Source organism: Phoca vitulina, unplaced genomic scaffold (assembly GCF_004348235.1).
Source record: "Phoca vitulina isolate PV1807 unplaced genomic scaffold, GSC_HSeal_1.0 scaffold2, whole genome shotgun sequence".
Lineage (NCBI taxonomy): Eukaryota > Metazoa > Chordata > Mammalia > Carnivora > Phocidae > Phoca > Phoca vitulina.
Window position 1 is genome coordinate 36,716,281 of NW_022589705.1, and position 144,179 is coordinate 36,860,459.

Sequence of the window (144,179 nt, forward strand, 5' to 3'; positions counted from 1 at the left end):
AAAGTCTATATTTCCTTAAGAATACGTCTTTAAAAGATGCTTTTCTCTCACAATTAAAATATTTGTTTGGATTGAAAATCATAAATGTTTCTTTTTCAGTAATGTAAAGACAATGGGTCCAAAATTACTCAATTGTCTTCCTTAAGAAAATAGACTATTTCCAATAAATTTTTAAGTAATTTTGATTTTTACAAAGAACAATCTTAAACTGTATCATTAAACATTTCATGCTCCCCCTTATGCTCTCCTATATTTTTTATAGAAATATATGAATAAAATTTTGCTTTTTATAAAAATATACAAGCAAAAGGGAAGTTTGGAAAATATTTTTTAAATTGAATTTTAACTCACTTTTGTTAATTTTAAAACAATATATAGAGAAGAATGATAAATACATACGTATATATATATATATTTTTTTAATTGTCTGTTCCTATTATCCTAAGCATAAAGAGAAAGCATGTGTGACTGATACATGATGTAAACTATTTTAAGGTAATGATTTTAAAAGTAGATACTGTGTTTCAATTTATAATTTGTCTCAGAAAATAATGTATTTTTACTATTTTTGCAGTGATGCCTTTTGAATGCGGAGTATGTTCAATGACTCCATATGATGAATATATGCCATGACTATGGGAAAACTAGTTTCATAAATGGAATCAGGTCATTGGAACACCTCAAGTTTTATAAGACTGAGCTCATTACTTTTTTCTCTTCAAAGCCACCCCTCATCCTATGTTTCCTATTTTTGTGAATGGTTCCAACCTTCCTCTTCTCATACAAGTTGAAAACCTTCACACTCTGTCTCAAACATGTCTCTCAACCTGAGCAAGTCAATCAGACATCAATTTGTCTTTAATCCTTTTTTGGACTCTGTCCCCCTTTTTTTTTTCATCCAAATACCCCTACCTTTGTTCAAACATTTGTAGTCTATTTCCTGAACTATTCAGGCTTCCCTGTCTTTGATGTCTCCTTAATATCCTTCATTCCGACTGCTGCCAGTTTTTTCACTGAATCACTGTCTAGTTCAAAAAAAAAAAAAAAGGTAATCTTTCAAAGAAAACCAATTAACAACAGAATAAAATCCCAAACTTACTTTTCATGGCACTTAGGGCATTTAAATCACCTTTACAGACTCCCTCCCTGAACAGCAATAGCTGGGTAACTGATGAGTCCTCATTTTTGCAACACCCTTCTGAGCAGGGAGCCCCAAAGAGCAATGACTGAGGAGCAAAATAGACTGAGATTGAATCAGTCCAGTCACTAGACTAGCTGTGTGACTCTGGGCAAGTCACACACTACCTCTGTTCATTTCCCTCATGGATTGAGGTACCACTCTCACGAGCTTAGAAAGCCTGTAGGAAAATGCAGTGGAGAGCCAGGGAACTATGTCTATACCAAAGTCTGATATCATTGTGACTTGTATCATTGTGACCAGATTTAGTTACTGCCCCAATGAGGGCTGTGGCCTGTTCATCTTTGTGAGCACACTCTCTATACAAAGTAGATTCTCAGTAGATGTTTGTCCAACTAAACAGAACGTAAATGAAGCATAAAAAAGGTGTGCCCCATTGTTTAAAGGGAAGATAACTTGTCTTGATGGCATAAGCATCAGTCATTCCTTTTCTTTAAATCAACTTAATTGAGGCTGAATCAACTTTATTTCTACACCATAAAATGCACCCATCTGATGAGTTCTGACAAATGCATGTACTTTTGAAACTTGGCTTTTTTGTTTGCTCGTTTTTCACTCAGTCATTTGAAGCGCAATCTGACCCTGTAGACAAGATAGATAGAGTGTACCCTTATTCTGCACTTCGAAACCCTAAGCCCCCCACAAGGTGAGGACTCCATACTGGCAAGGAATGTCCCATTTTTGGGAGCCGGGGCTCAGCCTACCTGTGGGCCCTGGGTTTTTTATGGAAACGTATTAGTAAATAAAAGAACGCTGTGTCCTGGAATTTAGGCTCCAGGAAGTACCCCTAAGACTTCTGCAATTGTGGATGCTCTCTCCGGCGGGACAGTCAGTCCATGGGCCTCTGCCTTGTTGTGGCTACGCAGCCCAAGGCTGGAGGGCAGCACCCCCGGACGCTGCTGCGTGGGGGCAAAGTGATCCTTCAAAGGGTCAGCCAGAGTGCTGGGGTGGCCCAGAGGCAGGGGACGAGGTCAGAGGGGCGTGGAGGAACCGGGCGGCGGACGTGACCGGCACACTCAGGACTTGACCCTCACGCTGACAACAAAAGAGGCCGGAAAGTGTCCGGAGGAAGCGGCGCGTCACGGGGGCCGGAGCCGGGACCCTGGCGCGGCGGCCCAGCTGCGTCCCGGCTACACGGCCCGCACCGCCAGCCGCACTCCCTCCACCGCCAGCTCCGCGGCCGCCGCCAATGAGACTCCTCCCGCTCCTAGGTGAGTGCGCGGCGGGCGCGGGCGCGGACGGGCCGCTCGCCTGCAGGGCATGGGATTGCTCCGAGGTGGAACTCGCCTGCCCAGGGCAGGAGGCCAGGTTTCTGAGAACTGACGCAGGACTTCTCAGGATGTTTTTCTCTTTGGCCTTTCAACTCTGGAATTCGGTATTCAGGGCCCAGGGACTAAGTCACCTTTTTATTCCTGAACACAAAGCCTCCGAAGTCCCCAAAGGCTCAGACTGTGCCCTTTTTTTTTTTTTTTTTTGCCTGATCTCCCCTCAAGGAATTTGGGAAAGCCAAACCAGTAACACCTGTGGGAGGTTTCCTGGCATTTTAAGGGGACTGCCAGCCCAGACTTTGGGTTCGTTTAAAATACCATTTTGAGGATGTTGTGCAGAAAGATAAATCACATCTTTGAAGTGGAATTAATTCTGGTTTAGACAGTTTATACAGCCCTATGCGAGGCTGGGATTTAGAATCGAACGTTTAACACTCTCTGGTTACCAGATAAGGACAGTGTATCTCAGATGAGTGTTTTTACAAACAATTAACTTGCATGATTCCTGACAGTCCATCCCCAAGCAGGCTTGTCTTGAGAAGACCCGGGGCAACACTATAAAAAAGGATCGGCCCAGGCTTTTCCTGATCTTTTCCTAACAGCCCACAGAATACCATTTCCAACTTTGTTTTCAGTAACCCTGGAACAAAGTCTAGTTCTCTTTTATGCTTCATTTTGTTGGTTGTGTTAGTATGGTGTTGGTTTCCGAAAGATCAATCTTTGACCAATATACTGAGTTTATCTTAAATTCCCCTGATGGGAGAAGATGTAGCATAAATTTTATGATGCGAAAGGCAGAATTTAAAAGGAACATTGGAATACAGAAAAAAAACAATAATTACATTTGTCCTCCTGGATGTTATGATATGTTGCTCTTCATCTTAGAATTATACCGATTTGAATTTGAAAAGACCCAAGCAATCAATTCATCTTGACTTCTTCACAGAATCTTTCCCAGAGGAGGCAAATTGCTTTACAATCACGCAGTTCCCTTTAAAAAGATCTCACCTCAGAGTGAAGAGGCCAGTGATCTAGGAATGGTGTTTTCTTTATAGAGCTGGGTTGTTTACTACATTATAGCTTTGTTGAGATTTACTTGATAAACACAGATTGAAGAAAGTGCTAATCTTTTTGCCTACTTGTTCTTGTGCTGTTATTTAGCTAAATACTCCCTTGGGAAATTCTCATAGACCATTTATCTAGATGGAAAGAAAGAAGGGTTTTTGTGTTTATTGCAGTCTAACTCAACAATGTGAAGGGGGAACTTTTTCTTTTTTTTTTTTTTTTGAAAAAGTATATTTCTCTGTTTTCCTTAGTGGGTTTTTCCACTTTGCTGAATTCTTCCTACACTCAAAATTGCACCAAGACACCTTGCCTTCCAAATGCAAAATGTGAAATACGGAATGGAGTTGAAGCCTGTTATTGTAACATGGGATTTTCAGGAAATGGTGTCACAATTTGTGAAGGTAAACAATCTTTATTGTTTTCCTCTTTTGGATTTTTTGAAAGAGTAAATTCTGATGTGATTGCTTCTCCCTTGTCCAGAAATTAACTGTTTTACATTCAACTATTTGATTTCATGCTATTGATTTAAAAAAAAAAAAAGCTTAAATAACTCAACAGTAAGTTTGAACTTCCCACTTAAAAATTTATACTTGATTATTGATTTTTGAGGAGTCCATGTATATCTTATTTTTGTGTAACTATTAAAGATGGTCCTTGAACTTAAGCTGGAAAATTAAGTTGCAGAGAGCAGAGTCAATACTTTTGGGAACAGAAGAACAGAGAGTTCATGAAGTCCAGGCTAACTGCTATGTGTTGCCTTCAGGTACCTGCTTTAGTATTTGACTTCCTAAATTTGAGGACAATATTAACAGATTCAAGGGTTTTGCTTGTATACCCTGCATGACACCCTGGAGAGAGAGAGAGAAAGGGAATTTTGAAAATATATTCTTTTCCGAAAAAGTAGATCTCATTTATAGAACTTAAGGCTACAATCCAGAGCAGTAACATTGGAAAACGTCCTGGCAGGGTTCAGTTCGGCCCACTGATTTGATAAACAGAACCCTATCTGATAATCGTATTTCAGTGATTTCTTATCTGCGGTTTCCACCACCACTCTTCCTCTTCCCTCAAGCTTCACTCTGTCCTTATTCTTTCATTTTTAGTAGACTCTAGTTTTAACTGGGTCAATGGAAAAACATTCTGTGTAGCAGAGAGAGAGGAGGAAAAAAAAAAGAAAGAAAACAGCTCCAAGTCATATAAATTAGTTTTAAAATATAATTAAATGACAAGTTCAAATTAGAACTGTGTGGTTTTATACTCCTAAATGTATTTAAGATAACATGGACTTTTTCTAATTAAGCCAGGATATTGTACATTGTTAATATTGCATGTGTTTGCTTATAGCGTAAACAAGTTGTATCTCGTGATTCAATTTGATAGGCTCTTAAAAAAGATTAAATATGCAGTACATAGTAAGACCAAACCTCATCATAATTAGTTTAATGTTTAAAAAATGTAGAGCACAGCTACAGTTGCTAATGGTGCATTAGATCAGGCGTTTCTGCTTGTACATACAGCCGGGATTTGTAATATACTATTCTACAAGCATTACAAAATTCTTTCTATAAATAATCTTAGATTTTTATTGTGTATTTAATTGAATGGCATTATGGCAAGTTGATAGTCGAGTGACCTTCAAAGTATTGCATCAAACATATTAGTGTGCTTTTCCGCTGATCATTACAAATTGTACCATAATACTTCTAAAATGGTGTTGCCTTTTTGTTATTTAGATACTTTTCAACTGTCATGATTACCGTCATTAACATCAATAATTTTTCACAATTTGGACCTTCAGCAGCTAACCAGATCATAATCATCTTTTTAATGATTTTTTTTTTTTTTAAACACATCTTCCATTATCCAGTGCACTTGTTTTTTTCCCCTGCTGCCTAAGTCAATAGTCAGCTGAAGGGCAGAAAATACTTTCTGTTGAAAAAAAAAATACTCCAGGGCACCTGGGTGGCTCAGATGGTTAAGCGTCTGCCTTCGGCTCAGGTCATGATCCCAGGGTCCTGGGATCGAGCCCCGCATCGAGCTCCCTGCTTGGCGGGGAGCCTGCTTCTCCCTCTCCCTTTACTGTTCCCCCTGCTTGTGCTCTCTCACTCTATCAAATAATAAATAAAATCTTTAAAAAAAAAAAAAAAGAAAAAAAAATACTTCAAGATCTTTTGGCCTGTGATTTCTTCTCACACAGAACACAATTTGTAATGGCACTTTTTTTTTTTTTCAAGTTCTTTTTAACTTAAACCCCTTATTTAAAGAATGTTATAAATTCACTTGTTTTAATATTCACTATATGAGGTTTATAATGTCCTCTTAAAACTGTTCAGTCGTTTCCACCTTTTTCATCTTTTATTAATTCACTGATAGACTTTTGACATTTTTCTCCATAAGTATATTTAATATGCTTTTTAGAGTTAAAACATTGTGTTCTCAGCTGCTGACTAGTCTAGGTTATATATTGGGTTTGAAGAGTCTGGGCTCTCTTCATCTCTAATGAGATTTCCCACTTTTCCTACCTTTTTCTAAAATTGGTATTAGGTCAGTAATAACCGGACAGCAGTTTTGTTACAGAGGATGCCCACTTCTTAAGGAATAAAAGTTGGTTTATTTTTTATCTCATTCCCATCATCTTCCTCATCTCCGTCAAATTTGGCTCCCTCAGAAACCTGCCAAATAAATGCTATGGTAATAACCAGACCTCACTAAATGTACTCTGTTCCAAGAGCTAGTTTTGAACAAGTCATCTAGAATTTGGATAGCCTGGTCCCATAGAAACAAGTTTTAATAGTAGTGACTTTATTTCATTATTGTCATCATCATCATCATCACCCTCACATCAGGATAGCTAATACCTACCGTGCACTGAGTCTAAGATATTAATTAGCACAGCTCCTTCATCTATTATTATTCTAAGACATAGAGTCTTAGAAAGCCCAAGTAAATATCACAAGTGATGCAACAAATAAGTGATAGAGATAAGATTTGAGCCAAAGTCTGTTTCCAGAGTCTGTACTCGACTCAATATGTTTGACCATAAGACCTCTGCCTAGCGGATTCTGCTATGCCCCTGGATTAAAGTAATAAATAAGAAATTGGCCTTGCTTTCCAGGATATCTAGGGACAGCTACAGAACAATATTAACAACTTGATGCAGTGTTATAAAATGTATAAATACAGGTAAATTTGAGATGTGTAACCAACTGCAGGGAAACTTTCCAAGCGGAGGTGATATTTAGGCTGAGAATTGAAGAATATATAGGATTGATTAAGATTGACAAAGTGACAAAGTCAGGCAAAATGAACCAGCAATAACAAAGGCCCAGAAGTTGAACGTGTGTGGTGTGTTTGAAGGAGCCCCAAGTATTTCATGCTGGATATGTATCACAGGGCATATTAGCTGGGGGGTCATTGGGAATTGAGTTAGGATGTCAAGATATGGACTGTATTCTCTTAATAAAGAAGAGCCATTGGCAAGTATTACGTAGCTGAGTTACATGACAAATTGTGTGTCTTAGAAAGATGACCCCATTAGGTAGAATAAGAATAAATGAACAAGGGTCAACGTAACCTATAAAAACAATTGTACTTTGTATAATTCATTATAGTTTATGTCACTTCTATCCAAGATATCTTAATTTTCTTAATAATTTTTTGAAATAAAAAGTATGGATGCTGTCTTTTATTTACAAACACCATTTTGACTGGTTATAACTAGCTCTGTTGAGCTCCCCCTTATAGCTTTTTGCATGTGAGAGAAGCAGGACTATGAAAGTTTAAGTGAGTTTCCCAGTCTCCCAAGGCTAAGGTGACAAAGCTAGGACTCAAACCCTCAGGATCTCAACCTTCTCTCGAATACCAAAAATGTCACTATATTACTAACCACCTGACATAATTAGTGTACTACAGGTTTTTAAACCAAATTGGTAAAACAGGATCATTTTAACAGGAATGTATTTATTATTTTCAACAACTTTATTGAGGTGTTAACAGGAATTTATTTACACACTTATCTTTATGCTGACCATGAGGGTATTTTAAGACAGAAGACAGAGAAGTGTTTGTGTAGAAATTTGGGGGTACATTTAAAGGCTTCTGAAATTGTTGATGAGATCTTCCTAAAATTTAGGTTATTTTAGTCTTTTAAACATATATTATTGCGGCTATACCTTATGCTTCTCAGCACAGTGTTGGTTACTCTCTGGGGCACAGTTATAAATCTAGAGAGTGAGACGTCCCAAGTGCCCTGGGTAATTAGGAAAGTTTTAAAAAAGGGAAGGGAGGTTGAAAGAATTGAAAGAATCTTTATGTACATATGAAACATAATATTGCTTGAGTTGAAATAAACTGAGCTGGGAGAGGTGAGAAGCGAGAACAAGGGGAAGGGTGCGGTACAGTGTGGCTGTGAGAGTGGGGGGAAGACACAGACTATCTCTCTCTACTCTCATACAAGCTCATTAAGTGGTGCTGTGTTTTGGGAAGTTTCATGGAGTCAGAATGGGCAGGAGAAAAACAGTTGCCCCAGGCGAGGCTAGGAAAGACCAGAAAAGCTGTAATTGACAGCTTGTATGCATGTATAAAAATCTTTCATGGTTTGGGACATGCCTAATATGAACAACATCATAAGCACTTTATAAGAAATAATGAAGTTTCAGTGCCTGCACTCAGGGAGACATACTCTGCACTTAAAAAACAGTTTTTCATCATTATCTAATAACCATATATATGCCTGTAAAATTCGACTGGAAGGATATCATAATAAACTAGAGAGCATTGTGACACTGGTAAATGCAGAGAGAACAATGTCACAATGGCTATCTAAGAGTTACAAAGAAGAAATAGTCTATGGGTTCAGAATATGGGAGAAACACTGATTAAAATAATCCACTAGCATGATTCTGCCCAGCCTACAAGATAAGCACTGAGGACATGCGATTTTTTTCCATAACAGTTTGTTTTTTAGTAAGAAAGAGGATGCTCATCAAAATGGGCACACCAAAAGTCATCAGAACAAATGCAAAGCATACAAAATGTGTGTGTGTGTGTGTGTGTGTGTGTGTGTGTGTACGTCGTGTATCATCAGTTAACACAGTTAGATATACTATCTAAACTATGTCCTACAAAAAATAACTGCAGTTTTAAATATTTAACAAAATGACAATGTGGTAATTTCCATAATAGAAATGGGATCAGCAAAACTTAAATGATACACATCATTTTTTCCTTCTCCTTTTAAAAATAGAATAATAGCTTAAGGGAAGTTTTTATAATGGTTTCTTCTTTTATTTTTCTCTTCCTATATGTTGAAGGAATTTGTCATCTTATGGAATGAATATTTTTGAGGAAATCCCACCTAATTATTATGGTAGAGTTTGTTCTCTCTACTGTGTAGCCCCTCTTGTCAACAGACGAAAGAGGTCATACCTCTAGTACAAGGAAAAGGATTTCTGGAATTGGCAAAGGTATTTTATTTATTTGGAGGAAGTTCATGGAAATCATGCATCCTGGAATGTAAGCCTTGGGTTAATTTAGATTGTCATTTCTTAGACTGGTTACATTTTCCATTCAGTATAAGAAATCCCAAGGAAATATGTACCCCACTTTAAACAAATCTGATACATGATTATCTAGAAGCACATCAGAGTTCATACTTTTTCAAGTTTCTATCAATATTCATTTACCTAAGAAGATATTTGGAGTATGCAAAAATGCATTTGTTTTACAAAAAAAATTTGCTTCCTCAAGAATTTTTATTAGCATATCACATATGAAGGAAGATGAAACTGTAATGTTATTTACCTTTCTTCCATCTAGCACCTGCAGATGTTCAAATATTCTTTATTTTTTTTGTTTTTTTTAAGATTTTACTTATTTATTTGACAGAGAGAGACACAGAGAGAGAGGGAACAAAGCAGGGGGAGTGGGAGAGGGAGAAGCAGGCTTCCCACTGAGCAGGGGGACCCAGGGCTCGGACTCGATCCCAGGATGCTGGGATCATGACCTGAGCCGAAGGCAGATGCTTAACGACTGAGTCACCCAGGCGCCCCTCAGATATTCTTTAAATATTACTTAAAAATCAGGAGCCACCTCCTTCTGAGGATTGCAATAAGAAGGAGAGAAAGAGGGAGTGGGAGGGAAATGAAAGAAGGCACAAATAAAAGAAAATGCTGGTCCCACTTGCTCCTTGTGTCATTTGAGTTTTGCTGATCAGCTGCATGGGTTTTTGTTGTTGTTGTTGTTGTTGTTGTTGTTGTTTTAAGATTTTATTTATTCACAGAGAAAGAGAGAAAGAAAACATGCCTGCAAGCAGGGGTTGGTGGGGTGGACAGAGGGAGAGAGAGAATCTCAAGACGACTCCCCCCGCTCAGTGCAGAGCCAGATGCACAGGGCTTGATCTCACAATCCTGAGATCAGGACAGCAGCGAAACCAAGAGTCCGATGCTCAATCTACTGAGCCACCCAGGCACTTCAATCAGCTGCACAGTTTTATAACTAAACACTTACCTGATCTGACTTGACAATGTCATTTTTGCAGACTGTTTCAGAAATCATTTTTTTAAATCCTCCTGTTTCATGTTTATTGTACATGATAATTATGAGAATTAATGAGATAACAAAGTAAGAAATAATTTGAGATCTTAAAGGAAGGCTTAATATGAACATATGATTTGGGGTTTCCCCAAGTAATCTGTAACGAATATCATGAAAAGTTTTCTTCATGTAAAAGTCTCACTTATTTTTAATCATTTTTAAATCAGCATTATCTAGGTGGATTCATTGCATATTTAGAATCAGAGAAGTAGTATCAGCATAGAGAATTAAAAATAAACACATCGCTTTTTAGTTCTAATTTCAACAATCAAAAAGAGTTGTTCAAAATTCTGTGTTAAATCAATTCTAAATAAGACTTACCATCGGATTTCACATTACTAGAGTGCTGATTTTTTTCTAAATGAAGACTACCATTTTTGGTTTTGACTTCAGGCTAAAACATCAGTTCATAAAGTGTATGTGTATATATATATGTATATATGTATGGTTTTGTATATATATATATATGTATATATACACATATATATATGCCATATAATGTGTGCTGATGATAAGCCATCAATAAAAATGGGTATTGTTTTTCTAGAATTAGTTTTCATCTTGTATGCAAAGTGAACATGGCAGCTGTACCATCTTATACTTTCTGTTCAGCCATATCTTTAGGAGTTGCTAGGAAATTAAAATTAAATGGAAATTGTGCTCTAAATGTGGAATTTTCATACATTTTAATCCTCTGTTGCTTTTCAAGAAAAATACTGGTAGAAATAAAAGCAAAGGGATAATAAAGCTCCTTCAATACCACACAATCAGTCACTGAGTCCCAATTTTTCTGCTGTGTTTATTCTACCTCTGATCTTTCGTCAATATTTTAAGATTGCAAACTTTATGTTGCAAAATCGAGGATATTTCCTTTGTTCTGGGATAGCCCCATTTTCACAGGACTTCATACTCCTGCTTATTTCAGAAGCAAATTATCTAGTCTCCTGCTTACCACTTTTCCATTATTTCTCTTCTTCCTTATTTAGTCTTCTTTCATGCTTAAATAAATAATTTTCATGTTTACAGTTTATTCACAAAGACGAGTAATAATATTGATGTTGATTTTAGTGCTTTTTGTGAGCTACACACTCTAAGCACTTTACATGAATTTATAAATTTAATCCTCATAACAACTCTCTGAAATAAGGGTTAGCTAGTGTTATCCTCAATTTATAGATTAAATAATTTTCCAGCAAAAACACATTCAAACTATTGCTTTATATAATTCTCAAACTACTCTGTGAAGTAAGTCTGCAGATAAGGAAACTGAATCTCACAGAGACAAAAATGAATTATTTCGGTTGTAGCCCCCACCTTGAATCTGCTTTTTTCCCACTACCTTATCAAAGCAATTGATTAAAAAGAAAAAAGTATGAGGTGTGTATGCTTAAAATACCTTAGGAGTAAGTGCAGGGAAGTTAAAACAATTTATAAGTTTCAATATCTTGATGAAACTCATAGATCATCTACAATTGTTGAACTCCTGTTCACCCACCTCCTTAAAGCCCAGCGTACTGACGATAAAACCAGTGACACAGGGGCAAGGGAGTTGGGCATGAGAACTCCATAAATTAAGAGTGAACTTCTCAAAGCCGAAGCCAGTGCTACAAAAGCACGTAGTCCAGTGTACACAGAGAAGGCTTTCCGTGAAATGGCTGCTTTTCCGTGTGGTGATATCCTATTCCCTTCCCAGAAAAGGAGTGGCAATCTAGGTGACTGGTTTAGACATTATTTCCCAAAGGTTGTGCTGACTGGGCTCTTTATTCCCCATTGGTGTTTAATCCCAAATAAAGCCAAGAAAAATATTCTCAAAGGAAACTGGCATCTGCCTGGAAGGAATGCGTGAGAGTAAAAATTGATGTTAGCTTTCTGCCTACTCCCCATCTGTGCCACCTGGAGGAACGCTTGGACATTGTTCTCTCCCCTCCTCCCCCCCATACAGGGAATTCCGAGCTCTCTTGCACTAAAGAGATAGTAATGGCTGGCAGGCGGAACCTCGGCCAAGCTACCTGTGATAATCAACATTGTTCTTTAATTAAAAACATGAGGGTCATGCAAGGATAAGCAGTCATTGGAGAAAAGCCAATAATACAAACACAAAGATGAATAAATAGAACAATTGGCCTGGAAAATGATACTTTTAGGAAGAAAAAAAAAAAAAGAAGTTGAAGGGAAAAGTCTAGCTTGTATCCTCAAAGTGATTCTGGAAAAGTTTGCATTCAAACAAACAAAACAACCAAAATAGGCTTCTGTGTACAAAAGAACTATCATACCACAAAATACTTTCTTCTTCGATATATCTTAAAACCTCTTTGCTGCTCAATTCCTCGAACCTTTTTTCTCCTCTTGTTCTTCTCATTTTGTAGCAAGAGGCATCAAGACAATAAGCTGGTAAGGTTGTCAGTAATGCAAACCAATGCTTACAAATCACCCGAAGATTGAGACTAAAGTCTCCATGCCTGGGTTTCCTCTCCCACCAGGATGATCACACGTGGAACAGGGAAGTTAAAAATATGAAATTTATTAACACATCAGGACTCCTTCACCAAGATATTCTGAGCTGATCAGCTGAGCACTGTCAACCCTTTTTATAATGCAACTTCACCCTTTTGTCATCTTTTCCTTTATCTGTGCCAAGACCTCTCCCAAATTCTTTCCATGCTTTATCTCAAAAGTGAAACAAGGTAGCTAATGTGTTTTCCAATCCTAATTGCGTGATTTATCTATGGTTTTCACATTATAATGTCATTAATATGGAGCCCATAACAGTCTCCCCATGTTGTCTGTTTTCCCAAGTGATTTTCTGAAATCTCTGGCTAATACTTTTGATGGTTCCTGCCAGGCACACCTAATGTATTTTTCCAATAAAATATAGTTATCATTTGATCAATATTATTCCCAAATTGAGTTGATAATATACAGTAGAAGGGCTGAAAAATAACATCCAACGACTTGCAGAACTAAAAAGCTCAGATGAAAAATATGAGAACAAAACTAAGAAACAGGACTAGACACAGAGAACCTGATATCCATTTAATAGAAGTCTTACTGAAGAAAGGATCAGACAAGATTTAGCAGAGGAAATAATAAAAGATCTGACAGTTTCCCAGAGCTTAAGAAAGACATGAATCTTCAATTAAAAGAGCTCTCTAATTCCCTCCTATCTTCTACTAAAGATGTTTGTGCCTTCACTTCTCAGCTTATGCTCGAGGAATACCTATTGATTGATTCCCTGCTATAAAAGGGGAATATAGTTTACTTCATAACCTGTCACTTTTATTTATATATTCAGTTGTTTATTACCTTTACGCCCTTAAATAATAATGGGATATACTGACTGCCTTACTATCAGGCTGCTCTGTTCCTGGAGCCTAGGGTGAAAACCTATTCAAATCATAGGGACAGAGTGAGAGAAAGGACATTGGGTGGCTGTTGTTATCAGGAGAGTGAATGATGCCTAAAAACATAGATGCCCACCGCTGGAAACATTTTTGTCAATCCTTTGAGCCTCATTTCTACATTCATCTACTTTCATTTAACTTCTGCTTCATTTAATTCCTTTTCTGAGACTAAGGAAGGGAGGGGGAGTGTATTTTAGAAATCCTGTGATATTAATTATCATCTTAAAAATAATTTCCAAACCAAAGTCTTATTTTTCAAGTTCTCATTATTAGATCCATCCCTTATATCCTTATATTCCAGTAGCTAAGACCCAGCCCTATAAATTGGGGCCTTCCTAGTACGCCATGCCCTGGTAACTAGATTCTCTGATCTAAATTCTTATATTGCTGTGCCAGGGTCTCCAAACTTGTTATAAATATTCTAGTCCTGTTCAACTGGGATTCTCATGATAAGTCCCAAAGTGCATCTGAGCCTGTTTCTCTGTGAAATGAGCAGATTTCACTAGGAGCACTATTAATATCTCTTCTGGTTTTAAACCGGAAGACATGTGAGACATGTATTTGAATTGTAGTTAATTTTCAGTTCAGTCAATTTGGGGGTAAATAGCCTGGATTTGGGGCTTTATTTGAAACCTGAAAGTGAAACAGGGATAGATTTTGGTCTCTTGCCTCTAAACTCAACACACTTTTCATTGTTCCACTCTGCTTCTTTTTTAACTCTGATCTCTGGGACTGGCATGACCAATGCAAACAATGCTTTCGTCTACTCCTTCTGCTCCCTTCCCTCCTACTTATGGCCATGACACATCCTGAAACTCTTTCCTGCTGAGCCAGGATGGGACCTCAAAGTTCTTCTCTAGGCAGATGCTACAAATGAACAGAGGTTGGCGCACAGATGAAACTTATTTTCCATGTTTTCTCTGGTGGCTTCCACCCTTGGAAGGAATTCTGGACCAATCTTCCATGAGCCCCCCTTTATTGCAGTGCTGAAAAGTAAGCTATTAAATATAATGTAATCAGCAAGATCAGTACTGTATCAGAGTCATTTGAACCATTAAAAACGAACAAGAAGGCTATAAAATCTTGATTTGTATATTTGCTTTCCTATTGGAGAGGTTTAGTTACTGTTATATGCTATTGAGAGTAATCCCTTTGAATAAGATGGTGTACACATCCATTTTGTGGGGAAGAGGGTTGTGATTCATGTGCTTTTATGATCACCATTTAACTAACATCTGGAACAAAATGCTACAAATGGAACTTATCCTTGTGTTGCAGTTCCAAAAGAACATTGATGATTGTGTGTTTATGAATATGTGATGAGCCAGGGATGGTGAGAATGGAAGTGACCAGAGGGCCAGTCCTCTCAGCTGGAAACCTGGAGCCAAATGTCTCCCTTCTGAGGGTTACCTGTATTTACAGGCATCAATATGGCTTTGTGTCAGGCTCAGTTAATGGGACAGGATAATCAATGATGGGTGCGCTCAGGGGAGAAATTGGGCACTTTCCATGTTGGAAATATGAGCTGAGACTCATTGTGTAAGAGACACAGTACATGTTGCTCTCTTTGCGAGGTTTCTTCATTTCTATCTATTAAGAATAATTGCTTATTTTTTCATGTTCTGTTTATAATTTCATTTTATTTTTGCATTAATACATAACGTTGGAGTAAGTTTGGATGGGGCCTACCTGCTTTTCAGTAGTCCCTGGGGGAATCCCAATAATATTGGCTGTTTGGGGATAGTGACTAATTCTTATTCTTGATTGTATCCTTGGAAACTACCCAAATTCCTTGGATTCAATCTATAAAATATTATGGATTGTTTTTCAGTGGCTATTCTGACAGGTTGGTTCACTATTTTTGTTGTTCCTTGCCTGTGCTGAATATATTAAGATATCACAGATGATATTCCTATCGGCACAAATCAGCACTCAGATTTGGCTGAATTTTATACATTGTAAAAGGCCAATATAGCAAGATTACCCTGGGTATGATCCCATCACCAATTTTGCTATAAATATTTTCCTATAAATAATGAGACTCCATTATAGCCAGATGGAAAATTTGCACGGATGATCAGTGAGCATCATAAACTTCATACACTTTTTTCCATACTATCTTTGTTGAGTGATCATCTATCACTCAAAGACTGAATACTCATTAACTTATTTATTGCTCTTTTAAGCATTTTCATGAATTAAGAAGTAGCATGTGTTAAGGCAGAGTCAGTTGCAATATTGGCACTAATCCTTTGTGATGGTCCCCTAGTTTTAGGCCCCCTGGTCTTCATCTTTAGAGTCCCAGGAGTTATGTTGACTATGGTATTTCCTTTTGCGTCTTATGTATCAAAAATGCCTTTTTCAAAAAAAATCTTAGGAAGTGTAAAATTACTGGCACTTTAAAAATGTTATTTTTACTTTTAAGCATATTAGTACTTTGATAATTCTTTCTTTAATTGCAAAGAGACATTTTAGTCTATGTGTTATTAAAAACACCTGTCTCAAATTTATTGCTCCTTCTAATGAAGTGACCTTTTTAAATACAACTTTACATGATATTGTATTATTTTTAGCTAAATATTTAAGATGAGGTTTTACCTTTTCTGCATTAAGGTGTACAAAGTGAAGGACTATTGTTTCATTTTGTTTTTTATCAAGCTCTAAATTTGATTAAAATAGAATAAATGATCACATAAAATGGGAAGAAATAAAATGCTCTTACTTTCTATAACTTTAAATCATTTCATTAGAATTTTGATACTTCTAAAATATAAATATTACAAAAAAAATATTGTCTCCATCTACAAAAATGTTTTAATAAAAAAAAATTTACTTTAACCCTTCCCAATAGTTACTCACTTTCTTGCTCTAGGAAAGATTCTTTTTTTTTTTCTAGGAAAGATTCTTTTCATTCTATTTAGCAGTGCTGAAATCAACTAAAAAGATTACATGTTTAGGAGGCTGTGGGGAAAATGATTTGAACAACTCTAAATGTATTATCTCAGATAATTTTCTATTTCCGGTCTGCTTGAGATACAATTTCATATCCTGTGTTTTTCAACCATCAAACATCATCTTGGTCCCAAGGATCTGAATTTACAATAGATTTGTATAATTTGTTAGTCAGCTGTAGGAGAGAACACCACTGTGGAATGTATACAGCATTTATATAAATGTCTCAGACATTTGCAATGTTAAAAAACATAGAACACAGCATATTTATCTGGCATGAAAATTGTAATTTTCTGAATATTAAGATATTAAGGCAAGGCTATTGAACTATTTCAGTTCCTTTAACTAGTTTGGTCCGTTGCCATTGAATATAGATAAAAGGTACTAACACTTAAATTACTATAGTTTCATGTGTAGTTGTGAGGAAGGTGAGAATGAGAATATTAGGAGAAAAAAAAGATTCAGTTTAAGAAATTGGAATATAGAGAAAGAATTTCAACACCCAAATGTAACAGATGATGGTATTTTATATTCAAGTCAAAGAGTTTTCATTAAAAATGTGATTATCTTGAGTGTCATTGGTCAGACAAGCTCAATTCCTAGCTCAGGTCCCTTTATGTGGATTAACTGCGGAGTGCTGCTGTTTTCTATATTAACATGATTTTCCCCACAATTTTATGTTTAGATCATTTGTTTCTATTACCAAGAAATCTGGTTAGTATACGGTTTTGGAGATTCTCTTTATAATTGTTTAAAAGTTCCCAAATAAATTGCTGGAAGATAGAATGTCAGAACTGTTCAAACCTAGTACTTACTTTAAGAAGGAAATTAACACTTTGGTCCTTTATTTGCCATGGAAAGAGATAATGACTTCTCTAGGAAGATTAGAATCTAAGCAAACATTGTAGGCTATATATAGCATACAAAGCCTTGTGCCATTTGTGAAAATGCTATCAGGGAGAAAACCCAATGACTGAGTTTCTGTACTGTATTTTTTAGGTACACAGATTTAATTTAGAGATTATGGTTTGAAAATAAAATTTACTGTATGAGTGTTTTTGGCTGATAAGAAATTGATTTTGTGACCTTGCTACACATTAATTGAAATATCTGGCCATGTGTCTTGACTGGATTTAAGAAACCACACATACGTGGAACCAAATTATTCCTTCACATTGAACTGGCAAATTAATCACTTTGTTACCCATATAAGGAAGAAACTACTCTTTTTCTAGTGTGGTGTCTGAATAATCTCCCCGTATTGCATAACAAGTGGGTTTTATGTAACTGACATTATATTTAGTTGGTTTACTATATTGAAGGTGGAGCGCTTTAAGTTATTTAAGAGTGATATTTATAAATTAAATACAGTAATTTATATTTCCTAGTATTTTAAAGGCTATATTTACAAAATCAAAAATAAGAAAGCATGTGCACAGGAGCCCATTAAAACATAAATATAGGTTGTTATTGATATTATTCACAAATTTTAGAATGTAGTTTTTAAGAAGTTAAAATAGAATGGAGGTAGTTACATTGTCAGTGTCTTTTATGTGTCTTAAATAACAGCTTACTTAACAAGTATTGACTCAGGGTGTGCTCACACAGGAAAAAATGGATTGCAGACAAGAGTTAAAACAGATTGTGCAATATGGTAAATCTTCCCAAAAGAATACCCAAATACATTATCTCCATGAGATTCTTTAAACTGAACTAAGCAGATCACTTATCTACACAGAATTATCCAGCCAAGGGGACATCTCTACTTTATTTCTCTTTGGTGGATTTAACATAAGAACCAAAATTTGGGTCATGTTTATTCAGAACCTCCATGCTGTTGGCCCTCTGCTAAACAAGAATACATCCTAAGTCTTAAATAATTTACTATTCAAAATATAATTAAGTTGTGTTTAACATTCAGAACTTGAGGGAAGAAATGTGCTGATCTTTGTGCATTTTTGAGAATCAAAGTTAACGTATACAGACAATGAAATCAGTTTTGATGAGATTAAACAGAGGAGGAGGTGGTTGTAATGCTTGTTTGATAGTTTTGTATTTATGGCAATTTTTTGATATTTTGAAATAAAAGAATTGTATATCCTTTGTGTCAGAAAGGTTCTTATGCCTCATTTCCTGGTGCCATATGGAGGATAAGTTCTGAAGATAATACCTGGACCTGTATAAACACAAACCTATTGAGAATAAAAAAAGAAAAAACTACAACAAATCTCTGCTGTATATGCAATGCAGGAAGGCAAGCAGATGCTTGATTATAGTGTTATGTTTGTTCAACTAATGTTATGTTCATTGCTGCAGTTTCATAATGGAATACCATGTGGAGAAGAATGGTTTTTTAAATGTGCTTTGGACTTTGAATTTCAGTTTATTAGTAGACAAATATGTCAGAAAATTTTCAGTAGGGGCATTAATTGTTGTTTTAGAGTCAATGATCTCTTTATACTTATCCTTTGAAAAAAATCAGATGTTGCTTTAAGAATAAGTATAGAGTTAATCTGACTTTAAGCAAGGCTTTAGATTATAACCCATGGTACAATTTCATTATTATGATAAGAAAACTTAAGTCTTGCTAATTATTGGTGATACAGTTTTAACAAAAGATTACAGTGATTCATAAATTGTGATCCAAGGACTTATTACTACTAATGCCTTAATATTTGTAGATCGATTCCTCTATTAATGGAAAAGAAATTATCCTTATAACAACACTTGAAATTGAATGGAAGTATGACACATTTAGAGAGTAGAATTTAAAATAAAATTTTGACATATGGTAAGTATTCAAAACTAGGATATCAAGTACAGATAATAAATATAGAAAAGGAATGGCTATAATTTATTTTGAAGTTGGTTTCAGAAGATGAAACATTATAATGGAGACCTACTTACAAAACATGGGCCTCAATTTTTTAGATTCAGACACTACTGACGATTTCAACCAAGACTGCTCAAAAGTAGAATTATGGCTTATTATGGGCAGCAGGGCTGTGAAAGAAGGGGAGCCCTCTGAGGAAGCCATCATTGGCTTAAATCCTGGTTCTGTCATTTGCACGCTATCAGATTTGGACCAGTTTCTACATTTTCGCCATATAAGTAGTTTTATCAGCGTCAAAATACTTTTGAGGATTATAGAAGGTGATACAAATACAGCACTTAGTTATGACTTAGTTATAGAAAGACCTCCAAAAGTGATACCTGTGATTAATACAAAGCTGTCAGTCACTTTCTGCCAAATTGTTTTTGGTAGGTTCATTCTCTTTCTACTTCCCCAAACTATTCAGGAAACCAGATTAAGATCACCTAGGCGGCTAGGTTCTGTGCTGACATTACACATATAATAACAAAACGCTCTTCTGCTTTTCTCAGACTCCGTGAACAGCGACACAGACGTGCACTTCAGCACATACCTACAATAAGGGCATATTAGTCCCTACTTGTTAACAGTTTATTAATCCTTAACTTATATCTTAGGCTTGCTTTGTCTTTGTCTGAAGAAAAACATTAAAAAAAAAAAACAACACACACACACACACCCCAATAAAGGAAATTATTTTTAAATGTTTAGCTTTGGAGGCATGGTAACTAATAACTGATATAAATATAGAAAGAAACATTTAAAAAGTATGAATTCTCAAAAAATAAAAAAATAAAAAAATAAAAAATAAATAAAAAAATAAAATAAATAAAATAAAAAAATAAAAAGTATGAATTCTCAGTAAAGTTTATTTTGTTTACCATGACTATTTATCATTATTGATTAATAAATATATTAATATCCATCACATTTTTTACTGCTTGAAAACAGTAGGGTTTACATAAAAATGTGAATGAAGCTATTATCAAATTCTATATCTCAAAATTTCTAACTAAAATTAGGTATTTCAAAGTATATGAAGATAGACACAGAAAAATAGATGAAAGATATTTCTATATATGTAGTTGCTTTTAAATATTATTATGCAATATTTAAAAAGACTTGCAGGATACTTTGTTATAACCTTATTAGACTAGAAGTATATATATATATATATATATATATATATATATTATATATTATATATTATATATATGTGTGTACATATATAATAACATATATAATAAGATCACCAAATATGTAATAAGATCATTAAATATAATAATAAGATTTATTTTTCATTGAATAAGATCATTCTGAGAAAAATACCAGGGAAAGTAATATTGCAGAGCAGAAGGATTGAATATTTGGCACAACTTTGTTTCAAAGGTAGGAATTTGCTGTCTTACCTTTCAATATAATCTCCAAGTAGATTCTTAAATTCTGAGGGAAATCACAGATCCACAGAGGAACCTCACAGGACAGTACTTACCAGGATTTTCAGTGCCTGGGAGAAGTGATGTGTGTTCACTGACAGGAACTTGTTGAAAGGAATGATTGGAATTACTCTATCATGATTCTTCTCTTCCATGGTTGTCCAAGCATTCATCAGTGTAATATATCTCATCCTGAATAAGGATAGATTTGAATGGAAATATGTCAAGACATCTTTATTCAGTTCTATATTTCTGAATTACAGCTTAACTTATGTCAACCCAAGATGACCAAATATTTATTCATTGCATTTGAACCCTCTGTAAGGAGAAATACAAATTCAATTGATTAAGAATGAAAAGGCATCCTTTTGAAACTTAATCTCAACTAAATTTTTTTTTTAAAATGTCAAAACAGACTTCTTAGCACTTGACCAGTGGTGAAAATTCCCAATAGCTCTCCTAAGTCTAAATTTACTCCTCTCACTTTTTTTAAACCTGTCATTTCAAAATTATTATCAAGGAGCTGATGATCAATACAACTTTTAAAAAATGTCCTGAAATCGAATATTTAAATCCTTGATATAATAACATTTGTTTGTTTTCCATTTTATAATTTGTCAAGAAAGTACTAGGTTATATCTTAAATTTCTTCACTTTTAAATTTGTTATTTTTAATTCTAATCATTTTGCAACTTTCATTCTAATTTGTCAACATTCCTGAATTACAGACATCAAAAAAAAAATACAGTTGCCATTTATAAAGCTATTTTAAATATGATAAATAGTACCTAACAATAAATCTAAATCTAAAATTCCATTTGATAAGTATACTTTTAATAGAGCAGTAAGACTGAATCAATTGGATGTTCTTTTGTATAATTTACTATTCATTAATTCATGCATTCATTCACTCAAAATATACAGTTGAGCACCTCTGATTTATTAGACACCTTTTAGGGTTAACTATAAAGCAGTGAGCAAGCATATGTGACCCTCATGAATTCTAGAAGGATAAAGAAACATTAAAAACAAAATTATACAAATGATTACTTAATCCTTTGACCTGAGTGATCATGGAAACTCCATGAGGAGACAATGTCTAACTAAGCTGAGGGTTGAGCTGGGAATTAGCTTGATGCAGTGTGTGCTTGAGGCTGGGAATGAGAGCAGGAATGATCATTACATGCACTTATGAAAGCTGTAATAAATGATAAAAAGATGCAAATGCCAAGAGTAAAAATAAATTACAGGTTAGTAAAGTGCTGGAATTATAGAAGATGTATCTAAAAAGTTGGTCAGTGTCCATATGGAGTAGGGTCCTGATGTTATCCATAGAAAAAGTTGGATTCTATTTTTAGATACTTGCATTTCTGAAGATCACATTAATTTTGACAAAGGAAATGGATTGGAAGCCAGCAAAGTGTGGAATGCAGGCTCATAAGGTAGGACTATTGTATTGGTTGGGAGACAGAATATTGGCTTTGTCAAGATTAATAACAAAAAGATTGAAAGAAAGCAGGAGTCATATATACAATGTAGAGATATACAGGTCTTGATGAATTGGATGCTCTCAGTGAAAGAGAGGTGTGAAGGAAATCTCTTAGATTTGTAGTATGAACATTTGGGTAGATGTTGATGAATTTGATGATAAAAGGAAATATATATGGAGAAAAGTGATTAGTTCTGCTTTGGACACGGTGTGACTGACATGCTGTTCATCTACCTAAGTGCAGACAATAGTACATATTGGTCTGAAACTTAGAAAAGTCTTAAAGAGAAAATTTTTGGAGTCCTTAGCAGAATGTTGGTTTTAATGGAGGCCATGGAAACAAATATGATTACCTATAGAGACCACATAAGAGAGATCATAGAATGAAATTAAAGAGGAAATAAGCATAAGTCCTAAGAGATTCAAATCTTTAATCAGTCAGGAAATAAAAATTGGCATAGAGTATTTAGAAATATGGCCTTAAAGGTAGAGAGAGCTTGTGTGTTACCCTTAATGCTAAGGGAATGGGTATTTCAGGAGAGAGGGAGTTCACAATTTCAAATGCTACTGAGAGGCCCAGTGAAAGTTGAAAAACACCCAGTAACTCTTTTAATATAGAGATCAGTGATGACATTAGCAAGAACCACTTTGGTGAAATTTTGGTGATTGAATCCAATCTAGAATGGGCTGAGCAGTGCCTGAGAAGTAAAGACATTCTTTTAGGTAGTTTGGCTATGAGGGTAAACAGAGAGGCCAATATGGAAATTGACCAAATGTAAAGGTTATTGGAAAGAATTGAGTAGAGAAAAAGTAGAAGATGAAAGAAAAGACTAGAAGAAAGAGTAGCTTCAATTAAGACAAAAATGGATGGAATCTCAAGCTCAGGAAAGGGAGCCCCCCCCCAGGCTAAGTGCAGGGAATTGAGCAGGAGAAGATTCTGCCTTACTTGTAGGCACAGGCAAAGGTTTGGCCATGTAGAGCATCCTAACGTTATTTTGAATTCTTCAGTGGTAAGGAGAAAAGAGTGAAAAAATTGGTGGTTTGTCTAGGAAAATAACAGGAGTCTTGCAATATTGAAAAGGATAGCAGCAGAGAAATTATCCATATAAAATAACCAAGCGTTATTTGCCATGCCTAGGGCAGCGTGCCAGATGATAGTTCCAGGGATGCCATGTTTCCTATGTTCTCCCGTAGATAATTATCATCGTTTCTGTCTTAATCAGTCTAAGGTACTGTAACAAATACCGTAGAGTGGATGGATTACAAACAACAAACATTTCTGTCACACAGTTCTAAAGGATGGGAGGTCCAAGGTCAAGGCGCCTGCAAACTAAGTGTCTAATGGGAACACTTCTCTTTGTACCCTCCCAGGGCAGAGAGGGAATACTCTAGCCCCTTCATCCTCTTAAAAGGGCACTAATCCCATTCATTAGGGTTCCACCCTCACAACCTAATTATCTCTCAAAAGCCCCACCTTCACACTGGGGACTAGAGCTTTAACATATGCATTTTGTGGGGACACAAATATTCAATCCAGAGTAGTATCCCTAATCAACACTGCTTGAACATTGCCTTAGAATTGTCTCAGAACAGTGTATTATGCAGTAATTACCAAATAACTGGAACTGGCAGGGAATGAATCCCATTTAGATCGATGAGAGTGAATTTTATTTTATTTTATTTTGGATCCTGCATTTATGCTGTAAATTAGAATTTTGCAGACTGAACATCCAATATATGTACATTCTTTAATTATATTTACACTACTATACATCATGAAAGACCCCAAAATGGAGTTGTAAAAAGGAAAAGATATAAATAAATGAAGAAATGTTAATATTTTTCCTGTGTATCAATGGATCATTTTGTATACATTTTGGGGTGCATTTCCCCCATGGTAATTTGGAAACAGCTGGTACTGATGAGGTCCTCTTTGACAAGTATACCATGGCAGCCTGTCATATGTATACTGTGTGGCTGTCTCAAATCATGCATGCAAAATATAATTATTGTGCTTTCTATTTAGATATTGAGATGTGCAGCTACTTTTAACTAATGTTCTTGGTGGTGAAAAAAAAATTCATCTGAAATTGAAAATTTACTATTAAAAATAGCACTGACAACTCCTTCCAAATATAATTTTAAATGATACCATCATGCCATAATTTATCTAATTTTGTTTCATGACACATGTATTGAGATTAAAGTTCCTTCAAAGCATCTTATTGCTACAGAACACCTCCCTTATGGTCAAATTCATTTTTAGACTCTTTATCCAATCTCTTTGCCAAGATACATTTTTTCCACTCTCGATAATCTTTTGAGGTGTTAACTTAGATTGTTTGCAGTCATGTTGAATAGGACACCAGCTGCTTTTAGTTATGATGAGTCAACAACTTGGAAAATATTTGAATTTGAGTAGAAACATAGTTTGCATTTGGATCTCAATTTTATTTTATTAGTTACAAAATATTATTTTATCTCTCTTTTGAAAGTTTGAATGAGAGGAAAAAATAACGCGTACTGCTTTTTAAAAAATTAACATTTTTGTTGTAGATTTCATTGCCAAAAAACAAAGTCAATTAGTCATTATTCTGCTGTATAAAAACTTAAATGTCAATCATATTTTTCATATATTGCTTAAGTTTTGCCATTCATATATTCCACAATCTAAGAGGATGTTCTTATGTGTAATTTTTATCTTTTGTCTTCATTTAGATACGAAATGAGAGATTATGTAATAGCTATCAACAAATCTGAAATTACCATTGGAGGAAGTATATTGTGTTAGTTGTGCAAAACAACTAAAAAGTCAAAATTAAGATACTACTGTTAAATTTATCAAATAAGGAATAAACTGTACTATTTTATTAATATTTGTTTATAAATATTATTTTAGAGTAATATTTTTATTTTTATGTGTGATATATATTCATAATAAAAATTCCAAGCCATTTGAAAAGCACAAAGGACAGAGCAAAGCATCACTCAAATCTCCATACCCCAGCTTTTGTGTCTTTAATGAACATTATTCTGTGGATATTTTATAGGCACCTGTAAAAGGATATTATAGATAAGGGAAATAGTTGATAAATTAGATAGATGGATACATAGATATGTAGAGATGATAGATTATTATAACAGTAAGATTATTATTTTACTGAAAGCTGCCCACTCTCATTTTACTGGAAGTTAACAGAAGAAAAAGAAATTGAAATGAAACTGAAAGAATTGCTGATTGCAGATTTCTATTTTTAGGCACAAGAGAAAAACTTTAAAGGAACTGTAAAGAAAAAAAATGTATAAATAGAATCAGAGTGCTGAGATAATTTTTTAACCATTCATTTTAATTTCAGACAGTACTGATTTGCTCGTTGCTATAAAAGATGAACCGCCATCATAGTAACACTTCTCCCTTCCCTTCCCTTTTTACCTATTTTTTTTTTTTTTTTTTTTGCTTATTCTATTTTTACTTTGCCAAAGCTCATACTATGGATATTCTGTTCTACCACAATTCCAATGGAAGTTTAGTCTTGATTTTATGTTTAAAAGTTTTTAGTGCTTCCCTTGAGTAATTTTCACTATTGATTCTCTATTTCTGGGGATTTAAAAATATCTTTAATTAGCTGAGTTTTATCATTGAAGATGCTTTTTCAAGAAGGATTTCTGGCCACAGCGTTTCCAGTGTTCCTCTACATTTGAAAGTGTCTAACAGCTCCTTTTAGACTTGAAAATTCTGCATGAACATACTATTTTTAAGTTAAACTGTCTCTTCATTAGAACTCTGTACACCACTTTCTGTGTCTTCTGATCCTGACTGCTGGCATGCCAAAGATTCAGGCTCGCCTGTTACCTCGCATGGATGACATTCCTTTCCTGCCTCAATGGCTACATTCAAAATTTATTCAGATGGTCCTAGCAGACATTTTCCTTTTCTGTTTCTTTTCTTTTAGTAGTATCCTTAATTTTTAGCTTGCATAATTAACAAGCCAAAACATAAGAACTTATATATTTCAATACCAGTCACCCATCTCTTGTCTGAATTGTTTTTATAGTCCAGTATTTTAGTTGGGTATTATTTTTGTTCCTCATAGTAGTCATTCTTATTTTGTAGTGAAAGTAGTAATACTAGAAACAATAGGAGCTATAACATGTGTACTTTGTGCCAGGAACTGTTTTAGGGTCTTGGCTTATACTAACTCATATAATCCTCATAACACCCGTCTTTCAGATGTGGAAACTGATATATTGCCAGGCATCGGCCAGCTAATGACTGGGATTTAAAACAGGGACAGCCCAGCTCCAAAAAACATGGTCTAAGCCACTAGTGTACTGTCTCTTTGAGTGCACTGTTTATGTAGTAATGTTGTCTTAGATTTATCTGGTTATTTATCCATCTCTTTTTCACCATTCTTTCCTGTCTACCATTCCTGACTTCTGGGGTCAATATTCTTTGCCCCGAGGTTCACTGTTGGTGGTAAATTTTACAGCGTATATTTATCTGCAGATTTTTTTTTTCTTGTTCTTTAATTTATGTAACATTCTGAGTTAGCAGATAATTTTCCCTAAGATCTTTGAAGGTATATGATATATTACTTTGTAGTTGTCATTGTTTAAAAAGTCTGTTGTCATCCATCTTTGTAGGTCACCTATCTTTTCTGTATAGCTGTATGTACTAGTTAGCTTGGGCTTCCAGAACAAAATACCATAGACTGGGTGGCTAAACACAGGAATTTATTTTCTCATAGTTTTCGAGGCTAGAAGTCTGAGGTCAGGGTGTCAGCATGGTTGAGTTCTGATGACAACTGTCTCCCTGACTTGAAGACAGTCACCTTCTTGCTTTGTCCTTACATGGCAGAAAGAGAGAGAGAGGGACAACAAGCTCTATGATGTCTCTTCTTAGAGGGAACTGATCCCATCAGACCAGAAGCCCACCCTCATGACCTCATCTAACCCTAATAACTCCCAAGAGCCCCATCTTCAGATATCATCCCATTAGAGTTAGGACTTCAACATATGAATTTTGTGGGATGCAAACATTTAGTCCATGTGGGATGCAAACATTTAGTCCATAATACTGTATATAATCTGTTTATAAGATCGTCTCTATAATTTCACTGTGATGTGTCCAGGCTTAAATATTCTTTGCTTCATTTTTCTTCCTTAGAATTGTTATTTCCCAAATTGAAATATTCTTGTCTTCAATTCTGTAAAATTTTTATCTATTAGCTCTTAAAATGATGACTCTCCCTCATTAATGCTCTTTGGAATTCCAGTGAAATGTTCTCTTTTTGGCCTTCATGACTCAAACTTTGCTTTCATTTTCCATCTCTTTGTTTATGTATGATACATGTTAGGTAATTTCTTCAGACATATCTCATATATCAACACTTTCTTTACAAATGTTATCTACCCTGTTGTGTAACAGTCCACTAAGTTATTAACTTCAACTATTTTTTTTAATTCTAGAACTTCTATTTGGTTCTTTAAACTCCCTTGAGTACTTCTTAATAGAACCCTGTTCGTTGCTGTCACATATGTTAAATTCCATCTCATCTCTTTAATGTTTTAAACATAGCTATTTTAGGGGCGCCTGGGTGACTCAGTCGTTAAGCATCTGCCTTCAGCTCAGGTCATGATCCCCAGGGTCCTGGGATCAAGCCCCACATCAGGCTCCCTGCTCAGCAGGAAGCCTGCTTCTCCCTCTCCACCTCTCTCGCTGTCTCTCTGTCAAGTAAATAAAAATAAAATCTTAGAAAAAAAAACATAGCTATTTTATATATTGCATCCAATAATTCCATTTGTAAAAGATCCTAAATTTGCTATTTACTGTTTCTGCGGGTCCTCACTAATGGTGGGGTTTTGTTTGTGTTTGTGTGTGTTTACTATTATTAGTTGTATAATTTATTTTAGACAGTCTTTATGGGGGGGAATCCTGCACTGCCTGTGTCGAGGATCTTTCTGTGAAGGAGGAGTATTCATTTACTTCTCCCAGCTGCCACACCCTCTTCAATACCGCCTCAGAATCACTTTCTACTAATTTTTCAGCCGGGGGTTTCTGTAGCCACGGACAGGTAGTCATGAATTCTGAAATGACTTCTTCCCCCCACATATCGCATAAGCCAGAGCATACAGTTTTTTGTGTTAACCTCCTTTTCCTGGTGAAGACCTTTTTAAAGTCCATCCTATCATAGCTGAGTTTGTGACCCTGATGGTAAGCAATTATTTCAGTCCTGGCCCCATCTTGCACAGGCTTACTCCTGTCTCCTCTCCCAGAGAAGCCATTAAAGATCATCAGTCCCAAAAAGTTGTTTGAGACTTGGCTTTACACCCCAGTTTTTGTCTTTCTCTTTATTTTTGCCCCCAGGGGATTTCTCTTACCCTGTGGTATGCTCAGTGGTAGCTTTAACAGTATGTTTGTTTTCATTGTCATATTGTATCTGACATTTCTAGGTATCTTCTTGGAGAACGATGTTGAAATTACCTAGTCTTACATAATTAGAATTAAAAATCAAAATTTATTGTCAGTCATCTTATGACTGTGAAGAAAGCTAGCACAAGGGAAAAGCATCAATCCTGTGGATGACAGAGCAGAAGGATGAAAGAACCTTGATGACATGGTTGTGCTACTAGATTAATCAACCCTGTAGTCAACTCAACTGCAGCACTTTTTCTTTTTTGAGATAATTAATTACCTTATGGTTTAAGTCACTTTGAAATAGGTTTTCTGTTACTCAGAGCTAAAGCACCTTCCATGATCTATAATCAGTTTGTTTGCTTTGATTTCTCAAATGTTCCCGCCTGTGCCTTGATTGTAAGACCAGGTTGGTGTGAGTCGTTGGCCAGCCTTTCACAGGAGAATGTTAAAGCAAGGGGTTGTCTGACGTTAACATATTTTGGACTGGTGTTGGCAAGTATGGGAAATATACGTGAGATTTCCAAATTAGAAAATCTCTTAAGATTATGCAATTATTCAGGAAAAAATTTCAAAAAAATAATATTTAATTAAAATATATGAACACAAAAATTATGTAAAACTCAAAGAAGAAAATTATAGCGTGATATTTCTTAGACGATCCTTAAGTTTGAACTCAAGGGAAAGTGAAATAGAGAGGTAAGACAGATTGCAAAGAAGACTGAAAAAAAGGAGGTAAAAAGTGAAAGTTGGGGGCACCTGGGTGGCTCAGTTGGTTAAGCATCTGCCTTCGGCTCGGGTCGTGATCTCAGGGTCCTGGGATCGAGCCCCACATCAGGCTCCCTGCTCGGCGGGAAGCCTGCTTCTCCCTCTCCCACTCCCCCTGCTTGTGTTCCTGCTCTCGCTGTCTCTCTCTCTGTGTCAAATAAATTAAAAAAAAAAAAAGTGAAAGTTGAAAATTAATTAGAATATCTATGGAACATAAAGAAAAAATAGTAAAATGTTCTATAATCATATTAAGACATTTAGGAACATAAGAGAATGATTATTTACAAATTTAAATAATTTCAGTTTGTATTTAAGTTTGTTCTATGTTAGTTATTATTTAAACTTAATTCATACCACAAGAAATAGATATTTCCATGATTCTTAGAAGCCACTTTTATAAAACCAAGGAAAACCAGGATATCATATAGACTTATTTGTTTCTTTAAAACCATATTCCTAGTCATTTCAGAGCTTTTTGAGAATTACAATTATATAATATGATTCATGTGTTTAAAAAGAGTGAAAGATCATCAGTGCTACTAGAAATACTACTACTTACAACAGCTATCATTAACTGAGCACCTACTCAATGCAATAACTTTTAATTCACTCATATTTTCCTATCAATCGTATGAAGTAGGTGTTTTAATGTAACCATTTTTTGGTTAAAAAAGTAGTTACAATTTAACTTTCATATCTGAATCAGCAGTGGGATAAATTGACACAAAACAATTGGAAACCTCATGAAGGGAATGGGAATAATATAATCATGGCTCCATTACAACCAATTTGTAGTCACTTCATATTAATTAATCTATTTTACTTTCGACAGATGTTTTTTTATTCCATCCTCTTTGAAGTTTGCACGATAAGGCGACCGCTTTCGGAGGAAGGGCTTGTTGAGGGACAGGAGTGAAAATTAGAAGGCTGTTGTAGAGAGAGTCTGGTGCCTTCGGCAAGAATTGCGAGAGTTGTCGCAAAGATTAACACGGTTTTGGAAAATGACTATTCAACCTGAGACAAAAGAAGTACTCAGGGCTCCAGTAATAGACAGTACTGTTCAAGCTGCTGCTCACATGATGGAGATTAACCTGCTATTCTTAGGCTTGAACAGTGATGGTACAAGAAGAAATGGGTTTAAACTCTAGCAATAGAAATTCAGGTTACATTTAGGGAGAGATTTTTAGGGTGAAAGGTGTTAAGTACTGGAATGAGTACACAGAGAAGTTGTCATATCTACTTTTACAAATAGTATAGCTTTTTATTTCTCCGGGATGATTTAAACATGAGAGATGAACTCAGTGACCTTTCTGGTTCATTCCTAGCCTTGTAATTGTGTGAAGAAATAAAATATTTCTTCAGAACTGCTCATAAATTTCATTAGGCTGCAGTTAGTATTCTCAATGGTAAACTAGTTACCAAAGATTCCTTCTAAGTTTTCTGGCCTTACTATATAAATAAAGCTTTAACTCCTCAGTGGCTGTAAAATTTTCTGTTTTAAGAATATTAAGTAAAATTCTTTTAATTGTAGAAGTCAGCACTGTTTTTCAATGAAACACTCAAATGGACCTGATTTATGGGTCTCTACTGAAAACAATGTTATATTGTAAGAAGCAGTGTTTGGTTTTGTTTTTTTTTTTAGCTAAATATTTATTGTGTCTGTTCTTAGCAGGAAAAGTATTAAGTACTGGAAAGAAACAAAGATGTCCTTACTCTTCAGAAGAAATGCCAAATGAAAAAGTCCGTACAGTAAATAAAAAAGGTTGGAACTCAGGGTGAATAAGCGCAAAGAGAAGAAGTAGCCCATCAGGGCAGGGAATGCCTTCCAGTTGGTGCACTTGTGCTCCCCGGTGCATGCGCAGATGAGATAGTAGGAAGACTGCCGGAAAAGGATGAAATCTGAGCTGTGTCCTAATATTAGTCTTCTTTATTAAAGTGAGGTTAAGAAAGAATAATATGTCAGCAATATGTTTAATGGCTCTGAAAATGAGAGCATGAGTTGTTTGAAAATCTTCATGCACTTCGTGGATCTGAAATATTGGCCACAAGGGTGGGGTAAGAAGGGAGATAACAGCTTGTGAAGGAACTTCAGTACCAAGCGTTGGGAGGTGGACTTAAATAGCAAACTATAGGATTTGAAGTGAATTTGGAAAACAAGGCTTTTTAAGTTCAAAGGAAATGACATGTTTTGGGGTCTGTATCTGTCATGACTGCGAACAATGTTTATTATTTTTGAGGGTCAGGTTAACCATTTACAAATTATCAGGAAAATTTGTTTTTACTTTCTTAGAAAGGCTAGCCCCATTGGAGAGATAATTATGCAAGGTCTAGAGAAGGCTGTGATGTTTTCTTGAATTGAGTGAGGCATATTTGGAGATGTGTTTTCATTAAATTTAACTCATAACTAATTCTAAATACCTCTGAGGCTTGTGGTAGATGGTAAGTATTAACAGTCCAAAAATATTCAAACGTAGAACATCACATTAGTTATCAATCTAATCTATATGCTATGCTATACTAAACTATACTATACTAATACTGTACTATTATATAGATGTTAGAAGGAAAAAAAGGGTAAAATCTTTGGCATTAGATGAACTTGTATTTTAGTCCTGACTACGAGTTTTACAGCTTGGTAAACATAGAAAAATCAACCTCTTTGACTCTAATTTTCTAACTGGTGAAATAGAACTAATAAAATCCAACCCACAGGAATTTTTGTAAGGATCAATTGAAACAACACATGTAAAGCACTTACAAATTTCAGCACTTGGAAAGTACTTAATAAATGTTAGTCTGGTCTTGTGCGTATTTGTAAAATACAGTAAGGTTTCTCAGGGAATCCTTCTCAAAGGCAAATATATATCATACATGCTGAAGAGTAAGGTTATGAGAAAAAAATGATAATAAAAATAGAAATATCAGGCAACAATGGCCTAAGGAATTACATGAGAGGGGAATTGAAACATTGATTATTCAGGCAATTTTCTACTTAGAAATTGTAGCTTTTCATCTTCCATGTTCTTATGGGCAAAGATACTGCCTCTCACTTTTAGAATATTAGTGTAGGCAGTACATTTTTAATGCAAAAAGAGGTGTATGGATAAAAGGCTCAGTTATGCCAACAGATGGTCTATCTAGAACCTTTGTCGGGAGCAAGAAAATCCACCAAGAGTCCCCAAGTTCCAGAAATCTGGGAGCTGACAGTAGACACAGAGATTAGAGTCAGGAATGTAGATCATAATGGGTACTCTTAAACTGGAAGAAAATTGGAATGCTGATGATTTGACACATGAGTGAGGGTCCAAGAGCCAAGTAGAAGTCCTGTTATTTTGGATGCCAAAGAAGCTGAACCCCAGACCTTTTTCTACATAGCCAAGGTAAATGAAGAGATAGAGCAGAAAGTGGAAGGGTTATGGAAATATACATGATTGCAAAATTTGATGGGGAGAATACTATTAATTTGAGTATTAATTTTAAATTTTTAAATTATTTGTTGAATTCTTGTTTATTTAATGGATTTCTTTTCTGGCCTAGTGCCCTATATTTCTTTGCTAGCATTTTCTACCACAAAGAAATAATGGGTTAGTCTTTGTTAATTAATTCCAGGTAAAGTTCACACCTGTGTATACACTGTATTCATAGTCTATAGCTAGGTTCTAGGAGTGTCAGATGAAAAATAGCACTTATTCTCCAAACTACTCACCAATATACACACATACTAGTCCTACTATTATAACTACTGCTTCTACACACACATATTTGCACATGGATCTGAGTTCTGTGTTCTATTTCATTGATCCCTATATCCTTGCATCAGCACAACATTGGTCTTAATCTTTTTTTTCTTTTTTTTTAAGATTTTATTTATTTGACAGAGAGATACACAGCGAGAGGGGAACACAAGCAAGGGAAGTGGGAGAGGGAGAAGCAGGCTTCCCGTGGAACAGGGAGCCCGATGTGGGGCTCAATCCCAGGATCCTGGGATCAGGACCTGAGCCGAAGGCAGACACTTAACGACTGCAGCACAGTCGCCCCAGCACAACATTGGTCTTAAATACTGTAACTTTATATTGTCTTTACTGGTAGACTCATCCCACCTTATTTTCTTCTCTTGAAGAGTATCTTAGCAGTATTTAGCTATTTGCGTTTTTAATCAACTTTATTGTGGTGTAATTTACATACAACAATATTCATCCATTTTAAATGTATCTGATGAGTTTTGATAAATTTATAAAGCCATGTAACCAATGCCACAATCAATATATTGAACATTTCCATCACTCCAAGTAATCCATATAGTCAATCTTGTCCCTAGCCCCAAGCCAGATCTGAGGCAACCCCAGATCAAATTTCTGTCTTCATAGACTAGATTTGTCTTAAATACATGCAAACATTAAATAGATACTTTTTTGAATATGGCTTCTTTTTCTCAGCATAATAATTTTGAGATTCATCCATGTTGTGAAATGTATCAGTAGTTTATTCCTTTTATTCTGAGCAATATTCACAATTTACTAATTTTTTACTGTTGATGGATATTTGGGTTGTTTATTGTTTGGGGCTATTATGAACAAAACTGCTATGAACATTCATATATAAGTCTTAGTGTGGATAATTTCTCTTGAATAAATGCCTAGAAATGGAACTGCTAGTTCATTTGGTAAGTGTATGTTTAACTATATAAGAAACTGACAAAATGTTTTGCAAAATGGTTGAACCACTTTACTTTCCCAGAGATAGTGTAGAGAGATCTAGTTCCTCTACATCCTCATCATCATTTGGAATGGGCCATCATTTTATTTTTTTTTTTTTTTAAAGATTTTTTTATTTATTTGACAGAGAGAGACACAGCGAGAGAGGGAACACAGGCAGGGAGAGTGGGAGCGGGAGAAGCAGGCTTCCCACAGAGCAGGGAGCCCGATGCAGGGCTCGATCCCAGGACCCTGGGATCATGACCTGAGCCGAAGGCAGATGCTTAACAACTGAGCTACCCAGGCGCCCCTGGGCCATCATTTTAATTTTAGTTTTTCTATTAGATGTTTAATGGTATCTCATTGTGGCTTTAATTTGCATTTCCCAAGTTACTGATGATGTTGAACATCTTTTCATGTGCTTCTTTGCATTCCCTATTTTGGTGTAGTGTCTGTTCAAATCTTTTTCCCAATATTATTGAGTTGTTTTCTTATTAGTGAATTTTTAGTGTTTTTTTAAATATATTATGGGTATGTCTTTCATGAGATATATGCTTTGCAAAAATTTTCTCCTAATCTATGACTTTATATTTTTAAATTTCGATAAAGTTTAGTTTATCAATTTGATCTCTTATGGATTCTGCTTTTTGTGCTATATCTAAAAACTGTTTTTATAACACAAGTCAACAGATTCATCCTATGTTTGTTTTTACATTGTGGTCTATGATCCATTTGGTTAATATTTATACATGGTGTAAGGTATGGATTAAAGTGTTTTTGGTTTTTTAATATATGAATATCCAAGTGTTTTATAACTATTGGCTAAAAAGACTATTCTTTCCAAATAGATGATTGTATCACTTGCCAATAAAGATAGTTTCTTCCTTTCCAACCTAAATGCCTTTTATTTATTTGTCCTGCCTTATTTCACTAGCTAAAATCTCTAGCACAATGACAGCAGATAACTTCATTTTGTTATTCATTCTAAAGAAAAGCTCTCAGTCTTTGCCATCAATATGATTTTAGACAATTTTTTTTTTTTTGGTAGACATTCTTAATGAGGTCAAGAAAGTTTCCTTCTATTTCCAGTTCACAGAAAGTTGTTTTATCAGAAATAGATGTTGCATTTCTGTCAAATTCTTTTTCTGCATTGTTAGAGATAATCAGATATGTTTTCTTTTTTAGTTGACAGTTATTATATTGATTGATTTATATTGGTTGATTTTCAGAAGTTAAAACATTCTCCCACTCCTGGGATAAACCCAAGTTGGCCATGATATACTATATTTTGTATGTATAGTTGCAATTAAATTTGCCACAGTTGTGTTTAGAATTTTTGCATCTATTCACAAGGGATATTGGTCTTAGTTTTCTTGTAATGTTTTTTTCTGATTTTGGTATCAGGGTAATGGTGGCCTAATAGAATGAAATGGAAAGGATTTTCTTCTCTTAGATTTTCTGGGAAAGTTTATGTAGAATTGGTTTGGAAGAATTCACCCTTGAAGCCATGTGGGCCTGGAGGTTTTGTTTGTTTGTTTTTTCATTTGTTTTTCTGGAAAGGGTTTTAATTAAAAATTTGACTTCTTCAGTAGATATAGGGCTCTTCAGATGATCTATTTCTTCTTCAGGGAATGTTGATAGTTTGTGTTTTACAAGGAATTTTTCCATTTCATCTAAGTCAAGGATTGGCAAACTTTTCCATAAAGACCCAGAAGGTAAATATTTTAAGCTGTGCAGGGCAAAATCATGTTCTTATATACATATTTATATAATCATTTAGCATGTAACCATTTTAGATTATACAAACCATCTTTAGCTCTTGGGCCATGAAAACAAAACTAAATTAAATTAAAACAAAAACAGACATGCAGGATATTTTTCACATCAGACATTAAAGATTTTATCTCTGGATTTTTTTTAATATTCCATGTCTATGTAATTTTTGAACATGTGGGAGAAACTGCTGAAACTTAACCCTATTAAAAAATTTTACCTAATGTCTTGCTTTCCATCTAGCACGTGGGAACAGAAACTGCTGCTGTGTGAGCAAGGGGTATTGTGCTCTTAGTCCTTTCAGATGGTTCTTTCTTCACATGCAGCACTAGTCAGTACTTAGCTGAATCCTCAAGGTGAACCTTTGCAGTCATCTAGGACTTGGTCTCTCTGCAGCTTTTCTTCCTTCCTTCGTTCCTTCTTTCCTTCCATCCTTTCCTTCCTTCCTTCCTTCCTTCCTTCCTTCCTTCCTTCCTTCCTTCCTTCCCTCTCTCATTCTCTTGCTCTTTCTTTCTTTTTTCCTGTCCTGTGAACCCTAGATACCGTGGTCTTCTGGGGCTATTAGCTCCATCTGCTCAACTCAGAGAATTCATTAGGCTCCATCTGGGTCATAGGCAAGAAATTCTCTCAAAGCAGTAAGCTTCCCTCATTTTTTTTTATTCATCTCACAGGGAATACTGTCTTTTGCTATCTGTTGTCCAATGTCTTGAAAAGCATTGCTTCAAGACATTTTGTTAAGCCTGCTTTACAATAATTCAACATTTCTCAATAGTGGTTAATCATCTTTGTAGAAACTTTGCACAGTTTTTTAGGTTATTTGTAGGCATCTGTGACTTTTTGGTATTTTAACTGATATTTTAATTTTATTGCTTATTTCTTATTATTAAAAAGCTTACTGATTTTATTGCTGTTTAAAGGTATGCAATTGATTTTTTTATTTTGACTTTGTATCTCATGAGCTTACTACATTTATTTGTATTTCTGATAATTTATCAAATCATCTACAACTTCATTTTTCTTTTCCTTTTAATACTTATCCCCTTTATTTCTTTTTATTGCCTCACTGTACCTCTGATACAATGACAAATAGAGATAGTAAAAGCAGACATTCTTATCTCATTTCTAACCTCAAAGAAAAAATTTTATTTTATCATTAAATATTGTGTTTATTGTATTATCTCTTCTATTTCTAACTTACAAAAATTTTCATCAAGGATAGATGTTAAGTTTTATAAAGTCTTTGTTCTTTAGCTATTAAGATGATGCCATTTTTTTCTTTATACTACAGTTGTGGTAAATTTAATTGATTTTCAGTTGTTAATCTTTATATTGCTCATATAAATAAAAGTTAGCAATCATGTATTACCCATTTTTGTATTTTATTAGATTAGACTTGCTGCAATTTGTTTAGATATTTTGCATCATTGTTTATGAATGAAGTTGAACTGTAATTCTTCTTTTTCATAATGTCCTTGTAAGGCTTTTAGATTTTTAGATTTTTCTGGCTTCTTATAATTAGACAGAATTCCATCTTTTCTGTTTTTTGAACAAATTTTTGAAATGGCGTTATTTCTCTGTATCATCCAGATGGTACACCATACAAGGCCTGGTGTTTTGTTTACGTGGAAATATTTAATTATAGATTCAATTTCTTTAATAGTTAATTTTATATTTCTTTTCCACGCTTATTTTTATTTACAATAAGAGAGGTACTGCAGACACTGGAGAAAGAATGGTCTTTTCAGCAAATGGTGATAAAATAATCATATATCCATGTAGAAAAATGAAAAGCATGCCCTCTATTTACAGCATATATAACAGTTTCAGTTGAATTGTACATCTTTATAGGAAATTAAAATCAGAACAGCTTGTAGAAGATTAGGAGGAGGTTAAGAAATGATTTCTTATACAGGAAAGAATAGTAGTAACTATAAAAGTAAATATAAATGAAACTAGATTAAGATTTTTTTATCAAATGATGTCATTAATAAAAAGGCAAGCCATACATAAAGGCAATACATGTAATCTATCAATGACTTTTATATAGAATAGATCAAAAAAATTTCCGCAAAATAATAATAAGGCAAAAAGTCCAATAGAAAATGGGCAACAGACTTGAGTAAGCAGTTCATGAAAGAAGATATCCAACGCCCTGAAAACATAAGAAAAAGTGCTCACACTTATTAATAATCACAGAGATTAAAAGTAAACAACAGTGAATCAATACTGCATACCTACCGGATAGGTAAAATTTTAAAAGATTGTCAATATCAAATGTTAATGAAATTTGGGGACAGTGGAATACAGCTACTATGAATATAGGTTGATATAACCACCTTGGAAACCAGCTTAGCATTATCTAGTATATTTGAAGATTAAGCATGCCCTATAACCCATCAATTCTACTACATAGACATCAAAAGACATAAAAAGAGTTGTAGCAGCAATATTTCTAATATTCAAAAACACAAACAATTCAATTGACCATCATCAGTAGAATGTATAAATCAACTGTCATATAATGGAATAATTATTAAGTGGAATCATATAATGGGATAATTATTAAATAGAATCAGAAAAATAAATAGGACAAAGCTGCAGTTAAAACCATATAAGGGAATTTCACAAATACAATTTGGAGTAAAAATAGATAAACAAAAATTCAGACCTTATAGAATATATATTGCATTATAAACTCCAGGCCCTGGCAAATGTGTATAGTGTTTAGGTAACCACACTTGTGCAATGAAATTATAAAGACAAGCAGCGATGTGATTTCATAAAAGTCAAGATAGTTGTTACCTCTAGCAGGGAATTTGAACAGTGATTAGGAATAGGTACAGGGGGTATCTTATGAGATGCTGCTAATGTTCTATTTTTCAACCTGAGTATTTATTATGTAGATATTTCCTATATGAAAAACCACTGACCTATGCATCTTTATTTTGTTCACTTTTCTATATGTGTGTATAATAAAAGACTTTTTGTACCAAAAAAAGTTTTAAAAATTTATATTTCTACAAACATATTCTTTTTGCACTCAAACATCACGTTGCTCTGATTCATTATCTACATCTAGGCTTTTCTCACTATCCATCTGGGTGACATAAGGCATATCAGATTTTTTATTTGTAAAACAAGAACGTGATATTAGTGTAGGATTATCTTCTTTCTGCTCTGAAACTTGACAACTTTATTTGCTCATTATTTTCTTATTTTAACTATAGATTTTCACCATCATTGTTTCTGTGTTATAATTGTCACATCATTAATTTATCATGAGATATTTATTCTAAGCAATAATTAACATTTCCTCCAACAGAGTTACAACTCAGAAACCATTTCAGTTCTACTTCTCAGAGTTATAGCCAGAAACAAATGGTGGTCAAGACTGAAGATTGCTTAAAAATTACATAAATTCCCAATTTTAATTTTGTGCTAGAAAAAAGTTAATTAATTTATTTTTTCTCTCTGTGATTGTAATAGGATCTGAAAAACAAATGTTATCACCTGCCCACTGCAGTCTATTTGCTAGTTTTGTTAGTGTTTCTTCACCATATGAAATAGGTGCTAGGCAGAATAATGGCCCCCAAGGATACCAATGACCTAATTATCAGAACCTGTGAATATGTCGTGTTACATGGCAAAAAGAAACTAAGTTTTCAGATGGAATTAAGGCTGCTCATCATGTGACCTTAAAATAGGGCAGTTATCCTAGATTGTCTGGGTGGGCCCATAGTAATCTCTCAAGTGTTCTAAGATGTGGAAGAAGGAGGCAGAAGTATTAGCTTCAGAGTGAAGAGATACGACATTCAACTAGCCATTTCTGGCTTTGATAATGGAAGTGTTGCATGAGCCAAGGAATACTGGATGCCTTTAGAAGGCAGAAAAGCAAAAAAATGGATTCTCCCCTAGAGCTTTGTGGAGAAAACTCAGTCCCACTGACACATTTTAGCCCACAGTTAGCCACATTTTAGCCCACTGAACCCATTTCAGCCTCCAACCTCTAAAACTGTAAAATAATAAATTTGTGTTGTTTATAGCCACCAAGTTTATGGTAATTTGTTGTAGCAGCAAAAGGAAACTAATACAGTAATACTGTTTCCCTGGGTATAATATTGTATAAAAGTGAAAGCATCATGGATGTATTTCCATTCTTCTCATTATTATTATTATTATTATTATTTTTACGTCCTAAAATTTTGGAGTCATATTTTTAAAAGAGACACCATAAAAGAGACACCAAATGGCATAATTGAGTAACCAATAAATACCTGAAAAAGTAGAAAATAAATCATAATACTAAAATTCACCCATTTCCACAAGAAAACATAATACAAGGTTGTGATTTCCTCCCCAATTTTATAGGTAATTGTTAAATAATAACTTAAAATCAGAGTAGTTACTCCAAAAGTAGAAATCAAGTAGACTTTTTTAGGAACAATGAACTGGCATATAATAAAGATACTTGTGTGTGTGTATGTATATTCGAGAGAATAATAGGACAGGTAGAATCACAGGGAGGGGAGGTCTGTGGTTTTGCATGCTAGATAAAAGAGTATATTTTTCTTCAAAGATTATTGTCAATACAGTCTCAACAGTTCAATAATGAAATCGACATTAAAACTCATGAATAACCAAAGATTTTGTCAGTTGCCCTAATCTTAATTTGTTTGTTAAATTAGTCAAAACTCTTCTTAGAGTTATTGAAAAGGAAAATTATAGAATATGAACATATGTGAAAAAATAGCATAAAACAAAAACCCTTTAGCAGTAATGGATATTTTGGCACAGTTTACGAGTGGAGAAGGGTAACAAAGAGGTCAATTCATCATAAAGATTTTAGGTGGCAAAATTCATTGAAAAATGTGTTTTATGTGTTTAAGTTAACATTGTATAAATAGACTTCCTTCTTACTTCTCTTGACACTGAACTGTTTTCATGTATGCTACGCCCCACATCACTTAGGAGAAACTGATATGTGTTACATTTTATTCAAATTGTATCTTTCAATATATTGTACTTGCTCAAAAAATATCCCTTATTTGAAACTTGAAGTATAACCATATGAATATCTTTTAAAATCATATATGTTTATGAGAAGGGTTTTTAAATCACATTTTTCATTATAAGCAGAACAGTCGCTCCGAATCCTTCATTTCCTTGTTAATGAAGGTAATCTCTCTATCTACAACTTATGTATAATGCTTATGCGAATATGAAAAGAAGTCACTGGATATTTACTCCATTACATGGAGCAAAACTAAACTCACTTTAAAAAGATATAAATCGGATGATAAAAGGAGTTCTTGGTTTAACTCTTAAAGTCTGAACCAAAACTAAGAACCTGTTTTTCAAAATGCTCGGAAACTAGCTCAAAGGAAAAAAAAGAAAAAAAGAAGAAGACTAAATCTGGAGTAAAGTGGAGAAAACTTGATATTTGAGAGAAAACGCAAATGCTAACAACCTAAGGGTGCCACCTGTCTGGCTTCCTTTAAAACCACAGAAATATGTGCTTTGCGACTGAATTCAGTGATGTTCAGAGCTGCGAGGCCCACACCTGGTGGGAGCGGGGTCCACTGGCAGGCTTATTTCTCAGCCAGACTTCCCACACTTTTGGTGCCGAACGGGCAAGACGGCAACAACAGATGGAGTATCACTGCGGTACAAAAAACATTTGAGGGGAAACATGTGCAGATGTATTCTGGCCATAAAACTATGTGAAAGGTCTTATAATTTGAGAAATTAATTAGAAAACAGAACTGCTGTGTAGAATTTGAGAAAGTTTTGACAGTAGCAAGTACATTTGTAAAACCAAATAGCCAACGCCTTTCTCCTCCTCTGTCAAATAATACATTTTATTTCCAACGTGTTCCCTTTCTAATTTAACAAATTCCTATCAGTGTACTGGTGAAGAATGGATACAGTCCCTAGTGATAAAGCTTGGCTATGGGAATGAAACTTTTTTTAATGTAAATTCCTCATGTTTTGGATTTTATTCTTTTTAACATATTTGTAATTTCCATTTGTTCTAAATATGCTAGGCTAGAAAATTTATAGGTCGACAAGATTTATAGTGAAATCGATTAATTCTATTTGTAGAATTAGGTGGTAATTAATAAGTTTTTATTTACTGTCTTAATGAAGACTTGACCATAAATATTAGATCTAAAAATTCATACTGATAGAGAATTCAGACTTTTTCATCATGACGAGGCAGTATGGTGATAAAAACGGGCTTTACATAGCAGAGGTAGGATCCTACAACGTAAGCAGTGGGTTAAAAATAATTGTTCACTTTCCTACATATTTATTCAAAAGTCAGCATGCTTTATCATTCATATTTGTATAACACCTCCAGTGTGCCGAGTACTACCTGGATATATTTAACATGTTTTTTTTTTTCCTTTGTGTCTTTATTTTTTAAAACAATATTAGGTTCACAGCGAATTGAGAGGAAGGTACAGAAATGTCCCTACACCCCCTAAGCCCACACTTGCACAGCCACCCCGCTATCAACAACACTCCCACCAGAGTGGTACATTGGTTACAATTGCTGAACCTAAGTGGACACATTATCACCCAGAGTCCACAGTTTACATTAGGGTTCACTCTTGGTGTACATTCTACAGGTTAGGAAAAAATGTGTAATGAAAAACATCCACCATTACAGTATCATACAGACCATTTATACTGCCCTAGAAATCCTCTTTGTTCTGCCTATTCATCCCTCTCTCTCCTCTTTAATGGATTTTTAATCTCCACAATAACCGTACAGTGGACATCCTTAATTCCATTTTGCTGATGGGGGAATTAAAATTTGGATGTGTCATGTAAGATTCAGACTTTGTTCTATATGACTATTCAGTCTGTGTTTTTCCCAGTTTCATGATGGCTCTTTTCAACCAAGATTCCAAATAACAGCTCTTTTTTTTTTTTTTTTCTGTGCTGTCATCACTGTCAGACTGAAATAAACTTTCCTTTCTCATTGGACAATAGTTGTTTTGGCGGCTCCATGTTCATTGGAGATAATATAAGACTTTCCTAATATTTTACAGTGTCAGCTCAGCTGTCAGATTTAAAACCCAGCTCTGACACTTGGATGCTGTGTCCTGCTGTATGCTGCCTTGTGTCTCTCTGCCTTCAGGGTTTTCATCTCTCAAATGGGGGCAATATTATTTCAAAGATTTGTTTTAATATTTAAGTGACACAGTAATGCAACTGCCTAGCACATAATAAATGCTCAATCAGTGTTAGCAATTACTTTCTTATTTTAAGAGGGAGATGTAAATGGGTCCAGTAGTTTTAATACTTATAATCTCTTGTTCTTTCCATCTATTGGTCTTTGGAGTGAGTTATTTAAAAGAAGATTCTAGTTACACTTCTCTTGGTAGATTATTTTATTGTTTGCTACAAAACTGTTGGGATGTGAGACCAGGAAATGCTCCATTTTTTCCCTTAAATTAACACACTATTGTTTGGGTATCTCTAGGAGTACTATAAAAACTGAAATGTTGGTGTGTTGCTCTATATTATTTCTATTTGTATGTTCGCCTGCAGGGTTTGCCTGCTATAAACAAGCAAGTACAAGGAGTAAGGGCTTCAAAGGAGTATTCCTTTTCTAGTACAGCTAAAAGTGAATCATCAGTTAATTTTTCACTTAAATTTTATTCTCAGAACAAAGTATTATACAGATTATGGTTTTTTTGAGTCATATTTAAGAGTGATGATTATAAAGATTTTAAAAAATACAACAATTTTAGCTTTTACGTTAAAAAAAGGAATCTCCCAAAATATATACTTAGATTTTATCAGAACTCTGGACTAAGTAATCATAAGCCTCAATTATATTTTTATATTATGACTTAGGCAAATTCCTATTTTTAAAGATTAAAATAGGAATAAAATAGCTTCACAGTTTCACTTATTTAAGTCCATTTGCATTCACTCTCTCATTTATTGCTGAAAACGCTTCTACAGAAATTTAGAAAATACAGTATTAATATCACCACATCGTAGGTGAGAAAACAGAGACACAAAATAGAACTGTGTGACTTGTCTGAAATAATACAACTGGCTGTAAATAAATCCAGGGCTGGGGCTTATCTTCCCGATTTAAAGTCTTTGTAAAATTTCTTAACACACCATTAAGCAGAATTCTACTCTGATTACATGTCCTTCTGCTCCCAAAATATCTAGTATGAGTCGTTTAGCCAGAACCAAGATGTTCCCACTTTCAGTAAGTCTGCACAACAAAGTCATTAGGCATAACTAACTGCTGTCACAGCCATCTGTAAATGGGCTCTTGAAAGAAACAACTTTGATACTGTAACAGAAAACATCACATAGGCAGAAAACAGTATTTTATTTGATGAGTTTAACAATATCTCAACTAATAAATTGCCTGTCATCCCTGCCCAGTGTAGAGATAAGGGGGATGAGAACATGTAGATGCCCTTTTTGGCTTGCCAATTTGCAATTACCCGATGACAGAACACAGTTTTACTATGATTGATGAAACATTTTAGGAAAAAAAAGGGACTTAAATGGAAGAATTTTATTAGGTTTTAAAATGACAGTGCTAACAATAGTACTGGGGAAACATAAACATGAAAACATTTTAAGTAGATAGCAAGAACGCAACCTAATCCAAACTGCCTAGAATGTCCTTGCTGTTTTCACTTACTTTTGCATCATATATGGGGATATAAACAACTTAATTCTAAGGTTATTGTTGCAACCTTTTCTGCTTTGTACTTTGATCAGAAATAGTGTCTGAAATAAAAAGGAGATACCTCTAAGACTTCAGTGGCTTGTCATAAAGGGATGTTATTAAACATAAAAAAAAATCCAGTAACTGCATACTCTGAGCTAGAAAAAGCACTAGAGTGATAAGGGAATGTACATTATACAGTAATATCAGGATCACTCTGATCTTGAACATTCATTTTCAAGTTGGACAAAGTTTTTGAATCAGCCTCCCTTGCTCTTAAGTATTCGTATCTCAAGTTATATAATCAGTTTTACCATCCCATATTGGGTCAGATCACTGGTCCAGAAAATAAGGCATCAGGTCTTTTCCCAGAGTCTGTACTATTAGCTAAATCATCTTCACACTGCTCAGTGTACCTAACCAGTGGGGAAGGCTACAAAACTGATGGAGGAGAGCAATTTCTAACTGACCCTTAAGGCAATTATTTTAGGGTTGGAAGCGTGATATTTGATTACACCTCGTATCATTTTCAATTTAAAGAGCTATAAATTACTCACACCTTTATTTGAATGGCAACAAGTTTTAAATCAATGAACTCTTCTGAGAATTGAAGAAATGTCCATATGTTTATTATATGCCCCATAAAACAGTGTTTCTTTACATGTTTTAATTATTTCTTGGGGCCATGATTTTATTATGTATAAACTTTATTTTTATTTTTTTATTAAGAAATCCTATAAAACAGTCAAGTGACTGATAATTTGAGACCAGCCAGACATAAATGATAAAATAATAGTTTTGGGACATGCTTTATGATAAAAGCAGACTTATCTTAAAATATAAACAAACGTCGTATTTAATCCTGCTAGTATGAAAACTAGGAATACAAGATTCATTTTTCACAGTCCCAAAGTAGATCTCAAATATCTAAATCCAATTAGAGGTTTCTGTCTCACTAAAGACACTTCAAAAGGCAGAGAAAGAGAATCTTGGCAGCCTTCTGGAAGTGAACATACCCCTAAATAGGCAGGGTCAGAGGAGTTTGGGAACAGGTAGGAAGAGCACACAGGTGCACAAAGGAGCAAAGTGGGGTCGGGGCAAAGGAAATATGAAGTATGAATTGTCTACGGAACGGCACAGTCTCTGTTGCAGTTTACTGAACAGCACAGTCTGTTGCACTTTGACTGCTAGTATGATTTATACCTCTTACAAACCGCATACCGAGTGATAAACATACCAAGCATACCAAACAAACCGCATACCAAGTTGATAAAAGTGGTATGACATACTCAGATCTGGGTGCAAATGAGAAGACTCAGTATTATGATCTCCTCATTGGACAAGCATTTATTGTGCTTCTACTATGTAGCAGATACATACAAATGTCTGAAAATACAAATATCAATAATTTATGGTGTTTTTCCTTGATAACCTCGGTTTAAAATCGAGGACATATCTGTAGGGAGTTCATCAACTTATAATAATAAAATATGGGAAACTTGTTTTAATAATAATAAAATATGAAAACAAGTTTTTATGTATACCATACTTTTGCATATCAAGTTTACTTAAGAAAAGGTAAGCTTTCATGGCCATTTTTTCTCAAGCAAATTGGCACTATATTTTGTATTAATCAAAATTTATTTGATTAGCTTTATATAGCCACAGATTTTTGAATATGTCCTCACCATTATTGTACTTTATCTTGTACATTTTGAGATATCTGACAGATTTGAAAGGATATGTCACCAAAATGATGGAAAAACCATTGAAATTAAATTTCTGTGTTTTTTCTTTTAATGAATAAAAACTATGTATGTTATATTTACACAGATATATATATACATATATATATTAGTTATAAAACAAAATACATAAATGACATTTCACTATAATTTTTGAAGAATGTATGATATGATTTATGGCAAATATCTAAAGAAAAAATGTCATCCTGACATTGTCAAGATAAAGTTTATGCTTGGATGGAGAAGACAGGGAGAGAAAGGAATCAAAGATGTCTTCAACACGGGTCTGCACAAGGACTCACGAAATAATGGTGTGGATAAAAAGAACTTGAGGGAGGCAAAATGGCTGTCATCTTTGAAGAGGAAGATAATAAATTAAAAGTTTCCATAGTTAATTTAGGGAATTGTTGAAAGAGATAAGTAGGAATATCTAGTAGCTATTGAATTAAAATGCAGAGAGAGATCAAGATGTAGGAAAAAAAAAAAAAAAAAACCTAGGAATGTCCCCAGGGGTAATAGTTGAATACAGAGAGTGAATGTAATCTCTAAGGACAAAGGGCTGCTAACTGAGGCGTATTAAGGATGCATTAAATGTTGATTGCAGATAGCCTGAAATCCTGCCCATGCTTTGCTCTCTGGGCCCTGTACTATAATTAAAGGATTTGAAAAATGAGTGTTAGGCTTTTGCCCTACCAAAAATTAAAATATAACATAGATTTGAACATTAAATTCTATTTTTTAATATTAATCAGTCTGATATCAAGATGCACCTATTGACTGATAGAGAAATAAGTTGTGTTTTTTGCCATTTCTTTCTCAGAAATTAACACAGTCATCGGGAAGAATATCACTCAGACACGGGACAAGCAAAATCCTAGTTTAATTAAAAAAAAATACAGACAAAATTAATAGTTTTTGAATTTCAACACCATCTCTCACACCCAAATGTAGTAAATATGGAGGTAAAAGTTGTAGTCACAAGTTATGGAAGGCAGCATGTCATCATTATACTATGTACAGTTGGGTGACAGAGGTAATCCCAAATAATATTAGAATGGAATGTGAAAGATGATTAGAGTCAATTTTATGATACAGTAAAGAGAGTACTATGTAGTCGTATGGATAAATGTTTAAACTTTTAGTAAGTGTAGATTGGATATAGGGTTTTTTTTTTTTCAAAACATTTTATCACATTGCTCAAGTGTCATAAAATTAATGGCATTTTAAAATCAAGGAAACAAGGTCTCATTAATTGTTAAATCAGGCTGCCAGTGATATAAGTATATACTTTGATAGTAAATGTGTCATCCCTATTTTCTTGGTTCATTGATTTATTTTCAAGTTTGCTTTAAACTTTAGGTACATTTATTATTAACAAAATATAGCTGAATTTCATCTGTAATCTAATCTAATAAAATGTGTCTTATAATGGGAAATATAGGTTTTTTGCATTTAGTGTAACAGTTGGTAAATTTGATAGATATTTTTATCCCAGCAAAATTATTTCATGTTAGGTATTTTATTTTACTTAGTTATAGTTTCATTTATTTCCTCTTAATTTTAACTTTGCAATTTACTAGTCACCCCTCTTTGTTTTTTTGAAAATTCAGTTGTGAATTTTCAGTCCATTTCCTATGTAGGGGCCAAGGGCAGAACGCCCCAAGATGGGGCCACTTTAGCGTGAAGATTCTTTTGAGTTAAAAAGCAATCAAAACCAAGTAGATTCAGGAAAAACTCTTTACCTCCCCCTTAAATTCCTAAAAAGAATTTAGATAAAGGACATGCTCTAGGAAGAGAGCTGTCACCAAAGATAACTATGTTATACTACAAACTAGGTATAGTAGACAGGAAAGAATCTATCAAGGCCTGTTCGATCAAAGTCCTCTATGACCCACTGATTCTGAGTGGCCCAACAAACATTTATCAAGCATTTACCCTTGTTGTGATGAGCACTGTGTAGTATAGGAAAGTGATGAATCACTAAATTCTACATCTGAAACCAATTTTACCATATATGTTAACTAACTATAATTTAAATAAAAACTTGAAATCTAAAAGCAAACAAACAAAAAATTTACTCTTTTTCATCATCCTGTGAATTGCATTCTTTCCCTGTGAAGTCCCAGACCCTAACCTCTTTCTCCTTAGTTCAGAATGACATAAATACCTCATTTTGCCTGACTGTCTTTGGCATTTCCATGTCTGGGTGGATTCCCCCATACATACACTATTAAATTTGATTTTCTCCTGTTCATCTGCCTCATGTCAATCTGATTCTTAATCCAGCTAGAAAGCCCTTGAATGGGATAGGAAATTCTTGCTCCCCAACATCTATTCCTGGTACTCAGAATCAAATCCATATTTTTATACTTTACTAAAATTAGGTAACAACACTTCCTTTCTGCAATGTGCTTTGCTTGCCCACTGTACCCTATTTTCACCTTGACAAAAGTGATATCAACTCTATGAACTCAACTATGTCCCTACTATTAGTTTTTCCTCTCAGTAAATATAAGAATCCCAATTATCTCTTATTTTGCACATTCCTAATCCTACAATCATCATTCATTTGAATTTATATATTGTAGGGTTGCTCATATCTACCATTATTACACCTCAATCTAATCTTCCTCTGTGTTGAGGCCTGTCTACTAAATTACATTATTATTTGATTAAAACACTATCTTGAATGTTTACCACACACAGAGTACATGGGTGGATGACCTACTCTCTGAATCCCTGCATTTCTACAAATATTTTTCACTCTATTGAGTGAAAGATTTCTTTAGCTGGTTAGAGAACTATAGGATCAGTTATTTTATCCCAGTGACTCACACATGCTATCCCATTGCCCCTCAGTTATGTTAGTGAGAATCTGATACTATTCTAATCATTTTTCCTTTGTTAACTGGCAACTTTTTTTGGTAACTGAGAGCTGGTAAGATTTTTCTCTCTATCATTGATTTGATTTTCCCCTTGAATATGTATTGCTTTAATGATTAGAAACAAAAATCAATAAAACTAGTTTCTCAAAACCTATTTTATAACCATCATTGAAGTACCAGAAAGACTATAAGAGTGTTATTCATCTTTACTATTATAGTTAATAGATACAACAGAATGAAAAAAAAAATTAGAGTCATTGATTCATAATTTGAAATACATGTATGAGGATTTTTATCCTACCTTCTGCAGCCAAGGAGCAAGAGAAGTGGCTTCCAGTGTCTAGAGAAATAAGATGGCTTGTTTTCTTTTTTTGCCTACTCTACTTATACTTAGTTTTGCTTGTTTGCTCTAAAATGTGTTTTAATAGTTCTGACAAAGAGAGGACCAAAAAATGATCATAACATAAAATGGGAACATCTTCTTAAGTGTTACATTTCCTTCAGAAAATAAATAAATGCAAAAACAGCCAGAGACCATTCTATACATTGGGCGAGGGTAAGGGGGCCATATATATATATCCTTGGAAAAATCTGATCCATAATCAAAGGCACACTTTTCCTTTCAAAAAACTTGAAATGATATTTATTGTTTCAAACAGTTTAAAAAACACATTTTCACTGAAGAAATTCTTTAAAATAATGAATACCCAGTGGAAAAACTTGATTCTTGTGTAATCCAACTTTTCTTACCATGATAATTCTGACATTTTGCATTTAATATATCGGACTTTTCTGTACTAAATTGGACTTATTAAATCAGTGGTCATGGGAAACATGAGTTTATACTGTGTGTGGTATAATCAACAATGGAAAAATATCTTCAATACTGGATTTACTTATTTTTTATCTGTCTTCCTAATAATTCTGCAAATGTGAGTCTGTGTATGTGGAAGGGTGGGTTATGTGTATATCATATTCTGGCCTGCACTTAAAGATTCAGGTGCTGAAGAAATTCCTAGAGCGGAAGAAAAATGTAACTCTGTCTTTCTTTTCCTTGTCTTAGATAGAGGATGTAATGACATCATTTCAGTGTGGAAACAATAACTCCAGTTCTTTTCTTGGCTGGCTGAACCCATTCTAATTCCATTGTAGTTCTTTTATCTTTCCCTTCTCCTGACCTCTTTTCCCCCTTATCTATATGTTTACCTTAATATTCCCAAGAAAAGTACAAACCGCAGAAAGTCCATAATTGAGGAGGCTAATAATGATGATTTTTCTAAGTTCATTAGAGTGTTGGGCATGAGAAGGGAATTGCCCATGCTACTGGAAACAAATGAGCCCAGCAGGCTGCCTTGGGGAGAAAAATAGAAGAAAAAAAAAATAAAAATAAAGCTTTGGCATTGCTCCACCTTTGACATAGAGGGCCTGTTTCACAAGGAGTCACATAATAGTTATAGTCATTTTAGTGTTCAAATTTACGGAGCAATACTGGCAATCATGTCCAGAGGGAGAATATGCGTAGAAGCGATGCTGCTGTTAAGGTTCTGTGGCTTTCAAGTTGTTATAATCCATTTGAGCCCCTCCAATAATATCTCAAGGGCTTGGAAAAGAGAGGATAATATTTTCTCTTTTTTAATTATTTTTCCCTGACTGAGGTCAATGGATTAACAAAAATGGAACACAAACTCAAATATTGTATTCAGCTTCTGGAATGCCAGTGTCTTATAAAACCGCAAAAAACTTATAAAATTCTACTTTATTCTACTGAAAGTCATATAATTATATGGTTTGTTGCCAAAAACGTGTCATTACTTGGGTAGTTGATATTACTCTTGAATTTAGAGAATTAGATGCCCATTAATTGAGCCTTGTTTAGAAGACCACTTTATGACCAAGTACACCTCACTCTACAATGCAGAGATATAAGGTAGAGCCAGCTAGTCTTAAGTACAGAAACTGTGTACAATAGATTTTCTCTCTAAAATGCATGATTTAGCCCATCTGAGGTTTCGTTTTGGCATAAGTAAACTAGAGATAATACCAATCATTGTGTTATTGTAACAATTAAATAAAATGAGCCATCTAGCAGAATGTCTGAGAAATGTTTTCTCTCTTCTTTCAGATTATTAGGTATAAATCACACTGATACAGTTTTTTATATAAGCCCACAATAACAAAATGAGTAGCTAACCACCAACCACAGGAACAAGTTGCCCAGAAGTATGTTGAGAGAGGATGTTTCTAGCATTTACATTTGTTTATTACTTACACTCCTGTGTGGTCTTCTGGTAAGCTGGACTGAACCATGTGGAACCCCAAAGATTTTTCTGGCCAACACTGGGAACGAAAATAAGCTAAGGGGCTTTCTTGGTACCTGTTCTCGACTCTCACATCCTAACCTCTGGACTGTATTACTCAGTTGGTTGGAAGAGCCAAACCTAAGTAAAAACATAGGAAGAACAACAACAACAGCAACAACAACGCAAGGAATGTGCAACAATCCACAACCACATTCATTAAAACTACTGAGATCAAAGTAGATGGAGTCAGGAGACAGGGTCCACCCAGAGATAAGTGTAAAGAAAGACAGCAAGCTTGCTCCTTGCACTAGAGCTGAGTAAATGCCAGGCTCTTGATTCTGATGAATCCTCTGGAAGAGGAGGGAGCCTTGAGTGTTACCTCGTGATTAAATAATTTACGGCTATATGATTGACTGTCCAATTGTTAATACTATCTTAATGTCCTAAAGGCACCTCAATCTTTCCTTGTCCAAAAGCAAACTCCCTCCTTAGCCCGAAAGGAAGCTCCTCTTCTGTTTCTCCCTGTCCTGGTAAGTGGATCAATTTATCAGCCAAATTCCTCCCAGTAGGAACCTGGGAGTCATCCCTGCCTTCTCCCTCTCCAACTAACTCATATCCAATTAGTCTGTAATCCCCACTGATATTTTAAAAATTATTTTATTATCAAAAATCCAAACACACAAGAGTAAAAAAAATAATAATAATATAAAGATCCACATGTAGCCATTATCCAGTTGATACAATTTTCAATTCATGCCTAATCTCGTTTAATCTTAACCACTTTCCTTTCTCTCCCCACATCCCTGATTTTTAACCCCTAAATATTTCTGAAATATAACCTACCCCACTTTCTCCTTGATTCTGCTTTGGTTGGTTCTTCATGTCTTGTGTTCTGCCCGGTCTACCGGGATCTTAGCTAATTTTCCTTATCTTTCCAAACCTGTTTTGAAATTCAAATCTAATCAGATTTCTCCACTATATAAATCTGATGATGGTCATTTTTTTACCCACTGAATATAGTCCCAAATTCTTAGCAAGTGTTTTTCTGAGTTTAGGCCATGCCTACCTGCACAGAGTCTTGCCCTTCACCCTCTACCCTCATACCCAGTGTTCAACAACATAGCTCTGTTGTAAAGTATGCTGCTGGTGCAGGCCTCCAGGCCTTCGGGTAAGCCCTTTCCTTTGAAAGGATTACTGGGGACCCCTTTAGTTTGTCTAAATTCTTATACTTCAGTGACTGGCTCCAGCATCCCCTCCTCTTCTAAACCTTTCCTGTAAATAACCTTCACCCTTCTATCCTGAAAACTTGCCCAGGGAAACGTTCTCCTCTCTGAGTTACCACTGTACTGCTAAATACCCCTTGTGTTTGTTACACACACCGCAATAATTTGGGCCTTTGTCCATCTTCTCCAATAGCCATGGATCCTGTTGGGTTACAGGATGAGGATGCTTTTGTTCTTGCAGTGCTCAACTCCGTGTGTTCGACATGAACCATGAAAAATTTTTGCTGAAGGAATGTTAATATTTCTCTTAACAGTTTTTGATAAATTTTAAAAAATTTATCTCCAACTTAATGGTGTCATGATGAATTTTTCAAGTGATATTCTAATCTAAATGTTTATTTTATAATCCTACAAGAAGGATTAAATATAGAGTTACAGAGAGTGGGTAACATAACTGGTCAATTGATTTGAACAATGGAAATTAGAGCACAAAAGAAGCAGGCTTCTATTTTCCTATATTATATCCATCCAAAGAAACTTTCTCCTTGAAAATTAATTATTATGAATTTGGACACTGGAAAGTTTAAGGCTATTTAAATACTTGAAATTTATATATTACTTCACGAAGATAATTTCTTGCCTATCTCCACTATCTTGGGGGAAGAGAGGAGGTTACTTTCAGATAAGTGCTATTTTATGAAACAAGATTTGACTCAGACCATTAGGGAATTAGTCCTTATTGTATATCCAGTCCAGAAGATTGGGAGAGAGATAACAAAATACTTTTATTTCGCAATTCTTGATAAGAAAGCTAAGAGGTCAAGTGCTCAAAACCACACAGTAGAGAAAGACACAAAAATCATTGTTAATCTCCTTTTTCTGCCTATTAATAATCTTACCCAAGACTTTAAAAAATGTGTTGGAGTCCAGTAACTTATTGCCACGTTAATTTATTTTTAGAAACATAATCAGTTGATATAAAGTGTCTCATTTTCTTGGACTCTGACCAATACCTCAGACCTAGTGAGTCCTTTTTCTCTGTATTTTTGCATATCATTTTTCAGCTATAGACCACAAGGGATACAATCTTCCTCGTTCTCTATATTACCAATAACTGATCTGAGAGCACAATTTCTTTTAAAGTTAATATAAACTTCTTCTCCCAGTATGCTGTAAAAGGAGTCAAATTTTCAGATAAAAATTGAAACTTTTATTTTAATAAGAACTCAATTATATGCTCCCGTGTTAACTTGCTTTAGAATGTGAACTCTGACAGCAGGGCACATATCCTGACTTTTTGATTAATTTTTACTTATTTCCCAGTATAGACCATATTCACATTTGGGAACTAGGAGACTCCATAAATATTTGAGTAACTAAATGACTGAATCAAACCCCGTGTTATGAAATATTTTTCTTTTACTTGATTTAGATGATTGTGTTCAATTTGTGAGCTACTCTCAGTTAATTTTAATAGTTTTTTGTGTATACATACATAAACATATATGCTTGCTCTGAGTATATATGTATATATTGTCATTAGAGTTATAGAATATATCTTGTATACAGAATAAATTAATAATTAAATACACACATGTTAATAAAATATTACCTCTTAATGAAGTATTAACTTTCAGCACAGTTTATATAAAGCCATTCAAAATTTATCTTACTTGGGGTGCCAGGGTGGCTCAGTCAGTTAAAAATCTGCCTTCAGCTCAGGTCATGATCTCAGGGTCTGTGGATCGAACCCCTGTGTCAGTCTCCCTGCTCAGGAGGGAGTCTTCCTCTCTTTCTCCCCCTCCCCCTGCTCATGCTTGCTCTCTCCTCTGTCTCAAATAAATAAAATCTTAAAAAATAATAAAATAAATTACTGAAATTTTAAAAATTGAACTATGGGAGGGGCGCCTGGGTGGCTCAGTCATTAAGCGTCTGCCTTCGGCTCAGGTCATGATCTCCAGGTCCTGGGATCGAGCCCCGCATCAGGCTCCCTGCTCAGCGGGGAGTCTGCTTCTCCCTCTCCCTCTGCCTCTCCCTACTGCTCCTACTCTCTCTCTCTCTCTGTATCTCTCTGTCTCAAATGAATAAATAAAAAAAAAAAAATTCTTTAAAAAAAAATAGAACTATGGGAAAACTAATTGTAAGATCTTACATTATAAAGTTTTTACAAATATCTTTATTATTATACCTGTGTAAAGATAAGTGTTTTAAACTGGCTCCCAGATTTCAGAAGCTCCCTTCCACATAGAGAAGAGATAACATTACACACTAAGGCCAGGTAGCTGTTAAGAATTTTAAGCAGGGTGTTAACAGGACCAGATTTCTAGCAATTTAAATAGCAATAGTAATATTTTTTAAATAAGGAGATTAACATTCTGTACATAGTGCTTACTACATGCTAGGCACCACTCTAAGAATTGTCTGAACATCAATTTCTTTAGTCCTCTTGACAATTTTCTGAGGTAGTCATAACGTATTTTCCATTTTACAGTAATCTCTCTATCACAGTGACTAGCACATAATAAACACTCAATAAATGGTAGCTATTACCACTATGAACTCTTTTGTAATGTAGTCTTTAAGAAAAATGAGATCACTTTGACATTCAGAAAGCTCCAGGCTTGAATCAGACTTTGCCACTTATTAGTTGTGTGCCTTTGGGCAAGGTAATCCAACTTTTTATATTTCAGTTTTATTTGTAAAATAGGAATCATGTCTGCATCATTAGGTTTATATGAGGATTAAAAACGAGTGTCAGATAATGTATATGAAGTGCTTAGTACAATGCCTGGTTCATCGGGAGCCTTCAGTGAATGGTAGTAATCATGTCAGACAACCACGTCTTAAAACGTGCTCCCATGGACGCCGCAAGTTAGGAAACTACCCTGTAGTCAGGTGGGAGGTGAAAAGACATCAACTACATTATTTCCTTCTCCTTCCATAACATTTTTTAATAGTTCCATAATATGTAAAATCATGTCCAAATAGAATTATATAAAAATGTAATGCATGAAAACCTCATCCTTTCAGACTCCATAAATCTCTTCTGCCCTCTTTCCCCACTCGAGCAAAAGGAATAAGGCCATCATTTACTCTTGCAGAGTCTTCTTTCACCACATATGCATTCCTGTGTTCTCTGCTTACCCCTCCCCTCTTGTCAAGATGCCCAGATTCTGAAGGGCAGAGGCAGGGCCATGGTGCTTCTTTTAGCCTCCATAAGAGGCACAATATCAAAATATCAAAACAAATTGAAAACATACAAAATAAATGATTGGCCAAGGGAAGAGTAAAAGCTATTAATGCAATGGATATGCCTAATTTAAATGATATTTATTGATTAAGGAAATTACAGTAACTTCAAAAATATAATGTTATCTTCCCTTTTGTGTTCCAGTCAATTAATTTATGTATGTTTGGTATTAACTAGATTTTCTTATATTTGGTAAATTTTTTTGGTATTCATATATGTCTGCTTTCATTATTCAAATGTCATTTTATTCATGAAAGAATAAATACGGCGGAAAGCTCTGACTATTCAAAATCTTTTCTTTCTTCTTCCTGGCCTACGGCCACCAGCCTCCCTTATAGTCAAGTGTGGCCATTTGAATGAATTCTGGTGAATAGAATGTGGACCAAAGTGATGGATGACTCTTTTATGCCCTATTCTACCCTAACTCCCTACCTGGATCAATACAGAGAGCCTGGAGGCCCTATGGGGTAGTGGAGCCGTTAGATGGAACAAGCCTGTGTCCCTGAACCATTGTGAAAGAATGACCGGAACACTAACCTTGCTCTCTGACTAGAGCAGTAAATAATCTTTTTATTGTACTGAGCCATTACATGTTTGGATACATTTATAGCACTTAGCCTATATAATTAATATAATAAGGCAAAGTGATAAAGCATATAAATATTAAAATAAAACTATGGAATAGGACTATATAGGTTGAATATCTTGAAAGGATAGGATTTGCAAATCTTACCTGACCTGTCCATAGTAGTCATTTTTGAAAAAAGAGAGGAATTCACCCCTAGTTTCTACCATATGTTAACATCTATGCATATATCCTTACTGTTTGAAAATGAGTAAGTGGAAATAAAATTTAAGTTAAAAATAGAATGCAAGGGTGCCTGGGTGGTTCAGTTGGTTAAGCTCAAATCATGATCTCAGGGTCCTGGGATCAAGCCCCGCTTGCAGGGAGGCTGCTTGTCCCTCTCCTTCTGCCCCTCCCCCCACGAATGCTCTCTCTGTCTCTCTCTCAAATTAAAAAAAAAAAAATAGCATGCAAATAAAGTCTCCATTTTCCTTCGGAAATCACTACCTCAGTCTCTTTCCATCTCTCAAAAATAGACCCATAATTCATTTGATAAATTCTTATTATACATTTTGGCATTTTAAAATAATTCTCACAGAAGCAGCAGGATGCAACATTTAAGAGAACAGGCTTTGGAACCAAACTACCTGGCTCTGCAACTGAATAGCTGTGTGATGTTGGCAAGTTAATGTTTCTCTCTATTCCTTCTTTTCTTCAGCAGTTAGAGGGGATAACAATGGTACCTTCTCCTAGACCTTACATAAGGATTCAATGAATTCATATTTATAAAACATTTGGAAAAATCTCCAACTCTTAGTTATCACTGTATGTGTGCAATAGCCTGTGTACAAATTAAATGTCATACAGTTCATTCTTAAAGAGAAATTAAACTTGGTTTGATAAAAATGGGGGATAAAAATTAAAGATATTTTTCAAACTTGTTTTTAGAGCGATTCCCCTATGGTTTCTCTCTGTGCTCCCCAATTTGGCTTCCGCCTACCTTCAGAAGTGTTTCAGTTACCTAATGCTTGCTTCTTTGCCCAACATTCTGTCTTCCTTTTCATGACCTGTCTTCTCTCTAACCAGTACTTACCTACCCTGGATTGGCCAGTTCGGGTCCATTTGTTTCCAAAGGCTGCCTTGAAAACTAGCACCAACTTGGAGGCTCAAAACAACACAAACGTAGCGTCCCCAGTTCTGGAAGCTAGCAGTCTGAAATCAAGGTGTTGGAAGGGTCATGTTCCCTCCAAAGGGTCTAGGGAAGAATCCTTTCTTGTCTCTTTCTAGCTCCTAGTGGTTGCCAGCTATTCTGTTCTTGGCATCCCTTGGCTTGCAGCTGCATCACTTCAGGCTCTTCCTCTGTTTCCACATAGCCTTCTCCTCTGTGTCTTCATATCCAAATTTCTCATATATTTAATTATAAGGATACCAGCCACTGGATTAGGGCCCACCTAATTCTGTGTAACCTCGTCTTAACTTGGTTACATCTGCAAAGGTCCTGTTTCTAAAGTCATACTCACAAGACACAGGATTAGGACTTGAACATATCTTTTTGTGAGACATAATTCAACCCACAAGATTTAATGTCACCTGAAGATATTCTCTTTCTCCTCCAGCCTATTATGATCACTTCTGAAAAGCACTTATTTTCTGTTTTATTTACTTGACAGGTAGTATAAATTTGCTTTCTGATTTTTACAAAGGCTTATGAACCTATATATTTTCTGATAAATTGTATTAAATTCTAGAAGGTAGGGACCATGGACTATGATATGTTTTTTTGTATGCTCTTCTATAGGACAAAAAAATGCACAGAGTATTTAATGAATAAATTCATTAATAAGTAAAGAGATGTCAACTTAGTAATGCAAAATTCTTCTAGGGAATAAGTAATAAAAATAAATGGTACATGATTAGAGCATGTCAATTTGTAATATCTGATGTTTTAACTTATGGTATGCTTTTGACTAATTATAGAGAGTATTGTAAATTTACAAAGGAGTATAATGTATTGACATTATTATTATTAAATTACATATAAAATTTGGAACATGTTCCGATATATTTTCAATAACTATGTTCAGTGTTTTCAGAAGAGATTCTATTTGCTTTGCAACTACAAAGGAAGTGTCACATTATAAATAAAAATAAGTGTGGAATGTGTACTGTTAACTTTTCCTAAATATTGACATCGCATTACATTAAACTATTTAACAGTCACAGTTCCCAAATACTGGTGGAAAATATTAGAAATTAATTTCAATTATATAAAAATAATGTTTTAAATTGATATTTCCACAGATGATAATGAGTGTGGAAATTTGACCCAGCCCTGTGGTGAAAATGCCAACTGCACTAACACAGAGGGAAGTTACTACTGTATGTGTGCCCCTGGTTTCAGATCCAGCAGTAACCAGGACAGGTTTATCACTAATGATGGAACCATCTGCATAGGTAAGTTTGACTACCTAACTTAAATTTGTACCTATCTCTTACCGCTTATTACCTCCAGAGGTTAGATATTATCTGGACCAAATTCTACCAGTCCCTGAGTGCACCCTAGTTGTGTAATACTTTTAGAAACTTCATCAATTCCTTTAGTTCTCTAATGCTATATAATCAGATACTATGGAATATTTATCTAAGGATGTAAGGAAAATATTTTGGGGGAGAAAATCAAGCAGTTTACGAGAAAAAAATCATGAAAGTATGAGATCTAGCATGGTGACAAACAACAGAGTAGATATTTACACTTAAATATGTTGACTCAAGAAAATTATCATTTCCATGGCAAGATATTGATGCTTTTATAAATATGCACTCTGAGATGGGCTCCACATTTTCTCAGAAAATATTCAGAAAGGCATTAGTTATAAAAGAATTGTTCTAGTGCTTTTAGTATTGTCTGCTGAAAGGTAGTTATACTTAAGACCTGCATGAAGTGTAACTATTAATGTTCAGAAAAACTAAGGTTTTAATTTCTAAATAGAGTCCTATTTAGAAAATCATTTCAGGCTTACTAAAATGTCCTCTGGAATGATAATAATTTCAACTAAATCCCTATGTGAAATTATTCTGAGTCTGAAGAGGGTATCTAGAAGTTTTTAAATGTCCTTCTATTATAATTTGGTCATGCATTTGATATACCAGATCCTACAATATTTGGATTACAGTCTGAGAAAAAAAGATTGTTTAGTAAATTCAAAAAGATGAACAATTTTCAGAGGCAAATTCTCTGGAGCCAAAGACTTAAACTTTGAAAACAAGTTATAAACCATCTTTGTCATGGTTTATACAAAACTGTCCAGTTTACCAACAACTAGCTTAATTTATTATGGCCGATAGTAATCTGCAAAATTAATACATGAACTGAGGCCCTGAGAGTGAAGTCATTGGCCAGGAGAAGAAATTAGACTAGAAACCAAGACTCTATGTGCAACATGGACAAGGGTAATATGCTGCTTCTACTTTACATAGTTAGATAAAAGAGAGATATTGAAGTTAATCTAGATCACGTCGAAGGCTTTGATTAGTTCCCTACTGAGATTCTCGTCAGTAAGCTAAGGAGAAATCTCACAATGTTATTATTAACACATGATAAGTTAGGAGACAATGTTCAAAGAAACTTTATCAGTGAAATGTCTATATCAAAGAAATTATCTTGTCTCACGTACCTGTGGTTTCACAATATTTACTCTGCTAAATAAACAGAAAACAATGTATTCTCATTTGATACCCAAGGGATGTGGAGGCTACTCCAGATTCACATGTTTAGGATAAAGGGAGGATTAGAATCACAGTCTTTTATCTGGAAAGGCATGGGAGGCAAAAATGGGTGGCCATCTAAATCTTATGCATTGATCTGAATCATGCAAATGCAGTGGATCATGTTTTTGCAAGGGCATAAAGGATTTAAAATACGAGAAAATAGGACAATTTCTGTTGAACGTTTTTTTTTTAGTATTTTATTTATTCATTTGAGAGAGAGCATGAGCTGGGGGAGGGGCAGAGGGAAGGGAGAAGCAGACTCCCCGCTGAGTAGGGAGCCCGATGTGGGGCTAGATTCCAGGACCCTGAGATCATGACCTGAGCCAAAGGCAGACCCTTAACTGACTGAGCCACCCAGACACCTTGTGTTGAAGGATAAATTTTATCTTTAGTGTTTTCAGCAAAAAGTTTTATAGTATATAACTTCACAGTATATTCAGGAAGTAATCTATGAAGCTCTGTCCAGAAAACTTGTAATATCTCACTATTTGTTCTCAAGCCCCTACTCTAGTTGCTGGTCTTCTTAGAATGTTATGTGTGTATGTTATGCATTTTACCTTTAGTTGTTAAGTTCTAATTATAGAGCTCTGTAAGCTTTACTAGAATTTTCCAGTTAGTGAAGAAATAGAACTTACAACATCTTAATCACTGGAATTTAATACAATTTTAACTATGCTCTCCATTCCCTCTTGTCTCTTGAAGACATCTGTCTTTTCATCTGAGCGTGTTTACTTTTAATATGCCTCAATTCACAAAAGGCTGTATTTCTCTGTCTGTGTTCCCTACAAGTAGAGAATTCCTGTATTAGAAAAAAATTGAATCACAGACACAGAGACAACACACACACAAAGAGATGATTGAATGCCAACGTTTTATGGAAGTATAACAGATTTATAATTTCAGACTCTTTCTCCCAATACTCATTTATTATTGAGATACTGTGGAATGGGCCTAAGTTTTGGCTAATTCCCTTTTTAGTATTTTAAGTAATCAGTAAACACAAGAACTATATTAAAACCCAGTACCCAACACTGAGTCCTTCAGCTTCTACCTGTTTTGTTTGATGGATTATTCACTGAAAAATTCATTCTCTGGAAAATGGTTATTTCTCACCAATTTTGTTGTCCTTAAGGATTAAGCTTTTTTGAGCAGCAGAACAGCTATATCTTTTTTTTCCCCTCTCTAGTCCTATAGTAATTTTCATTATGCACTATGATAATCTTCAGGGAATTTGAACAGAGAACTATAATTCTGTTTCCTTTTACGTTAGTATATCGCCTTGTACTGTATCACGTCTGATTTGAAAGTTTAGTTTATCCTTAAATTTAACATGTCTGGTAATTATACTCATTAAGAACCTCTATAAATAGATAATGAAAAACCCCAATTCAGGGCAAGAAATGACCCAAGCAAAATTCTCTACCTTTAGTCTATATTCAAATACTGTTGTCCACAGAGAAGGTAATTTTGTTGCAGAAGGCTTTGAGGGAAATTTAGCATCCTGAACATTTGCTTTCCCTTGGAATTACAGTAAAACAGAATTTCAGATCCCTAGCTCCCGAGAGACCTGGTTCCAGACTCATATTTCACAAATGGGAAAACCGAGGCAATCCAATAAGACAGTGAATTCTCCCAAGGCCAAATGAGTACAACCCAAGAACTCCTTCACATTTACCACGTGCTGAAGAGCAGTGTTTACTGCTTATAATTTTGTATGTCTTATTGCCTTGGGTACGCTGATAATTTCAGATTTTTTTTCTGGCTTTGGATAATATTAACATGCAGTTTTGTCTTTGCAAATTACTTTCAGTAATTGAATGTGTTATCTTTTTTCACAGTCTGTGAGTTAAACATCAGACAAATCAGTTATTGATGAAAATGATAAGATTCAAAACAATCATAGGATCATGTTTTGAAAGAAGATTACGATAAACTGCTGCTGGGTTGGCTCATTGTAAACATGAGAAACAAGCATAACTTTACTAATGAAAAAGGAGCAAGTGAATTTTTTGATGTGCAAAACAAGCAAATGATTGTTATGATGTGCTTACGTTTGGCAAAATCAAGTTATTAGTATTAAGCTGAGCGTTAGGTTGGTGGTAGAAAAAGTGGATCAGTTATTAAATATGGTATGTCAATTCTAGCCTGACTGAAATAATTACATAATAGCAATTTAACTTTTATTAAGATGAGGTGGGGGTTCTTTTCCTCTTTTACATATCTGGGGAATACTAAGACATGGCAGTCTAATGAGACACTCATTATCGATCTGTTTTCTCCAAACCTACATATTCACAGGGCTCCTGCTATTAAGAAAACACATAATATGAATAGAATCACTGGGCCTATTATATCTTGGGCACAACTTCAAAACACCTTTACATACATTTCCTCATTTGTTAGAAAAAAGAATTCTTTTAAGGTAAAAGGTATTTTTTTATAGTATTACCTAAAGTCACAAGGCTAATGAGTATTATAACTAGGATTTGAATTAAAATCTTCTACAGGGCCTTTACCTGTAGGAAGAAGGATACATAGTGTTTTTATTAGATTGCAGCTAATGAGGCCCTGCAAGAGATTGCCAGAGAAGTGGCTGTAGATCTTGCTGCAAAATAGCAGTCATGTTCATTTTGGCATGACATACTCTTTCAATATTTTATGATTCTCTCTATATTACTAGGTAGCAAGGGGCATAGAGTGATATGCTAACAAGTAGAGGCAGAACCGGTTACTAGGTTAGATTCAATAAAGAGAGTGAGAGGGACATCAAATTCAGCAAACCTCACTTCCACATTTGAGTAAAAAGTTATAAAATCAAAAAGTATAAGCAAGAAAAGTCCAAACAATTTGGAAAACATGACTTTGATGGGATGATTAAGATTTGAAAAGCATTACTTTGGTAGGTTAATTAATATTCTATATAACATTTGGAGTCAGAATATTAAAATTTGCATAATCCTAATTTTGAATGCTGGTCTCCCAGGAGACTACCTCCTTATTTTTTTTTTACAGATTACCATTTTGTTGCTTGGTGAATTCAGAGGTTGAAATACCCTACTTGGTCCAAGGCTGACATTTTGGGATAATAACTAGCTAAGTGAGCGGTGGTAGGAAGGCTTGAACTAGAGCAGAAACCCAACAAGCACCACGGATGTGGAGGATGCACAGAGAAAAACTAAAACACAGTTGGTTCTGAGCAACAAGATTATATACCCCTGTGTCCAGAATACAAGAGAGAGGATGGACGTTGAGTTTGCCAAGATTTGTATGTTGCTGGGGCGCCTGGGTGGCTCAGTCGTTAAGCGTCTGCCTTCGGCTCAGGTCATGATCCCAGGGTCCTGGGATGGAGCTCTGTGTCGGGCTCCCTGTTAAGCAGAGAGTCTGCTTCTCCCTCTTCCACTCTCCCTGCTTGTGTTCCCTCTCTCGCTGTCAAATAAATAAATAAAAATCTTTAAAAAAAATATTTGTATGTTGCTTAGAGATGGGTTTGGGACAACATTCCCAAGACAATTTACACCTTTAAATAATTTTAAAATTGAGAGAAATCAACACCTCATTTCCTGTTAGCCATATAAGACATCTAAAAATAGGAAATGTGGGCATTCAGAAAACATAAGTTTCTTATTCATAAAATAAATTGTTCTGTTTATGATACCACATAGGTCTGTTCACATCTTCATTGGGGTGTTATCCCCATTTGGGTATAGTACATGCTACTTCTTCAGCCCTGCTCCAGAAAAGACTAGTCTTTTGTTTTCTTATATATTTTTTCTCACCTCATGGATTTCATGAAAAATAATAACCCCAGTCTGCGCTTCCACATGGCTTCTTTTTTTTACCCTTACCTGGAATGCTCTCCTTGACGGTTCACTATATCTTAAGAATCAACCTGCTATTGCTTATGCCCTACTTTATTTTCTGTGTGTGTGTGTGTGTGTGTGTGTGTGGAGTGGTGGTCTCTAAACACACACATACAGAAATGAGAGGAAGAGGATGAGGGTGCTAGGATAGTATTCCTGTTTCTTGAAAAGTAGTATACTTGGATCTCTGGGGAGTGCAGATTATGAATATATAGGTTTGGCAGAAGAACAAGGAGTTTTCTACCCCTTTCTTGGGCCTATGACTTGTCTTCTTAAATCTAATACCATTGCCTTTCTAGCTAATGGACATTTCTTTAAGAACTACCAAGAGGCTACTGTCAGTTTCAGTTTTTCAGTGGTTTGAGTTTTAATGTTATTCTGTGCCTTCATTGCATTTTTGAAGTGAAAAATTAGGATCAACTACTTTTAAGATAACTAGCTAGATGACCTTTTAAGTTGGACTTTGATTACTCCCCTTTTTTTATGGCAAACAGTATTGTGGCACTCTATTAGTTTTTTTAAAAAATCAAATTTTATACTTAAGATTACAGGTTTATTCATTAATCTAACATAGAGTATCTCTAAGATGTCAGAGCCAGGCTGGGAACACAAAAATCTTTGCATTAGCTTAAGGTAATGATCTGGACTCTTCCGTTCCTTGGAATCATTCCCTATTGGAACTCTGCCTACTGGCAGAGTATTTATACTCTATTTATAACTTTAAGACATATTTCACTGCAGTATGTAAAATTTTAAATTAAAAATATAAATTATATGAGCTTAAAACCTAACATTTTTACTGTGACTTTGATATATGACTACTGAAAATATAAGACTTAATTCTGTACAATTTGTTACTTTATCTATGATGACTGTGTATTCAGAACCATAGTAAAATATAACCTGCACAAAAGTAATAAGTTGTGGTAAATTTTAAGGGAGTTGAATCACACATTTGCTAATTTTTAGAATAACTTACGTGCAAAAATCAAGCTTTGGAAAGAAAATGGGCTATTCTTTTTTATCCTCCAGATTAAACTGAGCTGTTACAATCGATTTAGTTTAATAGTAGAAAACAAAGAATTTTAGATGTATTTTAAAAATTGGGTCTTTATTCAATTAGGACTAAATGTTAAATTGTCAATGATGGAAATTATTTTAATGACTTTGTGGATGAATCATTCTACTTAGAAAATAATTCAAGAGTTTGATCCATGAATGACATTTTTTAATATGCTTTCAAAATGGATTGACCAAATCAGGGTTTAAAAAAAATATATGCAGCTAAGTTTGCTCTGTTGTTTCCCAAATGATGGAATTTTCCTTGCTTTCTTCTAAAATTTGATGAAATCATTAACCATATATAACTGTATCAGCAAGATAGCAATTGTATAAGTACTAAATAAAAAATTTAATTTTTCAAATATTTTCAGATATAGATGAGTGCAGTGAATCAGCTGCCTGTGGAGATCATGCAGTGTGTGAAAACGTGGATGGTGGGTATAATTGCTCCTGCAAGGAAGGTTATCAGACATCCACAGGAAAATCACAGTTCACACCTAATGATGGCACTTACTGCCAAGGTAAGTCATATGATTATATTTTATGTATTATCGAAGAACTATATAAAATATAATGCTACACAGTAGTAAAGCATACAAAGAACTACATCTTCTAAGAAATGTGCCAGTATTTTTTTTAATTTTATTTATTTATTTGAGAGAGAGAGAGAGAGATCATGAGCAGGGGGGAAGGGTAGAGGGAGAAGCAGACTCCCAGCTGAGCAGGGAGCCCGACGTGGGACTCGATCCCAGGACCCTGGGATCATGACCTAAGCTGAAGGCAGACGCTTAACCAACTGAGCCACCCAGGCGCCCAGAAATGTGCCAGTATTCCATTATTATCTATATAATGAAATAAGAAGAGGTATCGTTTTTATTTAATGGAAGAAGTAGACCATATGTTTTATGTATTAACATATGTAGTTAACATGCAGGGTAATTACAGTCTTCCATTTTCCATAAAATATTGTGTATCCTAATGAATAAAAACAAATAACAAATGAAAATAAATAAGGAAAAATAAATGAATAAAATGAAAATAAACATGTATTTCATTATGAATAATTTTTTTAAATAATTAAAAAGTCAAATGTTAACGAGTAAAACAAAAAATAAAACTCAAGTGTTAAGAATGTGTTTTTAAGATTTAAATAAGGGAGTAAAATTATTGGAATCAATATAATCATCTTAGGAAAAAATATTTCATTTATTTATGTTATTTATTTATTTGAGAGACAAGAGAGCATGAGCAGGGTGAGGGGCAGAAGGAGAAGCAGGGAGCCCGATGCGGGGGCTAGATCCCAGGACTCCTGGATCATGACCTGAGCAGAAAGGCAGATGCTTAACTGGCTGAGTCACTCAGGCACCCCAGGAAAAAATATTTTAAAAAACTTACTACAGAATCTATTTTCTTTTTCTACAGAAAATGTGAGTGCAAACTGCCATCTAGATAATGCCTGTATTGCTGCAAATATTGATAGAATGTTAACAAAAGTAAGTAAACTAGTTAGATTAAGAATTTATTATATTTTGACATTTTTGGTTTCCATTAAAATCCTTCCTACGTCACATTTTAAATAGAATAGCAACCAGTTGATCTTCATGTAGATTTGAAACTATTTACATATAGAGATTTAAGTAGTTTGAGTCACAGAAAGCATCAATTTGAAAATCCCCAAAGTATTGAGGAAGACTTTGAGATATTTAATGTATATTACTTTTTCACTGTTTAGTATACCGGAAATTTTGTTTTCAACATATAAAGAAAGTTGATGAATAAAATAATAAAAACACACTTTGACCCCAGGCCCGTTCCCACATTCTAAGAAGACATAATGAATGCAAGGACATTTTGTACTTCAAAGGAAATATTTCAAAGAGTAAATAAAGTAGGACATTCACAGAATTGTCATGTGATTGAAAGTGTGACTCTCAACATGATGAACAGTGAGCTAAAAGCAAATTTCCAATATATCACATTGTAAAGAATTTTCTCTGGTTGATTAAAATCTAATTCAAAATACATTATCATATATTATAACTTTTAAAAGCTAGTTTTTAAAAGTTATTAATTCAAACATTCTGTTTCTTTTCTAATTTCTGTACTTTTTATTTGCTAACCTTTTATAAATAATTTCAAGTTTCAGTGCTGCATGTTATGGTTTATGTGTAGTCTGATAACTTATTAACAATTAGCTCAAGAAAACCAAACTTAGAATAAATTTAACATACAGCCTTTATTCTTAAAAAGATCCAGTAGTACTCTAAATTGGTTTCTTTTTTCTGGACTCATTTTTGTACAGTTTAGACACATAAAGGAACCTGTGGCTTTGCTACAAGAAATCTATAGAGATTCTGTGAAAGATCTTTCACCGATGGATATAATTACATATATAGAAATATTATCTAAATCATCCCCATTACTGGGTGACATGAATATCACTAATTCAGCCAAGGACACCCTTTCTAATTCAACTCTTACTGTAAGTATGTTCAGCTTTAACTCAATATAACTGAGCTTTAAACTTTTCCTTACATCTGTGATTCATGGATTCCAACATTTTTAAAAGACACACTTTTTTTTTTCAACAGGAATTTGTAAAAACTGTGAATAATTTTGTTCAAAAGGATGTATTTATAGTTTGGGACAAGTTATCTATGAATCGTAGAAGAACTCATCTCACAAAACTGATGCATGCTGCTGAACAGGCTACCTTAAGGATATCTCAGAACTTCCAAAAGACCACTCAGTTCAATACTAATTCAAGTGATATAGGTAAGGAGCCAAGGTCAATTTCAAAACAATAGTGTTTGCCGAACAGGCCATTCTCAAAAGGGAAAGAAAGTATTTAAAATACCGTTAATTAAATTGTCACCTGTTTCATCAATGCAGAAATGAATGGCAATGTACATTACAAGAGTAATATGAATGAAGTATGAGTAAAAAGGATGAATACATAATATTGCCTCCTTCCTACAATCTTCATCTTGTCCTATTCCTGAGCTGTCTAGCATTTAAATGCTCAGAGTACATTACTCCCTTGTCATTTTGAGTTAGTCATCTTATGACTTGTTAGGATCTACCTTGGCCAAAGATAGTTCTAGACAGATTTTCTGATATGAAGCAATCAACTTAGCAAACTAGAATGTTTCCTGCTTCATGCAATCTCCTATTTAAAACATTCAGAATCTTGAATCAAATTAAAGATGCCTATAAAGTTGCTCTGAGGAAACAAGGAACTTTTTCTGATAATCATTGCATACATCTACATTATATTGTGTGGGTGACATCTTGCTATGCAGCAATAAGTATGCAAGAATCACTATCTCATATCATGATTCAGCACTTATCAAATTTAAAGTAGCAAGCATTATGACTAATATATAGGATCCCTGCATTTCTGTGATATTCTTGAATAAAAAAGGTAAACTATCCCATGTAAGGAAATTATCACTCAAGAATTTAATTCAATCACTCTCCATATAGTAAATTTTATTATAGATACCACCCTCTAAGACATTGTGGTTGCTTGTCTTTGATTTAGTAATTATAATTTATGGCTCCCTTGTGTACATATGTATTTTGTCTTTTACTTAATCCAACAAAGATTAAACCATGAGTGTTATAGTGCAATCAAAAAAGTTAAAACTTGAATCAGATTTTTAAGATATAAATTATAATGTCTAAGCATGTTCAAAATATGCTCATTCTACTTGCCAAAAAATGTTGAAATACAATAATGATGGATAAAATACAATAATGATGGATAAAATTATCCCTCATTAAACAAATACATTGATTAAACTAACTTCAGAGAATTTATGATTTTCATGGTTTTATTTCAGCTCTCAAAACTTTCTTTTTTGATTCATATCACATCGAACATACTCATCCTTATATGAATGTGGATGGAGATTATATAAAGGTATTTCCGAAGAGAAACGCTGCATATGATTCACATGGTAAGACTTTGATAGTTTTATATTCAATATGTCAGTAATTTGCAGTAAATACTTATCATGCCTTTGATCATATCAGATGTACACAGAACGTGTGGTTTCCTATAGAAAATATTTGATGTTTATACACATAATTTCTGACTTTGTACTCAAGATTTTCGGTCTGATGTCAATACATGGTGAGAATTTTAGCTGACAATATCTATATCCTTCTTGTCTTGTGCCCAATCGCTGAAGCTGTTTGATATTGTTGAGATTCTAATGAAATATATAAAGGAGCTGTGATTTTATTCCTTCTTTTGCAGCAACTATAGGTGCTATAATTTGCATAGGATTCTTTTACTATTTCTTCTTCAGTAATCCTTCATATTCCTTATTTGGAGGCTGAATTTATAATTGTGTGAGGAAGACAAATGATGTTCCCAAAGACGGAAAGTTAGTGTTTTAGGTTTGGATTTCTTTTCCACTTGCCATTTCTTAGTCTTTGTACCGTAAACTTCTCAACTAAAGGCAGGATTTCTTGGGAAATGGAATGCCAGTACTAGCAGGCAACTTGATGATTACCTACCCTAATTTCCTCACTTTATGGATAATGGAACTAAGGCACAATGAAGTTAATGGATTTTTCTCCGTGCACATCAACAAATAATACAGAGCCAGTACTAGAAGGGAGGAAGTTAACAAAGAAATCAATCCTGACCAGCTTTTCCTTGTCACCTAATCAAGGGCAAGGAAGCAGCTATTTTAACCATGTATCTGCTGTCTTAATGCAATGCACTTAGGAAAAAAAAAAATCTCTGCCAAAAGAAGAATTGTTATCATTCTCAAATAGGTCAAAATAGACTACCTAAGTGAAACGTGAATTATAATAGATTCTCAAAGAATATGTGGGTGGTCATAAATATAAGTGAAAAGTATATATAATAATACAGTATGGTCTCTAGTATAGACATCATTTCATAAATGGATATTGTGTCTTTATTTTTTTAATATTCCGCACATTCATTCTCAAGAACATCCTTTTAAAAAATTTTGTACAACACTAATGTGGGATTTTTTTCCTAACCCATTGATATTATCCTCTTCATTTTTTCTTGTTATTTTTATACAGTGGTAAGAAACAGATGGCCATAAAACAAAGAAAAAATAACTAAGCCATACTACCACTGAATCCAAGGCTTTTACCCTATTACATCATATTCTAATTAACCAAGCACACATATAATATATAGGGGCAAATCCAAAGATTGTGTTAAACTGTTGAAATTTCAAAGACAATTTGAGTAGTGTTTAGAAGCTGAGAATAGAGCCCTTGAAAATACTTATTATAGTGACAGATGATGAAATTGTCATGGAATTAATTTCTCAAAGATACCCTGTCTGAATGTATGATAGCTTTGTTATATTTGAAGATCACGCATGCAAACTCTGACACTTGAAAGAGACCATAATGTCAGTTCTCAAGAAAACACAGAGAGAAAATTTGATTTCCTTAAGGTTGTATCTTAAAAATAAGGGCAAGTCTAACAAACTGATAAAATCTGCTTTATGGTGTCTACATGTGATTATTTATTTACCAATAAAAATTCATTAATAAAACACAGGCTTCAAGTTAAAATCTGCATAGTGTCATTATTAGGAAAATAAGGGAGGTTCATGGAAGAACAGGTGGATTTTTAATCTTTTTTTTATAGACTGAATTTTACTTCCTGTCATTAGCAAATAAACCCCTCATTTACTGAATGAAGGTACATATCTGATAAGAGAGTTAAAAGCTAAATCAAGCCGAGAATTAATGAGAAATCATGGAAATTAGAAGAGGTTCAAATGATGAGAATGGACAAATACTGAAACAATACTCAGAACGGAGCTAAGAAGGGATTTTGGAGCATTCTATGCAGCAAGAATCACATTTTACCCAAAGTCAAAAATTTGATGTTAAATATTTTCCTTGAGAAAAGACAGGAGTGATTAATAGATTTAAAAGATCCATCTTATCTTTTCGGGGCTTCATTTGATTTTGGAGCAGCTCCTACTGCAACTTCTGAGAAGTCACTGTGATATGAACTGGTTCATCCACTGGACTGAGTCAAGTTGACCTAAAAGGTTTTCAGATCCTGCTTCAGGCCCTGGTCTGTCCACGGCAAAGGCTGGGCTAGTTGTCATCACATGGAGTCTTCATAATGTCACTAGCCCAGCCATGTTAGACTAACTTCATTTCTTTCTTCGATATAAATTTTCTTAAGCTGGCAGTTGAGGAAAATGCTTTTATCTAATATACATAGATTTCAGCAATCTCTTAGCGATGTTTCTTGTGATACCTTTTTAGATAAGATAAGAAAACATGAATCATGATGTATTTTGGCAATTTCTAGTTCACATAACCATAGATAGCAATATCCAAAAATATTATTTATTACTGTGACGTTGTGTGTCATGTGGAAGGACTCAGATTTGTATACAGTTGTTTTAGTTTTTTTTTTTCTTTTTCATTAACCTTGTTTCAAACTTTATTCCCAGGCTTCTTCAGCTTAATTAGCTGCAAAGAACAAATTGTGTCTAAGCAAACACTGAAAAGAGTTGCAGTGTCCAAGGGGCTTGGGCTTAAAAATATTAGAGATCTAGATTTTATCAGAGACATGAACAGAATTTTTTAAAAAGCTGTCCTAATATACAGTAGCAGCTCCCAGTAACTTCTTCAAGTTTTATCTTCTTCAGAAGTTGACTCAATTCAGTTTGCTTCATTCTTGGAAGCTTCATCAAAATTCTCCACAAGATCTGGAACTTCATCCTCCTCCTCCTCTCCAGTGGCAAGTGGTGCTTCTCCATCCACAGATCATGTGGGCAGAGCTTTAACGGGTCTTCTTTAAACTGGTCAGACTCTGCACCACGTTCGTTTAACATACTGGGTAGCATTTCTGTCAGCAGCTTTGTCTCAGCCTGGCCTGTGATGGTGAAAGTGTTCGCCCCCAGGGATGCCTGCACTTGAGGCTTGTTAAAGTGGATCACTGTTCCTTAGTGTGGGAACATACGTCTTCAATACCACAGATATTGCTTACCCCTAACTTCTTTAAGGAGAACTGAGGTTTTTTATCATCTCCCGGCGCCATTCTCTGGACCACCCTCTTCTTTTGGCGAGCAGTTTCTCTCCCACCAATGCGCACTTGAGCAGTTTGACGAGTTTCTCCCGGTTCATGGTAGTTTCTTTCACCTTGTTGGAGCGGAAATGAGACCGCGCTGGGGACTGGGGTTGGCGCTCAGGGGTTCTGGGCAGACCTGCTGAGATTAGGTGCACACTCGCAGTGACGCAAGATGGCGCTAGAGGGCACAGTTCTTCGTATTTTATGATACAATCAACGTTTGTATTTATGGTTTTGATGACTTTATGCCTTTCACATTATTCTGGTGTCACAAATTTGAGGAAACAAATATAAAAGAGTTCTTTGTAAGTTGTCCTAGCAAATAAAGCGAACATATAATGTTTCTAGTTTAAAAATGTAACAATAATCACATTAATATAGAACCTTAAGTTTTACAGAAGACTCGTGTATTATTTAATTTGGTCTCCACCTTAGCCTAGTAAGTAGCTAGAGTATTACTATTATCATTTTCTAAATGAAGAAGCTGAAGTTCAAAACAGTTTATCCATGGCCACACAAGTAGGAGCGATGACTGAAACCAGAACAAATTCTGAAAGCAAAGTCGTTTAAATTTTGTGTCCATAATTCTGTACAACAGATAGAGGAAGTGTATGACCTAAGTGGCAACAGCAATTTTAAAAAGACAATAGATCTAGATTTTAAGTTGTTCACATACTTAATATCAGTAATAATGAGCTGCTTCAAAAATCAAGACAATTTGAGATCCACTAATATAGGTGTAATGTCTAGGCTAAGGGAAAATAGTCACATGATAATCTGTACTGATCAGGTTGCATTTCTAGTACTGGTTGTATGCTGATTTACTGCGTTTGGGGAGTGTCAAGGGGCAGAGATAAATAGCTGTCTGGCAAGGCAGTAAATTTCTTACCTGGAGACTGCATAACTGTATGTCATCAATATTAAATAGGAAACATTTCAGTGGGCATGAGGTGGAACTCAGTGGTGTCTGACAACTTGTTTAATTCTCAACTTCCTTAATACTCCAAGTCAGTGATAATTTTCTTCCAACATCTTTCTAATTGCTATCTTTGCATAGCGAAGTAGTAACTCCAAATTTTAATCTTTTAAGTGAATACATTGCATACCTTGGTTCTTAGTCAGGAGTTGGATATATATTTATCTAGGACTATTTTTCTCCTAAATATAGCCTGTGCAAAGGGAATGCTACCGTCCATGATCAGTTTCAGAGTCATGGAGGTCAGGGAATATGTCTTAATATGATTTGATTATATAGACATGCACTTATTATGATCCACATTTTAGTGTCTAGGTATTCTTATGACTGGCCTTAGAGTAAAAAACTTTGTTAAATTTTTATGTTTATTTTGAGAGCCTAAATATATTTTTGTTTTATAAGAATTTCACTAAATACACTTATTTGATTGATAGGCAATGTTGCAGTCGCATTTTTATATTATAAGAGTATCGGTCCCTTGTTTTCATCATCTGACAACTTACTGGAACCTCAAAGTTCTGATAATTCTGAAGAGGAAGAAAGAGTCATTTCTTCAGTGATTTCAGTCTCAATTAGCTCGAACCCACCCACGTTGTATGAACTTGAAAAAATAACATTTACATTAAGTCACATGAAGGTAAGCTGTTTTTCTGGTTACTATTGGTTATGAGTGTGAAACATTTAGAGAAGAGAACATTTTTTTATTGTCACTTTAATTGTATGTGAATTCTTGAGTTTAAAAATTAAGAGTAGTTTCAACTAATTTTTCTATAAAACATTTTTGTACTTTCAGTGCTCTGTAATCTTTCTAATAAATATCAAGGAATTTTACACATTTGATTCTCTGAAATTAAGTTATATTTTAATTTTATTTTTAATTACATTGTTCATTTTGGAAGTCTCCATACCTTTTAGGAATGAGTTATAAAAATGTATCAGAGCCAAAGAGATAAATGTCATTTGTGTAATGACAGAGTTGTTTGATTACTAATTGCCATTTAAAATAATATTTGCAGGGATTTAAATTTTTATTAAAATAAAATCACAGAGAAGTTTACATTATTTCATAAAGAAATTAGCGGAAACCATTTTATTCCTTTATTGTTATTTCAGATCTTTTTCAAGCTCATATGTAATTAAAACTCCATCATAATAAACACTAGAAAGAACTAAGTATTCGGTTCTTTTATATATCTAAAAATGAATGAGGAAACTAAAGATCATAGATTATTTGCTGCTTTTTTACAGTTGATGGTTTCTTGGACTTTCGATAGAGTTTCAGTCCTAGTACGTGGTTAAAGTACCCCTGATGCTCCATTTGGAGACCCTTGAAGCTGGACAATTGTATTTGCATGTTTATGGGGGGAGGGAGGGGACTAAAAGAACATATATGCTTACACACAATACAAATGTGTCACTGTAAATAAAGATATCTAATGTAGAGAGAAACTAAATGTATAGAAGATAAAGAAAATAGTAGCTCAAACCTAAACATTGGTAGGCATTATGTTCAGAAGAGGGTGTGAAATGTTTTAAGAATGGAAACGAAACTTAGATATTTTTAGATGCTAACTGACCTTTTGACACTAGAATCAAAACATTGTTCTTGGGGCGCCTGGGTGGCTCAGGTGGTTAAGCGACTGCCTTCAGCTCAGGTCGTGATCCTGGAGTCCCAGGATCGAGTCCCGCATCAGGCTCCCTGCTCGGCAGGGAGTCTGCTTCTCCCTCTGACCCTCCCCCTCTCATGCTCTCTCTCTCTCTCTCATTCTCTCTCTCAAATAAATAAATAAAATCTTAAAAAAAAAACAAAAACATTGTTCTTTCACATGCTCTGATGGGTTTTTCTGCAATTTTTACTTATGGATTGTTTTGGCAGCTAAAGAGATGCCAAGGACAACCCACTTCACCAATCTCTGACACAATCACAAAACAAAACACAACACACATTTAAATAAAAATTCTTCACCAAAATTCATGGGAAAACTTTGTTATTCTTAATCTTCCTCTCTGTTCAAATCTTGTTCCCATTCAAATTAATGACCCCTATGAATTTTTATCATTTTCTTTTGATGACAGACCTACATAATTCATGGTTTCCCTCTTTCTGAGAATAAAATTTGGATTCCATTGTTTTCCTAAAAAAATAGAAGCTATCTCATATATAACACCCTCAGTTTCCTGATTCCCTGGTAATTTATTTGCAATTTCACCAGTTAGTACATACTTCTCCATTACCTCAAAGGAATATTAAAAGTAACTGTCATAATATTATGTTATGATCACTTAATATAAATATGTGATAAAGAGAACTCTATGTATTAAACAACCATCCTGTAGTCTATGCAATCAGACCTTATCTCTGATCTTGTCTTCACCTGCTCTTTATCTCATTCACTGTACCCGAACTATAGTGGCTTCCAGTGTTTCTGGAAGATTCCTATCCAGTCTCAACTCAGAACTTTTCCATTTTCCACTTCATCCGGAACCTTCTGTTCCCAAGTCTTAGGGTTTACTCTCTCTGTCTAACTTCACTGAGGTATTTGCTTTAATATCATCTCCTAAGAAAGGCCTCCTCCAACCAATCTCAACTACTTTCTCTCTCCTTCCCCTGGTTTATTTTTCTTGTTTAATAATTTCTCATCTTATGAGAACCTAAAATCAGCGGTGCAAATGCTTTTTCTGTTTTGTTCAGTATTGTATTTTTAGTACTTGGGTCAATGACTAATACCCAGTATATTCTCTGTAAACATTTATCAAATAAAGATCATATGATAATTATGTGTTGTGCACTATTCTAAATGATCTCATTTGATAATACATAATTCTCACAACTTTTGTGACACAGGAATTGATAAAATATAGCATTGTTGCAGTAACTTCAGTTCTTCCACAGAATGCCAGCACTCATTTATTAGCATTGATTTTGTGCTTTACTTTTTAGGCATGGTTGTAATTATATTGATACGTGAAATGGTATTTTAAATATGAGAAGTGTGATGCTATATATATAATTCTTTCTCTTTTTTCCATCAGTAAAATGTCTCTTTTTCAGACCACAGATAATTATAGGAGTCAGTGTGCATTTTGGAGCTACTCGTCTGACACGATGAATGGCAGCTGGTCTTTGGAGGGCTGCGAGCTGCTGTCCTCAAATGAGACCCACACCTCATGCCGCTGTAACCACCTGACACATTTTGCAATTCTGATGTCTTCTGGTTCTTCCATTGTAAGACAATTTTCCATCATTTCGTATTTATAAACCTGCCTGTTTTCTTTTTTTTTTTCTTGTTTACATACATCAGGCAAGAGAATTAATTTTTTATGTTTCTTTGGGTGCAAATATATTTAGTTAACTGATAAAACCCCAAAACTATCTTTTTTAGTCTTTGTTTTCTTACCTGCCTTGTATGACATATTTAGACTGGATTTTAGGTTATTTTTTTTGTCTAGGACCTACCTAGTCTATGATAGCTAGTAGGTTGTGCATTAAATATCTATCCATTGACTCTTAATTTTTAATGTTGCTTTATTTTTATTTTTTTTTTAAGATTTTATTTATTGGACAGAGAGAGATACAGCGAGAGAGGGAACACAAGCAGGGGGAGTGGGAGAGGGAGAAGCAGGCTTCCCGCCGAGCAGGGAGCCTGATGCGGGGCTCGATACCAGGACCCTGGGATCATGACCTGAGCTGAAGGCAGATGCTGCTTTTAAAAACCACTTACATTTTAATGTATCATGGTCTTTAAGGGCCTTTGCCTTTGTATTGAAAGTTTATTTTTACCAGTTACAAATTAGCTAAAAATATTTGAAACCAGGTCAGTAAGTACTAGCGCATTTATAACTATTACAATGTTTTAATAATGTAGAAATGTACAAGATTTTTAAACATGAAAGGTCTCTCTACAGTGAGTAGGTTTTGTTTTTCGTATCTGTAATATCTTTCTTTTACACTATACAATTTCTTATTTTATATCACTGTATCATAATCTTCGTTAAATTATAGGTTCATTTCCATGTCTACTGAGAATCCATCAAATATATAATGTGGCCAAATAAATCTGCCTAACCGTAATGTCAGTCATAAAGACTTTTTTCCTGAATGTTAAGTAAGCAAAGAAGCCTCTACTCTCTATATAAGATATAAATATTCATCTGGTTAGAATAAAACCAACTTTTCCCATTTCAAAGTCTCACAACTTTACTGTTTTGATATTCTATATATTCAGCATTTCTGATACCGTTGTTTAATGTGTTTTAGATGAATTGCTGCATAGAAATAAGACTTGTTATTACCACTGATAAATCTGTTTTAATTAACCATTTTCACATTACAATAATGAATTGCCTTTCTAATATCATGAAACTGATGACGATAACATTGTTAAACCATACACTAATATATACTATGCCCAGGAAAAAAAAGCACTAATTACAGAACTTTTAAAGTGCTACATGATTTATATCAGATTTCCCTGAATATTGAGCATTTTCAAAGGTACAAAATTTTTCTCATCTAAATGCACATTTGTATTTTTACATTTTATGAACATTTTGATTAATGTTTCACCAAAAAAGGAAGTTCATTATATGTTGTAGTTCCTTTGACAAGTTACTGAGTTATTCTCTTAACAGCTTTATTATTATTTTCCCTTAGGGTATTAAAGATTATAATATTCTTACAAGGATCACTCAACTAGGAATAATTATTTCACTGATTTGCCTTTCCATATGCATTTTTACCTTCTGGTTCTTCAGTGAAATTCAAAGCACCAGAACAACAATTCACAAAAATCTCTGCTGTAACCTATTCCTTGCTGAACTAGTTTTTCTTGTTGGGATCAATACAAATACTAATAAGGTACGTAGATCTCTCTTACTCTCTATTTTGTTTTCTAAATTTGTACTTTCCTAAATATATATGTCATAGAATCACGAATTATAATTAAGAGCTTAATGGGCAAACGTACCATATACTTTGTTCCTAAGTCTTTTCTAAGTTTGCTAATGCTAACATATCTAAAACCTGCCTGTCAATTTCATTAAGCACAATGTCCCTTGTTATGACGAATCATTGGGACAAATGAAAACTTAGCAACATACTGAAGAAATAGCCTTTTTTTTGCTTTGTTTTTTACATGGGCATTAAACAAAGGCAGAAGGGACAAAGAGAGAATTAGAAATAAAAATTTTATCTTAACACGGGGACTGAATAGAAAAGCAGTGGGTTCACAGGTTGAAATATGACAAATTGGCTCCACCTAGTCACTGCACTTTCCTAACTACCTATTTCCCCCCGTTACTGATGGAGGGCCTTACAGAACAATTTCTATATTGTGTTAGTCTGGGTCCTCCTAGAAGCAGACATTAAAATGGAATTCAACGTGCAATAAGTTAATTAGGCAAAATGACTGAGAGATAATGGGAAGAGAGAGACTTGGAGAGCCATCCGACCGAGATGCAGGTCTGACCCCAAGTAAAGGAGAGAAGGAAGAAAGGACAAGTAGTAGGTGGAAGCATTTTACACAGCATTGCCGTTCTCAGGAAAGCTCAGCGTGGTTGCAAGGAGTCCTTTGAGAAGACCTTGAGCCAGAGTCACGTGGCAGAGGACTCCTCTGTGTAGCAGCCTGTGGAAAAGAAGAACACAGCAGCTAGAGCTCTAGGTCAGCTGCCCTCCATGCAGGTAGAGACTGGAGAAGTGCATCCTCGGGGCCACAAGACATTAAATTGCCTCCATATTTCCATCCCTGTTAGAAATCTTTCAAATACTGACACTAATGCCTAATTATCAAGTTCTTCTTCTGAAGTAGATGCCACCAAACATCTATTTTAAATAGTATACTCTAGACTATAAACTTCATTTTTTTTTTTTTTATTTTGCAGGGCTAGTCCTGACACCTGCCAGTTTTGTATAGCACCCACTATCCTCCAATGCCTATTTCCTCCTTCAGTTTCATCTCCCCGTTACCCTTACCCCAAAGTATTCCTTAGAATGTTTATTTTCAATTCTGTTTCACCTCTCAAGTTCTTCCCATTTTCAAGCCATATGTCAGTCTTACTTCCTCACTAAAGTAGTTCCCAAATTTTGATCACTAGTGACCTCTCTGTTCCCAACCTTATATAGTACTCCCCAATATATTTTAGTATATAATCTCATTATGCTTGGATTGTACTCTTTTTTATTAAGTGCAATAGGTATGTAAGTTTGTATTATGTTCTCTTTCCAGCAATAGATATTGTTAGTTCTATTAGTACAGAAGTGTGTAACTGTACTTCTTCTTCTGTTCTTTCTTATAAGCCTAACTCCAATTCTATGTGTGAAGTAAGTACTAATAAATAATATTTAACTGAAATCCATCTCAAATTTACCTGACAATCTTATAACTTAAAGTGATTCCATAATGGATATTTTTGTAAAATATATCATCGTTTGTTTTGTAAACTTAATGTTTGCCACAATAATCAAGACACTTATTATATTTCATTTACCATAGTATTAGCAATAATTTTCATTCTTTGAGCATGAATAAAATTAAGGAGAGTAAAGGCGTCTCCAAAACAGAAATTAACTTAAATCATAACACATTCACTAAGATATCATGGTTTACATGTGACAAATCCACAACTTCTCACATGATATAAATGTATAAAAGCATAACTCTCTGGACAAGAACAGTAACTTAGTTCTATCACGAGATTTCTTCACAATTGAGGCTTCACATTGATGAAGCTCAGCTGGAAGTGGGACATCTTAAAAAACTGGCACTTGAGAGGGTATTTTAACGTGATCAGGCATTATATCAAGTGGCATAATTTGAGGAGAAAGTCGGGATTTTGTGTTATGCTAATGTGAAAGCAAACAGTGCTTATGGTTTCTTTCTTTCCTTGATTTCTAGCTCTTCTGTTCAATCATTGCCGGGCTGCTGCATTATTTCTTTTTAGCTGCCTTTGCATGGATGTGCATTGAAGGCATCCACCTCTATCTCATTGTTGTGGGCGTCATCTACAACAAGGGCTTTCTGCACAAGAATTTTTATATCTTTGGCTATCTCAGCCCGGCTGTGGTAGTTGGATTTTCAGCATCATTGGGATATAGATATTATGGCACCACCAAAGTGTAAGTTAAGATGATCTCATAAGTATTTGAAATGCAATTCTGAATATGCTTCATGTATCATTGAAAATGTTGCTTTGCGAAGTACATACAAACATATTTATAGATTTATTATTTACTTTTCAGATGTTGGCTTAGCACAGAAAACAACTTTATTTGGAGTTTTATAGGACCAGCATGTCTAATCATTCTTGTACGTATATTTAACATTGGTTGGAATTCCGAAAAGTGATGATTAAAATTCACAGCAATCAGGCATTACTCTGAGGGAAAACAATAATTCTGAGCACATTACAGTATGTCATCTATTAACATTTTATATATATTCATCACGATTGAGAAAAACATATATATATACATCTTAAAATCAGAGGTATTACAATTCATCTGCCCCTCCTTGAGGAGGAGGAGATATTTCTGCATAACATATAGGAAAAGCATTTCTCACTTATCAGTAATGTCTGAGCATACTTCAATACTGAGAGTTTGCCAAGCAGGTGATAATCTGGCATTTCGGGTGTTTACGTTATTTAATCTTTTATCAATGATCAGTGATCTTTGAAGATTAGACTGTCATCTTTATAATTTTATCATCCTCATGTACCCTGTCATCATGAAAGTGATTTTAAACTAAATTGCGACATCAGAGACAAGAACCCACTATTTCTCATGAGCAGACAAGTCATATATTGATAGTCCCATTTCAGTGAGGAAGAGGGACTTTTAATTCTTATTGGAAGTGGTTTCAAACCTACAAATTTGGCAGGTGTTATATGTTCCTTTCTAAATAAAGACATTTTTAGATGTCTCAAGAGCATTTCTAAGTGCTGTAGGTTTTCAAAGCCATTCTGAATATAATAGTCCGTCAATGAACCTGGGAGGTCTGACAAGGCTCTAGAATGGAATGAATTGTCAGCAAAGGAGCTGTGACAATATTTTGGACAACTTTGTCCCAGATCTTTTGACCATAAGCTAGCTATCTTTTTTGAATTGTTTTTTCCCTCACTCTTTCCCCTTGTGTTTTTGTGGTTGTAAGGAAGCTGCTAAATGGAGAAAGACTTGAAAGGTAAAGCAGAGAATTTTCACCAAGGCTTAGTTTTTAATGGTATGGGTGAAATAAAGTGAATTCAGAGGCTATATTTCCTAATCATCACAGAAAATGGCTTGTAATTCTCCCAGTGAATCCAGTAATATAAAAAGAAACCATTGGCTAGATTTCAGCTAAAACAATTTCAGAGTTAGTTTATTATACTTCCAAAATTTTCAACCCACATGAGAATATAGACTGAATGTTGTCCTTCCACATACTTTCATGGGTTGCCCTAATAGGAGTATTTTGTGTAAACACACTTTCTATATATTCTAATTTTCCTGGTTCCATCTCTACAGAATGGACCATCTCTGATATTGTTTGGTACAAGTGAAAGTTCTTTGAATCAGTAATTCTTATAATTAAGATGAAAAGTAGTGGGCCAGAAATTATAGTCAAAACAAGAAAAATAGGAGTATTTTTCTCTTAAGTAAGAAATGGAAAGTGTTCCCTGAAATTGTTTTTTACTTTTGCTTATGTAAGGGAAAAGATAACTTTGGATTATCTTATAGTGAAGTCTACAGACTTTAGATGGGCTTATCTAAAAATGAGTCCTGCTAACTTTCCTAGAAGCCTAAATGAATAACGTCACACTGTCCTCGTCTGGAATTAATGGACCTATTTATCTTCCATAGTTTCAGTATGATAATCATTCCGTTTAACCTGAGGGTCAGGCTACTTAAGAAATGGATGAGGCCCCTCAGTTTTACTCTAAAACTGAATAACGTTTATCTTCTTTAGTATCTTTAAAAGCAGCAGAAATTCCTTAATTACTGAATTGAAGTGAATCCATTTATTCTAGTTATTCCTGGTTTTCTGGGCTAATCGTGGCTAATTATTATTATTGTCGCTGTTATTACTGTTTTTTCTTGTTGTTATTATTCAGCTATATGTTGTTGTCAATGTTATTATTCAGCTGTATGAGACAGTGTTAGGTGAGATACATCCTGTTGTCCCAGAATAGTATACATCTTTAGTTCAGAAATGAAGTAAAAGAAATATTGGGCACCAAACATTTGAAAAAGGGCCACTAACAGTTTGGGTCTGACACTTCCACGGGTCTGATAAAGAGACAGTAGGACCAGCTGTAGCCCCGTAAGAGGAGTGGAGATGGAAGCCCCTGGCCAGGGATAGTGGTTTAGAACTAGGAGTCCTGGGCGCACCTGAATGGCTCAGTCAGGTAAGCGTCTGACTTCAGCTCAGGTCATGATCTTGGGGTCCTGGGATTGAGCCCCACGTCGAGCTCTCTGCTCAGCAGGGAGCGTGCTTGTCCCTCTCCCTCTGTGCTCTCTCCCTCTGTGTTCTCTCTCGCTTTCTCTCACATAAATAAATAAATAATCTTAAAAAAAAAAAAAGAGTCCTTGACCTTTGGAGGAGAGCAGTGTTCTTTCTGAAAAGCTTTTCTTTTAGCTGCCAGTGAAAAACAGGCAGGGGCTCCCCTATCTTTTGGAAGACAAGGTGTGGACAAGTACTCTGAAAGGTTTGTAGGTAATGGGAGCAGAAATATAGTAAGAGTAAAATTATCATTCTGATCCCAGATCAAATGCCAGTGTGACTGGATTTTCACATCTCGTCAATATATAAGAGCAGAGCATAATGAGCCAATTTTTATGCTTGACATATGTCCCCTGACTTTGGGCCAAATCTGAATATAGAGACTAGACCTATTTTTGTTTGGAGTTTCCTGCAAACTGCATGCCTACTGGAGTATTTTTTGACAGCAGGGAAGGAAAGGATTATTAGATACCATGCCTAGGAATAAAGTGAGGAAGGAACACACAAAACTTCAGGAAAGTTAGAGAAGTGGACAAAAGTTGTAGGGTTGCCCAGAAGGTTGCCAGGTCAAAACAAAATCATACACAACTAAAAGAATGGGTTGAATAAAGGTGAGGTTAAATGGCGACATGACTGTCCTTCTCTGAAGAATAGAAGGGGCCAAGATGGAAAGGAAATTCTATAAACACCAAGAAAATCACATATACTATCTAAGTGGAGGCCATCACATAAGCCAAGATTACCAGCAATAGTAGGAACCAAACTAAACCAAAGTGATGTCATGAAGCTCCATCAGCGAGAGATAATCAGGCCAGTCTAGCCTCCAACAACAGAGGAGTTGAGCTTTATCAATGAAGGGACAGCATCTGAGAACCAACTATGCTGCCCCACGCTCATCTACATAGATCTACTGAATTGAAAGTCATTATCCCAGGGCGCCAGGGTGGTTTAGTCAGTTAAGCCTCTAACTCTTGATTTCAGCTCAGGTCTGGATCTCAGGGTTGTGAGATGGAGCACTGTGCTGGGCTCTGCACTGGGCATGAAGCCTGCTTAAGAGTCTCATTCTCCCTCTCCCCCTCTGCCTCTCTCTCTCTCTCTCTCAAAAAAAAAAAAAAAAAAAATCATTATCCTATGTCTGAGTGTACTCTGGTAGGTAAGGATGCCAAGCCATGTAATTAAGTTTGCCAGGTTAATTGGGTGTTATGGGCATGATCGGAGAACAAAGGAAATATCAGAATTATCCCCTGCCCACTATAGTATCAATGAGGATAAAGCAAGACAAAACAAATAACAAAGAACAACATATAATAAAATATAAGTGATATTGATAAGATGTGGGAGAGATCAATATGAGCATGACAATCATTCAACAAGTCTTCATTGAGATAGATGAACTTGCTTGTAGATGGGGCAAGAAGTAAATTTGGCTTTACAGCAGATTCTTAATGTGAATTTAAGTGTCTACCAAGAAGCCCCAAAAACTTATCAGATTTCCCTTGAAGGTAAACAAAGGGCACAGACAAAATGGCCACCATTGTGCATAAGACAATGCCAGAAATAACAAAATTATCATCATCTGTCTGTTATTAAGAATAGTCAAGAATCTGAGGTGCCTGGGCAGCTCAGTCAGTTGAACATCTGACTCTTGACTTTGGTTCAGTTCATGATCTCAGGTCCTGGGATCCAGCCCCGCAGGTTCGGCTTATGCTCAGTGGGGAGTCTGCTTCTCTCCTTCCCTGTCTCCCTCTGCCCCTCCCCCCAGTCATCTGTGCATGCCCTCTCTCTCAAATAAATAAATAAATAAATAATCCAAAAAAAAAAAGAATAGTCAAGAATCATCATTTCATGGATTCATCACATCCTAGGCTAGATGCCACAAATTATTTACAAGTTTTTCTTCCATAAACTTATCCATTTCTTCTCCACTTTCAGGATCAAACTATTGCTATCCCTTCCTCATATTCTAGTATTAATAACAGGAATTTTTTTAATTTACAATTTATTAAACAGCTACTACTCACAAATCACCCACATTGTTATTATCTATTCCATTTTATAGTTAACAAAAAATAGGATTTGATTCAAAATGTTAAGAGATTGGCTCAAGGCTTTAGGTCTACTAGAACTTGAAACTAGAGCCACCTTTTCATTTTACCTTGCCTCTTTTGCAATTTCCTTATTGACCTATCTTTCTGCTGCCATTCTCTCCAATTCTGTTTTAACCTGTCCATAATAAACAGCCCCAAACTCAGCTCAAACAATGGCAACTATTAATAAAAAATAACATTAATGTTAAATCCTATTATGTTCCTGACACTAAAATAAACATTCTCTTCTCCATGTGTTGTTAGCACATTTAATCTAATTCTTTAAACAATTCAAAAATGGCTGCATGTGTGTGTGTGTGCGCGTGTGCATAATTATTTTATTTTGAAGGTGGAAAAATTGAGGCGTAAAGTGATTGCACAGCTTGATTAACAGCTAGTAAGTATCTGAGCTGAAACTTATATTCATGAAGTTGCCATGGCCTGCTTTCTTAATTCCAGGGCTGATATTCCCCTTTGCCTATAGGCCAAATTCTATACACTGGAATGTCAAGGTCTCAGTGATTTAGCTGAACCCAGCCTATTTTTAGCTTTTTTTTCACACTGCTTAACCCCACAAAACAGCTTCTCCAAAAATTTCATCCTTCTTAGAATACTTGCTTTTCTTGAATATCTTCTTGGTCCTTTGCACTCAGTAATCCTACCACCCTGTGCACAGTTCTGCCTGAAATCTTATCATTAATTAATACAGGACTTGATGAAAACTTTTCCAGATTTGTAACTAATCTCTTTCTCCAATGTATTTCCATAGACTTTTTATTCAAATCCTCCATAGTGCTTTCAGTGCTCTGTTTTGTTGCACACGGTAATTTTCTGTGTGCATTACACTACGCATCCCCTACCTCCAAACACCCAAACAGAGTTTCTTCATTTACTGACCATATCTTGCTCAATAATCAGTGTCATTGTGGTGCACAACCTTACTGGCCTCGACTCAGTAAATTGCAGTTATTCTCTACAGAGCAGCATTCACATTGCATTCTCTATGAACCCTAGACTAAATAAAACTGACTCCTTTTGGTCACCCCAGAATATAGAAGTATTTAGTAAGTCTTTAATAATTATCTCTGTATTTTAATTAATCTGTTAATAAAAACCATAGTAATAAATGAGGCAGGAAGAAACACCGTGAGATCCTTAAGCAATGTGACTGCTCTGCGTCCTGGGTTTCTAATACATAAAATAAAGATACCAAGGCCAGCCCTACACACAACAAGGCTATGGTAAAAGCAAAACGAAATGTTTTAGAAAAAACATCCATTCTTTAAACTTAAAAGAGGAAAACGCACAATCATTTGGAGGACAATTTTTGGCTCTCTCATTTATGCTTTTTGTATTAAAAAATAAAGATGAATTTTATTTTTTTATTTTTTTTTTAAGATTTTATTTATTGACAGGGAGAGACACAGTGACAGAGGGAACACAAGCAGGGGGAATGGGAGAGGGAGAAGCAGGCTTCCCGAGGAGCAAGGAGCCGGATGCGGGGCTCGATCCCAGGACCCCAGGATTATGACCTGAGCCAAAGGCAGCCTCTTAATGACTGAGCCACCAAGGTGCCCCAAAAAATAAAGACGAACTTTAAAGCCATGGTTTGCACAGCAAAAAAATTGTATGCAAGGGAATGTATGTTTGGCCAATATAGTGTGTATATGTGTGTGTGTGCATACATACATATGTATATACATATACATATACATATATATATATTTAAGCATAGATCCTAATTTTTAAAATATTGGTGAAGATATGACAGCGTTTGTTTAACCATAGCAAGATATGATTATAATATACGTACTTGTTACTTCCTGGAATTTGTTAAAAAGTCTCTAGTACACTCTGCCAGAGAAAGTTTAACCGAAATTAACACAAAGTGTAAAATATCTTAAGAAAAGCAATAAAAATTTAATAGAAGAAAAAGACGGGATAAAGACAAAATGTAAGTGAACGTTCAAATATAAATAGATGATTAGTGGTGATTTCGTTATGCCTAGCCTTCAGTCAGGGATTAGATTGGTTTCGTGACTTTCTCTGAACAAATCTGGGAAGACCCGTACTCCAGGGCACATATCTCTATAGAACAATGGCCATACCTGTCATTCATCCATGGAATCTTTGCATTTCTTCCACAGAGTAGGGACTAGGTCCTGCAAATGATATTTGCTTGTTTTTATGAATGGAAACCCTGGAGCATGTCTGTGTTGGAGATTATGATGTAAAATGCCTTTAAGACAATATGTAAATGAGTAAGAACTGAATGAGATCAGCACTGGTGGCTTTTTCTACCCCTAGGTGTGTTGTTTCAAAGGAATATTCATGCTTTTAATCTACTCTGATAAGTGTTAGCGATTTAGGTATTTGAGCAGCAACATTCCCTGCATTGATCAAGTGAAAGTATTTCCTCAGGTGTTGACTCATTAATATTAAGGATCTCTTGGAATTCTGAAGTATGAACCAGTGACCCCGTGGATTCTATGAATCACTACATTTAGAATGTTAAGATTGTAACTATACATAAAAAGCCCTAGCCGTGCTTTTGAAAGATTGAGCTCTACAAAAAAGAGGCTTCTAAATCTTTGTAAAGCAAGCTGCAAACTGAAGATAATTTCCATAATTCATTTCTTTCTTCAATATTTTTAATCTTTAATCCTGAATCCTTTCAACTAAAACTGCACAAGTGATTAGATTCAAGTACACAAATATAAAAAAGAGTTGGTGAAAATAATTTAACTGAAGTTCCCTATAGACATGTTCAGTATTGAAGAATAGAATTTGCTTGATTGAGGCAAATACTAATTACACTATGTCCAAATAAGGCATTTTCTTTTAAAAAAATGTGAGCTTTCATTTGAATTTAAATCACAACCCTTATAATTGAGTGTTTCTATATTACTACTCCTACCCCCTTCTTTTTAGGTTTGCCCAGAATTCCACTCAGTTCTTTGTAGTGGCCTCCTCTAATTGTTCTTCCTATGCCTGCAATCTCTTAATTCCCTTTCACCAGGAAATGCCTATTAAAACCTCCTCAAAAGTGAATTCCTCACATAACCTTACACAACGGACAATGTCTATGTATATTTATTATTATGTGAGCTATTCTTATTGCATTTTTTAATTTCACAAATTGCCCAAGCTTGAAAGAAATGCAAATATTACAAGACTAGGCAAGGTAACAAGTGGATATTTTATCCCACACTCATATTTTTCATGACTAACTACTCTTTTTCTTAATATTCGCTCTGCATCCTTCCAGACTTTTGGTAGGTGCACACGCGTGCGCACACACACACACATACACATTTATATAAATTTAGGCAAAGAAATTGATTATAAATTCAAAAAACCTGAATCATTTATAACCTGAAATAAATATCACATTCACCCTTCTTTGTTATAATATACAACTCTACCATTTTTATCATTGCATATTATCCATATTATGCTCTAATTTATTTTACCACTTCCTATTGATGAACATCTAATTGGTTTCTAATACTTCCTTACTATAAATAATACTGCATGCCCAGAGAAATTCCTGTTCCAATATAATTACATATATCCATTATATAAAATTGTTAAGAAATGCTTCTTAAAAGTAGAAATGCAAGTAGAGACAGATTTTTAAATTTACAAACTGCCTCCAAAACATTTACTTCAATAGATACTTATACCAATAATATTTGAGAATGTCCCTTTTCTGACATTTTTGTCAACACTAGATATTATTGTCTACTATAGTGTCTAAATAGCTGAACTGGAATACATAAACCCAAAGGAAGGATTATGATAGACCAGGGTTCCACAATCATGGCACCATTGACACTTTGGACCAAATCTCTGTTGGAGGACCCATCCTGTGCATTATAGGGAGCCTAGCAGCATCTCTGGCTTCTACTCACCAGATGCCTATAATAACACCACTACCACCACTACCTAGACATGACAATCAAAGAAGTCTCCAGTACAACCACATATCCCATGCAAGATGATATCCCGGATTCTTTCTATTAGAAAATACTAGTCTAGACTTGGATATTAAGCAGCTTATATAGGAGTGCATTTTGCAGCTTTCTTTAAACAGCAAAAATATAAGAAAAAGAATTAAAATCATAGTTTGGGCAATGTCCTTCAGATAACCCTATTGAAGCTATATTAGAAACACTAACCATTGTAAATTTTACATGTTGTGGATAACAGCATCAACATTTTAATTACATCTTTTAATTTAATGGCACCATATTTGTTAGATGCATCTTTTAGTGACCTCTGTGATTCAAGACATTTTAAAATTCTAACCGTTTCTTCATATTATATATTAATAAGCATTTCAGTTCCTGTAATATTTTGTTACATTTTTGTATTATTCCAACCTTCTTGAAACAATAGGTAGCTAGAATTTTAAAAAGAACGAGTTAAAAAAAACTTAACATAAATAATACATTTGTAGTTTCCAATGTACTCTCATATATGGGAGTCATATTCTTAACTGGAAATCCCTTCACAGAAAATCTCCTTGGGATTTGTACTAAAAAAATTTCATAAAAATTGAATAATTTTATAGAAATTAGAGATCCAAAAAAATATATTGAAAAAAATCCCTTAGGTCTCTCAAGTCCAATTAGAAAAAACTGGCCAAGGTGAAGTTCATCACTGGTATTTTTTTAATAAATATAGCTTTACAGTGAAGGATGTTACATCATGATATGGTGCAAGTGAGTTGGTAGTGCAAGATATCATTAGAATCATTATTCACTTCACATTTGTATAGTCTTTTAATCTTTACAAAACCCTTTTAACACCTCAGTTAATCCTCACAAAAAGCTTTGGTAGTACAACAAAATAAAAATAGTAATAGCAGTTACTAAGAGATAATGTTTTACTAGATTTTCAGTAGATCTAGTAACTATAAACTTATCTATTTATAAATATCTATGGGGGTTCTGCTATTTATCACTTTTTAAAGAAGTACACCAATTCCTTGAGAAGAACTTGTTACGCTAAAGCAAATTATGTGCATTCTTATGTAAGCAACAGATAAAACTTTAAGCTTCTACTTACTAAGAATTCATAAAAATCCTTAAACTTGGCTAAAAGCTCAGTACATGTTCTGATCGTTGTGATACCTCTGATCTTCCTCCAAGCGTAAAACACTTCCTGAAGCTGGTCTGCAAAAAAAGTGAGCCCTTTGAATCAGTCTTTATGAGCATGTGCAGAGATCTTATTCTACACATGAGAAAATATTTAATCTTCCCTCTAAGTATTTATTATATCCCTTGGTCTCCTTCAGTATTCTCTGCAAAATACAAATGACTTATTCTGAGAGAATGGACTATCTGTGTGGCTCTGTCTTGATTTCTGTTTCTCATAGGAAAATGTTGTCATATCTAGTTTCAGAGTTTCCCAAGAAAGGAACATTTAAAATTCCTTCTGATAAAACAAAACAAAACATGGCTCCCAGTGATATCTGATCAAAAAGAGAGCTCAAGTTGTTCACTGTTAGGGCACAGCCTTTAGTCATTAGAGCTAATTTCACACTTATTTGGGTAACAGCCACCATTTTGCCTGTATTTTAAACAAGTGAAAACTTAGGCTTAGTGCAGCCTTAGTGAAGCAATTTACTCAGGATCACCCAGCTACTGAGTGGTGGAGGCAAGTTCATGCTTTCCAGAGTCACATTCTGCAGTTTTCACTACTACATATCCTTTCCTTTTGAACGGAGCAGATTTTGTTAGGCGCATGAAGAATGTGTCTGCATCTTCCAGATTCCACAAATGGTTTTAGGGTGAGTTGTGAAAGACCCTAGCAACTACAGACCTTCTAGAAATTATTCATAAAATTTCAATTCTTTTTTTTACTTAGTGAAGGTATCAAAATAAATTACTTTCCATCTTGTTGAAAATGAGGGAAATCTTGTCCACTATAAATATCTCTCCCCCCATTTTATTTTATCTCTAAATCTTGCCAAGAATATCCAACAGCTAACCAAAATGCCCTACCTAAAATCATGACTGTATCAGACTATAGATCAATATGCAGAATACAGAGAGTCTGGAGGCTTACTGTTCTATTAATTGATATTCATCAACAAGTAATTCCAATGCCCTGTTTGACATCTAATTGTTCAAATTCCTTCTTTTCATTTTCTCTCATCAAGAAAAAGCTGAAAGCTAAGTATAATGCTTCACCCATTTTTAATTGTCCTTAATTTCATATTTCTAATTAGAAGATTAATTTTTTTAGAAAAAAAAGTCTTTGGGGTTCTTTTAAAAATCTTTATGATTTTATTTTACTAATATTTATCAATATAAGTAGTATTAAGTCAAAATAAAAGTACAGATAATATGAAAAGAAAAAACCTGGGAAAAAATAGGGACAACACTTTGAATATTTCAGAATAGGTCAAAACTTTATCAAGTATTAAAGACCCAGATAAGGCTGTGCTAGTAACCGAGGGGATATAAATGGAGAGGAGACACAAAAAGTGTATCAAGAAGACATGTGTAAACAAACAACTCTAAGACAACACATTAGTGTGCTTGAGGTAATATTTTGGAAAAGTAAATCTGAACATTTCTTTACCCCTTAATTACATCTTTCTTGGCTTTATTGCTCTTGGGGTCAAATCTAAAACTTTTAACAAAGCCTTCCATAAGGTGACCATATTCATTTATCAATCACCAAAATCTGGACCTTTTTAGGAATGAAAGTAGGTAATAAAAATCACTCAAGTTGGTTTCGTTTTATTGATGGACCTATAAAACAGCTCTATTCAAAAATCTATTTTCAAAAGTAATTTTTTTTCTACACAACACCAGTGATTTGGAATAGAGCACCATGTGCCTGGACAATGTGGCCATTTTGAATCTTTCTGCCACTACCCCCTGATGATGAAGAAGGTAGCTATCCCTAACCACTCACATATTTGAGTGGAAGTTGATGCTTACACCGTATCTGGATAGGGTCTAGAAAGAGAGGGGGGATATTGCTGGTTGTCTTCCATATTTGAGCCCCTGTGAAGGTCAGAATGGTCACTGCGCATGTGACTCTCACACAGCGCCCCAAGAGACATGTCCCAGTGGAAGTAGAGCTTACCAAACTTCCCCAGGCTTATCTTAATAAGATGTAAATCAAAAATTCAGATAAATGCTAAATTGAACAGAACACTGGGCAACCGACATTAAAAATACTGTGGCCCGCAAATGGGGATAAAGTGGACACTTTACTTAGGAGGCAGTGCATGTTCTGGCCCCTGTCTGCTGATCAGCCTCATCTCCCACGACCCTCCCATGGGCTTTTGTGTTGTAATCACATTGCTTTACAGTTTCTGAGAGGTTCTATGTACCTTCCCATCTCAGCACCTCTGCACTAAAACACTCCCTATCACTGCCCTCTGCCATCCCTTCGTCTAGGTAATTCCTGTTTGTCTTTCAGTTATCAATTCAAGCAACACTTTCTGAGGAAAGTCCTCCCTGACTCACGGATCTATAATGTATTTTGTTGTTGTTAGATGCCTTCAGAGAAGTCCACTTTTTTAAAAAAAATACTTTCCCCAATTTATAATTACACATGTATTGATGTGAATAACTGATTAACAACTGATTCATATCTGTCTCCTCCAGGAGACTATAAGCTCTTTTTTTTTTTTTTTTTTAAAGATTTTATTTATTTATTTGACAGAGAGAGACACAGCGAGAGAGGGAACACAAGCAGGGGCAGGGGGAGTGGGAGAGGGAGAAGCAGGCTTCCCGCGGAGCAGACAGCCCGATGCGGGGCTCGATCCCAGGACCCTGGGATCATGACCTGAGCCGAAGGCAGACGCTTAACGACTGAGCCACCCAGGCGCCCCGAGACTATAAGCTCTTTGAGAGAAAAGCTTTATGGATTTTCTCTCACTATATTATCCTTGAGGTTTACCAGGTAGTAATTACTCAGGTAATTCTGCTGGGTAAATAAATAAATGATGCATGAAGCACAGTATTTAGTCAAAAATATTCATTCGTTTCCCCCAAAGAAATTTAAAGAAATCATCACCATCATGGAAATGGGATTATTTTGAGAATTCTTCTCAGAAGAGATAATACGTAAAGCATTCATTATAGCACATCACTTTTCCCTCATTTCTTTTCTCCTTAGAAATGATTGCTGTATGTGTCTGTCTACATCGATCTATCTATTTATGACATGCTTTCACTCAGAATTTTAACATTGGCATATTACGTTTAACTGAATAAAATGAGGTCCTGGCCAAATAATGTGAAAGGTTTTCAAAAGCAATCTGACTGGTAAAAAGTGTACACCGTGGGTTCTTTCTGTGCCCTGGATTTCTAACATGTGCACAAGGATAATGATGCCAACCCTATATACAGTGCTACTATCAAAAAAGAAATGAAATTATAAGAATAAAAGCATCCTTCAAAATTTAAAAAAAGGAAAATTTTAATAATTGGAGGACAATCTTATGTCTCTTCTATCTTTACCTTCAAAATTGGCAATAACTTGGGGTACCTGGGTGGCTCAGTCGTTAAGCATCTGCCTTCGGCTCAGGTCATGATCCCAGGGTCCTGGGATCCAGCCCCGCATTAGGCTCCCTGCTACGCGGGAAGCCTGCTTCTCCCTCTCCCACTCCCCTGCTTGTGTTCCCTCTCTCGCTGTGTCTCTCTCTGTCAAATAAATAGATAAAATCTTTAAATAAATAAATAAATAAATAAATAAAAATAAAATTGTCAATAACTTTATTTTTTTTTAGATTATATCTATCTATTTGAGAGAGAGAGACCGTGCGCGCACACTCATGAGCAGAGGGAGGGGCAGAGGCAGAGGAAGAAGCAGACTCCCCACTGAGCAGGGAGCCCAATGCAGGGCTTGATCCCAGGACCCTGAGATCATGACCTGAGCCAAAGGCAGATGCTTAACTGACTGAGCCACTCAGGTGCGCGCTGTGAATTGTGTAAGACTGATGAATCACAGACCTGTACCTCTGAAACAAATAATACATTATATGTTAAAAAAAAAAAAAAAAAAGATAATAGGAAGGGAAAAATGAAGGGGGGGGAAATTGGAGGGGGAGACAAACCATGAGAGACTATGGACTCTGAGAAACAAACTGAGGGTTCTAGAGGGGAGGGGGTGGAGGGATGGGTTAACCTGGTGATGGGTATTAAAGAGGGCACATATTGAATGGAGCTCTGGGTGTTATACGCAAACAATGAATCATGGAACACTACATCAAAAACTAATGATGTAATGTATGGTGATTAACATAACATAATAAAAAAAAAGAAATGTATAGATGAAAACAAAAATAAATAAATGAAAATAAATGGGAAGTAACAGTCAAATGACCTGTGTGTGTGTGTGTGTGTGTGTGTGTGTGTGTGTGTATTTTTTACTAACCTCTATCCTCTCTTTCTACAGTAAGTATACACAAGGAACACGTTTCCTTGCTTATATCTTAACAAAGGAGATTTCATCACTGGGTTTTCATTGTCACATTAAATGGAACAACTGTTGTAACTGATCTTCATATGTAGTTTTTCTCATTCACCTTTGTTCCTTTTCTAATATCTCGCTATGGCTTATAACCATCTACGGTTAAAACCAGCTACAAAAATAAGCCCATGGAATTCACTTACACCCATGGAATCACTTTATCCTTCATGCTTATACATTTCTAATTCCCTCCACCTTTTGCTTCTATTTTAGAGACAGTAAATTACTCTTCCAAAAACTGAAAAAAAAAAATTCAGCTATTGAAATATTCCTAATGGAAACATGTTAAAAATATGAAGTGTGAATTTTTTAATGCCTAAGGTAATTATATATTGGGATGGGATTCCTAGCCATAATAAAATAGAGCAATTATTTAGCTATTACTTGAAGGGATGTGGGAAGATATTTTCCTAATGAGGCAGTATTCTGCCTACTTGTGATTAAGACATTTGTTGTGTGCTCAAGACTGTGTTTAACAAATGCACATCATAAAATCCATGGGTCTGTAGTTTCTGTTAGATGCAAAATATTGCATATGCCCAAGGTACCCACCCATAAAATAAAGGAGGTGTAACTTCATCCTTTCCCTTTATGCAAAATTATTCCTGGAGGGTCATTACATTTTGATAATGTATAATATATCCTTCAGTTACTATTGCTATGTCTATCTATGGATAATAGATTTCTAATAAGATATGGTTTTGTCAAAATCTGCAAGATGTGAGACAAAAAAAATATATAATTTTTTTAAATGATCAAATTAGTGGATGAATGCTCTTTTACATAGGCCATAAAGAATGGTATAGGTATATTAGGTATAACATCCTTCATCCTTTTATTCATTCAACAAATGTTTATTGAGCATTTTCTATGTATCAGACATTGTTTTAGGCCTTGGGAATATGTCAGTGAATAAAATAGAAAAAAAGTCCTTACCCTTATGGATCTTGAATTCTAGACCAAGAGTCATCAATGGCCATAGTCTGTTTTTATAAATAATTTTTTACTGGGAAACAGTCACATTCACTTGTTTGTGTATTGTATTTAATGGTATGGCAAAATTCAGTGGTTGTAATAGAGACCATATGGCCCTCAAAACCTAAGCTATTTACAACCTGTCCCTTTACAGAAAAATATTCCTGACCTCTGTTCTGCACTAGAGTGATTTAAGAAAAGATAACTATCCTCTCCCATAAAATATCCTAGAATATCATATTGGATTCATGAAGAATTTGTTTCTTATATTTAAGGTATCTGGTAACTTTATCTATGGATTGCCCTTTGAAATACTCCTACCTCTTCTATAAAATTCTTGAAGATATCCAGATTTTTGACCTGGAAATTTCAGTTCTAGCCTAGAGGAGTTTCAACAAAAAATGAGAAGTTGTTTATATGAACAATAAATGTTTGACTTATTGTTGAATGATACTACATTCATACATTGATTACATTATTATTACTGACTACCTTATTTTGCTGACATTATTTTAAAGGAAAGTCCTGAAAGTAGAAAGAGATCATCTGTTTTCTATTGAGATCATATTGCCCAAAATAAAGACTGAAAGATCTAAGTTCTGATATAAGGTGCTATTTATACGTCCAATGAGACTACATCACAAAATCATTTTTATCCAACTGTGAAGTGAATATGTTATATTCACCATTGGGCATGTCAAATATTGAGACAATTCGGAAGAACATATTTCCATATAAACATAATAGCCATTAGTGATAATAATTGATGCTTGTTGAGAACTTATATACTGAGCACTAATCTAAGTGCTTTATATTATTTAATACATACAACCAACCCTAGATGATATTAATATTTTATCCATATTTTACATAGAAAGAAAAATGCAAAGAGTTAAATAAATTGACCAGTCAGTATCGGAGCTAAAATTTGAATCCATGAAGTGTGGCTCTGAGTCCATTTATTCTATTTATTTTGAGGAAGCATCTGTTGTTTTTTTGAAACTGCCAAATTATATAAGGCAATGATCTCCAAATTTTTTTGACTAAAGAGCCCTCAGTAAAAAATATGTAACTTAATAAATGTTTACATCTTGAAAAATGGTATACACTTACTAGTTTACTAATATGTGAATTATATAACATATATACAAAGTATATTATTAAACAATCTGAAAATATAAATTCAAAATATTAAAGATAACAATACTTCAATTTAATAATTCTCACTAAAATATTATTAGTTTTTTAAATGAAACATTGCTTATACTTTACAGCAATCCAAAGGTCTGGATCTAAGTTCATCTTAACACTTGGTTTTAATGGCTATCAGAGCTGATACCTCACAAAGAGGCATTAAATCTGTACTTTAGTGAGACTATGTAATAGATCACACTGAATGCTCTAACATTCATTTCTTCAAATCTTCAGTAATGCTTTCTAATTGCATTTTGCAATAATATTACTAAGAGGGATGTGTATTTAAATTTATAAACGGAATGCATTTAAATTTGTGCCATATTATTTTCCAGATATTATTTCAGTTAACTTATTTCCTCATGAAGAACAAAGCTGTTTTCCAATGGTACATGACTTTTTAAAACTCTAAGTAGAAAACATTAAGAGACTGCTAAAAATGTATTACTGACTTTAGAGAAATGATGTGTTGTCTTGATTATGAATGACTTTAAATATGATTGAAACTGTGGATCTAAATGCATACTTCAAATAGTCCTCTTAATAATTTGAATTTTTAAATAACATTTTATCAAATCTGATTAGATCTTCATGTATTTTTAACTTCGTTGACTTACATGTAAGGACTTACAGCTTGGCTAGCTGATAACTTACTCTAGGGGTAGGGAAAATGTCAGTTCTGTCATTGTCTCATTTGTATATTCTTTATCAGGATTAATTTTAGCACACAATGTAGTTAACATTTGAGGTCTTGATTTTTTACTTAGTTAGGGTTACTTTATTAAAACTACATAATGTGACCTGAAAATCCACTTAACAGGCACATATATAGTATGTTGCAGTAGGCCATAAGGTAACAAAAGGGGGCGAACCTCTCTACCTTTAGGAACAAATACTCATCCCGCTGAATGGCTCATATCTGACATGTGGCTTTATATGACATTGAAAAAGTGAGACCAGTATCATATTTTAAAGATTAAACCAGTATTTTAAAGAGTAAACCTTAATTTTTCCTTGGAAAAAAGATCAATGGGAATTCTAATGTGTCCCCCCTGTGCCCCAGTATATTATTTTAAGGCATTCTACTTGACCACTAACATGAACCCAGTGACCATACCTGAACTCAAAAGGATAAAGCTTTGTTGTTCACCAGCACAGGAAGACTAGCACATTCTTAGATGCTTTGACCACAGAGAACAGTGAAGACAGTTGTCTCTATTAGGGGATCACTGGCATCACACACTAAATCCTACTGGTGTTTACAAGGCCTTCACCACCAGTGTCTTGACTAAGTTCAATGAACACATTAATGCCAAACAGCTAACCGTATCACTACTCATTAAGGTTTTACTCTCCTACTTTTAACCATTTCTAAAACGAACTGTTAGCAGATAATATAATAAATGTCTCAGCAGTTAAGTTCATGGAATTTTAGATGTCAATCTAGCTTTTCTTTACTGGCCCTTCATTTATCGTTTGGTAGTTTTATAAAGTGCTTAAGAGCATATCCTCTAGAACCTGTCTACTAGGTATGAATCTTTGCTCTGATACTTCCTGTGTCACCTTGGGCACATTGTATAACCTCTCTATGCCTCTGTTGCCGTAAATGTGAAAAAAATGATGGTGATGATGATGATAAGAAGAAGAAGAATTACCCCATAAAGTTGGTGTGAGGATGAAATGAATTAAAAATAAAGAACACTTACAATAATGTCTGACACATAGAAAAATGCTCAATAAATGTTTTTGTCATTGACTCACATCTCAATGTTACACTAGTTTGTAACTACCTGCAAAATGCTACTTTATTCCAGAACAACCATTCATCCAATTGCATACCCCAGCAGTCAGTGCTTGGTGGGAGAGCATTGCTATCTTCTAAAGTATAAACCTCAAGGTATTAGTACCATGAATGCTGTTAATACCTCAGATGTTCTATGAAGGATACTGTCCTCTGATAATATTTAGAACCTGTTTAGGTTATTTATTTATGTTTTTATTTTTATTTATATTCATTATGTTTTCAGATTGTTTCAGATGTTTCAGTATGTTTCAGATTACTCTTAATATTTCTCCCCTAGAATTGTAGACTGCACTCCCATGTCTCTCTGTTCTCCTCTCTCCTGAGCCAAGTGTGGATAACCTGAGCTGAGGAGTATCTCTTAGGTCTGTAGATATTCCCCAGGCTTCTCAATCCTGAGCCTCAGGAATGTGAAATAAGATGAGGCTCGTGATGTTCGGAGAGAGATGCTTCCTAGCAGCATCATGTTGGGGGGGAAGTTACTCCACTACATGATTCTGACAAGAGGTCAACAAATATTGTGGCATCATAATTTCTGAGAGTTTTCACTAAATTTATACTAATGCAGTTTCACATCTAAGCTTTGGAAATTTTATTTCTAGCCATTAGTTTATTAACAAGAGGTTTTTTTTAACAGGTGCTGGTCTAATCCATTGCCTCCCAGAACAGCTTCACGATGCACACCGAGGGGTTTTAAGGGGAAGGAGTCCTGCCTAGCCTGGGTGTATTCTTCACTGAGCTCAAACCTTTTATATGAGCTTTCATCCACTACATACTTCAAGGACATTTTATCAGTCTTTGCACATACACACATGTCCAGGTTCCACAACAATTGCAGCATCTGAAAATTTACCCCTCTTTCTTTGAGCTCTCTTTTCAAACTGTCATATGCGGAGAGGGTGATGTCCTTGGGGCTTTCTACTAAGAAGCTAGTGTCCTCAGATTACAAAAAGGATCAGATGTGAAAATAATTTTAAAGCTATGAAGTTATGGTTGCCATACAAAACACAGGATGCCCAAGGAATCTGAATTTCAGATAAATAGTAAATTAGTTTTAAGTGTGCCCCACATATTGTATGGGAGATACTTACACTAAAAAAATTTTTGTTGTATATCTGAACTCAAATTTAACTGGTATCCTGTATTTTTACTCATTAATGAAGCAACCCTACAAAAAGGACCTATAAAGGTGTGCGTTATACAGAAGAAGATGGGACAGGGACTTGAAAGTACAAACTGTAGTTACGACTTGCTGAAGAGGAAGTCCTATACTAGTTATAATTTGTGATCTCTTTAAGAAACACAGAAACAGAATCCACAAATAAGATTTTATATAATCAATTACTCACCAAATATCTAGAACATCAATAATAAATATGAGTTATTGATAAATTAGTATTTCTTTTAAACTGGATTTTAAGTTTTTATTTAAAATATAGGAAACACTAATTATAGGGTATTTCATATATATATGTATATACACACAATTTATATCTTATATTTACATGTCTTTTACTTTGCGTTAGTTTTCTGTTGCTGTCATAACAAATTATCACAAATTTGGTGGCTTATAACAACAAATCTATTATTTCACAGTTCTGGAGGTCAGAAGTCTGGCACAGTGTGGCTCAGCTGTTTCTTCTGCTTCGAGTCTCACTAGGCTAAAATTAAGGCATTGGCCATTCTGGAGGCGCTGGGGGAGAATTTGTTTCCATGCTTATAAGTTCGTTGACCAAATTTAGTGTCATGCGATTGATTTCCTTGCTGGCTGTTGGACAGGGGTCAGTCTCAATTTGTAGGGGCCTCCCGTATTTCCTGCCTGACCTGCCGACCCCCTTTGTCTTCAGTTCTCTCTGACCTCCCCTTCTGCCTCCTCTGATGTAGCACCTCGCTGCTGAATCTCTTCTGCCTTCCTCTTTCATTTCTAAGGGCTCACATCTCACATGAGGCCCAACAGGATAATCCAGGATAACTTCTTTATCTTCAAGTCCATAACCTTATTCTATCTGCACCATCCCTTTTGGTGTATTCACAGGTTCCACATGTTAGTTGGGCCTGTTTTCTCGGAAGGGGGGACATTTTTTTTGCTCAGTACATACCCCACTTTTTCTGATACTCTTTGGGATTAGCATTGTAAGTAAGGCATTTAAAGATGTGATTCCAACTGATAACAAAAGAAAATCAGAATGAAGACAAAACTTGATTCCAATGTCGCTAGTAGATATTTTTCTTTAAGAGATGATATCTTTTCATTTTAAAAGCTTCAACTGAAAACTACTGAGCCATCTCTGCAGTGATCTAGGGATTGAGAATGGGTCACTGTTTTGGGGGGCTGGGTTGTTTTTAATGCCCTCTTGGTAGGCTAGTAGAAATCCTCCCTTTGTCCATGGCAGAAGGGAATTAACTAGGCCAGTTAATCTAAAGGTAATAAAACTACTTGAAAGGACATAGTAGTTGTGATCATGACACATTCTTAAATGAACCAGACTCTGTTTGATATATGTGAAAAATTAAAGTTGGGTCTAAAAGTGCTATAAGAGAAATTTTCTCATTCTTTTTGGTGAGATCTGACATCAGCATATAGATGGCTTCATCAATTATTGAGAAAAAGACTAAGAAAAGAAAAATGACTGATTGGGATGCTTCATTTTGAAGCCTGAATTTGAAGCCCTTGGGTCGAATGTACCTGTAGGTCTAAATCTTTCAGAATTAGCTCCTGCTCTCTCTCCAGCTTATCTATTTAAATTTCTTGTTTAAAAAAATAAGGCACTTAAAAATTTTTCATGCCCTCTGTCAAACATCAGCACCTGTGTGCCAGACTTTGAAGCAACTGCATCTATCAATGAAAGTAAGAAACAGATCTCTGTATAGATAAATATTTCTTAAGATGAAGCCAGGGGAATGATTTTAAATTTAAAATACTAGTTTCTCTCAAGGGTTAAGTTTTCATGACTTGAATGATTTTTTTTCTTCACAGCTGTTCTCATTCTCTATATACTCAAGTGCCGCAGTGAATTTCAGAGTTCTTAGGTTTGCCCCTAACATTCTTGTCTTGCTTATTCCTAGAAAAGTATTAAGGACTCCTAATCTACAAGCTAAAACTGTTTTTTAAAAATTGAACCAAAAACGATAACGAATGACTTTGTTCATTTGCAAGTCATTAATTAGCCCCTGTGCTTTTGTGGCACTAATATTTAGAGATAAATAATAAGGGAACCACAGCTGATAAAGTTGGCACACATAGGTAAATACTAATGAGCAAAAGTGTGAGTCATTTTAAAGGCATCATTTCCTTAATTAAGGTTCATATTAATGAGTTGTCTTGTATTTGAAAGAATCGCTCAAGTATTCAAGTCAGTTATCATCGAGGTAGCCTTGTCAGTAAACACAATGCTAGTAGTACCCTTCCAATAATTTAGCCTAAAATGCACATATTTCTCTAGCCTCAACATCATGACTTCTGGGATATTTGCAAACATTTATCATCAGAAATACTTAATTCTATATAATCTTGTTTTGAGCTTTTGTTTTTAACTTATCTCAGACTATTGTACTTAGTTCATAAAACATCCCCTCCAGAAAATACTTTTCCATACCATATAAAATGCAGAGTTTCAACTTAATTCCCACCGCTAAGTAAATAAAGTCATGTGCCTTTGGGTGATACCAATTATTTATAGTTTTTCACTCTATTTAAAAAAGGGTTTAAAGTAGCTTGTATATTTATAGATAAAGAGAGAATACAGGCAGTGTAAAAGCTGCAAATAAAAGTTTTTCCAGTTACCCCAAATTTGCTGAATATTATGATGTTGCATTTGGCTCTGAGTTTTGTTAAAGAAAAGAACTATTCTGACACTTGTTAAAATGGTAAGACAGACTTTTTTCAGGACTACTGTGATAGGTGTCAAAACTATTGCAATAGGGGAGAGAGATTCAGCTCAGCTCTGACTACAACAAAACCAGCTGGGAATTTATAGCCAAGGATCAGTTTGTGTGATGTGGGGAGGGGAGTGCATGGAAAATTACTAAGAGTGGATGGCAAGGGTGGGGAGAATCCTTGGTAAATTTACTTTAACAGGACTCTTGCTGAAAGGCAGGCCAGTGTGATCAGATATCAAGGGTGGCGGATGAGGAATTTAATTTGATATTGAAAGTGACCAGATAATCAAGAGTGGTAGGATTCTCTCTAAGCTGACTTAGCAGGATTCTTGCTAAAACTGAATTCTTCAAAGATGGACACTGAAGCCCGAGGTTGAACTATAGTTTGGTCAAGGAGAATTTTTTTTTTTTCAGTGTTCCAATGACTCAGCCAAGGGAAGAACATGTTTGCATACAGAATTTGCATTGTCCAAAACAGTAAAGAATACCATCATCGTCTGTATTTCCATAGAATTGAACTCAGGTCTGATTTTATCATTTGGGTTTCAGTTTTTAATAAACAGTGGGAGGCAGTATGTAGATAAGGTGGCATTTAAACAGAGGTGGTGAGGGAATTTGCCTTGGGAATAGCTGAGAGCCCAACAAGTACAGCCCCCCTAAGGCATGCTGGTGGGCTGGAAAAAGGACAGAGAATCCAATGTGAACATAGTAGACATGATCAAAGGAGAGAGAAGTAGGACTGGAGAGAAGAGGTATAGTGAGAACCAAATCATTTCAAACCCAGAGGCCATTGTGAGATCTTTAGGTTTAACTCTGAGTACTATGGGAAGCCATCGGAGGGTTCTGAATAGGGACATGGTCTGACTTAAATTTTAAAGGGATCCATCTGACTGCTGTAATGAGAACAGATTGTAGGAGGGCAAGGATGGAAGCAGAGAGACCAATTAGGGGCTTTGGCGATAGCCCAGGTGAGGCACAATGTGGTCTCTCCCAGGATAGGCGCTGTGAAGACAGTAAGTGGTAGTCCTCTTCTGAGTATGTTTTAAAGGTGGAGGTGAAGGGCTTGCTGATGAATAAGGCTGATCTGCTAGAAGGATGAGTTGGTTTTTTTTTTTTTTTTTGAGGTGAGGAAGGTTGAAGCAAAAATAGGTTTCTTTGGGGAGAAGAACAGTAGCTTGATTTTTGACATGTTCAACTCCTGATGCCTATTAGACATAGTGAAACAATCAGGGTGTAAGGATAATATTTTGAGCCATTGGGTCTGATCACCTAAGAAGTGAGTGTGCAGAGATAGGTCTGCACTGATATACTGAGTAATCACTTACTTTCTCTGGGTTGTTCTCCTTTGGCTTTACTGGTCATTCGAGGCTGGCTTAGAAATCACGTGTGAGGGTGTCATTACCGGTATTCTTTTACCCTTCTTTTAAACAATCACTGGGCACGTAGTGAATGGTGTTTGACTTGCCTATTGACTGGTCATCTCTTCCATTATACTGCAAGTTAAGGAAAAGCCTAAAGTATATAAGTGTTCTTGAGTGAAAGAATACATTAAAATCCTTTGCATTTAAGATAAAATCCAAGTAATATTCCCATCCCTGTCTACTTCACTCACCTCTTCTCATACTTCCCTTCCGTTTGTTGACTCCACCCCAGCTACCTTTGCTAATTCCTTCAAGATCTGCAATGTCCTCAACTCTCTCAAGCCTCATGGATTCTTTGATCTGCTAATGCATTATAATTTATTGGGTCTTGGTCTAAATACGAAATCCTAAGAGAAGTACCTCCTGAGCCTTTATCCTAATCTGTCTATCTTAATGATCCAAATTTGTGACTTGATAGCATTTATCAGTTTGTAGATTTCTAAGTACTTATGTCATTATTTACTATATATTTTCTTAATAAGTTTATGAGAACAGAAGACAATGCCTGTTGTGTTCATTAATCTGTACCCACTCCTCACCACCATGCCAGAGACTTGGACCCTTTATAAAATGTTTAGAATACATATAAGAAGCTTAAAAAACCAGCAGCACCTGGTTTTTACAAGTATGTAAACATTTCCCTATTGTACAGAAAAATGTACTTTCCAGAACTGTATCACCCGTAGGGAATGTTCCGTGGCTGCTCTTCGCTATTTTAGCTGACGATGTGGAACAGCATTCCAAACATATATGGACTTCTGAGAAGACACAGCAGTATGAGCAACTATTTTTCAAACCAGTTTTATTGAAAAGAGTTTAGGAAATTTTAATATTACAATCAGTCACGTGGAAAAATTATGCATCTAGAGAACAATTTTTTTTGGTTAAAGTTATCTCATAATTCTTTGTTGGGATAAAAAATTCAATATAAATACCTCATTAAAATTATTTGCAAATATTCAAACCAATAATAGTTTGACATATTTATACTAACCAACTTTTAATACTTTTTATTATTTAAAAAATATATACTATTTACAAAATTAAGTACAATTGCTGTTTCCAAATTCATTTAAAGAAGCTATAGCTATAAAAACCTAGAAGATACTATGTATCCCTCTTTCATAAGTAAAGACTCCTTACAAAATTAACTATTATTAAATTATCATTTCAGTTAGTTATTTGAACCTAAGATGGGGGGGACTATCAATTCAATCACTTTTAATATGCTTTCTCTCCCCCCCTGCAATTGCTGAAGTCTTTCCTGTGTATGGAAGAATTACTGTAGTTAGAATTAATTAATCATATAATTAGAAGTGATGGACACTTGGAAGCAGGAAGAAGGGAATAGACCCTTATTCCTTTAAGATTTTCTCTCAAGGACCTCTCCATGGAGAAGTGACAAAATGAAATTATCTGACCCGTTCTTTCATACTGCTTTTTGTAATAGCAATTAATAAATTTTGAGAAGCTATATGAAACTCCTTAGACTACAGAAGGAAAAAACCAACTTTTTTTGTAACTATAAGCTTTTGAAATACTAGTGTAAGAATTAGGTAAAAATTAAATTATTACACTTTGCTATTATAACAAAATGGCTTTGGAAAAAATCTGTTTGGATTAATAAAATAAATTCAATAAAGGCTCAATCTACAAATTATTTTTATAATACTTAATATTTTTAATTGTTAGTATTCTCATATTAAAGTAGATATACATTCAAAATATACCCTTGATTTAATCTTCTGGCACTACAAATATGACTTTAAGTTTTCCAAAAATATAGGAAAAGGGGAAACTTTTCATAATGCCGTCACTTTTTTTTTTTTTTTTTAAAGATTTTATTTATTTATTTGACAGAGAGAGACACAGCGAGAGAGGGAACACAAGCAGGCGGAGTGGGAGAGGGAGAAGCAGGCTTCCCTCCGAGCAGAGAGCCTGATGCAGGGCTTGATCCCAGGACACTGGGATCATGACCTGAGCTGAAGGCAGACGCTTAACGACTGAGCCACCCAGGCACCCCATAATGCAGTCACTTTAAAAGGAGTGAAAATTGTATTACTCTACTTAGCCCATAATGGGAAATATAAATAATAGAATGATAAATGTTTATTAATAAAAAGTATATACCTTCAAACAAACATTTATTTCATTAATATTTTGAAAATTTCCAAGGTTAAATATAGGGAAAGGAAATCTGAGCATAAATATTAGGAGACAGAAAGTACATTCATAACATTTTCTAGCAATAGAAATTGAAGGTGTTTTGTTGGGTTTTCTAATTCCTCTGAATATCTTTTTTCCAGTTTAATTTTTTAAAGGTTGACAGAATTATCACTAACACTTCTCCTCAAAACAGCATATAATTTAATGAACAAAAATTTGATTTCTCAAATGTTCACAAAGTTTTTCAAACCAAAATTTAACTTAATATGTGTATGAATCCTATAGTTGGCAGCAGATGATACTCATCAATCTGTAGACATGATCATACATCTGAAGAAGTTTCTTGAACAGGGTGTTTAATACGATCTGGCAAATTGTACTACCATTTGTACTAACAATTTTCAGTGCTATCGTAAAGATCAGCCACAGATTTGCTTCCTTAAATCTACCAGAGGGTTTGTACTTGGTAATATGCATAAAAATCCCACCATTTTCTAGTTTCTATCTTATTTGAAATCTTTAGTATTTATTTACTTCCTTCATATGTATCTAATTGACTATGAAAATTATCTCTGCTTTGAAATTCATTTATTTTCTCAGGTTAATCTCTTGGCTTTTGGATTTATCATATACAAAGTTTTTCGTCACACTGCAGGGTTGAAACCAGAAGTTAGTTGCTATGAGAACATAAGGTAAATGTCTCTTTAACTCTATTTCTTTAGTAGTTAAAAGCTTTAGTAACTTAAGGCACAAATAATTCTTGAAAGGACTATTTTTTAAATTATTTTTTGTACTTTCTTCTGCCATATTTAAGATACTTACTGTTAAATAGCATTTAATATGTTTAATAAGATTATAATCACCACATATTAAATGGTAAGTAAAACAATCTTTTCCAACATAATCCCCTTTGAAAGAAAAGATGATGGTTGTGTTTTAGGGCAAAAATAGACCTTCGTGATTTTCTTTGGAAAACATTCCTCGGAGCTTAGTAACTGTTTCTTTCTTGTGACTCCTAGTTTGCATGCTGCCATGATTTTTCTTTCAACCCTCTCTTTAAAACTGATTTATTGAGACCTTGAAAATGGTTTGTTCAGGAAAAACTGAAGTGTGCTATAGGGAACATTAGAAACGACTAACGTTTGTGTTGCTTGGAAACACCCCTGTAGTTTCAATACCTTGCACAAGATTTATAGTTCGGATTTAGCAAATGTTTGATCGATTACTTTCTTTTACCCCTCACCATTCATAGCTTCATGTAGTGTGCTGGTTTTAATAAAGTTGAAAATGACTCATTTTCTGAGGTATACTGCTAAAACATCTTCTGCAGTATGGAATGATTGGACAAAGAATGAGTGAGAAAATAATTAGTTGCCTCATTTTCAAAGCAATGTCCTCAGTGAGCAGGACCGAATATTGCTTGACCAAAGTCATAGGCAATAAATTGAAAATACGTTAAGAGTGGTTTTTTTTTTATTTTTAAGAAATCAGTATTCTGACATGAATTTATTTTGAGATAACTGTATTGCAACAGTGAAAAAAAAAAATCTAGTTTTATCTCTTGTCCTTTCTTGACTATACCTGAAAGGAAAGCAGAAGCTTCCTTTGATGTCATGCACACCTACTGACCCAAGTCCACGCAGTATAGTTTACAAGGTTTCTTAGGGAAAATACCGCCTAACAGATATATGTCTTACCTTCAGAAATTATTGCAACATTTGATTTGAAATCAAAGCACATACACTACAGTACACTAGATAAAAATATTTTAAGATTAAGGAAATTCCTTGAAAAATACCATATTTTAATAATGTTGCCTTCATTTTGGAAGCACATCCCTGCCCCGGAGCAGTAACATACCCAGAAGGCTATCCTGTGAAGCTAGAGTAATTTGTCAGTTTCAAAATCCCTTGTGGTCTTTGTAGATTTCTTCATTGTACCACAAACTCTTTTCCCACATAATTGGAGGAGTTTAGGGGTGGGTTGAGGATATGTAGTTTTCTTAACTGAAACATTTCAAATATGTTCTAGGTCTTGTGCCAGGGGAGCCCTTGCTCTCCTATTCCTCCTTGGCACCACCTGGATCTTTGGGGTCCTCCATGTTGTGCACGCATCAGTGGTAACAGCTTACCTCTTCACCGTCAGCAATGCCTTCCAGGGGATGTTCATTTTCTTATTCCTGTGTGTCTTATCTAGAAAAGTAAGCAATTTTATTTTATTTTTGCCCATTTGTTTGTTTTTTAATTTTGGCCAACCCTACAGCATATTCATGTAGCCTCAGTTACCAAATTGATAAAAATTCTTATTCTCATAGATTTATGTTGAGTCTTTATAGCCTCAATACAGTACACTTTAGTATCAAAGTAATCAGAACACCTAGCTGTTCATATGGAAATAGACTTTCAAACAAACTTGTTCTTAGGAATGTAAACATAGCTTCTATTAATTTGAGCATATTCTGACAGATGATGAGAAAACAATACTTTTGAAAACCAAATATAATAATTTAATGTGATTTGAAAATAATTCGATGTGATTGTTGCAATTATGTTTACCATTTCTTTGTTTTTCTTTTTATTTTTTAGATCCAAGAAGAATATTATAGATTGTTCAAAAATGTCCCTTGTTGTTTTGGATGTTTAAGATAAAAATAGAGAACTATGGATAACAGTTGCTACACATAAAAAAGCCAAGCTATGGATAGCCAATGTATAAAAATGACTTGAACCAATTATCCAATTATTAATTGCTAGATAATCAACTATTTTAAATCAGTTTTTCTGTTTACAGTGTAGAAACTGTAGATAAGATACCATAATTATGTACCATATAACTATAGTTTGCTTTCCTACACGACATAGTTAGTTATGTCAAAATAGTATTGCAGATATGTGAAAAGTAATTGGTTTCTCAGGAGTGATATCACTGCGCCCAAGGAAAGGTTTTCCTTCTAACACAAGAAATATATGAATGTCCTGAAGGAAACGACTGGATTGCTATTTTTGTGACATGTTGCCTTTGAAACTAGTCCCCTATCACCTTGGTAATGAGCTCTGTTACAGAAAGTGGAATATGAGAGAATGAAGGGGCAGAATGTAAAGCAGGAAAAAGGAAATGGCTATTATAACAATGAGTTATATTTTGAGTAAACTTGGTTTTTTTGTAAACTAAATGAGAAATTATAGATAAAATATGAATGAACATATTTTGCCATTGTGTGAATTGTTCTGAACTTAAACTTCTACTAAAACAACTTACTTATGTTTGTTATATCCATTTTCTTCCCTAATATTCTAAAAAAGATAAAAAACTTCACAAATAAAATGACAAACAATTATATTGTTTTTTAGGTTAACATCATAATGAGGTATATGCTGTTTCTATACTTATTTCATAGATTATAACTTCAAATGCTTAATTAGTAATACATAAATGTGCCAAATTATAATATTGTTCATGGCTGTAAATGTAAAAATAGTGTATATATAAAGCTCAGGTATTCTATTCTATAACCTTTCAGTTAGTGAAAAATATTGTTATCTCATTAGGCTAGTATATTTGAGTTATTTCTTTTAAATTTAGAAATGCTATAGTTCACATCACAATAGTCCCTTTTACTATTTTTAAAAGGGCATTGTAAATATGAAAGTATTCAGAAAGTGAATTGCTATTTTTTTCTGTTCAGAAAAGTACACATTTAAAAATGTTATTTATAACAAAGAAATCACTGAGAACTATAGAAACGTTCACAGTGGATCTATTTTCTGACAGTTTTCTACTATCTATTAAAACATATCTGCTTAAATGTATGGCTTCTGTCTATCCTCAAATCTTCTCATTAAAAGGTAGAAGCAGTGATTTTATTTCAAAAATATGTAATGGTCTGCACCTACCTATAGGGTATGCCAATACACTAAATGCTGTGATTTTAATTTCTCCAGCTATTAAAACGAAGTCTGCCAAAATTTGCTCTAACAAATAAAATGTTATCTAAATGAATGCAGCTATTGTTTTGCCGAGTCGTTTTCTCAAGAAAGATGAGCTACCTGCCAATATGCCTATACATTTTTAGAGAATCCATGATAAATTTTCATTATATCTTCTGATCTCTTATATGCTAAGCCTATGGCCCATTATTATCATTGTCATTATAGAACAGCGTCGTAAGAATGTGATATTGAAAACAAATCTGCTCAATCGATATATACAAATGATGTATGGTATGCAGAATAATAGCCCTCCCAACACTTCCATGCCCTGATCTTCAGCATCTGTGACTGCTACCATTAGGTTAGGTTACATGGAGAGGAGAATTAAGGTTGCTAATCAGCTGACCTTGACATGGGGAGATTATCCTGGATTATCTGGGCAGGTCCAATGTCACCACAAGGGGCCTTATAGATGAAGGAGGGAGGGAGGGAGAAAAGGGAACATGTCAGGGTGATACAGCCTGAGACATCTGGACCAGCCATTGCTGGCTTTGAAGACAGAAGCAGTCCACAAGCCAAGGAATGCCGGAAGCGTCTAGAAGCTGAGAAAGGCAAGGAAACGGATTCTTCCCTAGAGCCTCTAGAAGGAAGTCAGCCATGCTGATACCTTTATTTTAGCCTGGGAAGACCCATTTTGGACTTCTTAACTTCCAGAACTGTGAGATAATAAATGTATATTATCTTAAGCCACCAAGTTTGTTGATCATTTTTCATAGGTTTATTGATAATTTTTTTGTAATTATAGCTACCATAGGGAATATTATGGAATTATGTAATAGCATCTTTAGAGACAAGGAACTATTCATACATTAGGACAGACCTTAACTTTGGATCTTCTTTTTATCAACCGTCCTATAGATATCATTGGATAAAGCTTGTATTCTTTCGCATGCTGTTTGCAACCTCCTTGGGAGCTGCCTGGGTATATTCTGAAACCAGGCCCCATATGTGGAGGACAGGGAAAGACCGAAGAAAGAGGCAGGCCACTCCAGATTGGGAGGTGGCAGTTTCAATAAGCAAGAAGACTTGTCTTAGGAGATTTGTCTTAGATGGCCACAAATGAGTAGATCTCCACACCCACCCACCAAATCTTAAAAGTTTATGTAGAGGCCCTACCTGGATTCAGTCACATGTACCATCCAGATAGTCTCAACACCACATTCCTATCTCAAGGCTGCAATGTTCAGGCAGCTTCTGGGAGCAGTGAAGACAAGCAGAACGCACATTCCAAGGACTGTGAAGGGGTAATGAGCCTCCAGTTGCCCACGTCTAGCTTGCAGGTCAATCAGATGTCAAGTCTTCTTGATGACCTCCTCCAACAATGAGATTTCAGACCTTCTCATATCAGCTTACCACCCCAGTTTTCACCTTTTCCCTATAAAAATGTCTTCCGTCACACCAAACTGTTTCTCTTTCCCAAAACTTACCATGGTTTACCAAATTTCCAATTCCTGGAATTTCCTCCTTGTTACCATCATTTCCCTGACAAACATTTAGTTATCCTTAATGTGTCTTTCTCTATGAAGCCTTCCTGGACTCACACGAGGAATTAATCACTTCCATGTTTGTGTCACCACTTTATCTAGCACTTAACCTATTTTAACATTCATCACAATGAATTGCAATTATTTAGGCCATGCTCAGGACATTCATTATACCTAGTTTTGTTCTTCATTAATGGCAGTTACCTTTTCTCTTTTTTGCTTCCTGAATCAATGTTACAGCCTTCTGCTGCCTTATGATAACACGACTGATAGGAGGGTCTGGACCCTCTGAACAGTCTGGCTTTTGCTTTAGGTATTCCACACTGGAAACCCATTCAGTGAACTGGCTTTCTCAGGTAAAGCTCTCTGTGCTTGTCTCTGTTAAGGAGTTCAGTGGAAGAGATGGCCCAGCAACCTCAATTTGATGAAGTACAGCAGACAGAGGAATTAGGCTACCAAGGTAGCCTGTGCTACAACTCAGTTTTTCCAGGAAAGACCTTTGGAGATTTGTAAGAAGCTTACAAAACCACAAATAAGTAGTGATTTATTTTCCATTTGGCTGTTATTCCTCATGTACCACTCACTTCCCTGTTTGATAGTGAGACAAATATTAGGATTTTAGACTCAATCTCCTCAATCCATAAAACAAATCACAAATTCTGTTATATTAATTTACAAACTCATCTTTTCTTGATAAATAAATGGGGCTGAAAGGAAATTATAGGATCTCAAGAGATCCAATCAAAGAATTCAATACTTTGAATTCTATTAATGATTTGAACATTGAGCAAATACTCCACATCTACATGCTAGGCATAACCAACAACGATATTTACTAATTTGATAACATCATTTCTTCAGTCCCTTTCAATTCAATGCCACTCCCCTAAAATTAGACAATAACTCTGCATTTCTTAATTTTCTACATATTCAATTTAACTTATCATACCTATCTTTGATGCCTTACACAGTAGGAGTCTTTTCTATATATCAACATTATTCTCTAATTTCTCCAACATGAAATCTTTGAAGAAAACACAAATTATGGATCCAGAAAGAGTACCCATTGTCCAGGTGTTTCCTTTACTTGGAATGTCTTCTCCCATGCAAATTCTACCCATGATTCAAAAACCTCCCTCTATGAAGCCTCTCTGATCAATCTGGTCCTTATTATTTCCCCAATCTACTACAGCTATAGCACAGAGAGAGTATACAAGATAACATAGCACTTAGTAGGAGTCATTGTGAAATTGTCATGAACTTAAAACTTCTAGGTTTTAGATTACAGATATGAGAGAAATAACTTAGAGAAGGCATTTAAGGGCGGGGGCGGGGGAGATTACTTCCTGAAAGTTGATACAGATTACATTGATCCATTATTACATTACATGATCTCATTTAATTCTCACAGTAACATATGCAATTCTATCCTCATTTTTCAATGTGAAAAGTACTCAATGTCACATAGCTAGAATATTGCAAAGTCAGTCTTCAAAGTGAAAGCCCCAGCTCCTTCTGCTCCCCCATGGGAACTCAGGAACTGGCTCACACTCTCAGATAGGAAGTTCCACCGTTCTGTGGCCATAAACTCATATAGTAGGAGGGCAGTATCCTGTTTATAATTATGTTCTCTTGGGGATGACATGTTTTTTTAACATGGGATGTTGACATGTCTTTTCTACATGCATATGCAATGTGAAATACATGCATATCACATGTTTTAAGGTACAATGTTTGTCTTCTTTTCTCTTGGCTTGGTTGCCATTTCCTTGCACATTTATTTCTGTTGTCCTGATTCACATCCTCAGCTAGGCAATTCATTTTAATTACCTGTTATATATTCTTCATATTCTTCCTGTTTATATCATCATGTTCAAATCATTAATAGAAGATTACATTATAAAAACCTCTCTCCTACCTATTTTTTTTCTCACTTTGGAAAACTAATGGGTATAGATCACTCATTCTTTTTAGTGACTGAGTAATATTCCATATTGAGGATGGACCATAAATTGCATAGCTGATATGCAATTTGGATTAATGCAGTAATAGAGTAGAAGACTTTAGTATCTTTCAGAAGGAATGTTCTCTATGCCATATAGCTCGATTTTATTGTCAGAAATACCCAATGCTATCTTTTTTCCTATGTTCCTATGATAGACGTGGGCTCATGTTGATAAGACAAAATGCTATAACCCTTTCTTTGATGTAGAGGTTCCTTGTTATTTCTTGTAAGTATTCAGTGAAACCATACCATGGATTGGAGATCCACAAATCTCCTTGAGCATTTTAAGTGAAAAGGATTTGAATCATATACCCTAGACTGAAGGCTAGAGCAAGCATTAAGATCAGTAGGCAATCTGAAAGTACAGACATTTTACTTGGTCTTTCATTCAGACGTTACACATCACAGGTTTGGATGGTAGTTACGCTTAATATAAAATGAGAGGGTTGGTTTAGCTGCAATGGATCTCTACCGGTGCCCAAGTACCATGATTCTAATTCCGACCCCCCACTTGGGGGCACGGTAAATAATAAAATCTATAACGTATGTTACAATTTTATTCCCTTAAAAATAAGGGATAAAATAATAGCTTTCTTTCCAAATTGTCCTTAAGAAATGTGGTTTCATTTCCTTTTGCACTACGATTTGCCATATATCAGAATCTAAGGGCCGGGCTGTTCAACCTGAAAATTATTATTTTCTTTCTTTTCCTTAATGTATCCGAAGTGGATCTAAAAGAACCTCCAGTATGCAGGGGGGCTAATTATCCTGGCAGTCAGTTAAGCTTTGGAAGTTTTAGGTGATAAGAACAGAGCCCTAAAAAGGACCCCCCGCTACTGCAGCATGCTGCGAAGAAAGAAAACGTGTGCTGCCATCCCTGCAAATATTGTTCAAATTACCCCCGAATCCTTCCGGTTTTCCGTGCATCCTGGCTCCTGGAGTGCGGCACTGTTCTCGTGAGGTCATTTACTCTGTCACTTCGACCCGCTCAGCAATCCTGCCAACTACAGCCTCCCCTCAACCTTATGCAGGAGGCTTTTCTGCCAGACCGCATGGGACCTGAGTGGGGAAAGTAATTATTCAAAACAACATGGTTGTGTGTTCCTCAAGTGCCTCCAGCTTCTCTGCAGAACCACCAAAATGCTCCCCAATCTCATCTTCCCACTCAGATCAATTTCCCAGACGCTCCTAAAGGAATGTGTCAGTAAACAGCCACCTCTCACATCTCAGGACTTAGCTCTCAGAGAGGCAGGACGGTGCTTAGTTTCTCATCGAGGAAACAGAGATAACAGCCATGCCTGCCTTACGATGTTTCTGTGAGAATCACATCACTTAATATATGGACGATCATTCCTCTGGTGCTTAGCATACAGCAAGTGACATTGAAGGACTGGCTCTTCTTATTCTAACCTGGGGGAACAATATGTGCATTGTGCACCTACTGGCTGCCGGCAACAGTTCTAGGTAGGTGGTAACATTCACAGTAAAACCAAACTGATCAAAAAAGACCCAGATCTCTTGTACAGAACGAGGACGTCCATAGTATTGATTTATCAGCAAGTTATTTCTGAAACAGCAAGGAAACAATAAAAAAAAAAAAATCAGTAATGATGAAGCCAAATTGAAGGTTTACCGTCTCCATTTTCTACCCCCTTCCAGTTTGCCTTCCCAGCTCCCACCCTGACCCATTCACAACCCCTAACCTCAAAGGTCACTGCCATGCACCATGAAGCTGGTAGGATGGCAGAGAGAATTTCAAGTGCTTCACATTGTTGATATGTTCTTTGGGGCAGGGGTGCAGCCCAGGCCCCACACTGCTCAGTACGTGGAAAATCTCTGCCCCAGTAGAGCTAATGTCCTACAATTTGATGAAAATAGCTTTCCTGTGCAAAGGTACATCAATATATTTTTATCTAAATATAAATAGTATTAGCATTTACATGAACTTGAAAAATAGAATCTCTTCTATAAACAGTGCACAGAAGCAAAGATAATTTGGTATTCTCAGCTTTCCATATATTCTTCTAAATGAGAGAGAAATTTTTATTGGCATTATTTAGGCCCTTCATGTTCCTTGTTCAGGACACTTTGCTCCTGCTGAATATAAAACCATAGAAACCATGCTCCTTAAAACACAGTCTTGATTTCTTTAGAGGTAAAAGCAAATGAGCTATTTTAATACTTGAGAAAAAAAATAATACAGGAATCTTCAGTAGGAAAGGAGAAATATTCTTTAATAAATGCCTGTTACTCGCAGGTAAAATGAATTTGGTTTTACCTATTACTTATACTATTTCAATGTTCACCATTGTTTCCTAAAAAGAATAAGATGTTTCTGTTATTCTATAAAGGTGATTTCTAGTTTCCATATTTAGTAAACTAGATACTGAAAATTTTTGAGATAAATGAATTAGGAATTCTATTAGTAATTTAGGAATTCAGACATTTTGTTCTATCTGTCACCCTCATCTGCATACCTCATCATTCTGATAAAGAATGCCTTAGAGGTCAGAAACATAGTTCTTTATTCTTCTATGTGCTAAAGTATAGGACATGTTTAGCATGATTTTTTTTTACCAAGTGTGATTTTTTTTACCAAGTAGATTTGCATGCAGAGCTTGAATAAGCTGAATACATAGTCAAACATTTTTTCTACTTGTAGAGACAAATAGAATATGAAGCTCTCTTTTGCTCACCAAATCTCGATTTCCTTGAGACTAGGAGTATAATGTTGTTTCTTAGCATGCTTCTGCTTTCTTTATAAAATACAAAAAAACAAGCAAGTGGATTAATATATATAATTTCTGACTTGGACATGATGCGAATTTTACACACAAAGAATTGTGAACAAACTTCTTACAAATGAATTTCAGGCACTTTACAAAGATGGATAAAATAGAAACTAGATAGTATAAATGCAAAGCACATACTAGAGTCATGTCAAAGGAAAAACAAAGTTACAGTCATAAAATGGAGGTAAAAACTTTAAGCAGGAGTGTTTTATTCATTCAAGTTCTGTCCTATTACCCGTTGCCATGCAACACCACCACTCCAAAACGTGCCTTTAAAAAACTGATTTATTCTTGTTTCTCACATTTCTGTTGGTTGATTGGGCTCAGTAAGGTAGCTCCCACCCAGGGTTTCTCATAAAACTACAGTCAAATGCTCACTGGGGGGCTGCAGCCATCTGACAAGGCTAGCCGCTAAAATATCAAAAGGGGCCTTAGGCCAAGCACTCATTCATGGTCTCTCCAAGTCATTTGGGTTTCACACGACGTGGGTTCTGGGGTCCTTGAGGGAGCATCCCAAAAGCAAGTGTTCCAACAGACCCTGGTAGAGACTGAAAGGCTTCTTACCACCCAACCTCTGAAGTCATACAGTTTACTTGTACCAAAGCAGTCAGTCACCAAGCCCACCCAGATTTAAGGGGTTGAAGAAATGGATCCGTGTCTTAATGGAGTGACAAGGTCACATTGCATAAGAGTATATGGAAATGGAAAATATTATTGAGGTCATTTTGGCAATCTGTCATAAGTTTTATGCTCTTGCCAATATCTATATATCATAATAATATCCTTACATTAGACAAAGCAAAGAATTTCATAGGACTGTTTCCTCAAGTGTCCTTGAGTATAAGCCAATGAAAAATCACACCAAAGAACAATTCAGTAAAAGCAATAAAAGCCATAAAAGTTCCAGGTATATAACCCAGGTAACTATTTTTTGCTATTATATCTTAATCCAGGGGTAGATTTAAAAATCCATGTCTATATCAGTACTTCCCATACTATATCCTACTATTCTGATTAATGGTAATAGGGCCTTCTTGAAAAAATAAAATAATAAAGGCATTCCATAAGTAAAAATTTTTGAAAAACCCTGCATATTTTACCCATACCATTACCCAACTCCACCACTGACCCTGAATCAGCCTGTCGATTCTTTTAATATATAAAATGTTTTCAGAAGTACTGTTGTTAAAAAAAAAAAAAAAAGCATACACACAAACCAAAATGCTGATGTTAGTCTAACATAGCTTCACCGTACATTTTAAACTGTTTCAGAAAATACCAATTAAGATCTGGGAGACCTCACGGAACATAGACTACAGAGTATGGAAGTGATACACTACAGTTTTCACATCTTTCTACTGTCACTCATCCACAATTATTGACTCTGTCCCTTGAGCTGTTCAGAAATACTGAGTAGTACTCTATCTGAGAATAAACTTTAAGTACCTATTATATATAAAATAATATCCCTTTGCATTCAGTCAATCCAGGAATACAATTAGTGCTCTTCTGTAAAAACAACAACATAAGAGGACTCAGGAGCTTCATTAAGAGGCAAACCAAGGGAATATGTTACCACAGAACATAAACAAATGATTGGGTGACTGAGAGCCCAGAGTTCTACCCCATAAATTTATCATGGTGGGAATAGTTTAGTTAAAATCCTCACTGGTCAATATACAGCCAAATATCAAACAAAATGAACTTTTACAGATAAAGTGATCCTAATATTAAATTCCAGGTTGTAGTATAAAATGTAAAGTCAGTGTAAAAATCTACGAATGTCTTTCTTTCACTTACTTGATAACTTTCAAAACAGTTCCAAGTTCAGAACATATTTGCAAATATTTAGTTCTTAAAAAAACTACAATGCTAAATTTGGGTGAACATATTTACCTTTTTATAAAATGGCATATAAATTATCTTGTATTACTCTTAATATTATTTTAAATCTAATCATCATAGGACTAGTAATAATGTAATGTTTTCTAAATTAATGTGAATGAACTAATGTTCGTTAATTCTATGCCCTAAGCAATAGATGCCATTTACAGAATAATATTTCTGACCAGATATAAGGGAAGGCAACTATTGAATACAAGAAATATTAGAAAGGAAAGTTTATAAATATAAGAAATCTATTTCAAGAGTTTGATATATTTAGCAAGACCAAACTTAAACTAGGTCCTATTTTCTCATTCCATGACAACCTGAGTCAGAAGGCTAAGACCTAAAACAGATTGTCCGCTAAGACTAGATTAGATTTCATCTAGCCTAGATCTAGTTGAGGAACTTTTTCAAGACAAAATGATTCAAAAACGAAATGTGTGCTACCCATGAGATTAAAGAACTTTCAGGTCCCTGCTTCACTGTGACAGTGTACAAAAGGGAAAAGGAAATAATGAAGTTGTGCTTAATGGAAAATGAATTTATGAATTAGTGAGGAAATGAAAGAAGCTTTAAATGAGAGCAGCTTGCAGGGATGCCTCCCCTGAAGCTACACAAAATTGAAAAGGCATCTACCGAATCTTAAAACCGCATTCAGTGTTATCTTCTAGTCTACCCTTTTAATGGATGATCTGTATGCAACACTTCCAAGTGAGATGAGAGTATTACAGACTACTGAATCAGACATAATCACCCTATAGACCCAGCAGGGGCAGCCTGAGATAATAGGGGGAGAGTGAAAAATCCTATGTTCAGAAAGTGTTTTTCTCTGAAACCACCCAAGCAACACAATCTGTGAACACCGCACACAGCATCATGTGGCCCTTGCTGTAGCTTACGCCTCTCATTGTTCAAGGGAAAAGAGCCACCCCCAAAAATGAGCCTGCTTTCCCGGATTATGACCCCAGTTGGAAGAATACACCCATGAAGAAAAGACCATGTGTGGGGCTCTTCTCTTTCCTACAATGTTAGAGATAAACAAGAGCCTATAAAGACGAGCATGTAATAACATAGAAAGACTTCAACAACGAAAATGCCTAAATACAAAAATTTACCCTCTTAAACATCTTATTTTTTTATTTAATTTTATTTTATTATGTTATGTTAGTCACCATAGAATACATCATTAGTTTTTGGTGTAGTGATCCATGATTCATTGTTTTCGTATAACACCCAGTGTTAAAAAAACGTTTGTGTTACAAAATGCTTAAACAGATTATAACATAATCTACTTAGAAAAGGAAAAATTATAAGTTCTTTAAAAATCTCAAAGTGTGTGTTTTTTCAGCACTGGTAAATACCATCACTACCAGGCATATTTAAATTCTGTTTCATGATGTTTAAAATTCATACTTTTTTTTTTTTTTATGTGATCTGTAATGAAGAATTAACTTTGCCCAAAGAGAGGTCTGAGCTTTGCCTTCAACTTCTGAAAGGTGAGCTCCAGTTCTCTGGAATGTCCTGCCTGATAGGAGTGCCTTTGTTGGCTCCGAGACTGGCCACCAGATAGCCTAACAGTGCGATTCATCATGAGAGCTTTGAGCCACACCATATTGGTTCTGAACCCCTGAGGAACTAGGGACCAACAGTATTAGCTCAATCTCTGGGATGGGCTGGGGACTAAAGGTCAGCTAATAGAGGAAGTATAAAGTCAAGCTCCAATAAAAACTCTGGACACGAAAACTTTGGTGAGCTTCCTTTGCTGACAATACTCTATGTGTATTGCCTCACACTGTGGCCAAGAGGAGGTAATGTTGCCTATGAGTCCACGGGGAGAGGACAACCAGGAGTCCCACATTTGGACCCCTCCTGGACCCTGCCCTGTGCATCTCTTGCCTTGGCTGACTTTTTTAAAGATTTTATTTATTAATTTATTTGAGAGAGAGAGAGAGCACACAGGAGCAGCAGGTAGGTTCAGGGGGAGAGGGAAAAGCAGATTCCCCGCTGAGCAGGGTGCCCAGTGCAGGACTCTATCCCAGGACTCTGGGATCATGACCCAAGCTGAAAGGCAGATGCTCAACCAACTGAGCCACCCAAGCGCCCCTCTTTGGCTGATTTTAATTTCTATTTTTTCACTGTAGTAAAAACTTGAATCATTAGTATAGTCCAGTTCTGAGTTAGTTGTTCTAGTGAATTATCAAACCTGTGAGTGGTCATGGGGACCCCATGAATTTGTAAATGTATTGTATATATTACACCTGTATTATATATATACACCCTGTGCCTCTTGGGACCCCTGACTGATCATTAAGACAGAGAGAGAGAATTTTTTATAAGAAATTGCCTCATGAAATTTCATAGTAGCTGGCAAGTCCAAAATCTGCAGGGCAGATGCAGTTTGGAAACTCAGGCAGAAGTTGATGTTGCAGTCTTGAGGCAGAATTTTTCTTCTCTGGGCAACCTCAGTGTTTACTCTTAAGGACTTGAACTGATTGGATTAGACCCATCCACATTATAGAGAGTGGTTTCCTTTCCTTAAAGTAAATTGATTGCAGATGTCAATGATATATACAAAATATTCTCACAGCAACATCCATACTAGTGTTTGAGTAAACAACACTAGCTGACACATAAGACTAGCAGTAAGAATAGCCAGCTGGTCTGAAGTAAGGGTAGTCCTAGGGACCCCTTGAACTTGTGGCTAGTATCTGAGAGTAGTCTTGTGGGGACTGTGTCCTCTGAATGTATATTTGGCTAAATTCCAAAAATAGACCCATACAAATATAGTCAACTGATTTTTGACAAAGGCACAAAGGTAACTGAATAGAGAAAAAGCAGTATTTTCAATAAACAGTGCTGGAACAATTGGTATCTGTGTTAAAAGAAAAAAAAAAAACTAGAAACAGACTTTACATCTTTCACAAAAAGATCACTGAAAGTGGATCATAAGCCTAAATATAAAAATTTTAAACTATGAGGTTTTTGGAAGAAAACAGGGAGAAAAATCTCTATAACCTTGAATTTGGTGATGAGCTGTTAGATATAACAAGAAAAGCACAACTATGAAAGAAAAAAATGATAAACTGGACTTTTTTTTTAAATTAAACACTTCTGCTCTGCAAAGAACTGTTAAGAGAATGAAAAGACAAGCTATACACTGGGAGAAAATATTTGCAAATCACACATCTGATAAGTATTTGTATCCAAAATATACAAAGAACTCTAAAACTCAACAATAAAAGCCAAACACAATTTAAAAATGGGCAAAAGATCTGGATACTTCACCAAAGAAGTTATACATATGGCAAATGGGTCTAGGAAAAGATACTCAACATCACTTGGCATTAAATAAATGCAAATTAAAGCAACAATGAGATAGCACTACATGCTGATTCGAATGGCTAACATCCAAAAAGCTGACAATATCCATCTCTGGCAAGAATGCCGAGCAACAGGAACTCTCATTCATTGCTGGTAGGAACACAATGCCACCACTCTGGAAGACAGTTTGGCAGTTTCTTATAAGCTAAACATAGTTTACCATATGATCAGTGATTGTATGCCTAGATATTTACCCAATTCATTTGAAAATTAATGTCTCCATAAACCTGCACATAAATATTATAGAAGCCTTGTTCATAGTTACTAAAAAACAAAAATGACCAAATGTTCTTCAATAGGTGAATGGATAAACAAACTGGGGGATATCCATACAATGGAATGCTATTTGGTGATTAAAAGTAATGTACGATGAAGCCATAAAAACATGGATGACCCTTGAATACATATTACTAAGTAAAAGAGGCCAGACTGAAAACTCTCTATATTATATAATTCCATGTAAATGATGTTCTGGAAAAGTCAAAATTTTAAAGAAAATAAGCAGATCAGCGGTTTCCAGGGAGAAGTAGCAGGTGGGTCTATGGGTAGGGGAAAAGGGGATTTTTTTAGTGCAGTGAAACTGTTACGTGTGATGCTGTAATGACAGTATGCAGTTGTCAAATTCCATAGAAATTTACAGCACTAAGAGTGAAACTTAATGTGTGCGTATTTTTAAAAAAATCATTTAGAAAGTTGGGGGATTCCATGATATAATGCAAAATATGACGAGAGACTATAACTCTATTACAAATTATGATACATCCTCAAATGGGGTGGGGGGAAAGGTTGCCAAGTAAAGGAACTTTGGAAGTGAGTAGTCTGTAAGATGGAGGGGGGAAAAAAAGAAATGTGCATAACACTATATTCTATAAAGTTTTCTGTAGAGTTATGGGTTAACAATTCTTTTTTTTAAGATTTTATTTATTTATTTGTCAGAGACAGAGAGAGCAAGCACAAGCAGGGGGAGCAGCAGGCTCGCTGCTGAGCAAGGAGCCCGATGCAGGGCTCGATCCCAGGACCCTGGGATCATGACCTGAGCCGAAGGCAGACGCTTAATGACTGAGCCACCCAGGCATCCCTGGGTTAACTATTTTGAAATCATTGTATATGTGTACCAGAATTGAACAATTAAGTAAAAATAAGATGGATGGTGTTAGCAAAGTTTCTCACTTTTGGAGTGAGAAGTCACAGTTAAGCAAGGGAAGAAGGCTAGAATGATATATATGGTAATGTGTTAGAAGAGTTGGAGACATCAGTATGAACTGACTAGCTTAATACAGGTACAGAGTTACATACAGAAGTGCGTGTGTGTCAAAAATAGACTCCAAATGGTTGAAAGACCTCAATGTGAGACAGGAGTCCATCAAAATCCTAAAGGAGAACACAGGCAGCAACCTCTTCGACCTCAGCCGCAGCAACTTCTTCCTAGAAACATCACCAAAGGCAAGGGAAGCAAGGGCAAAAATGAACTATTGGGACTTCATCAAGATAAAAAGCTTTTGCAAAGCAAAGGAAACAGTCAACAAAACCAAAAGACAACTGACAGAATGGGAGAAGATATTTGCAAATGACATATCAGATAAAGGGCTAGTATCCAAAATCTATAAAGAACTCATCAAACTCAACACCAAAAGAACAAAGAATCCAATCAAGAAATGGGCAGAAGACATGAACAGACATTTTTCCAAAGAAGACATCCAAATGGCCAACAGACACATGAAAAAGTGTTTAATATCGCTCGGCATCAGGGAAATCCAAATCAAAACCTCAATGAGATACCACCTCACACCAGTCAGAATGGCTAAAATTAACAAGTCAGGAAATGACAGATGTTGGCGGGGATGCGGAGAAAGGGGAACCCTCCTACACTGTTGGTGGGAATGCAAGCTGGTGCAGCCACTCTGGAAAACAGTATGGAGGTTCCTCAAAAAGTTGAAAATAGAGCTACCATACGATCCAGCAATTGCACTACTGGGTATTTACCCCAAAGATACAAAAGTAGGGACCCAAAAGGCTATGTGCACCCCGATGTTTATAGCAGCAATGTCCACAATAGCCAAACTGTGGAAAGAGCCAAGATGTCCATCAACAGATGAATGGGTAAAGAAGATGTGGTATATATATACAATGGAATATTATGCAGCCATCAAAAGGAATAAGATCTTGCCATTTGCAACGACGTGGATGGAACTGGAGGGTATTATGCTGAGCGAAATAAGTCAAACAGAGAAAGACATGTATCATATGACCTCACTGATATGAGGAATTCTTAATCTCAGGAAACAAACTGAGGGTTGCTGGAGTGGGGGGTGGGGTGGGAGGGATGGGGTGACTGGGTGATGGACACTGGGGAGGGTATGTGTTCTGGTAAGCGCTGTGAAATGTGCAAGACTGTTGAATCTCAGATCTGTACCTCTGAAACAAATAATGCAATATATGTTAAGAAAGAAAAAAAGAAGAAGAAGAATATAGCAGGAGGGGAAGAATGAAGGGGGGGAAATTGGAGGGGGAGAAGAACCATGAGAGACGATGGACTCTGAAAAACAAACTGAGGGTTCTAGAGGGGAGGGGGTTGGGAGGATGGGTTAGCCTGGTGATGGGTATTGAGGAGGGCACGTTCTGCATGGAGCACTGGGTGTTATGCACAAACAATGAATCATGGAACACTATATCTAAAACTAATGATGTAATGTATGGGGATTAACATAACAATAAAAAAAATTAAAAAAAAAAAAAGGTGTGTGTGTGTGTGTGTGTTCACATGTATATGTGTGTATACATGGGTTGATAGACACACATCTATTTCATTGCTCCACCATCTAAGAGGGCCTAAAACAATGATAGCACAGTAACAATGTGCATATCTAATAGTCAGATCTTGGTTTCAAATTCCATTCTCCAATAAAAGGAACCCAGACTCCTTGAAGAAATGGCTGTTCCAGGAATGGGGTAGGAAGTATACTAAATGAGCCTGGAGTATTTGTAGTGCCAGAAGGTAAGGAAGTTCTCAAAAAAAAATTTTTTTTAATGATGGGAATATGTCAAATGGAAAGAGCTCCCACTAGCCAAAGCTGAAACACAACTGATCTTTGATGAAGGAGTAAGGGCAACACATTGGAGAAAAGTCAGTCTTTCCAAAAAGGGTCCTGGAGGGGCACCTGGGTGGCTCAGTTGGTTAAGCATCTGACTTCAGCTCAGGTCATGACCTCAGGATCCTAGGATCGAGACCTGCATTAGGCTCCTCACTCAGCAGGGACACTGCTTGTCCCTCTGCCCCTCCCCCTGTTCATACTCTCTCTCTCTCTCTCTCTCTCTCTCTCTCTCTCTCAAAATAAAATCTTTATTTAAAAAATGGTCTTGGAACAACTGTACATCCAAATGTAAAAAAAAAAAAAAGACTCTAAACACAGAGCTTACACTCTTCACAAAAATTAAACCAAAATGGAACATAGACCTAAAAATAAAGTGCTAAACTATAAAACTCCTAGAAGATAAAATAGGAGAAAATCTAGGGGGCCCTGACTCTGGCAATGACTTTTTAGACTCAATACCAAAGGTATGATCCATGAAAGAAACAACTGATAAGTTGGACGTCATTAAAATTTAAATATTCTGTTCTGTGAAAGACAGAGTCAAGAGAATAAAAAGATAAGGCACAGCCTAGGAGAAATTATTTGCAAAAGACATATCTGACAAAGGACTGTTATCCAAAGTATTCAAAGAACTTGTACAACTCAACAATAAGGAAATGAACAACCTGATATAAAAATGGGCAAAAGGCCTAAACAGACACCTCACCATAAAGATTATACATATGGCAAACAAGCATATGGAAAAAGCTCAACAGCATATGTCATTAAGGAAATGCAAATTAAAATAAGATATCACTATTAGAATGGCCAAAATCCTGAACACTGACAAACACCAAATACTGGCAAGGATGTGCAGCAACAGCAACTCTCATTCATTGCTGTGAGAATGCAAAATACTAGAACCACTTCATAAGACAGTTTGGCAGTTTCTTGCAAACTAAACATACTCTTACCATACGATCCAGCAATCACACTCCCCAGCATTTGCTCAGAGGAGCTGAAAACTTCAATCCACCAAAAAGTTGCACACAGCTGTTTATAATAGCTATATTCTTAATTGCCAAACAACCAAGAAGTCCTTCAGTAGGTGAATGGATTAAGTGTGATACCATACAAACAATGATTATTTAGAACTAGAGAGAAGTGAGCTCTCAATCTGTGAAAACACACAAAGAAAACTTAAATCCATATTACTGAGGGAAAAAAGATAATCTGATGAGGCTACATACCATTTGATTCCAACTATAGGACAGTCTGGAAAAAGCAAAACTATGGAGGCAGTAAAGAGATCAGTGGTTGAGACAGGGATTAGCAGGAGGGTGAGATGAATAAATAGGCAGAGCACAGAGAACTTTTAGGTCAGTTGAACTATTCTATATGATATCATAACGGTGCATACATGTTCTAATACAGTTGTCAAAACTCATAGAATTTACAACACCAAAAGTGAACACTAATGTAAAGTATGGACTTTGGGTGATAACCATATGTCAATTTAGGTTCATTGATTGTAACACATATACCACTCTGGTGTGTGATGTTGATGGGGGAGGGGCTGTGCATGTGTAAGGACCGAGGGTGATGGGAGCTTTCTGAATATGCCACTCAGTTTTGTTATGAACCTGAAACTTCTCTAAAAAAATTAAGTTTATTAAATAAAATATTGAACTGTAGCCCAAAGTATAAGATAAAACCCATGAGTTCATATGGATATTTAAAAAAAAGATTACATAAATGAATGGAGGAGAGTAAACAAATCTTCCATGCAACAGAATTCAAACAAGTTCATGTAATTATGACTCCTGAAGGAGTTAAATCTTAACTCCCCACATATTAATTGTGGACTGTGCATAGAGACTTCTTTCCAAAGATCACATTATGGAAAAGGGGAAAAAAAGAGTAATTTACAGTGGAGAAACCTGATAAATACAACCTCAGTCAGGTGATCTAGGTTAACACCTACAATGAAGTCATTTTGCTAGACTGTAATCTGGACACAATAAGAATGGTAATTTATCTGTGATCTTCTTCTCCAAAGCCCATAATCCCATCCCAGTCTAACAAAGAGAAAAATATAAACACATCCCAATTGAAGGACAATCTACAAAAATCCTGACCAGTACTCCTCAAAACTGTCAAAGTCATCAAAAACATGGAAAATCTGAGAAATTATCACAATCAACAGAGCCTAAAAAGACTGTGACTAAATGTAGAGTGGTACCGTCAAGGAACTCTGGAATAGAGAAAGGACAGTAGAGGAGAAGTAAGGAAATCTGAATAAATTTCCGACTTCACATCATAATAATGTATCAGTATTTATTCACTCAATGTAACGAATATACTGAGTTTGGGGTATTTAGGAACACTGTACTATCTGCACAATTTTTCTGTAAATCTAGAATTTTCATTCTAAAATAGAAAAGATGATTTTTTAAAATTCAAGGAATTTTTCCTTTAATTTCACCTTGAAATGTAATTCAAATCCCATGCCAGAAATTTTAAAAAATATATATTTGCAAGTGGAAAAGATATGTTTTACATTTTTTATTTATAAACTGTACCCACCACCCAATCTGTTTGCTTTCAGATACACAGCATTACTTGGTAATGATGAAATTCTGCTCCATCACTCAAATAACATATGGAAACAGGAGATAACCTGAATGTTTGACCTGAAATATAACTGACCACATTAACACCTACCTAACAGAAGTAATTGCCATAGCTGACTAATCTCTTCAAGGTTTTGACCCTGACAACAGGAACCAAATTAAAATACTTGAGTAGAGCAAGGGTGGCCTGTGGCTCTGGGAGACCTGGAATCAAAAGATGATGGACATTCTCTAGGCTCAAAGGAAGGGTGAAGACCCAAGCTGGTAGAATGAATAATCCAAAGAAGACAGCAAGGTGGTAGAAGGACTTCTGAGGCAACAGGATTGCAAAAGGATAAAGGAAACTGTAGTTGCAGGCTTCGGGATTCCTGATACAAAGTAGAGACTTTATATATGATGTCTATGGTGTCACATGCCCTCATAATTAGAGGGCTCTCTCCGTGATGCTGAGCATGAGCCAACTAGGACAACAGCTTTTATATTCCTTAGCTCTCAGAGTCTAAGCTTGAGACATGAACAGGATTCTCTTATTCAAACTGTGAGGTATAGCAATTTTGAGAATTGTAGGAATGAAGAAGATGCAGCTCATAATGAAGTACTAATATTAGAGAATGCCCCCTTGGGCATCTAACCCCTTGGAGAGAAAGCCCCACACCAAGAGGACCAATGGATAGAGCAAATTGGTCATACCACTGTCTCTGACTCTACTACTAACACCCAACGATATCTTTCTGACTTCCTCCAGTCTATCTAAATCTGTTTCTCTGACTGACCTTATTTGATTCCTCATCTCTTACCTTTGGATACCTATACTTTGTTACCTCTGCACCAATTTCTGACTCCTCGTCCTATAAAATGGCTCAAGTCTAACCCAACATCCAGTGATGTCCCCCAACCTTCAGTTTGGGTGGGCTAATTCACCCTTCTTGATAACACCACATAGAATCCAGGACACCAACCTAGTATATATACCTCTCAGAGGTTTTATCTCTATAATGTACTCCTTTGATATAACTGAAATATTCTAATTGATTCTTATAAGTCTTCCTAAAATAGTTTCATCTTAAGAATCTTATCTGTATACCACTTGATAGTGCGGCAAAAACATTTCACATCTATTAATTTATCAGATTCTTCCACAAAAATCAATGAACTAGTCCATTTATAGTTTCCCAATATTAAAACTAAGTTCTAAGAATGTTACTCGCTCTAGATCCCATAGCTAGTGGAGGGATTTCAAAGTCCTAAACTAAAAGTACACTACATCAAATACAACATATTCTGTTAGTTTGGTTTGGAACCATGAATGACAAGACTGGTGTGAAAACCTAAGATCAAAAATACGTCAATGAAAACATCTTTGTTTCCTCTGCTATTTTTAAAAATTATATACTAACCACTAACACTGAAAATTCCCTCAAAATAAGCTTCTTTTCCCAGCTGCCCCTCACCACCAACTGTAGCAATGCTCTGGAATTATTGTGGAGATTAGTCATCTATAGGAAGCAAGAACTTATGATTAACCTCGAATTACAACCAGCCAGACCATGATCTTATTTTCCTTCCACCATGTCTACATGTACTCAACGCTCTTCATATTTTTTGCAGACTCTCTTGTCACTGCATGTTGAGATTGTTACTGATGCTTCTTCTCCTACTCCTCACTCTATGGCTTTTTAACATGGTTACAACAGTCTCTCTTACCGTATTTGGTGTATAACTTTCAAATAGAATACATTTTAACACCCTCCTATTAATCCTTATCTAAATCTAAACTTCTTAGCAGAGCATTCAAGACCCTAATACATTATCTTGTTATGAAATTCATCTCTACTCCCGTCCATACGTGTCAATCAAGTCAGCATCTCATTGTTCTCCCAAGTGGGTGTTGATCATTAATCACCCTATCCTGGGTTTTATTTCACATTTCTCTCCATTAATTAGTATCCTTCACTGAATTAAGATCACAAAATTAAGATCTCACTCTTTTAAAAGAATATATCTGATTGTCTCTACTACTATCTGTAAATTCCTCTTTGATAATATTATTTTCAGAATACATGTTGCTCATCTGGAGTAATTGTGTTTCAGATATCAGGAGGGAAATACATTCTCTGTCCTCTGCCAAAACCCATGCTGGCACTTAAAGCATGAAATATGCTCTTCTTCTTTATTCCTTCAGAATAATCCAACCAAACTTAGTGGTATAAAACAACTGCTTTTTAATTAGGCTCACTAATTTGGAGGGTCACAAATTCCACCAGGACACAGTGGTATAGCTTATCTTTCCCAGACTCTTGTCTGGAGTCTCAGCTGAGAGGAACACAAATGACCAGGACCCGAAAATGTTGGGGCTGAAGGATACACTTCCAAGAGTTATTTCAGTCACATGGGTGGTGCTTGGGCTAGAATCACTCAAAGGTGTTGCTTAGCTAGGACTGTCGATCAGAACATGTACATGGGGCCAAACCATGTGGCTTGGGCTTCTCACAGTATGGATTCTGGGTTCTAAGAAGGAACATTCCAAGCACAAGCATGCCAAGAGACCATGGCAGAAGCCCTGCAGCATCTGTATTGGCCCATTCTATTGCTTATGGTCCAGACTTACGTGGCAGCTGGAAGGAGTTAGACCCCATCTCTTTACTGGGAAGCGGTAAGATCACACTGAAGAAAAGAGGTGGGATGGAAGATTTGTGGTAGTCATCTTTGTAAAATACAATCTTACAAAGTACTGCAAGGCAAAAATAAATCTTGTTAGGGTGGCATTCTATGTCAGAGTGCATCCTGCTTCCCTCATTGTTCTCAATCTGGACAACGTAATCTCCACTATTAGGTCATAATTGTAGACATACGTTGAATGGCCAACATCACTTTTTTTTTTTTTTTTTGAGAATTCTCCCTTCAACACATGTAATCTTATGGTGCCACTACACGTGGTGCCCAGCACACCCTGGCCACTGGAGGTGACGGGGTCTTAGGAGAAAGGGACACAGCCAACACTGGACTAATCATAAAACCCAGTGCCTCGGCAATTAGTTCTTAGGAACTTTATGTCTTGCAGGACCAATCAGTCTTTTCTGAAGACAAAGGTTAGAGAAAGAATATCTATTTCCTCTAGTGTTATTAAGCTGGAAACAGATAATTGTGCCCTCTGGTAGCCTCCTTAGCTAACTGCATGGGAAAAGATCATCTGGAGTATAAAAAATTCAAACTGATACACAGCAAGAAGACGAGTTAAGGGATGAAGAGAAAAGCCTGATAACATCATTAGAGTCCTCGATTCTAACCTCGATTTCCAGCTTACGCAAGCCAGTAAGTTCCCTTTTGTGCTTGGTGATTGAAATTGAATTGAAAAAGTCCTGATCTGAGCAAGGTCCGCCTAGTTCTATCACCTATACATAAGAATGCCTGAAAGAGAATCTTTAGTAAGAAATAACATTCAATCAGAAAGGTTTATATGAGAAGGAACATATAGAATGACACTCTTATACAGATATCCCAGGCACAATTAATAAATCAGCTTCGAGGACCACAACAGAAGTTATGATGTTACTTTGCTCACTTAGGAACTGGTAAAAAAAAAAAAAAAAAAAAAAAATCCTTAGCAATGAACACCAAAAGAAAAGTTTGAGGTTTTTGAATCAACTGAATCTGGATTACTTTTTGCTTATGCATGTCATAGATCCACTGTCACTTTTCTGTAAGCCCAATAGTAATCTCACCCCATAGCATTTGGCACTAGAATCAGGTCCTCTACTTCATTCGAGGGACTTCCTTTCTGGTTTTGGGGTTTTAACAAGATCAAAATTTACCTTTTTGAGGTGCACTAGTGCAGAAGGAAAAAAAATCCTCTTTCTTTAGTAAAAAGAATCACTCATTGATGGGGATTCATACTGAAAATAATTTTCATGTTGACCAATGAACATGATAGTTTCTGGGTAGTATTACTGATCATCACCCCTGTAGCAGGAATTTGGGCAATTTCCTCTTCAACAATTGCTTATCCAGTTGCACATTGTCTACACAATGGTTCTTCGGGTGCTACGTGTCTAGAACCGGATAGAGCACTATGCTGTACCAGCACAGTAATAAATGGTCCAAATACCCAAGAAGCCCAGTGCAAAGCCAACTTTGCACCGACACACAGAAGCCAACTAGAGAACAAAGTATTATGTAAAAGACACACACCAAATAAAGAACATGAATAATGAGGTATAGGTAATAAGATCGTACCTAGAATGTCCAAAACTAATGAGAAAAGGGAGGCTCAACATGAGACAAAGTTCTTGGAGAAGCTCTGTGAAGGTGGTAGGACCAGATTCTTGCATAAAGGGTGAGTTGTGGCTGGAGGAGTAAGGTGTCGATAGCAGGAACTGACTGGTAGAATGCGCATCACGGGCTAGGGTGCAGAGGTGGGAACGTGTACAGTGTGTGGAAGCCACTTAAAGAAAACTGGTCTAAGCAGGGCGGTGAGCACTCATTGGAGAGTAGTCAGCAATAGAACTGAAGATTTAGGGAGAGTCATGTTATCAGGGAAACTGAAATCCAGGGGGAGAAAGTTTAAACATTTTTATGGCTGTAATAGAGAGTTAGGTTATCGAGCTGGAAAGTTACAGGTGCTCTCATCCAGAGGCTCCTGCTCGGGAAGCAAAGATGGACAGTGCCTCGCATTGAGCTGACAACTGACTGCATCAGGGTGGGTACCCAGGCCAGTAATAAATGAAGGATCCGCCAACATGAACGTTGATGGTTGTTATAAGGTAAGCCAATCACACCAACGGCATGAAGGACTGCTCAGGGGAGAGGAAGAGTTAAAAAGAGGGAATTTGTAGATAGAAGCAGGTCATGAAACCTCGGAAGTCATAAGGAAGACTAAGACAGTAGACAGTTTCTTCCAATAACTGGATATGTAAAGCAGTCAGAGAAAAACTCTGTTCTTTCATTGAAGAAGCCTAAGTAACACATTGACATTATGAAAGTGATACTTTAGGGCATATTTATCAGGCAACGCTGCTGAATCTTACAGCTAGGTAAAAGAAAAGCAAAGGGAACCACTAGGAATATATCGAAGCAAGCTAAATTTGGGAGCATGAGGGCTACAGACTATGATAATGGAAATGAGCATGGGAGAAAGAGACAGGACCATGTAATCCTGAGACACAAAGCCCGAGAGGCCTGGGTTACTGAGCTGACCATCATCAGAGTTGATTCCCTAATTGAAGTCATAGATAATAGATATAAATTCTTTGTAAAGGAGATAAGTAATGTCTACGTCCAAAACCTCAACAAAAGAGAGAAAGTGAGAAAAAGAGAGAAAGTTTCCTTCTTTCTTTCTTTTAATATGAACAGTTTGGTTGAACCACCAGCCCCCCAGTCAGGCAATCAGGTTAACTTGGATGACTATGTCTATTTGACCCTGAAGAAAACTACAGTTGGCTTATCAGTGGTCAAAGAAGGACTTTCTCTTTTGGATTTTCTCAAAAGCCGAGCGTTTTTAAAAATAATTAAGTCACAATGGACAATAAAAAAATAATGAAGCTTATCACCGACAGTAATAATTTAGTTTCTAAATACAGGCAACCACAGCATTGGCTTACAAATCTGAAGCGTAGCTTGGGGGCCTGTATTGTTCTATTTTCAGTTCCGAATTTTCAGATCTGTACGCCTTGTGGCAGAATGACCTACCATGCAAATTCCCCTGTGACTCGGGGAAGCTATAAACCTGCTCATTGCAGCTGGTTTTGTGCTCAGCACTCTTACCAGACAGCACTGGAGGAAAGAAAGAATAGATGGCAATCATTCTCAAATTTTAGTGTGGGTAAGAGTCATTAGGAGCAGTGTTATAAAAACAGATTCCTAAGCTCTATCCCTAGAGATTGTCATTCCGTAGGTCTGGGATGGGCCCAGGAATCTGCATTTTAAGAAGAGCTCCCAAGGTGATTCTGACACAGGCAGTCCATGGACAATACTTCGTGACACTCTGATTTGTGAAAATAATAAGCTTAGGGCTCCATCCGGCATGTCCCCATAGCAGGCGGCGCATTCCCCATTATGTCAGGGAGCACGTCGGATTAATGTGATTTGTTTATATTTTGTCTCGCTAGAGTGTGAGCTTCTGGAGGGCACGTCTTGGTCAATTAATTTTATCTCCCCAGTGCCTGGAACAGTGAGTTTAATGAAAGATAATCTGAAGTTGATGCCATAAGTACAAATAGAATGTTTCTCAATGACTAAAAGAGATAAAAGAGCATTACAATTTAATTAGAATTTACTGTTTGCCGGATTATTCCCTAGCTAATATTTACTGTCCTGAGCCATATCTGGGACCCTACTCTGACTTGTCGGGGAACTGTTCTTTCCCCTCCTATCTCAGTCAATGCTACTAAACTGAATCACCACTTTCTCATATTAACTCACCTGTCTATCCAGAAAGTATTTTGGGTTTTGTTTTTCTTTTCTGAGAAGTAGGCAACTGGCCAAATGTGAACTAACCTTGCTACTTAGGTTCTTGGTCATGGTCATGGGATTTATTCGGAAACAGACACGAGCCCAAAGCAGAATGGCTCAGTCATTCCAAGGATTTTTTTTTTAAGTAGAGCCAGCATGTTATAGTTTTCCTTTTTTTAATAATCAATCATTTATTTATTCATTCAGCAAAACCATATCATTTCTCTTTAAGTACTGACAGTCAGCCTCAAGTCTCTTGGTGAACTGGCCTCTTCCCTTCCCTCCTCCCTCTGACTTTCTCCCCACTCCACTCAGCCACACTACTGACAACACTCCAATCAAACTCAGCCTCAGAGCCTTTGCACTGGCTATATCCACTGCCAGAAATGCTCTCCCCACCCCCACCTCCGTATCCACAGGGTTCACTCCCTCACCTTAGGTCTTCATGTAGAATTAGCAACAGGCTTCCTAAGCAGCATTCCCAATCTCCTTTTCCCTGCTCTACTTCTTTCCCATTTCATAGAATCTTTCACCTTCAAACAAACTTAAAAATTTACTTTTATAATTATTGTTTCCACTCCCCCAAATCCCTATCTAATGTGAACTGCGCAAAAGCAAGGATCCTTGATGCACTCCAAACATCTAGAATAGTGTTTGGCACGTAGTAAGCACACAAGAGTTCATTCAATTCATCCGACCAATATTTGAATGTTTCTATGTGTCAGGTGGCTAAGCAAACCAATCAATGCTCTGTTCTGGGTGGGGGGATGGGTGAAATAGGTGATGGGGATTAAGGAGGGCACTTGTTGTGAAGAGCACCAGGTGTATGGAATTGCTGAATCACTATATTGTACATCTGAAACTAATATAACACTGTATATTAACTATACTGGAATTTTTTAAATAATTTTTATTTAAAAAAAGACTGTCCTTATTGAACTTACATGATAGTGGAGAATACCAACAAATATAATGGCCAAATATTGATAAAATGCTTAGAAGAAAATAGATCATGGAAAAAAGATAGAAAGGACCAAGAGTATTATTTCAGATAGGGTGGTCAGGTCTTTGAGGTGGTAATATTTGAGCAGAGTCCTGAAGGAAGTAAAAATGCAAATGTAAAGACACAGACTCTGAAGCCAAGTTTCCCAGGCTCAAATGTGGCTCTGCTACTGATTAACGGTGTGACATTGAGTAAAATACCTTTCTATGAATTAGTTTCCTTCATCTGTATAGTGGAGATAAAATAGTGTCTTTTTCAGAGGTTTGATGCTGGGTATTAAATGAATTTATTTATACATAAAGTGCATAGAACAGTATCTGAACATAATAAATACTCTATAATTGAGCATCACTATTTTTACCCTGGGGCGGAGAATTCCAGTAGAAGGCCAGCAATGGTAGCATGCTTGGTAGTGTCACAGGACAGAAGGAAACAGTATGGCTGGTGGGAGGAGCCAGAAGAGCAGAAGGAAATAAGATCTGAGCAATATCTATGGGCCAAATCATGGCCTGTCCTCATGAAGGTGGCCTGGGAGAGCCTGAGAAGTCCAAAATATCCTGTTCCCCACTGAATGGGGGGAAACATTCTTCTGTAGGAGAGGACAAATTTCACATGCAGATAGACGTAGGGATGAGAGACCAGCAGAAAAAAGCTTTGATGACACTTGAATCACTGGGATCCACAGGAGGAGTTTCGTTTCTCTCCTTTCCAAGAGTTCCCGATCTTCTTCCCATCTGGGAGCCACCTCAGAGCCCTTGCAAGAAGTCCACCTTTCCTATTCAGTGGAATGAGAGGGTGGTTTAAGCCTTTCTGGGTTGGCTATCTACAACCAAGAGGGTCTGGTACAGCGTACCTCCTAGCAGCCATATGAAATAGGTACTGCTATTATTGTACTTATTTTAAAAATGAGAAAAAAAAGGACAAAAAAATTTTCCAAGGTTATGTATCTACTAAATGGACTACCAGAATTGAGCTTACCATGGTCATTCTTTTGTATTTCTCTTAAATATTTATCTGCATTGGGGTTAGGACTATAGACTCTGTGCCAGATTGCCTGGGTTCTTAGATTTTTCACTTAAAATTCTGCTTTGTCACAAAATCATTTCCTCATTTACAAAACTCAGCTAATAATAGTGCACAATTTTTTACAATGTTTAAAAATATTAACAATGTAAAGCCCTTAGAACAGTCCTCAGCATCCTGTAAACTGTCAATCAAATATCGTTGTTGTGTTATTAGTACTGGGCTGCCTGGGCAGAGCTCCATATGTGTATGTCCTATTTTTCTTAGGTTTTTGTTGCTGTGATTGGCCTATGAATCAATGTCACCATTTCTTCTAGAGAGAGCAGCACGAAGCTCACAGCAGAGCTCTAACCATCCCACTTCTAGCTCTCCTCCTATAGAGCTGCCCACTTCCTATTTGCCATTGACTATGTCCTCTTCCCTTGAGTTCCGCCTGAAGACAACTTAAAATTTTCCTGGGGTCAGTATTTAGCCCTCTCATTTCACTTTACATTCCCCCTTGGAACAACCTCGCCCATCCCCCAACTAGCAAGTTGCTTTAGATAAATCCGAAGTCTACCATTACCGCTGTGTCAGTTTCCGATCGCTGCTATAATAAATTACCCCAAACTTAGCACTTAAAACCACAGAAAGTTCTTATCTTGCAGCTCTGGAATCAGAAGTTTAAACTAGGTTGACAGAGCAGTAGTCCTTCTGTAGGGCCTGGGGGAGGATTTGCTTCCCCGCCTTTTCCCACTACAAGAGGCTACTGGCTCTCCTTGGCTCACTACCCGTTCGTCCACCTTGAAAGCTGACCAAGCATCTTCCAGTCTTTCTCTAAGACCTCTGCTTTTTTCCATCATCATATCACCTTCTGTCTTCCTCTTAGTTACTTGTGATTACTTTGAACACATTCAGAAAATCCAGGATAATCTTCCACCTCAAGATTTTTATCTTAATCACACCTGCCAAATCCTTTGATGTATAAAATAGCATATTCACAGATTCTGAGGATTAAGATATGGACATCTCGGGGGGGGGGGGGGGGCATGATTCTTCTACCACACTAGCTTTGACATTTCTCTCAAGCATTGTATAAAACTGCCCAATGTTCTGCTTCCAGCTCTTCCTAAAAATATTTTTAAATATAATAATCTCTCAACACATACTCAAGAAACCTATCCCCTCTTCAACTAATGTTGTATAACCATTATCCAGTTATCCTGACCAGAAAACATGATGAAAGGGTAACATGATATATAAAAATGTTGTCATGAGGGGGAAAATTGTCTAGACATGATCATATCCTGGCTTGAGTATTTGGCTAAGAAATCATCAGCCAAACTCTCTTAACAACACCGTATCTCAGATCCTCACTGAAATCTAGAGATAATAATGGTATCTACTTACTACATTCCTTCTGAGAACTAAATACGATAATTCATGAGCAGCACACATCACATAGTAAGTGCTCCATAAATGTTAGCTAGTTCCCTCATCCCCTATACTAGTCAATGGGAGCTTTGCTACAGTAACAAATAAACCTAAAACTTCAGTGGTTTATAACAAGAGTGGGTTTTTTTGTTTTGTGTTTTGTCATTCATAGAACATGCCTTTCATGGGTCAACAGGCTCTCTGCTCCTTATAGCCACTCAAGGACCAGGCTGAAAGAGAACTCTCCTTCTCAGATATTGCAAGTCACAATGATAGAGGAAAAGAGAGAGCTCTGGAGGGTCACTGGTGATTAAATACGCAGGCAAGGAATAATGCACTTCCCTCCCATGTATAACTTATTGTTTCTAATTAACCAGGTGACTCCACCCAACCACAAAAAGACAGAAAAAGCATTCAATGTGTCTAAAAGGAGAAAGAATTGGGACTCTTTTGCTGATTGCATTAATGACAACTACATCCCCAAATTCAAACTATTTGAGGCCTTGTTAGATTACCTTTGACATACTTTCATGGCCAGGTTCTACTTTTCACTGCCCCTGTCATTTCTATAGCTCTGCCTTAAATGATATTTTCCTTGGACTATTGCAATACTCTTACTGGTTTCATTACTTCCACTGCACCCTTTAAACTGATGATGTGGTTTCAGTCATATCCCTTCCTCCTCCAAAAGCTTTTGATAATAAAGCAGTTTAGTATAATAGTTCCTAGGCCTGCTCTGGAGTCAGACAGATCTAGATTCAGGCAGATATGTGATTAGCCCGATAGGTGACTTTGGGAATATTACTTCAACTCTCTAAGCCTCAGCTTGGTTTTGAGGATTAAGTAAGATAATGTTTGTAAATTGCATATTTACTCACTATAAAACTTGGTATTACCATAGTTCAATAAATAGCCGTGCTCATTTCCTCCGCTGCCTAAAGAATAAAGTACAAAGTTCCTAACATGACATTCCAGGCTTTGTAACCTGAAATCAACTTAATTTCCAGGCTTGTTTTCTGTTTCAGTTTCCCCCATGAACTTCATACTGCAGCTCTTGCATTCTGCATTCCATGGACGGTATTAACTCTTACCGTTACTTCTCCTCACAGACTGACCCCATCTCCAGAAATGTACATTCTCTTTATCCTGTGGAAAGTTTCCCCATCGTCCAAAGCCTATCTCAAACACTGAAGTGCTCCATGAAGGCTTCAATGATAATGCAGTCAGAATGAATCCTTTTAGGGGCGCCTGGGTGGCTGAGTCCATTAAGTGCCTGACTCTTGATTTCGGCTCAGGTCATAATGTCAGGGCCATGAGATGGAGCCCCACATTGGACTCTATGCTGAGCATGGAGCCTGCTTAAGATTCTCTCTCCCTCTGCTGCTCCCCCAGCTTGCACTCACTCTCCCTCACTCTCTCTCTCTCTCACAATAAATAAAATCTTTTTTAAAAAAATGAATCCTTTTCTTCCCTCTTTATCTGTGCATTTATTGTACTGCTTACCTCTTGTTCCTTGGATTGCAGACCTGCCCTTATTTTTGCCTTCCTACTCGATTCTAAGGCCCTAATTCATCACATAAGACCTGAAGTGCTACTATGTACCCAGAACCGGGCAAAGAACTGTGGACATATTAATTAATAAAACAGATGTGGGCCCAGCCCTGGTGGGAAAGGCCCAGCCTTTCCCACCAGGGTACCCTGCACATGAGTGTTCGTTGAATTGAATTATTTACTTTACACAAGGCAGCCTTCTCTGCATGAGGAATCTTTACATCATTCCTGCTCTCTCCCCTGGATTCTCTCCAGGTTCCACATATCTGTTGAAATGTCTTTGGTCAATGCTAAACATGAGGTTCTTACCAAAGCTTTACAAATGCTAAGGACTGTGAGGATTAACTCATGTTTCCTACAGTTACGCTCCTGTTTATACGTCCCAGAATCAAGCTTTGCTTCATGAACAGCAGGACTATATTGTGGCTGTGTTTTGCTATACATTAAAATGTGTGTTGGGGAAGGACCAGATTCTCAGCCTGTACAACTATAAACATTTTCTCCAAATTGCCTATAATGTGATCCACCCCACAAAGAATATATACAAAAACAAAGCTTTGAAGCAAGGTATTTTTCCAACTTGCAATGGAATAAAATATAAACTACCTAGCAACACTCCAACACTTCTTTTTTAAATTAGCTAATGAGATGTGCCAAGAAAACGTATTCCCCAGTTCCAAGAAAGGCCTTCTCCGTGAAATCTTACCTGTTCACCTCGGTGTTCCTGGCAGAAAGTTTGACTTGATCCTTTCAATTCCCAAGAGAAGGAACAGCAAGGCATGGAGGAAGACCTAGTCTCAGAAGCCTGACAATCCTGGGTTCAAGTGATGTCTTTGTCACTTAATAAGGAATACCTTAGCCAGGTACTGTAATCTCTCTAAGCCTTAATTGCCTCCCTGGTAAGATGGAGATAATAATATATCTTTCATAAGGCTGTTGTGAAGATTAGCAAATGGCGGTATATTAGACGCTTAGCAGGCACATGACATTCAGAATTACTTGGTTCATGGCTATGATTAGGTCCTGTCGTTTCCTCTGTATCAACCTGCCTTCCCAGACCATGAGTCCCGTGGGAACAGCGGCAATTTTTGAGAATGGGGATTTTTTCGGTCACTGCCCCCACTGCCTTGCACAGTACTCAAAAAACATTTGTTTAATAGATAATTCATAAGCTCTGCTTGTTTATGAGTCATGCAGGCCTGCCTTGACATCCTTTACCTACCTGCCGGCAAGCCCTTCTGATTTCACTGCCTGTAACTTCTCCTTGAATAGTGACCCGAAGCTGGGAAGCTAGTAAGGGCACTGTTATTTGAATTGGTGTTAGAGGATTAAGGATTTAAATATGGTAAATGAGATATGGATTGAGGATCCTGTGCTAAAGAAATATTGTTATATTCGACTTGGAGTAATGACTTCAAATCAAAATTTTTTAGCCGTGACCTCAGAACTCCCCTTAAACATTTATCTTTTGCTTTGAATTTTTCCCTGCATGCGAGCTTGTGCAAGTATTCCTTAGCAACATACCTGCGAAGGAGTAGGATTTTTTTTCCCAGTGAATATGTACACCCTTTTCGAGATCATGAATAGAGTAATAGTAAAAGTAACTGTAATATCAGACTAAATTCAGATTTAAAAGGCACAAGGTCTCCATTTTATAGTCCATAAAATTTAAAGGGACAAAACCCAGTTCGGGTACTTTTGTCTCATAATCAATAAAACGCCTCTTTCCCTTATTGGGCAGTGTCCGTGGCAGTCAACCATTGTCAACAACCAATTTGCTCTATCAGAGAAGCAAATCATTACTAACCACATGGTGCTGGTGTTGTACTTCTCCAGTCCATCTTGAGCATGAAATGGAAAAGAAAAAAAAAAATTTTTTTCTTTTGCTTTAGAAATTCAAAAACAACAAGATATAAAGGAGAGTGAATTTTCAGGCTAACATAAAAGACTCTTCTTTTTCATCTTTTCCTCAAACCAGAGGGAATTACCTATCTATAGTATACACTGTGTCCAATCATGCATTTTAAAACCCGCTCATTTAACACAGAAGACCAGATAGATATGGGACATCTGTCACCTGGGCAAATACCGCAAGCAGAGGTGGAAATGGTCCACACAGCCAGCCCAGAAGAAGGAAAGGAAAGAAAAGGCTAGTTTACTTCAAAGCCCCAGTTAGTCAGAATCAAGAGGGTTGAGAAAATTGGAAAAGAATGGGGATCTTTTTCCCCAATCCCTCATATAATCGGCCACATTGGTGATACCCAATAAATATTGGCTAATCAACTTATCCAGTGACAGAAAACTGAAGTCTCCGGTGACTGGAAATACATTTTCAAGAACAAAAGGGCTTTTAAATAGGGCCAGAAAGCCTTTGGGACCAGGGGAGGCAGAGAAGGCAGCTGGATGGAGACCACATAGACTCTTGAAGGAATCCTGCTTCTTAGTCAGCTAGGCAGGCCGAAGCTCAGAAAAGCAGAGCTGGGAAAGACAGCCGAGGAGAAGACTGGCTGGCTCCTTGCATTCCTGCATGGAAGGGCTTCCTTCTTGGCCCAAGAATCTTCTAGATCTGTAGGGCAGAAGATCTCCCAGCTGTCAAAAGCCCCGCTTCACTTTCCTGGGGAGGTGCCAAAGCGGAAGTGTCGGTCAGGAAGCGCCAGTCGCTATAGTACAGCTGATATTTACTCGCCGTTGCCCGGGCCTGGGGTATTCTGGAAAGAACCTACTTCTACAGGGTCCCTGGGAACCAGCTTCAAACTCAGGTGGTGTTCCAAAGATCCCAGGAACAACAGGTGCCCGGGAGACGGCCCGGCGCAACTGCGGGGGAGGCAGAAGGAGCTGCAGAGATAAGGGTTGGGAGGGAGAAGAAAGCTCTGCTGTTTTTAATGTGCTTGAACTGGCTTCGAAAGGAAGATATTTCTTCTTGGAAGCGAGACCCAGGAGCAACCTCTCTGCTACTATGGGAACAGCTGTGGTAGCTCTTTGGGGATGGCTACATTCCAGAACTCAGGGTTGGCAATCTGAGAAACCTCTCTAGTTTTTGGCTCTGAAGGGATCATCACACTAAAACTGAACGTTTAACTGGAATAAATAACACTGCAAGGTCTGTTGTTTCAGGTGCAACTTATCCCTACCAAGTTGCAAGATAGAACAACTACCGTACTTTTAGTTTCTTCATAACCAAAAGCAATACAAATGCAGATTTTAAAATCCTGACGGAGATTTTCATCTCAATGCGCTGGGACTTAGGGATTTACACATATAATTCCCATTAACACTAATAGGCGTTAGAGTATGTGTACCAATTCCCTCATGTCAAAATGGGAACATAACCATATGGATACTAATAAATACATTTTTAATTCTGATTTTATGCAGATTTGACATAATATTTTATACAACACTTAGCAAACTCTTTGGAGACAAAGATTGTCTCAATTCATTCTCCCCTACAGAGATAAACATATTCATATAAACTCCTACTATTTCTATAAGAATATCGATTTCTTTTGTACAAAAGAGAAGGTCTGACTAAACTATGGGTAGTAGTTTAAATGTATGCAGTGCTAAGATTTTTCAAGTGCAAAATGTTTGTTGTTTGCAAACATACCTTCTTTACATGCAACAACCTCATGACCCAGCAGAGATTTTTTTTTTTTCCAGGTGACTAAAATTGTGGAGTTGTGACTCTATCTTTTTACAGTGTTTTAGTACCACCTGCTGGAGAAATCCTTAAAAGCAAGAGATTTAGAAATTGAATGAACCTTTATTTTCCAACCTAACAAACAATTAGCTGAAAATACCACTAATAGTCACAAAGGAAAAAATAAAAGATTTTAAAAAATGAAGCATAACAAGAAAAAAAAAAGGAGACCTGGTCAAAGAAAAAGCAAGGTTTTTGTTTTTAAGTAAGAATAAAGAGAGAAAAAAATTGGAAGGGATCAACCATAGAAAGAATAAATAGATCTGAGACTGAAGCAAATGGGTTTTGTTTTGTTATACTTAGAATTTAGCTTATTTTTGATGGACACTTTTTTTTTTAAGTAGTCTCCACACCCAACATGGGGCTCTAACTAATGACCCTGAGATCAAGAGTCACATGCTCTACCTACTGAGCCAGCCAGGCACCCCACAGATAGAAACATTTTTTAGAAAATCTTGAGATTAAAAACAGAAACAAAAACACTTCAGTTTATTGTGTATATATGACAATATAATAAACAGAATGAATTACCTCAAAAATCATGGAAATATAAATAGACAAGTCATCCCTTTAGAGTTTACTAAAGAGAGCTCCAATATAAGTAATGGAGAGTTGTAAAATTTAAGTAGATTTAAATAATAGGATTGACTTTTTAGAAATGAAATGTCCTCACAGAAGCACAATCAAAACAGCACATATGGTGTTTAAGAAAGAAAATTAAATTTTAAAAATTTAATTACCTTGAACTCAGTATAGACTAAAATGCAAAGACACAATCCTCAGTAAAAGCCAGTGTTGATTTATCTGAATTTAACAACACAGCTTCTAACAAAGTGCATGGAGTCTCTAAAGACATGATTTCTGAAAGGTCGTGCCTTCTCGGTTAAGTGTTACAAACTATCCAATAAGCAGTTCAGCACTGGGATATGATAGCTTGTAAATCCTTCCAGCCCAGTCCCCACACCCACCACCTCCTTGGAGGGGAAAAGAGGAAGACTTTCCCTTTTATTTAGAGATCTCATTTAAGGAAACCTTCTATTGGAAATACAGTTCTACTTCAAACAAGGAGTGCTTATTGAATTTGAATGTGAGGATCTGGGACAGTCGATTTAAAAAATGTAAGGGAGGCCACTAAGCCTCATCATGCTAAGCGTAATGATAATTGGGGAAAGATAATTAGAATTTTTTAAATCTCCCCATTTTAGTCAATCACAGGTTTATTAGGATGTTTTTAAAAATAAATTATTTTTATCTTACTAGGACCAGAAAGAGGAATTTAAGAAGAAACTCTTGAAACATGTGTTGTAATTTTTTTTAAGCCAACAGCCTTGAAAAGACAGTCTCTTTGAGCAAATCAACACTTAGAAAATAAAACATTCCTTATTTGAATTAGATCATTGATTGTTTTACCTACATCTCTTCATGTGCTATAGAATCACTGCATACATATATGCACAAGCATATGCACAGAGACACACCAAAGAATCTTTTACTTTGTCCTCAACTGAAAGCAAATTTTTAAGTGGTTCACCTTAACCCCTTCCAGAAGTCCAGCCAAATGGCTATTTGTACTTGAACGGTACATAGGTCAATTACAGGTTAAGGGTTTATATATTACGTTGCATTATACTGAGATCATTTATTTTTTCCAGTTAGGAAAGCTGTTGGAGAAGAATAAAGGTTGTTTCTATAAATACCACCAAAGAAGACAGTTAAAGTGAATATACTTTTTTTCTTAAACCAGGATTTCAATCATTTTTATTTCTATTCCACAAGAAAACCCTAATATTATATAGCTCTTTCCAATTCTCAGGTACTATATTATCTTCTTGATGCACATGCCCAGCTTCTATTAAATACTAATGGTGGCTCCACACAAACATCCTGAGGATACGGTAGCCCTGAGCAGGAATGTGGGGATTTGGT

General features: G+C 35.7%; 1 protein-coding gene across 1 annotated transcript; it reads left to right on the forward strand.

Moving 5' to 3' along the window:
- Positions 1 to 2,299: 2,299 nt before the first annotated feature.
- Positions 2,300 to 110,546, forward strand: ADGRL4 (adhesion G protein-coupled receptor L4). Its single transcript, XM_032425274.1, has 16 exons — positions 2,300 to 2,409; positions 3,783 to 3,932; positions 58,908 to 59,060; positions 65,668 to 65,817; positions 66,719 to 66,789; positions 67,599 to 67,778; positions 67,888 to 68,071; positions 69,142 to 69,258; positions 73,806 to 74,008; positions 76,424 to 76,597; positions 78,026 to 78,229; positions 80,265 to 80,485; positions 80,609 to 80,675; positions 106,475 to 106,566; positions 107,906 to 108,074; positions 108,460 to 110,546. Exons 1-16 carry the CDS (start codon positions 2,388 to 2,390, stop codon positions 108,520 to 108,522), a joined length of 2,220 nt encoding a protein of 739 aa, XP_032281165.1. The 5' UTR covers positions 2,300 to 2,387; the 3' UTR covers positions 108,523 to 110,546.
- Positions 110,547 to 144,179: the final 33,633 nt, after the last annotated feature.

Excerpts from the sequence above, each read along its gene's own strand:
- ADGRL4 (XM_032425274.1), top strand. The coding sequence starts at position 2,388 with ATGAGACTCCTCCCGCTCCTAG. Across the intron at positions 68,072-69,141 it reads TACTAATTCAAGTGATATAG|CTCTCAAAACTTTCTTTTTT; the intron begins GTAAGGAGCCAA and ends GTTTTATTTCAG. Across the intron at positions 80,486-80,608 it reads TATTATGGCACCACCAAAGT|ATGTTGGCTTAGCACAGAAA; the intron begins GTAAGTTAAGAT and ends TTTACTTTTCAG.